Consider the following 144,179-nt stretch of genomic DNA (forward strand, 5'->3'; position numbering starts at 1 on the left):
GGAGTGGTAAGTGGGGGGAGGCGGAGAGAAGGCGTTCCGGGGAGGTGGGCGGGGAGAGGGCAGGGAGTAGATGTTCCAGGGGGAGGGAGAGTGGCAGGACCGGTGGAGCAAAACTCCACCAGATCCAGAACCTCCATATTGGGCTCACTGCCCAACATGAAGATTCTTGATTCACCACCTACCTTTTGGTTGGCATAGTCCCATTTTGGGGCTACTCACTTCTCCCAAGGAGCCGCCAGCAGCTGCCCAGAGCGTGCAGGATGCTATGGCAGCCATTTTTGGCGCTGCTGCAGCCCCACACCTCGGACAGCTCAGGATTGGGCTGTGGAACATTTGCTTTCTTTGTCATATCAAGGCTTCAAATAGTCCTCGATGAGTCAATTTCTTCTGCTTTGTTCCTCTAGAGCAGGGGTGTCGAAAGTTTTTGGCAGGAGGGCCACATCATCTCTCTGACACTGTGTCGGGGGCCGGGGGGAAAAAAGAATCAATTTACATTTAAATTTGAATAAATTTACATAAATGAATGTATTAAAGATGAACCTATATGAATGAATGAACGTCTTGCAATAGCTCAAGGCTTATAAAAGTCCTTGCACAAAGAAAGGCTGGCTTTTCCTTTGCTTCCGCTACTGCATCACAGACGTGAAACAGCAAGCAGAGAAGGGAGCCCTCATCCCACAGCCCACGTGAGAGGTCAAACAGTCACCCTCACACTGAAAGCAGTTGCGTTGGGCTAGGGTGGGCTCCAGCAAGTCTCTGGAGGGCCAGAGGCTCATTGGACACTGGGGGCTCCCTGAGGGCTGCATTGGGAGTCCTCAAAGGCTGCAAGTGGCCCTAGGGCCGGGTTTGGGCACCCCTGCTCTAGAATAGATGTTGATACCCACCTGAGGACAATCTCTTTATCTGTTGAACAGATAACATAAAATCCTGTGTGTTCATAACCCCTTCAGTATACCCCCTCAGTAAGTATTTAGCACCTAAGGGCTACTTCAGTGTTATATTTTCATATTTGTAAACACACTAAAAATGAAATGTATGACAAACAGACCATGTCTGGAAACCATGTATATTAATGTAAAAATATAAACCTTAGGAACCATGATTAGCCACTGACATGTGCTCATACCTTTACAGTGTGTGTTTGGCTCCCATAAGGTGTGTTCTAAATTCCACTAAAATCAGTCCTCAATTTGAAATGTTTCACAGTGTCTGTAAATTCCATTAATTTCAGTGGGTCACTGGTATTGCTGACTTTCTCTTGATAGCTTTCTTGGTTTGTTTTTTGAAATGACCTTTTAAATTCATTCTGAGCTATATTTTCTTCTTTTAAAAAGCATTACAATAGTGCTTCCTTTAACATAGGAGATGTCACATAAACTGAAAGCCTTGAAATAGTAAGTCACAGTATGTGTATTTATTTCCCTGAACTGTAGGGGTTGGAGAGAAGACCCAAAAGTGATATTTCCCCTTTCGACAATTTCATTTCGACTATCAGCCAGAAGCAAGAAGATGCTGGAAGTAGAAGTTCACCTACACATTTTATTATTGCAGATATAAAAAATGGTAAGGGAATAAAGAGCTTTTTTATTTAGTCACCAGTGAGTGAATAAGAGGCACTCAGTGCACTATTGTTAGTAGCTGTCATTGTTTTTTGTTTGTGTTGTGACAGTGCCTTGGGTGCTTGCTTGTGAAACTGTCTGCGGGTAATAGTCATAGTTCTCACTGAAGAGTGTCATTTACTAAAATTCCAAAATATGCAAGAGTAGTAGCAGATAAAGAAGTTACCAGTGGGTTGTAGAATGAAGTAACAATAACTAGGTTTAGTATATATACTGTGTGCAGTTTGCACATGTAGTGAGCTAATCAGTGGCAGTAATCATAGCTTGCCACCTGCTTAGCTGTTCTTAAATGGTAGATTTGCTTTTTCTGTAGGCACCGTGGAAGAAGCAGAATTGCAGAAAGTGGATTTAATATAGTTTGCATGTTTTGGAGGAACTCTTTTTAAACAGTATTTGTGAATAATTGGGCTTGAGTCTGGCAATATAGGCAGAAAATACTGATTTAAATATTAGAATAGATGAATATTCAGCTATTCTATACAGATGGGAATAAACAAAATTTTGAGATTCTTCATAGTTATAAAGATTTTATTAAAAATTTTATAGCACTCCCAGTATTCATAGTTATAGCTTCTTCTTCTTCTTCTTCTTAATTTTATAGCACCAGGAGTATGTGTGGCACTTAATAAGAGGACAGGTGTTAAATATAATTCAGCCCTGGGATGAGAGGAAGAGAAATGCATGCAGAGAGGAAGAATAGATATTTCAGTTAACATGTACGTAGATTTTGTTGTAGTAGTAAGGGGTTTTGCCAAAGAGCCTGCTGCAGATTTGTGACGGCTGTTCCTCTTTTCAAATCAGGAGCTGCAAGATGCTTCTCTTAAAACTATCTAGTTAATTAACAGCCCAATCCAGCTGAAATTCTTGCGCAGCAGTGTAGCAACACCGGCATGGCCAGTGCTACATCCTGCGCGGGAATTTTGGCTCCTAGAGTTCTCCTCTGGGTAAGGGGACACATGTCTCTTTGCCCTGGGATAAGCTCAGCTGCAGTGGAGCAACTCAGACTTGCATGAGCTCAGTCGCTGGCACAAGTCCATGTTGCCCAGTGTCGGTGGATCAGGCCTGGGAAGGAGGAAAGGACGTGGTTGGTGCCTGATCCTGCCCCCTCCTGGGGGAAGTGGGAGTGTCTTCTGAAAACAAGAAGTGAATTTCTGATGCTTCTGCCGGCCATTCTGAGGTCCACAGAGGCCAATAGGGTGGGTTGCTGGCCCGAAAGAGCCCTCTGGAGCCTCATACAACAGAGCAGCATGTCACAACCTGCTGGGAAGGACAGGGTGGATCATGGCACCACATGTTTGGGAACCACTGGTATAGTGCATCTAGTGATTGTGATTACTGGAACAGCAGCACCAATCCATACTCTTGCACCAGGGTAATGTAATGTCTACACCAGTATGGTAGTATGGTAGATACTAGTACGGTATCACAAGCAGCAGCTGTTTTGTACATGAACACTAATTTGCTGTAAAGGGGGTAATGCAATGCAATGCAATGCAGTGTCTTTGCTTAAGGGATGGGGGTGGGGGGAAGGCAGCGACGCGATGCCCAGCATCACCCCCGCCTGCAGCAGCCTCCCAGGAATCGGAGGAGCCCGGTGCTAGCCTCAGCAAGGCTCTCCATGCAGCACAGACCACTCCAGAACGTGATCGTGACCACTTCTGGTTTTGCAATTGAGGTTGCAGTCATGTTCTACAGGGGTCGTGTTCACCCTCCTCCTCAGCCATTGCAAGCCCTTGCAGCCCGCCTTTCCTTGAGCAGGTCCCCACTCAGTGCAAGGAGAGGCTTTTCCTCCACAGCAGAGGAGACATCCTGTGTGTCTACTCAGTAGTAAGCCCCATTACAGCAGATGAAGCTTACTCCCAGGAAAGGGTGCCTGGGATGGCAGCCTTGGAGCTTGCTCAAGGCCAAGCGCAAGGACGGATGAGTGGGAGCCCGTGCAAGTCTGTTCGAGAGTAAGTCCCGATGTAGTCCCTGGGCTACTCCCAGGAAGGTGTGGAGGGCTGTAGTCTCAGCCTCCTCCTGTGCAGGTCTACTCACAAGTAAGCCCTGCTGTAGTCAGTGGGGCTTCCTCCCAGGAAGGTGTGGAGGGCTGCAGCCTCAGCCCCGTCCTATGCAGGTCTACTCACAAGTAGTCAGTGAGGCTTCCTCCCAGGAAAGTGTGGAGAGGACTGCAGCCTGAGCGACAACCAACTTGTCTGCTCAGAAGTCCCATTGTAGCCAATGGGGCTTACTGCCAGGATAGTGTGGAGAGGGTTGCAACCTGAGGGAGGGAGGGCAGGCAGACAGGGCAGAAGCTGGCCTGTGGCTGCCCCCCCTTCTTCTCTTCCCCACCTCTGGAGTCTGTGTCCTTTTTTCCTTCCAGCAGGGTGCCTCTGGAAGGTGGGGGGAGTTCTTTAGTATCCATGTAAGATAAGCAGATGTCATAACCGCCATATGTATTGGAATCCTGGAAGATCTGGTAAAGAGGTAGATGTGGTGTCAGCAGTGGCCCCTTTAAGGGTAAGGCCTGGGCATCCAGCAGAGTGTGCTGCACAGCTGCAGCCACTTGAAGGCAATAGGACCTTCAGGGATATAACGGGCACCTGAGGAAGGGGGTGTGGGTTGTAGAAGAAGTGCAGGTTGGAGATAGGAGACTGACTGACTGGGCTTATTGACTTGGATACTCTGACTGATTTGACTGACTTACTTTGGAATCTGATCTTGGACTGTGACTTGGCTTATTGACTTTGAACTCTGCCCTGGATACTCTGACTGACTTTGTGGCTAACTGCTGGAGACACTGGAGTTTGAAGTGTGGCTGCTGTGCCCAAGACCTGCTGAGGACCAAGGGGCTGCTGGCAGGAGAGAGGACCTCTGCAGGTTGAACAGGCAAGCTACCCTGGAGGTGGGGTCCAGCAGGACTACAGGGCAGAACCAGGGTCATTTGTTGGGGGGAAGAAGGGGAGCTAATTTGCTTAAAGTGGGCATAATTCTCCAGGCGGAGAATGGCCTTGGAATCAGGCAAAACACCATAGAGGACCAGGTGTCTGAAAACACAGGACAAAAATGTATGACAAAACTAACTAAAAGCTACAAGAGGGGGCTACATTATAAAAATGGGACCTATAAGAGCATAAAGGTAAAAAAAAACTATATATGCGGTATTATCTTCATTTTAGATGTCAAAAGGGTTTTGTGGCTTCTGAGGTTTTTTTTCCTCCAGAAAATGGGTCCAAATGGCTCTTTGAGTGTTTAAGGTTGCCGACCCCTGGATTAGCTCAGCTGAATCAGGACATCATACTACTATCAACATTTGTGTGGCAAAATAATGTGAACCTTTCAGTCATGGAGAGAGAACTGGGAAGAGCAACATAATAATTATGTTTATATCTATGATCACTCCAGTTTCATATGAATTATCTGTTTGAATACCTGCTGCATTAGTTTGGAGAAGCTGGGGTGTAGAGCAAAACCTCTTATATGAACTTGCCCATAGAATCCTCAGCAAGAACTATATCATATTATGTGGCAGTCTGAGGACTATTTTCAGTTATTGTATCAGTCATTGAAATGCCAGTGTCTTATACCCATTCACTTCTAATTTTATCTTCATTAGAAGATACATATACATATATGTATATGAACATACATATAGATCAGAAGTGTTTTGTTCATATTTTTCAATTACATTCTAACTTACCATGCTGGTTGGTTGAGGGACTTTTATTTAATGTAACCAGGCAACATTTTGAAAACATATTCAGCATTACAAAGAAAAAAATGTGTCACTGCATAGCAGTTGAGCTTAGGAAGTTCCAAGTATTTCACATTGGAATTCAGGCAGAATTTTCATTATCTACAATGAATATTTTTCAGGATAATATGGTATATATTAAAATGTGCTATTGTAAACTGTGGTATCGCTGATTTGAACTGTATAAAACTTCATTTTAAAATTAGTGTGATTTTTCTTTCTTATTCCTGATCAGATTGACTAAAAGTTGCAATGTGACACTAGTATTCAGAAACATAAGGATACTCACATATGTTGCTGTGAGTGAATTAAAAAATTCTTACCTTCTTTGATTATATTTTGCTATTATATTTTGCTTTGATTATATTTTGAAGGTTATAAGAACCTTCAAAGCTTTCATAAACTCCCCACTTTGCTGATGTCATAAAAATTAACTACTATACCACATTAACATTCTGGGATTCATAACATGAAACTTAGCAACAGTTCCGGATAGTTTATCACTGCAAATGATATTTAAAGTTTGAAATGCTTGATTTGAATATTACTGTGTGTTTGCTGCTGTGTTTGACCTTCATTGTAATGTGCATGTGTTAATGCTATGAAAAGAAAGCCAAATTATGCATTACTTTAATGTTGCCCATTTTTTTCATTGAGGGGAGAATGATGCAACCAAAACCCAAGTCCTGGCTATTATGGCCCAATCCTATCCAGGGCCAGCCTGCGTGATTCAGGTACACAGACGCAGCCTTTGCTGCATCCCGTGGGTCAATCAGGGGCCAGGGAGGCTGGGAGAGGTAAGTAAAGAAAAATTTACTTAGCTCCTTTGCTGGTCTCCAGTGGGTCTACACAGATTTACAACAACTATTTTGTTGGCAAAAACCTGCGAGGCCCAGGATGAGGGCCTAGGATCCCAAGGACACCGCTGCTACTAGGATCTACTCCCAAACTCCCCTGGTCCAATCCCCACCCTGATCTGCTCCCAATCTGCCTCTGCTCCCACCTTATCTTCGTTGATGGCTGGTCTGTAGCCTGCCACTGGTGGTACAGGGCTTATTACCGTAACTGCTGTGCCATTGACTGCAGACTATTGGAGTGGCTGGTGGATCATGCAGATAGAATAGGGCTGATAATCAAGTGGTAAAGGATCATAACAAGATAGAAGCACATATGGTTATAAGCATCTGTCCCTTCACAGTGCCTCCTTGCTTCTGTGCGTTAATGAGTTTCTTACCTACTGTAGATACTCAAGTATAAGTTAGTCTCACAGATAAATCGAGTGCAGGGTTTGAGCCAAAATCATGGAATTTTCTTTGACTCTCAGATAAGTGGGGGTTAAACTTACTTTTGTCTGATTTTACCTGCAGCTCGATCCTGAAAAATAACCTACCAGCAATTACTACCTAAGAACTGTACACTCTCTAGTTTAATAAAAATATAGTAAAAGATCATAAGGTACATTTTTATTCATTAACTTTTTAAATTCTTGTCTTCACAACCTTTTTGTAAACACTATCAGAGTAAGTGCACTGTAAACACCAGCGGAACCATTAATCAAATCCTGGTGTGTTAGGCCAGAGGCTCTACATATAATATATAACATACAACATATAACACATAACTGGGAGTGTGCAAGTCAGTTCACAGTGGAGAGACAAACAAGAACTAAGCATGAGCAAGTACAGCTACAAATAGATGCAACCCTATTTATTTAGAAGTAGGCCCCATTGTTATTCTTAAGTAATGGCGCACTGAATTGTAGCCTTGAATTTTGTTTTAAATTGAAATAAGGATTACATCCTAGTGTTTTAAAAAACCAGACCTCTGCCAAACATTTGTAAAATGTTCTCACCTTATAGGCAAGTATCTGCGGTACTCTTTTAGCAGCTCAATCCTATTGAGATCTCCCCCAATGCCAATACAGTCATGCCACTGGAGCGCATGCTGCATCCTGCAGGGGGAAGTCCCAGATATCTCCTCCAGGTAAAGGAACATTTGGTCTCTTGCTCCAAGATAAGCCTCTGCTGCCCTGTTGGGTCTATTTGGATCGAAGCCAGGAAGGGGACCAGGAACCAGGCAGTGGGGGAGAGGTAAGTAAAAACTTCTTTTCCTTACCTACTCCTCCACTGCTTGTCCCCAATGGGCCTACTTGATTCTGTGACAGCTCTTTGGTTGGCACAAATCTGAGTGGGTCCAAGGGGGCATGTTGAGCCTGGGTCAGGGGCATAGGATATTGGTGCAACTGCTGCCACCAATATCTGCCCCCTCAATGCACCCCAGCCAGTCCCGATCCCCCACTTGAACCTCTCCTGGAATGCTCCCTTTGCTGACTTATCTGCTGTGGCAGGGGCCCTAGAGTTAATTTGCTAGAGATCTAGAGGGTCCTAGAAGTCAATTGTTCTGTTAGCCCTGGCTTGTACGCAAGTTGCTGGACCTTATGCTGATGGAACACAAGTTTTGTAAATGCAGGGCCCAGATAGGAGTGAGAATATTAATTAGACTGGGGAAGAAGCTGGTCTGGTTTATGCTTCCTACTCTCCTTGGCTGTCAGTTTGGCATTGTGAGAGTCAGTAGCTGTAGTAGCTGACAGGAGGTGCATACAACATACAGGAATATTGTGTTCACACTCTGGGTGCTAGATGAGATCTCCCCTGCCCACAGCACCTGTTTTGGACTTAACATGTAAGAATACAATTTGATTATTTGGCATGTAATAAACCAGGTTGGCTAGTTAACTGTCTTTGTGCCAGATATGACCCATAAGGTGATTTTGTTTGCCCTGTGAACCTACAGTTCTGTGCTGCCCCAGCCTGCAGATCCCTGAAGAAGTCTGTTCTACAGTGGGAAAACATATGCAAGTGCTTTGGGTGCAAATTTTGAAATATATATTAATAGCTGGTAGTGTAGCAGCTAGGAGCCTGAGCTGCCAATCAGAACTTCCCAGTTTGAATTGCACCTCTGCCATAGACTCACTAAACAGCCCATCCTGACTAACCTTTGTGGTGGCATAAAGGCACGTTTGACAACATACATGCCTTTATGACATCACAAACAGTATGATGCCGCCATTTCATGGACACTGCAACAAATTGAGGCAGTGGCACCAGCACACTGCCAGATGGAACCCTGCACTGAGGCAGGTAAGCCATCGCAGGAGGCAGATGAAGGGTGGGGGAGGAATGGGGAAAGTTTGGGGCAGGGAGGGGAAAGGGCAGGAGGAAAGACAGAGGAAGCAGGTAATTTCTGTCAGCAGTGACTGGAGCTGGATGCTAATACTCTTCCCTTTCCCCTCTCTCTTACTCTTCTTGGCCCTGCACTAGCAAAATGGCTGGCACAGATCCAAGGAGACTCATTGGGGCAGCAGGCAGGGGCAATTGCCCCAGGAAATGAAAGTTCTTTTAGCATGAGGAGATCTCTGTAACTGCCCCCCATAACTGCCTCCATAACATAGGATGCAGTACACATTCTGTTGGCATGGCTGCATCAGTGGCAGGATTTAGTTAGGATTGGATTATAGGTAGTCTTAGGCAAGCCACTCTCTTTCAATTCCCCAGCTGCAGTGTAACTATGATATTACCTTACAGGGATATTGTAAGGACAACACCAAGAAAATAAATATGAAGCACTTTGCACGCTCAGAAAGCACTATATGAGTGTTAAGTATTATTAGCTCTTTAAACTGTGTTCCTTTCTTTTCCATAGACTTATTCTTGTAGAGAGATGCAACTGTAATGCTCCCTGATACTATTAGAATTTTAATGACCTCACCTTGAACAGCTGAGTGATGAAGCCACAAAGCTTAAGAAGGTGGCTATTTACATAAATATTTCTTTGAAAATTTGAGAATTTTACAAGCACATTTCCATGAATTTCTGTGACTGTATTTTTATTTAATGGATATATTCTTGTAATGATTTTTACACTGAAATATCTACTTTTAAATTTTTGCATCCATAATAATGGGTTATTATGCAGGTATATAGTTTTTTAAAATACATACACTACACTTGAACTTAGCCAAAAGGCCGAGAACCATGGTGCCGGAAGCTTGGACCAATGCGATGGTGCTCCCTATTTATAAAAGTGGAGATCACCAAGATCCATTCTATTATCAGGCCATCCGTTTGCTCTCAGTCCTGGGGAAGATTTATGCAAGACATCTGCTGGCAAAATTATCAGCTTGGATGTCTGCCCAAAGGTTACCAGGACCTGAACAGGTCAGTTTTCCCAAGGGATTCTCGACCCTTGATCACTGTGTAGTTTTGGCCCACCTTAGTATACCAAGAGCAATAAGCAAAAACTGTATATGGCATTTTTAGATCTAAAAGGAGCATTTGACTCTGTAGAACGTGCCCTGCTATGGGAGAAACTAGCTAGTCTTAAGCTAGATCCAAGGCTCCTATCCCTTATTTAAAAACTCTGCATGGGGACGATTTGTCAGGTTAAATGTACATCATCTGGGAAGTTGACACCCAGAATCTTGGTGGAAAAGGGTGTGAAGCAGGGGTGCATTCTGGCACCTTTCTTCTTTACTCTTTTTTTGAGTTATATGACCTCCTTCCTTCTTCAAGCTAATGGGCACAGTCCCAAGCTAGGTTCAGCCTATATTCCCATTTTATTATATGTGGACGATGCTGTGTTGATTTCTCAAGCACAAATTGGCCTTAAAAGACTATTAAAAAGAAGCTCTGCCTACCTTTCCAAAAATAAATTGGAGTTAAATACCCAGAAGACTAAGATATTAGTGTTCTCTAAATCCTGGAACCCGTTTACCTGGAATATAAATGGTGATAAAATTGAACAGGTCAAGAGTTTTAAATATCTAGGGGTACACTTCCAACATAATTTATCATGGTGTACTCATCGTAAATTGGCAGTTAACTTAGCCCATGCTACCTCCCAAGCTATCCTTTAGGTTTTTCCATAGAAAGGGTAATTGTTTCGTTCCTGTGGCAGTTAAGATCTTTAATGCCAATTGCGCAATTACTGTATGGCATTACAATTTGGATTAGGGCAGCAAACCATGAGCTGGAGCGAGTCCAAATTTCTTAGGGCAATTCTGGTGTTACCTAGGTATGCCCCTATGCCGCCACATGCTTGGAAACAGGACAAAAGCACGTTAACCAGAGCCTGGCTTTTGTCCATCCAATATTGGTTGCACATTCATTACAATTCGCCTCCAGGCAGTCTGCTATATTTGATGCTCGGCAAACTCGAGCTTTCTTCATGGTCAAACTATATAAGGAAGAAAATTGAGACAATAGGGATCTCACTAGACCAGTGGTTCTCATACATTTAGCACCAGCACCAGGACAGAATGAGAATCTGTCAGGACCCACCAGAAGTGATGTCATGACTGGAAGTGACATCATCAAGCAGAAAACTCTTTTTTTTGCTATCCTACCCACACTTACCAGGAGTAAGTTCCATTTACTATTATTGTTAGAAGAATATACATAGTAGCTTGTTAAAGGTACAGGTGTTGTCAGGCCTTTGGCATCCCAGGCTGTGAATTGTTGTAAACCAGGATGTGTCAGGAGGGGCCTTGATGTCCAGGCCTGGTATGAAATGTAAACAAAGGAACAGCAGCACTGTATATGTTTGTAATCAGCAATCAACTGCACCTGTGTTAGGTGGGAGCCATGTGATCTGGGAGGATGCGTGCAGAGTCACGTAGGCTATGGTGGAGTGGTGCACCACTGGACAGCCAATCAGAAAGGGTCACAAGACAGTCTTGTGACGATGAGGTCACCCTATTCTGATTGGCTGGCCCTGGTATATATGGAGGCAAGAACAGACACCAAATGTGGGTTGCTATGGTGGAGTTTCTGCATGTCATGCTGCTGGTTTGTGTACTGACTTGGACTGCTTATCATGACTGTGCCTTGCTGTATCCCTGACTTTTGAACCGTTTAACTGACTACTCTTCTGCCTGCTCCTTTACCAATATATGCTTCTGCAACAAACAAGCCTGTGTCTGCTTCTTTGGCTCTGTTAGAGATCGCCTGCTTCTTGTGCTATCTCCCTACGCTCCTGTGCCACTTTGCTATCGGGAAGGCAAGGGTTATCCTCCCCTGCTGCCCTGACAGGTCTGCAACATTTCCCCAAATGCAGTCACATCCCATGAACATAAGAGGAGGCTGGATCAGGCCAAAGGCCCATCTAGTCCAGCTTCCTGTATCTCACAGTGGCCCACCAAATGCTCCAGGGAGCACACAAGACAACAGGCACAACCTGCGTCCTGGTGCCCTCCCCTGCATCTGGCAATCAGAGGCAACTTGCCTCTAAAACCAAGAGCTTGCACATACCTACTATGACTTGTAACCCATAATGAACTTCTCCAGAAATTTGTCTAATCCCCTCTTAAATCCGATGCAAATTCCTCTGCAAATCCCACCATGGTAGCATCAAGTCCAATGTATTAAAAATAAAATATTAAAACGAATGGGGACCCACCTGAAATTGGCTTGCAACCCACCTAGTGGGTACCAACCCACAGTTTAAGAAACATTGCACTAGACCATCTGAACATGTGTTCATATTCTGAGGCCTATTGGAGCATCACAGTCAGACTGTTGGATATCGAAATTCAAAATCTTAATGAACAGGCAACAAAGGTATGCTCGCCCTTATATTATTCCATCCCATACCAGTAAGGGAAAATGGCAATCTATCTCTCCTCACTGACAGACCCCACAGAACGTCGTGCCATAACCCTGTCAAGGTTCAACGTTATTCCCTCAAGGGTGACAGTTGGGAGGTATAAGACTCCCTATCAAGAACGTCTCTGCCCTTGTAACGTGGGGTCGGTTGAATCTCTTCCACATTTATTTTTCTACTGTCCTCTGCATAATAGCGCCCGCTCCACCTATCTAATGCCCATCCTGGTTAATAAGGTGGGTCTTCCAGATACGGAAAAAATTAAGCTATTATTAAATGATTACTCACCCTCAGTGTTGAAAAAAGTTTCAAAATTCTTGATGGTGGTGATAAGCCATAACAGCTGAATGATGTATTCAGTCCTATCACCGAGCGAGTGGCAGTCTATCTGTAGCTGATGGTGGCAAATAGACCCAAGAGAGGCTATCCAGTATATTTTATATGTTAGGCCACTATGTTTTATATAGGACAAATATACCTGATTTATTCAGTTGTTATGTATCATATATCACTCAAATTTGTACTCACTACTGTTGTACATATATCAAGTTTGTACTCACTACTGTTCTCTTTGTTGTGTTGTGTTTGTTACGTATGCCAATAAAGGTCTTATCTATCTATCTAAAAAAAATACATAAAATGTATGACTGGTACAAATGTATGAATGTAGACTCTTATTTCAACTTAGTACTATGTGTATTTGGAAACAACTCTTGGGTGTTTCGGTGATATTTTCTTCCAATTATGCATGTCTGATTTTCACAGTTTGTAAACTTGCTGTTTAAATTATGACTGTAGAATCTGTTATAAAGAAGGGATTGTTTATAGTTACAGTATATGAACAGATTACATTTACTTTTTGATTAGTGAAAGATCTTCCATCCCTTGGCCATGATGTTAGACAAAAACAGCGCAATTCTGTAGATGTTCTTCCAGCAGAAATGAAAGTTTCAGTCCCTCCAGAACCTCCTTCTCAAACAAAAACACTGAAAGAATTCCGGTAAGCAGCATTATTGGTTTGCATTACATGCACTTCTAACGCTGAAATTTGGATGTGTTCTTAATGTAACTTACGGCCCAATATAATTGATAGCCCAATCCTAAGCTGGCTACTGCCAGTGGAACAGGTGCATGCACAGTCACAAGCATGCCATGAGGCATGTTGCAGCAGTGCAAAGGATCATTCCAGCAGTAAGTCCAGTGCTGACCTGCCACCACCAATCAGAGGCCTGCACCTGCCGGAACAGGTAGGCACTCCACTGGCTGGCGGTGAGAGGGCAGAATGGGAGTGGGGAGGTGTTATGGGGTAGAGGTGGAATGGGGCAGAGGAAGGTGTTATAAGGCAGGGAGGGCTGGATCTGGCCTGGAAGGGGGCAGGAATGGTGGCTGTGGCTACCACCATATCCTATCCTCCCTTCCTGGGCTTGGAAGCCTGACATGGGGTGGCTGGGATGTACACCAGCAGTATCACTGGCATCTGAATAGCCCCTTTGTGGCTACTGGGGCTTTATCCCTGCAGCCACAATTCCCATGTCACAATTCCCACGCTGGATGTGATGGAGGCTGATCCAGTTCTGCTGCGTCACAGCTTGGGACTTTTGTTAGGATTGGGCTGCCCCTTAATTGGCTGTAATTACTGCTGGAGTAGACTTTGATTTTAAAAGCTCAATTGCAGAAGTTGCTATGGATGCTTCTTACTTCAGGACCAAAATTTTGCATGAAACCACCAAAGGGTTTTGTGGGTTTTTTTTGCTGTTGCCGCCTCCTCCTCCTCCATCAGACTGTGCATAAATTCTGAGTATCTGTGTCACAAATTCATATGCATGTAGTCATGTAAGGGGGGGGAAATAGGAAATATTTCATACAAAAACCTAAAACCTAAGTAACCTGCTTAACTTTCCTTTGAGGGAGTTACTTATCCAGTGCTTGTGCCATAGTAGCTCATGCAGTCATTTGCTAGTCTTACAAATTCTACAACAAAATGATGCTGTCATGTGGCAAGGTGAATCTGGAACCCTTACTCAAGAGCTTCATAAGATAGAGGAAGAGGAATAGAAGCTGCTACCATAAACAGATGTGTGTCTGCTAAGTTGGTAAGAATGTCTTGGAAAAGGACTGTTAACATCAGTGCCCATGCTAGGCCAGATGTCAGACACATGCTGTCATCTGAGTTATGGTCTCTATGGAAGTGATTTAAGTACTGGGGTAGGAGTGGGGCCCCAGAAAGAAACTGAAGCACTTTTGTGAATTTATGGATTTGAATAATTTATCTAAAGCTGTGTTTCTCAACCATTTTTTGTTGTGTGATAATACATTTTCAGGGATTGGGGTGGCTGCTGAGGGAAGGAAAGTTCAGCAAAATCACCCCTCCTCCATTAAGCAAAAATTTTATCTTTCTCAAGCAAAAGGAGAACTTAGGATACCACCAGTTATAATGGGACACTAAATTAACATAGCAGTTTTTGATTTTGAGTGCTGTTTTATTGAATGATTTTACATAAATTTAATTCTACCTACTTTTAACACCTATGGAAAAGAAATTGAATATGAATGTGTATAAAGTATTCTAATGCTTGCATTTTTGTGTTTTCTGTTTAGAGAGGACATAGAAAAGGCTAAGTTATCAGGAGACTGGAAAACAGTATATGAATTTTATTCAGCAACATTTGATTCTTTTCTAGAAGTCAATGCTACCTTTAAGGTAAAAAGCAAACACCCACTAATTCATTTGCAGCACAATCCTATGCATGTCTACTCAGAAGTAAGTTCCATTGTGTTCAACGGGGCTTACTCCCAGGAACGTGTGCATAGGATTGCAGCCTTAGTGCCCAATCCTAAACTCTTACCGCCAGTCCTCTGCTAGTGCTGAGTGTTGTAAATGTGCTGTAAGCCCTTAGCACCAGCCCAGTACTGGAGCTAGCCCAGTGTACAGAACATCGGTACTGTGCAAATGTTCAGCAGTTGCACAGACTGCCAGGCGATGGAGAGGTAGGTGGCAGTGTCAGGGGAGGGCGGGGAGGAGGCATGCTGGGGGGAGGGAGCGGGGTGAGAGGGTGGCAGGACTGGTGGAGCTCAGCTTCATCGGATCCTGAGCTCCATATCAGGCTGTGCTGCCCGACACAAGAGGCTCTTGATTTTGCAGCAGGCCAAGGGCTGCCGCAGATTCAAGCAGCTGCATTGCAGGGCTACTTCCCTTACCCAGGGGAAGGGAACAAAGGTCCCCTTTCATCAAGGAGCCACTGGTAGCTGCCCTGTTGCACATGGGATGCCGTGGCAGCCGTTTTGGTGCCGTGGCGGTCCTGGCACAATGGGCAGCTCAGGATTGGGCTGCCCATGAGTAAATAGAAATGATGTAAATATGTGTTTATAAATTGGAACCAAGCAACTAAAAATAGAAACGATGAATTTAAGAAAAATTGTATAGTACTAACAGAATTAGTGTTTATAATAAAATCCAGAAATTAATTTTTCGTATTGGTGTGTGAAATGTGTCAGCTGATTTTTACAAGAACGTCTTATATGGCCTTGCTTTCTCAAGTTAGTAAATAAGGTAAAATCCTACAAGCACCTCAGTCCCAGGCAGTAGTGATTTATGCATGAAAGGAGCGCATGCATATATATATATAATATATTTAAACAGCACTTCGTCAGCACCGCTAGATAGCAGATTGATGCTGTCAACACTGACAGGACTAATCATCCATTAGGTGATAGGATGGATTAGTCTATCTCCTTCTTGTTGACAAATGATCAGTTATATGGGTAATTCTGCTGTCTGCTTCTGCACTTATTATGAATAAGTACTAAATCCATCTATGATCAAAGTATTACACTGGAATTTTAAGCATATCTACTCAGAAGTAAGTCCCATTGGGTTCAATGGAACATATTCCCTTAAGAATGTTCGTATGTAGCCTTTACTGTGATAGTAGGGACTGCCATCACCAGGTTATTGCTCAATTGCTGACCTGGCCCTATCTGGCCTACCTGGCCACAGGACTGCAAAATGTGCCGCCACCAACCCCAGAGAAGAGACTTACTGATCCGTTCTGGAGCTTCACATGACTTCCCCGGCCCTCTAAAGGCCTTCTATGGCTCCAGAGGGCCCTTAAACAGTACTTCTAGTTTTCTGACAGAAACCGGAAAAACTGTTTAACGGCCCTCTGGAGTCTTCAGAAGGCTTTCAGGGGACACTGTGCTGGGCCTCCTGAGCTCTCCGAAGGGCTCTGGAGGGTGGATGGCTGTAGCAGATGCATCAGTGCTGCCCCCATAGGCTCCACAGGCATTCCGCCCCAGGACTTTTGCCTCCCCAGACTGCCAGAGGTGTTTCTTCTGGCATCACAGGACATGTAAAACAAGTGTATGCCATGGACAAATCCTTTAAAAGTAGATAACCTTTGGCATGTAAGGTACAATATGAATGTTTTCAAATAAATAAATATGCCCATATCTTATACCCTTAGTTCTGGTTCCCTTTGACTTTTCTGGACTAGGATTTTTCAGAAAAGGTGAGACCAGCAATCAAGGCAATTTGTTCCAAAAACTATCTAGTAAAACTACTGCATATGTAAGTTACAGACCAGCTCTGTCTGTGAGATACACTAGCAGACCGCAGGCTGGAAAAATGTATAATTCTTGAATGTATTATTTCCAATTCCAGAAATTCGTTGATGCCCCTTTTAATTCTATTGAAGACTGTGGAGTTGATACTAAATTTGTGAATGGTGTTTATGATGCCTTATTAAATACAGTAAGTAAAATGATTCCATGATTTTTTTTCTGTTTTATACTTTGAACATACAAATCCATTTCTGTATAAACTGTAATTATAATGTTGCTAGATCTGTATTATCAGTATCATCTACCAGAAATATGTAATTCAAAATATCTGGTGTTTGGCAGGCAGCAAAGGGCCCAATCCTATCTAACTTTCTAGCGCTGATGCAACTGCAATGCAGCCCCAAGGTAAAGGAACAAATGTTGCTTTGAGGCCTCCGTAACTGCAGCTCCACTGCAGGATGCAGCACATGTCCTGTTGGCATGGCTGCATCAGCACTGGAAAACTGAATAGGATTGGTCCCAGAGTTTTATTTTTGCAGGCTACCCCAGGATATTGCTTTTAATATGACCACTGCTACTTTTTAATCTTTGCTGTAAATTTGTAGCTTATTATTTCTTTGCTGCTGTGGTGTATTATGTTTTGTTGCTTGTATGCTGCTTGATCTATGCTTATATAGAGGTGTGTTAGAAATGTTAGAGGTAATTCCATAATTTTAGACAATTATATCTTAAATGTTATGATTGAAATATATGTATGTTTTAATTCCTTGTAAAATGTAGATGAACATAAGAGCCCTTTTGGATCTGACAAAGAATCTAGCATACTTTTTTCAACAGTAGCCTGCCCGCTGTTGTTAAGGAAGCTCACAAACAAGACAAGGAGTCAAAATCCCCCCCCCCCGTTGTTTGCTCTGTAGCAATAAGGAGATTCCAGTTAGCAATTGTAGCAAATACCCTTTAATAAACCTATCGTCAATAATTTTACTGAATCTGTTTTTAAACTGTACTTGGAAATCCACGTACAAACTTCTGAATAGCAGCTATATTAAAAGTTGCAACATAATAAAACCTTTTAAAAAACTTTTCTTTTGCAGCAAAACTCAAGCTGATTAACAGCATAATAAACTTGAGCAGCCTTGAAAAGATAAAACATCGATTGAATTTTGTAACAATCTGCATGTCATTAAGACTTAAACACTTTAGGATTGTTGATTGAGAACTCTACTGATGCAAAAGAAATAGGGCGCAGATCAGAAACCTGGTGGAACAAAGAGAATCAAAAGGGATATGGTTATCCCTGGATACAGATGCTATAAAAGCAGAGGAAAGGATATTTGGCGGTGATGTTGCTCTATATGTCATAGTCTCTTAAAAAACAAGGAAATGGAATCACTGTGGGTGGAAATAGCAGACCTGAAAAGGGTTATAGTACAGGGAACACATTATTTTCCCACTGGCCAAAATGCTGAAAGTGATTTTGAGATTAATAAAGAAATCTAGGAGACAGCCAAAATAAGTAGTTCTGTATTGTCTCAGTGCTACTCAAAGTTGTGCTGCTGATCTATGGTGAATTTCCAGGAAAGAAACAATAGTCATTATATGACACAGATTCGGTACCCATCCCTGGCACATTTGGGGAAGAAATTACCATTCCACCATGTCAGATAGTTTGAGAAGCACTGCATTGCTTTTGTCTGTGGAGCTGACTACAAGGAAGTTGGGGATCGCCTAAGAAGGTGTGCGGGCGGGGCTAAGGCAGCAGTGCAATTCCCAGGATTATGCCAATACCAAGGGGTTTTTTCTTAAGATCTGTGAACAACGTCAGCCTTCAGGGCAGTGCAGGGCCTCAGAAAGTATTAAAAAAGCAATCAGAATCCACTTCTGGTCTTCTATCATGAACCCGGAAGTTGGTTCCGATCTTTTTTTTTTTACACTTTCTGAGGCTTGGGGAGCCCTGCAGAGGCATCCTCAGGGCTCCCCGCACCCCCTGGAGGCTGGCTGCCTTCCTCCCTCCCTACCCCTTAAAGAGGCATTGGCCAGTGCTTCCCAAGCTGATAGTCATGACTCACCAGTTTGGGAAGCACTGGACTAGAAGAAAGGTAATTTAGGCATTGTGGCAATGAATGACTAGGACCCCAATGGCCTTATGCTGCTGGAACTAGCATTCTGGCAGTGCAAGGCATGAAAGCTGAGCTGCTGTTGTGTGCTTCTGGGCCACTGCTGCAAACAAGCAGTGGTGCGGTATGTGCAACAGCAGCTCCCAAAACTTCTGTAGGTGTCAGTAAGTTGGCGGCGGAAGCGTGTTGTGGGTGGAGAGAGGGAAGGCAGGTAGAGTTTTGTGGTGGATGGTGGGGGGAGGGAGGAATGACGTGTCTTGGCAGAACTTGTGTGCGCTAGATCCTGTCCCCATAAGAAAATAAGAACATAAGAACAGCCCCACTGGATCAGGCCATAGGCCCATCTAGTCCAGCTTCCTGTATCTCACAGTGGCCCACCAAATGCCCCAGGGAGCACACCAGATAACAAGAGACCTCATCCTGGTGCCCTCCCTTGCATCTGGCATTCTGACATAACCCATTTCTAAAATCAGGAGGTTGCGCATACACATCATGGCTTGTACCCCATAATGGATTTTTCCTCCAGAAACTTGTCCAATCCCCTTTTAAAGGCGTCTAGGCTAGACGCCAGCACCACATCCTGTGGCAAGGAGTTCCACAGACCGACCACACGCTGAGTAAAGAAATATTTTCTTTTGTCTGTCCTAACCCACCCAACACTCAATTTTCGTGGATGTCCCCTGGTTCTGGTATTATGTGAGAGTGTAAAGAGCATCTCCCTATCCACTCTGTCCATCCCCTGCATAATTTTGTATGTCTCAATCATGTCCCCCCTCAGGCGTCTCTTTTCTAGGCTGAAGAGGCCCAAACGCCGTAGCCTTTCCTCATAAGGAAGGTACCCCAGCCCCGTAATCATCTTAGTTGCTCTCTTTTGCACCTTTTCCATTTCCACTATGTCTTTTTTGAGATGCGGCGACCAGAACTGGACACAATACTCCAGGTGTGGCCTTACCATAGATTTGTACAATGGCATTATAATACTAGCCGTTTTGTTCTCAATACCCTTCCTAATGATCCCAAACATAGAATTGGCCTTCTTCACTGCTGCCGCACATTGGGTTGATACTTTCATCGACCTGTCCACCACCATCCCAAGATCTCTCTCCTGATCTGTCACAGACAGCTCAGAACCTATCAGCCTATATCTAAAGTTTTGATTTTTTGCCCCAATGTGCATGACTTTACACTTACTGACATTGAAGCGCATCTGCCATTTTGCTGCCCATTCTGCCAGTCTGAAGAGATCCTTCTGGAGCTCCTCACAATCACTTCTGGTCTTCACCACTCGGAAAAGTTTGGTGTCTGCAAACTTAGCCACTTCACTGCTCAACCCCGTCTCCAGGTCATTTATGAAGAGGTTGAAAAGCACTGGTCCCAGGACAGATCCTTGGGGCACACCGCTTTTCACCTCTCTCCATTGTGAAAATTGCCCATTGAAACCCACTCTCTGCTTCCTGGCCTCCAACCAGTTCTCAATCCATGAGAGGACCTGTCCTCTAATTCCCTGACTGTTTTTTCAGTAGCCTTTGGTGAGGGACCGTGTCAAACGCATTCTGAAAGTCCAGATATATAATGTCCACGAGTTCTCCCACATCCACATGCCTGTTGACCTTTTCAAAGAATTCTATAAGGTTTGTGAGGCAAGACTTACCCTTACAGAAGCCATGCTGATTCTCCCTCTGCAAGGCCTGTTCATCTATGTGTTTTGAGATCCTATCTTTGATGAGGCATTCCACCATCTTACCCGGTATGGATGTTAGGCTGACCGGCCTATAGTTTCCCAGGTCCCCCCTCTTTCCCTTTTTAAAAATAGGCGTGACATTTGCTATCCTCCAATCTTCTGGCACCGTGGCCGTTTTGAGGGACAAGTTGCATACCTTAGTCAAGAGATCTGCAACTTCATTCTTCAATTCCTTAATAACTCTTGGGTGGATGCCATCAGAGCCCAGTGACTTATTGATCTTCAATTTATCAATGAGGTCTGAAACATCTTCTCTTTTAACCTCTATCTGACTTAACTCCTATCTGACTTAACTGACTTAACTCTATCTGACTATCTTAACTCTATCTGACTTAACTCCTATCTGACAACTCCTATCTGACTTAACTCCTATCTTAACCTCTATCTGACTTAACCCAGTCCTTCACAATGGAATGGCTGCCACAATGGCAGGGCCCTCGTTGTACTGCTGTAGCAGCACACTGGTATTTGGCAAGGATAGTTTTGGGCCAGTAGTCTCCCTAGCAGGGACTTACATGCTGGGGTTTGTGTGCTGTGATTAGCTGCCAAATGTTTGTATATGCTTTGTAGTAGGAAAGTGGGGCAGGAGGGTAGCAATAGATGAGATTCTCTGGAAGGAGAAGGGGGGCATTCTTGACTAGTGAGAATGCCCCTCCTACACCTAGAGGCAGGGTTGGACGGCGGTTGGAAGTCCATTGGAGGGCATCCCAACTCCCACCTTGCTCTGTCTCCATAAGAGAAAAGGTCAGTTTTTTGGGAAGTCCTTCCATTTTTCTTTACCCTTTTCTAGTAATCTTCTAGCTTTTTCATGTCTCCCCCCCCCCATATTTCCTCATCTGTCTTCATCTCCCATCTCTTCTCTTCCCCCTTAGTCAGGGTATAGGCCCTTAGGGTGGGAGAAGGTGCTCAGCCCCTTCACCAGCACAGCTTCTGTGGGAAGTCCTTCCATTTTTCTTTACCCCTTTCTAGTAATCTTCTAGCCCTTTCTCTAGTCTCCCCCCCCCCCCATTTTCCTAGTTTGTTTTTCTCTCCCATCTCTTCTTTTCCCCTCTAGTCCGGGTATGGGCCCTTCAGGGTGGGAAGAGGTACTCAATCGCTTCACCAACAAAGTGTCACTGTAACTGAAAAGGCCCTGCTGCCCCCTTCCTCTTCCCAGTACAGGAATTATCAGTTAAGAAATTCCAGTTTTTTCTGCTGTTTTTCCTTTCCTCATTGTTTCTTGTGGGGTTATTCCTACCTACGCCAGCTCTGCTATTGTTGTTGCATTTTTCTAGTGTCAGGGGTGTATCCATTGTCTGAAGCAGGTTAGGATATGCCATGTATCAGCCCCAACTGGTCTTGCCCACATCTCTCTGTCATTCTGATAGAAAAATCACTCCCAACTCAATCACTCAGTATCAGTGCCAAAGGGGAGTTGAGGACCTTGTCTAGCGGCAACCCAACAACACCCAGAAAGCAAGTATATTTAAACAAGTGGTCGTTTTAAATGACGTTGCATATTTTAGGCAAGAGATGGGCTACTTCATTCTTCAGTTCCTTAATAGTTCTTGTGTGGATGCCATCTGGGCCTGGTGACTTACTGATTTTTAATTTGTCAATTAGCTCTGAAATGTCTTTTCTTTTAACCTCTGACTTAATTCCTTAGTCCAAAGGCGCTGTTTGGCAGCAGTATCTGCCCCACATCTGCCGTGAAGACAGATGCAAAAAACTCAATTAATTTCTTTGCCATCTCTAACTCTCCTTTTATCTCCCCTTTTTCTCCTTTACCATCCAGCGGGCCAACCACTTCTCTGGCAGGTTTCCTGCTTCTAACATATTTGAAGAAGCTTTTATTATTCCCCTTAATATTACTGGCCATACATTCCTCAAAGTTTTTCTTGGCCTCCTGTATCACCTTCTTACATTTCTTTTGCCACAGTTTATGTTCCTTTTTATTCTCCTCGTTAGTGCAAGATTTGCATTTATGGAAGGAAGCTTCCTTGCCCTGTACAGCCTCTCTAACTTGGTTCGTTAGTCATGCAGGCAACCTCCTTGACTTAGTTGAACCCTTCCTCCTTTGTGGTACACACTTCCGCTGGGCCTTTATTACCGTTGTGTTAAACAGGTTCCATGCACTCTGGAGACATTGGACCCTCTTTATCTTTCCTTTCAACTTATTTCTAACTAGTCTCCTCATATGAGGGAAGTCCACCCTTCGAAAGTCAAGGGTTTTTGTGTCAGATTTGTTTGGCACTCTTCCCCCGACATGCGTGGCAAAAGCAATCACAGCATGGTCATTGTTCCCCAGTGGCTCAGTAACATTTACATCTCTAACCGAGTCCTGAGTACCACACAATATTAAATCCAGAGTCACCTGTCCTCTGAAGGGCTCCATGACAAGTTGCTCTAAAGCACAGTCATTTAGCATGTGAAGAAGTTTGGTCTCTCTTTTATGACTAGAGTATGAATTTACCCATTCAATATGAGGATAATTGAAGTCCCCCATGATTACAACCGTGTCTCTTCTCAACACCTCCCTGATCTGTTTCCTCATTTCAAGGTCCCCTTCATGTTTTTGGTCTGGACGATGATAGCTCAGCCCCAGTATTACATTGCTCCTTGAGCCTAGTTTAATTTAATTTATTTTAACATCTGTAACAGATCCCCCACTCAATGTTCCTGACACCTGAATCACTCACTACAAGAAGCCCCCGACCCCCCTCCCACCAAGGAGTATCCTTAGTGTGAAAGGATATGGGGCCATCCCCTGAAGAAGGGGTCTTCCTAGGGCTGGGGTCTGCAACCTGTGTTTTTAGAGCCGCATGCGGCTCTTTCAGCGGTCTGCTGCGGCTCCCAAGTGGGGGCTGGAAGCGGGGCACCTTCCCCGTGGCCGCCGCCCAGCCAGCCCAGCCCCGAGGGAGCCTCTCTCTGGCGCAATGTGCTGCGTGCACTGGTGGCTAGTGAGTGCGGGGTCGGGGCGCCTTCCTGCCCACAGCAGCTCCTTCGGCAGGCAGCGCAGCGGCACTCTCCTGCACCTGCTCTCTGCGCCCCACTGCGAGCAGGCACCCGCAGGCGCACCACTGCGAGCAGGCGCGGGGGGAGCAGCCGGGCACCTCTTCCCTGCGCCCTTCCTTCCTTCTCCCTGCAGCAGCAGGGGGCTGAACCACGGGACAGAGCTGCTGGTGGCAGGCACGGGGGGCGCTTTGCAGGGACCCCTGTGGCTGGGCAGGGAGAGCTGGTGGCGCATGGGCTCAGCGGGGAAGGGCGGGTGAAAGTGGCAAAGGGGGTGATAGAGCGCCTCTCTGTCACCCCCTTTGCTAAACTAATTACGATGTAAAAATACAAAGGCATTTCTGAGGCAGATAAGCTGCGCTCCGAAGCCTCCTCCGATCCCTCCCCGCAACTTGGAGTGCTCAGCCCGAGGTGCGCGTGCGCCTCCCCTGCGCCCAGGCTGGGCTCTTCTCACCCTGGCGCTGCCCCCCCCCCCCGGCACAGAGCAGACAGGGGGATCCTTCGGCTCCATCCCTCTGAGTCTGGCAGGCTTCATTACGCCCTTTGCCTTAATGTTGCCCCCCCCACTGCAGAAAAGATGGGGTGACCGACCCTGGAGCTCCCTGGAGTGTGCCTGCAGGGAGTGCACACTTTCCTGGGAGTAAACCCCATTGAACTGAATGGGACTTACTTCTGAGTGCTTAGGATTGGGAGCCGACTCCAGAATCAGCCCCTCTGGCCTTCGTGCGATTTCTCTCCTGGTCATTGCTCCTGAGCATGGAAGTCAGTCCCTCTGAAACCAACAGGGCAGACTTCCCTAAAGAAGTCTGAGGGTGGAGGATACGATCCTAATACTACACACACTGACTAAGGAGGAAGCCCCATGGAAATCAGAGAGGCGCTTACTTCTGAGTAAGCCTGCATAAGTCTTCCCATTGCTTCGATTCAGCGCAAAGCAGCATCTGTAGGGTTTTTTTCCCCTCCCCTGACTCCACTTTGGAGTCAAATGAAATCCCATTGATTTTAACACACTATAGTTTTTTTATACATAGCATAAAGACAAAAAAAACTATATATGCAGTGCTATCGTCATTTTAGATGTCAAGAGGCTTTTGTGGCTCCCGAGGTTTTCTTTTCTCCGGAAAATGGGTCCAAATGGCTCTTTGAATGTTTAAGGTTGCTGACCCCTGGCCTAGGGAATCGTTTTTCTCCTCTCCAGAATGACGTCCTCCAACCCTTTCTTACCTGGCAGCTGGGGAGTCCCTCTCTGCTTGCTTCTGCTTCTCCAGGCTGACAATTAAGGCTTCAAGGGAGCAGACCTGTTCCCTGAGACCCTGGAGCTCCTTGCACCAACGACCCACCAATGACTTATGCCCCAGAGGCATACAGTTGTACATGTGACTCTTAGTGGAAAACACTGAATAGTCCCCACCCTGCTGCTGGCTGTCTGACTGCATAGTTTTGCATCTTTGTTTAGGGATCCTTAGAAAGTTTACCAGATGCTTACCACTTCCAAATGTTCTGCCCTGGAGTTCACATGCTCTGATCCACAGGTGAAGAGCCATGGGTAAAGAGCCCTTTAGCTCTTGCCCTTAACCGCGCACCAAAGGCTCTTGTCTTTGGCAGACCTTTGTGAGGGATATTCACCTAGCACACAGGAGGAGAACAATCAGTCTCCCAGGCAACAGGCTCCACCCCCAGCGGTCTTGCTTGCTTTCCTGCAGCTGATCTGCAATGGAGTTCCTTCTTCCTCCCTGGCAGACCTTTGTGTCTATAATTGTTCCCAGGTGGAGGGTGAACTGAGAAGGTAACAACAAGCTCATGTCTCGGTTCACCAACTGTGGCGAGTCAAACAACTTATGGTCTGATTTACATGCTGTTACCCCTGCACAAACGACTGGCTCTCAGGAGAATGGCAACTGGGGGTTGCCCTGGAGGCAGGGACCCCCAGGTACGTCACTGGAAAAAGCTCAGGGGAAAACAAAAGGGTGCTCTACTGATCAGAGAATGAAGCGGCCTCCTCTAAAAACTCTCTTTCCTCATAAGGGGAATCTAGGAGGGTTTCCTCATAGTCGGAGTCAGGCTTGGGGGTGTCCGGTTGGGGGAATCTGCTGACTTCTGGGTACCCCAGATTTCTTTTGCTTCCTGGCAGAGGTTGGGGAGATCTTCACCTCAAACTTGGAGGGTCCTGGGGTGGAAGCAGGAGGAGTCTTCGCGGAAAGGGGCGCCTGCTGTGGACCAGATGATCTGGAGGATCCCAGAGCAGGCATAGAGCCCTGTAAAGTGGTTATGGCGGAGACCATGCTAGCAAAGACAGAGGCCTGCAACATGCTCTGAATTGTGGCATTAAGCTCCTCCCAGCTGATGGAAGGAGGCCCAGCCAGCAGGTCCAAATGAGGGGACACTGCGGAAACCTCCCTGGAGGAGCTAGCCATGAATAACTACCTCGATGACACATTAGGAGGGGAGGCAGAAGCCAAGATCACAGGGGTCTCCCCAGGGTTCTCCCCAGAAGGACTCCTCTGCAGGGTCTCCTGTGGGTCTCCTCTTACGGATCTCCTCCACAGGGGTCTCCCCAGAAGGACTGACCACAATGAGAAAAAATCCCAGGTCTCCCACTGCAAGGAGACCCACCACATTTTTGTTAGCAGGAAGATTCCATTTGGGTGTTCCACCCCCTTTAACTGCCATCTATAGACAAACTGCCACTCTATACTCCCCTTGAAGGTGGAAGCGGGGTGGGGGAACATATAAAAAAGTGCAGGAGAGACAAGGAAACAACTCACCCAGAACCTCAGCTTCAGAGAGAGAGGATCCAAAGCTGCCTTCATTCTAGTATAGGTGGCTTGGTGTGGCCCTCCGCAGCCCTCCTGGGCACTCTACCAGGAGATCCTCAGCCTGGCTGTTCAGCAGGGCCTGAGGAACACTCCCCAGTGCAGGCACCAAGTCTGCAGATTGGATCCTGGGCTTCCCGCCAGTTGTAACTGCTGCAAACTGTGCCATGTGCCTGAGGATGATGGGAAGCTGGAGAGCTCCATTGGTGGGGGGGTCTGCAGCTCTCCTCCAGCCAGGGCCCCCTCTGGCTTGATCCCTGACGATTTCTGAGGGACAGTGGGGGCCCTAAAGCTGTCAGGCCAATAAATGTGACCCTTCTGCCCTCTCAGGCGACTGTTAGGGGAGCAGTAAAGAATGGAGGCCCTAAAGCTGTCCGGCCAATAGACGCGAGGCAAGGTCAGTCTGGGAAAGCAGGGGAAGCCCCTCCCCTCAGGAAGATTCTATGCCTGACCTGTCTTCCTGAGAGGGAGGAGCTACCCATCTGGAATGGCTGACCGCACCATAGAGAGCCCACCGTAAAAGGTAGCATAGCTTTACAAACAAAAATTCTTCCAACAATCTCTCCTACATTATACTCCAATCTCCTTCCTGTTTTGGCCTCTCTGCTGGCAGAGTTGAGCCAGTGCACAAGCAACAATGGCACAGTTCTGTCATTGGTGTAGCAAGGTAAGGGCATGTTTGTTACCTTACCTTGGGGCTGCATTGCAGCTAAGTCAGTGCTCGAAAGTTGGTTAGGATTGCATCCACATACAGTGTATGTTTATGCAGATACACTGGCATATCTTGAGTGTGCTGTCGTTTTAATATCAATTTTTCAGAAGGAACAAAGTTATCTTGTTTGCATAGTTTTGGCTGTCCTTGGAAATCTGAGCTGAATCAGGGTCAGACTCCATCCGTTTTCTTGGATAGCTTGCAAATCTCTCCCTAGCATTTCTCAGTCTATATAATCTAGTTCATTCTTCTGTTATGAAGTAGTGACTGTTCTGTTTGTTCATATCTTGTCTGGCATCTACTGAGGTGATTCCTGCCAGCTAGCTCCTGGAAGCTATTAATCTTTTCTTGCCAGAACATTTTTGCTCATTTCCTTACAAGCTGTTAAGGTAGAAACACAATGATGATCACAGTAAGAATTTGAAAATGTATTATTTTTTTTTTATTAGCAATATTTCCAAGTAAGCTCTTTTTAATAATAATTGAATATATGTCAGGCACCCCAGGAAGGAGAGAGTGTGCATCTCTGCTCTACGTATAGTAATGGTAAAGCGAATAGGTACACAATTAAAAGAGGGCCCTGTGTTGTCTGGTTGTTAAGCCATTTCTGCCCAATGTTGCTTATACACAACAGGGACCAAATGTGTACACCTATGGGCCAGGCAAAAATGGGTTAAGAATGAGTCATGGGTCATGGGTCTAGAAAAGGCTGGTGCTCTCCAAATTAAACAAACATTTTGAAAAAATTCAAAAACTTTGGAAGTAGGCCAACCTTCTTCACCTCAGATTGCATGTACTTTGTAACCAAAGCATTGTTGCTCCAGGAACAATCTAACTAGAACAAGGGTTCCCAAACTCAGCAGTGCTGCAACCCACCTCATCCTCTGTGGTGAGTCACAGTGCTCCTACTGGTACTGGAGGCCTCTCTTGGCCTGGCGACCCACTCTACAGGTCTCTGCAGGCTTAGGAATGGCCCTCAGACATCTCCGTAAGCCACTTTCAGTTTTTGGAAGCAAACAGGAAGTGGCTTCCAAGAACTGGAAGTGACTTACAGAGACTTCTGAGGGCCTTTCTGCAGAGGTCTGTAGATTGGGTCACAAGGTCAAGAAAAGCCTTGGTAAATAATGGTGCTTCTGGAATGGCTCCTATTTGGAGCCGATCTAATACAAGAATGGGTGGGAGCCCCAGATAGCAACCCACTGTGCTTGAGTTCGCTACCCACCAATGGGTCACAACCCATACTTTGGGAAGCACTGAGCTAGAAGCATTAGTTACTCTAACAGACTTTGGGTGAATGGTATAAGAAAGGCCATCTACTACATAGCTGCTATCTGATTCCAAAAACAAACCTTACTAGAATCTGATAGTATTTCAACGTGAAAGAATTTTCTTGATTTATTAATATGGTTAACGGACATAACATTCCAATTTTTGGAACAGCAATAAAGACTAGGAATTTAAGTTTTGCAATTATAGGAAGTAAAAAAAATTACATACACATTGTTTTCCATGTTGAAATCATTTTATATTTTTATTGTGACATTAAACGTTTATTACAGTCAGTTCTCATTATCCGCTAGGGTTAGGTTCCTGGAAAACCTAGTGGATACTGAATTGGCGGATACTGAATCATTGAGCCTATGGGAAAAATGATATTAGGTTCCAGGGGACCCTCTTCACCATACACTCTATGAACTTTATGAACCTGAATCTTAACTTGGAAGTCAGTGGGGCTAAGTGATACTGAGGGCTTATCAACATCTCCAGCATCTGATGCTTCCTCTTCTGCACTAGCTATCCCTTGATGCATTGAAGGTTGGGGTAGTAACGATTTCTCCATGCTGGCTATCACTCGACTTGTTGAAGGTTACTGGCCCAACAAAGAGGTTTCCTCCCATCCTGCTCCTCCACCTGAGTCTTGGCTCCTTCCATGGGCTAGCCCCAATCCCAAAGCAGCCCTCAGGTTGCCTTCTAGAGACGTATAGAGACATATCATCGCCAGGCTTGTGAAAGCTCAGCTGGAGCTCCAGATATGGTGCCCAAGATAGTTTGGCAAGTCAAATGTGTCCAAAAATTATCCACAGGCCAATACCAATGACCGTTTGATGCAGAAAATTGATGTTTTTATATCTTTTAAGGCATTCTGAGGCCCGGGGAAGCCGTCTGGAGCAAGGGAACTAATGTTCCTTTACTCTAAGGAGGCATCCAGTGGCCAAAAATCTCCCATGGGATACAGCGGAACTGGTGCTTCATCATGCAAGGATATACTTAGGATTGGGGTGTCAATTTACTCCATCTCCTTAAAACCACTATGAACGGAGCACTAAATATAACTGCTTACAACAGAGCTTTCCCAGGCCCTCCGAATGTCTTAAAAGGCGTAAACATGTAACCAGAAGTAGCGCTTTTTCTTTTTGCCCGTAAGGGCCATTCTAAAGCCCACAGAGGCTGTGAGTGGACATACATGGCTTCAGAAAGCCGTTCAATGGCATCTACAGCTGTGCTCCATTTGCCTTCGAAGGATTCAGGTTAAGAACATAAGAATAGCCCCACTGGATCAGGCCATAGGCCCATCTAGTCCAGCTTCCTATATCTCACAGTTACCCACCAAATGCTCCAGGGAACACACCATATAACAAGAGACCTGCATCCTGATGCCCTCTGGCAGCATCTGTTATGCTGATATGCTTGCATCTGATATAGCCCATTTCTAAAATCAGGAGGTTGCACATACACATCATGTCTTGTAACCTGTAAGGGATTTTTCCTCCAGAAATTTGTCCAATCCCCTTTTAAAGGTATCTACGCCAGATGCCATCACCACATCCTGTGGGAAGGAGTTCCACAGACCAACCACATGCTGAGTCTGTCCTAACTCTGCCAACACTCAATTTTAGTGGATGTCCCCTGGTTCTGGCTGTTATGTGAGATTGTAAAGAGCATCTCTCTATCCACTCTACCCATGCATAATTTTGTATGTCTCAATCATATCCCCCCCTCAGGTGCCTCTTTTCTAGGCTGAAGAGGCCCAAACACCATCGCCTTTCCTCATAAGGAAGGTGCCCCTTCCCAGTAATCATCTTAGTCGCTCTCTTTTGCACTTTTTTCATTACCACTATGTCCTTTTTCAGATGTGGTGACCAGAACTGGATACAATACTCCAGTTGTGGCTTTACCATCGATTTGTACAACGGCATTATAATATTAGCTGTTTTGTTCTCAATACCTTTTCTAATGATCCCAAGCATAGAATTGGCCTTCTTCACTGCCGCCGCACATTGGGTCGACACTTTCATCGAGCTGTCCACCACCACCCCAAGATCTCTCTCCTGATCTGTCACAGACAGCTCAGAACCATTGGCCTGTATGTGAAGTTTGATTTTTTTGTCCCAATGTGCATGACTTTACACTTACTGACATTGAAGCACATCTGCCATTTTGCTCCCCATTCTGCCAGTTTGGAGAGATCCTTCTGGAGCTCCTCACAATCACTTCTGGTCTTCACTAGTTTGGCTCAACTTCACCAAATTTGTCTCAACTCGAGTCCATGGGATCTGCATTAAACCAGATTCACAGATATAAAATCTGCAGATAAACAGGCTCCACTTATATTTTCTATTGTAAGCAGTTATTTTAAAAACCCACATGATGACACAGCGGCACCAGTTCCACTATAACCCATGGGAGATTTTTGGCCATTGGAAGCCTCCTTGGGGTAAAGGAACTTTAGTTCCCTTGCCCCGGGTTAACCCCCAGCAGCCACTATGGGTCAACTTGGACCTGCTCCAGCTCAATCGCTGGTGCAGGTCCAAGTTGATCCGTGAAGGCATATCAGGCCTGGCAAGGGGGTCAGGATTCAGTATGTGTTGCCACCACCATATTCACCCCCCTCCCAGGCCTGATTGCCTCCTCGCCCCATCATCGCCCATCCCCTCTTCCCCCTTTCTGCTCATCCCCTCTTCTCATTCTGACTTCCCCCTCCCACCCCACCCCCACACAGCCTTACCTGCTCTCGCAGGTCTTTGGCCATCTGCCAGCATGTAAACACGTACTCCAGCCTTCCCACCAGTAGCCTGGCAGCACATGCCAGTGAAGTTTGTTTTCTGACTACCGTGAAGTAGCCTGCAGAATTAGAGTTAGTCTAACCCAGTTAGGATTGGGCCACTAGTTTTCAGTATCAGCATAGTGAATGCAATTAGATGAGACTTGGGCATGCCCGAGTTCTGTTGAAAAAACTTGAGTTAAACTGCCTAGTTAAATGTTGCAATTCAGTAGAAGCAAATAGGATCAGCTGCTCTAACTCTAGACTATAAAATATAAAAAAATTAAAAATATAAGATTTCTATAGAGTATATGAGGTGATAGCAGTGGGGAATTAACTTTCTGAGCCAAAATATAATGCCTGCTGAACAGATTTCTTTGGCCTTACCTCCAGCATTACCACTTGACATCTCCTTAATAATTCCTATCTCATTTTTGTTAAGGCAAGTGCACAGAGAGCCAGAAACTGCAGATCCTGCCCCACTAAACATTTGGATAAATGTAAGCATCGGATGTATGTGTCACCCCCCCTAAAAGTTAGGAAAGGATACAAAGGCAGGAAAATTAGAGCGGATGTTATGATGACTTTCGTGTGGAAAAAAATTAGAAATTCTGATATTAGAAAAGAGACTACCAATACATAGACATATTTTGATAAAAATATAAAAATGGATATAGACTTACTATGAATTTAGCTTATATTAGTGTTTTATTTTGTTGTGAATGTGGATTATATTGCCATTTTATTTTGTTTTGTTGTATTGCGTGAGTACAACACAATACAGTTGTTGTATTGTGTGAGAACAGCAGCAGAAGTTGTTCTTAATTGTGAATGAAAAATAAAAATAATTCCCAATTTGAGTAGGAGCATGGCTGATTCATGATTTAGCCTCAAGGTGATAATAAATGTAGAAATTGTTTCTATGGTAAACATTAGTTGAAAGTGCTTTGTCTCTTCATTTGTTCCAGCCTCAAGATATTCAGAAGTGTATCCTAAAGGGAATAATTAATGGCTTATTACAGGAATGGAAAGGGTAATTATAAGTAACTTTTCCATGAGTTTTATATTATGCAAGTCATTTACACATTCTGTTAAGATGGGGTTTGAAAAATGTAATGTAGCAATCACAGAATCCTGTGGTGAACGACTATTATGGCCCAATCCTACTCATCCTTTATGCTGGCAGTATATGTGTTCCACGGGCGTGTGCTGGTGCAAAAGCATCATAAAGAGCTTTGCGACTGTGCGCCCTTACCTGAGGGCTGCCCATCTGCATGGAGTCTCCTTCCTTCTCTTCTCCCTAACCCCAAACTCAACTCCCTAACTCAGCTCCCTAACCCTGAACCAGAACTTTGCAGGTGTTTTGCTCTTCCCTCCCTCCTCCCCTGTAGGCAGGTGGGATGAGCATGAGCAACATGTGTGTGCCTTTCTGTCATTTTCCTCCTACTGCCACCGCCTTCTTTGCTAGAAGTCCAGGGGAGTGTGGCAACAAAAGTGATGAACTGTGTGCCCAACTGTGAGCTTGCTAGGAAGGAAAAATGTAAGGAAGGAGACTCCAAGCAGGCCGGCAGTCCTCAGGTAAGGGTGCACTGCTCTTCAGATTCCTGAGGAGGCAGAGATGGGAAATCCAAGCATACAGGAGCATTGGCCTCAGAGGAAGGGTTGTGGATGGGAAAGGCATCTTTGTTTTCCTCATTGCTTTCTTAGCCATCAGTAGCCACTCTCACTCACAGTATCCTCCCTCCTACGCCATCTTGGGCAAACAAAATGTGTTGGCAGGAGTGTTAAATGACACTTTATTCCAGGGCAATCTCATTATTTCCAATGAGAAAAATGTTTTTAATTAACACATTTTCAACATACCCACAGATTTCCAGGAATATAATCCCCACATAAATTGTGACCTGCCTGTATTATCGCCAGTGTTTGCTGTTGTGAATAGGTCATTCTGTAACTTCTATATATAGTTATAGAAATGTAACAGAGCCATAACCCCTTGCATTTCATGGCCTCTCAGATAATAATATATACAAAATGTCTACAGTTGTCTATCTAGCAGGTGAGTATGGTGACTGGAGGCTCACATACATAAGTACTGATATATCTTCCTTTATAATCAGAATGTTCCTGTCAACTTGCATTTATTCTTGGAATATTTTCTGTTCCTAATCTGTACATTTTTAGTTCATAGCTAGCTTTGTTCCAAATAGAGGCCATAATCCAGAGAACAACTAGTTTTGTTAGTTTATAACTAACAATTAGTTATAACTACTAATACCTATGCTCTCTACTGTTTAGGATATACTTAAATACAATCAGTGTTGTAAGTATTAAAGAATTCTTTAACCTGTACATAATTGGCTGGAACTCTTTTCTTGGTTTTGCTGATAAAGTAGTACATTTGGTAATTTGACAGTTTGGCAGCAGCTGCTTAAGTGATGGACCCTTATATATAACCTGGGAGGAAAAAATCTTATAAAGGACTAGCATCATTTTTGTGTACACCCTCAAACTCTGACTGATGAAAAAGCAATTGGCATTGCATGTTCAGTGAACTTGTGACACACAGTCACTCAGATTATTCCTTTTCATTTGTTTTCAGGCCACGAACAAAAGATGATCTTAGAGCATATTTTATACTTCTACAGGTAGGAAGAAATAAAACTTTTTTTAATTTAAAAGGGAATGTGTGTACCCAGAGTCCTTCTGCTGTACTTCATTTTGTAGTTTTTTGTTTTGGTTCACTCCTAATTGTTGATGTGCTACTTTCTGAATGTCTGCAGTACTTATCCACGAAGAGCAACACTGCAATAATGAGGAGAGACTCAAGAATGAACAAACAAAATGGTGTATTGGTATACTGATTCATAAGTGCATTTATTTGTGGGTAGGCATGACAGCTTTCTGCTTGAACTGACACACAGGTGCAATTAATTGTGTAAAACACATTTACAGATAAGTATAACACTTACAGTCACAATACTGATCACATGAGGGTGGACTCAGCTCTCAATTTTATGTTGCCAAAACCTGAAAGACCCTAAAATCTCTTCTTCTAGGGATATCCTATATATAATTAACTGCAGGGCCTAGGAGAGGAGAGTAAAGGGGGTAATTTGTACCCGGGCCCAGAGTCAGAAAGGGGGCCCAAGAGCCGAAGGAGGGGGCCCAGAAATTTCCTGGGATCTTCCATTTTCCAATCTTACCCAGACTTACTGCCCACACGGGATGCTGGGAACATTACCGTGGGCACATGGCAACGACCACTGCCATACACACCAGGCCCAGGAATACATATACTCCTTAACAGTGTCACATCTGGGAGAAAACGGATCTGCTACAGTTGCTCTTTGGCTTGTGGATGCACTTACCATGATACACAAGACCCTTTCTGTTTTAGGGTGACCCTAAATCCAATGCTACTAACCTCCTGCAAGGATTTTCTATATTTGAAAGATTTTAGGGAGACTTTGGAGTGTGTTGGGTTTGCCATATTACTGTATCAAGCTACTAGCGCCAGGCAGGCGGGTAGACCTGAGCTCTGCATTGGGAAGCCTGGTAGACCTGGGCTCCAAAGACTATTCCGGCTGTTGCCACTTTCCCCCACCTACTTTGCCCCCTTCTGCCCCCCCCCACTGCCACCCCTACTCTGTTCCACCTCCTTCTTTATTTAGGGGCCCAAAAGAAACTACACCCCCTGAGAAGATTTATCTCAGAGGCCCTGATTAACTGCCACTAGACCTCCTAAATGACTATTTTTTTCACAAGATGGGAGTCCCCAAAGGGGAGATAGTTATGGACAACGTTCTCAAAGTCTGTTACTCTCATTTTCACCATGCATAGTTTTTTCATCCTTATCTAGTATTCATGCCTGTCCAAGCATATTTTTCAAGCATCTACACACATGGGGTTAAATTTGAACTGGTGAAGTTATGCCAATTTAGGCCTTTGAACCAAAAAGATGGTTTTATGAGTAAAACAAAAGAGGAATATACAGGTGTGCCTCCTGGGGTTCAGTTTCAGAACACCCCCTTCTGCATATATGGGGAATCTGCAGATACAAGGGACACTCTCCACCTCTGGAGGCTCTTCAGAGAGGCCAGGAGGTGCAGATCTGCAGATAAGTGAGATCTGTGGATAAGGGATCCAGAGATATGGTCATTTGAACCAGCCCTAACAACTTCAGTTCATTACTAAATATGGCATTAGTAATAGTCTCCACAGCATTTCCTTCAGATGTGTAATTCATCAGACAGGAATAATGTCCCTCGCATTTCAAAATAACACTCTTAGAAGCAAGATCTTCCTTTGACCCCTTCAGTCAATCAAAACCTTAGAGTTGAAGTTAGTGTCACTTGTTGATTCAACACTAGTCAGTGTTATAATAGAAATTAGACTTGAAGTTAGCCCTTCCGAGTAATATGAGAATTACTAAAGACAAATGCAGTTGCAAAGGAATATTTATCTGCCCGTGAATGCTCTTTAACAGCCAAATCCTAACTAAACTCCCCCCACCCCACCATTGCAGCCATGCAACCGGAGTGTATACTGCATCCAGCTAGAGGGCGGTCCTGGAGGTCTACTCTGGGAAAGGGAATATTTGCTTCCTTGCCCTGGGGTAAGCTTCTGCTACTCGAGTGGATCTATTCGGACCTGCACCTGCTCTTTTGTTGGTGCAAGGCTAAGTGGACCCAGAAAGCAGATCAAGGCCAGGAAGAGGGATAGGATATCAGCGATGCCACAGCCACCAATATCACCACCTTCCCCAGCTTTGGTCCTCCCCCCTCCCCACTCTGATCTCTGCCCTGTTCCTCTGGCCACCCCAATTCTCCTAGCCCCCAGTGCTGGCTTACTGGGTCCAGTGGGAACAGTGGGCTCCAGCAGTGAGGCTGCAGTGCTGCAACCTCTTGCCGTGGCATTCACAAAATAGCTACTGCCACTGTGCTTTGTACGCTTTCAGCAGCTATTTTAGAACAGCAGAACACTGTTCTGCTGCTGTAAAACCCTTGATGTTGTAAAATGCCAGCACAATCATATCTGTAGAATATGCTGCCAGACCATAAGTCCACCGACTTATTCCATGGTCCCCAATCACAGTCATCTCTCTGGTGGACTGTGGAGTGCAGCCGCCAGTACAAAGGCTGAGAGGCCATGCACTGGTAGTAGCGCCACACAGACCAGCTGTCTGCACAGTCGTGGGGGTGAGGATTGGGGATGGGAATCAGACTGGGCTGGAGTGGATTGGGGGCTGATCTCAGTGACAATAGCATCCACAGGATCTGGAGCTCCCTTTCTGGGCTTGGTATGCCTCCTCTCTCTGCCAGCCTGTTCCCTAGCCAACCCACAGGAAGCAGTGGGGTGCTCCATCAGTGTTCCTGCACCATGCAGGCCAGCCCTGAATATGACTGGGCCATAACGAACTTAACTACTTGGAGTAGTTAACTATGCTATGTATGATGGAGGAACAGATATGATAACCAATCCACAGGGTATGTTTGGTGTTGCAGTCGCTTGAAAGACTACTTGTTACCCTGCTTTCATGCCAACCTTGGAAGCTGCTTTAACTTATTTACATTTGGAGTAACAAAACATACCCCCCATAGGGAAAGTTCTCAGAATGGTAGAACATCATGACATGACATAAAGTAATTCTTTACAGCACTATCCATTATGTTTCTGGTGGAGACAAGAAAAACACGTTTAACTGCCCAATCCTGAACAGTGCGCACTGGCTTACCATCAGTGCACAATGTCGTAAACATGCCATAAGGCACGTTTGCAGGACATACCGCCAGGCGAGTGCCATTGGTAGCCCAGCGCTGTCTGGCACTGGGCTAGCACCAGGCAGCCACCGGAGCTCCGCCGCAAGGGCCACCAAGCGGTGAATAGGTAAACAGGGGCGTGGGGGGAGGCAGGGAGGACTGGGGAGGCGGAGAGGAGGCATTCCTGGGGGAGAGAATGGGGAGGGAGGGAAGGAGGCTGGACTGGTGGAGCTTTGCTCCATTGGATCCAGAGCCTCCATGTCGGGCTCACCACCCAACATGGAAGCTCTTGATTCACGACCTTTTGGTTGGCGGTGAATCAAGTAGCCCCATTGCAGGGCTACTTAGTTTACCCGGGGTAAGGGGAAGAAAGTTTCTTTCTCCCAAGGAGCAGGCGGTGGCTGCCCAGAGCGCGCAAGAGCGGCAGCAACCATTTTTGGTGCTGCTGCAGCCCCACATGCCGGGCAGCTCAGGATTGGGCTGTATGTCTAATGCAGCAATACTGAGACATGTATAAGTGCTATTGTATATTAGTGGCTGGTCACATACTTTATTTCATGACACTTTAGTGACCATCTGGATATCAATGTTGTTTGTGGCTTCAGTGCAAGAAGCAGGATCAGCTATCGGCACAGGACAGCTGAGAAGTATTGTATCCATTGACTAGAAGTCATCATAATCAAGTGCTATAATTATGAAAATTTTTGTAATAGTATTTTTTTTATAACTTGGAAAAGTCAAATTTATTTTTATACTAACAACATGTTTTTCATCTTTTTCAGAATCCTCTTTTTAGTAACACATCAACATATGTCATTTATGCGCACTTGTTAAGACAGATTGCTGCCTTAACAGAAGGCGATCATCGCTTCTTAATTCACTGGTTTAAAAAGTAACTATTCTCTGTCTACTCTAGGATCACAAATTCAGTGCTCTCAATGACAATGGGTTTTTGGGTTGGTGGCGATAATAGATCAGCTTTGACTGATTAAAAAATTAGTTTAAAGGATCTTTAAAAATCATTGAAATATTGGCAGCTGTTAAACACTGCTCAGTATTTGCAGTAACTCTAAAATGTATCATTATAGTGTTTTACATAGCAGTGCCATATGCAATGTTGTAATTAGTTTTCATATTCTAACAAGCTAATCAGTACAGTTATGCTGAAGTCTGTCTGTCTGTCTGTCTGTTCTGAAACCTTTATTGGCATGTCAATTGCTGTGTCAATTGTAATTGCAAACTGAAGTCTGCTTATAACTCTCTTCAGTATATCTGGATTGTTTGTTTTGGGTTGAAAACTAATAGTATGCTAATTTTACATGTTCATGATCTTGTCATATTTAAGTAGATAATAGCTGTTAGTTTATAAGTTTGGAAATAGAATAGCTATTCATAGTGTTTTTTAATGTTCTACAGCCCAATCCTAAGCTGCCTGGGATGCACAGATGCATCAGCGCCGAAAATGGCTGCCGCTGCATCCTACACACGTTGGGCAGCCGCCGGTGGCTCCTTGGGAGAAGGGGACTTCTGTCCCCTTCCCCCAAGTAAATAGAGTAGCCCCATAATGGGTCTACTCTATTCACCGCCAACCTAAAGGTCGGTGGTGAATTAAGAGCTTCCATGTATGGCGGTGAGCCTGACATGGAGGCTTTGGATCCAGTGGAGCATCGCTCCACTGGTCCCACCTCCCTCCTTCCCCACTCTCTCCCCCAGCATGCCTACCCCCATCCTCTCCCTGCCTTCCACTTCCCCGTAACACCTCCTCCCCCTCTCTGCTCACTTCCCCCTCCCCGGAATGCCTCCTCCCCGCTTCCCCCCACGTCTCTGCTTACCTCTCTGCTGATCAGCAGTCCGCGCAACCGCCAAGTGGTGGAGGTGGTGCGCCCACCTGGTGGTAGTCTGGCGCCAGCCAGCACTGGGCTACCACCAACACTTGCTCGGCAGTAGGACCCACAAACATGCCTTACAGCACATTTGCAACATTGCACACTGGCGGTGAGCCGGCACACCGAGCCCAAGATTGGGCTCCTATTCAGTAAGGCAAAATAAAAGATTTATTCACAATTCTCAGTTTCTCAACTTTTTAAATAATTAAAAAGAATAATAAAGGGGAAGGTACATGCTAGATTTAATTGTGCTTTTTCTTAAGGAGCCGTTTGAGAGCCCAATCCTATGCATGTCTACTCAGAAGTAAGTCCTGTTATAGTCAATGGGGCTTACTCCCAGGCAAGTGTGGATAGGATTGTAGTCTAAGTGTATTTGGGAAATACATAACATTGTAGGTACCATAATTTGGCCCTCCTCACCCAGCACTGTCTTTTCTAGTGGCTGTCTGCTGGTGTTCTTTTGCATCCTTTTAGATTGTAAGCCCTTTTGGGACAGGGAGCCATTAGTTGTTTGTTCAATTTTCTCTGTAAACTGCTTTATGAACTTTCTGTTGAAAAGTGGTTTTTAAATACTGTTGTTAATAATAATAATATGAAGACAGAGGCAGTATTATTTAACTGACACTGTGTGTTATGCAGAATTATGTGATTTGTTCCTCCACCTTTTTTAAAAATCAAAGCAACCTGGATAGGTAATGGCTTAGTAGAAGGAAGAAACTACTCAACCTTTTCCCCTTCGATCATTTTAAAGCATTCTTCTTAAGCTGCTTTTCACTTGTGGGGGAATATCAAAGAGCTGGGAGGGTTTTGTTCACCTGATTTAAAAAAAAACAAAAAACTTCGGGAAGATTATTTGAGCTGGAACAATACAAAGGGTTAAGCAGCCTTTTTACATACCTCCCTACACTCAGGTTCACTGTTGAACTGAGTTGCTTTGGGTAAAAAATAAAAAAGAAATAAAACTTTCATGGAAAGGAATCATAGAACTCTTGCATAATTTGTGGCTTTGAGGCTTAGAGTAAGGACAATTATTAAATCATATTGTTACATCTTAATTAAGCTATGAGCAATTAATTTTGAATTACAAGCAAACATTTTGTGGATCTCTTTTATTTTGATTTCAACCCTACCCACTTGCAAAGTTTTAGGATGTGTATTATTTACCATATTTTTATCCCGTCTTTCTCTTCCTAACCTAACTTTAGTATTACCTAACTTTACAGAGAGGCTAAGAGAATGGGCTCCTTCACACATGATAATGTTCCTGCACACCACACAGTACACAGTTATGTGTTCCCTACTCATAATAGCTAGAGGCCTCTAGGGCCCCTTCAGCTTTGATGGGTGTCTTCAGCCTAGAAAAGAGGCACCTAAGGGGGGACATGATTGAGACATATAAAATTCTGCATGGGAAGGATAGAGTGGATAGAGAGATTCTCTTTACACTCTCACATAACACCAGAACTAGGGGACATCCACTAAAATTGTGTGTTGGGAGAGTTAGGTCAGACAAAAGAACACATTTCTTTACTCAGCATGTGGTTGGTCTGTGGAACTCCTTGCCACAGGATATGGTAATGGCATCTGACCTAGATGCCTTTAAAAAGGAATTGGACAAATTTCTGGAGGAAAAATCCATTACGGGTTACAAGCCATGATGTGTATGTGCAACCTCCTGATTTTAGAAATGGGCTATGTCAGATGCAAGGGAGGGCACCAGGATGCAAATCTCTTGTTATCTGGTGTGCTCCCTGGGGCATTTAGTGGGCTGCTGTGAGATACAGGAAGCGGGACTAGATGGGCCTATGGCCTGATCCTGCGGGGCTATTCTTATGTTCTTAGAGGTGTTTGTTTCTGGTGAGTAAGATAGGATTACAACCTAAGTGTTAATGAACACAGTGGGCTTACTTCTGAGTAAAATAAATAACACCATTTTCAAAATACTTCTAATAACAGGGCATGTGTCTGTAACTACTTGGAAGCAAGATATCTGGGGAAATCATTCACTTGTTCTAATGACATAAGAATGTATTGGTAAATTTTATTTATTTGCAATAGTTATAGCTTGCCTTTCTGTTACACTCAACAAGTAGTTTATAATTCACATAATTAAAACTGAAATACAGTAAAACATTAAAACTAGCACACGCAAGTTTGGGAAGCCACATTCTAGGCTTTTTGAAATACATGAAGTATTACTGGCATCAGAACACCATCAGATAGGGAGCAAGGCAGATTTTTTTCCTCTTACTCTTCAGTAGCCTTTTTTTTTACATCATGTTCACAGCCATCAGCCAAAATTCATTCATAGGAAAGGATTCTGCTATTTAATGCTGTCTACAGTGTATATTCCATGCACACACTGCAGCACAATTTATATGAAATTTTGTCTATTATTTTTATTAACAGTATTTATATACTGCTTTTCAATGAAAAGTTCACAAAGCGGTTTACCAAGAAAATCAAATAACTAATCTGTAATATTTTCATTAAAAAACGAGCTCTGTTAGCATTTTACCTTTAACTTTCTGGCATCAAAATAACATCAATATATTTTTTCTAGGATGCCTCAGAAGAGATTCAAGCAGGTGGTAGATAGTTTACTACAGTTTATTTCATTACGTCTGTTTCCTGCAAAACCTGAAGAATTACCTCTCTTGGAGAAGTGTACGTGGTGGATTCCATCAGCAACCAAAGTATTATCTTTATTTAGTAGGTTTCCCCAGTTGCAATTAATTTTAGTTCTCTCTTTTAATATATGCTTTTCTCACTACACAGTATTCAATTTTTACTATACAGTGCAACTTGAAGTCTTCAGCCAGTGATATGACTTTTAGGTCATGCTTCTATTTGTTTTTTTTAATGTGTTGCCTTTCTTACCAGAGTGCCCAATATCCTGGTCTTATTTGTTGGTACTACCTTCTTGACAGCTGTAACAACACTGCCATCCTTGAGCTTTATGTGGACTTTTTTCTCTAGCCATACTTTAGTGGATAACGTTCACTTAAGATGGATGGAAAGTTTTTCATCTAAACAGATGTTTCACTTTCCTCTCAGATGCTGCTTTCTTCCTCAACATTCTATTGCTGACACCTTCCACCTCAACAGAAAATTTGTAAACAATATATGATAGCTGACAGCTGAGACAGGCACACTAGGGCAAGTTCTAAGGATCCAGATGCCCAGAAGGTCTTGCTGACAGTTCCTGAGACCACCTCTATGCTCATAGCAGCATACTTTGTGCAGCAGTGGTGAAATGAGTGTCTCAGCTCCCTTGTTGCCCCCTCTTTCTGATCCCATTTGTCAAAGGAAGCCCCACCATGACTCTTGGAAGGTGGGGGGAGGTAAAAAGGAGCCCATGGAGGACAGGTTGCCAAGGACTTCCTGGATCTGACTCTGTACCTACCCCTCTTTTTGTACACACTCGAGTGTGTGTGTGTATGCCCCAACCCACACCTCTACCTCAAGAGGTGGTAGAGGCATATGCCTCTGGTTGCCTAAAATGGCCACTGTGGGCAGCTCAGTGCAGAGCAAAAGCGGAAGTGGTCATGTGCCTAGAATCGCCGCCATGACCAGCCCCATGCTGAACAGAGACCTAAAGGAAAATGGTCCCAGAGGGAGAGCAGCGCTTTGGAAAAAGGAGCCTCAAGACTCCTAGAGTGAAGGAAGAAGGCTATTTGCCCTGCTGGAATCAAGAAAGCACTGATCATCTAGGCTGGCAAGCAGCACAATTCTGCCTGACCTGCCTTCTTGAGAAGAAGGAGCTACTCACTTGTGGAGGACTGACTCTGCCATGGAGAGCCCACAGGAGAACTTAATACCTTTTCTTCCCAATAGCCCTGGCCCAAGCAGAATTTTATGTGCCCACCCCTTATTTTGCACACACTCTAGTGCGTATGCCCCAACCCCCACCTCTGCCTTCACTGACCAAGTGCTTCTTCAAAACAGGCTGGGCAGAGCATAAAATCTTCCTTCAGTCCAGTCTGCTTTCCTAGTCTCTTTTGAAGAAACTCCTGGACAAGCAAGGAAAAGGCAATGGAGCAGACTTGTTGCGATCAGTGTCCTGAAATGGGATTGTAGCAACCCACTGTTTCTGGGAAACTGGGATCAATGTCTTGAAACAGGATAATAGCAGCCCACTGTTTTCTTTTCTAGTCTCATCTCTGCAGTCAATTGTTTATGGCAGAAGTTCTGGAGGAAGAGGCAGGTTGTAATGCTCTTCTATACCTTAGCAAACAAGAAGAGGATTGGAACATAGAGTAAAATGGCTGGGTGAACTGCAGGCAGGTGCAGGATGTGAGGCATTCCCACCAGTTTGTCATCTCCTGCAGCCTGCTACTCAAAGCAATCTCTACACCTGTCCTCATGAGTGGATCAGCCCTGCTAACTTACATTTTTATACAGTCTCGGGAAGCCAAGGGAACAGTACTGGGGAACTGACAGACTCATTTCTTAAGCTTCATGCACTATAAGCACCAAGTAATGTGTGAGAGATGATCACAGGGATTCACTGCAGTGGCTATAATACTGTGCCTTGTTTTGGACATCAAATTCTAAGACAGACATTGATAAGTTGGAACAGGTTCAGAGGATGGCAGCATAGATAGTGAGGGGTCTGAAAACGAAGTCCTGTGAGGAATAGTTAAACAAGCTTTATATGTTTATCCTGGAGAAGACTAAGGGGTGATATGATAGCTATCTTCAAATACCTAAAGGACTACCACACAGAAGAATGAGGCAACTTTGTGGCTCCCTAGGGCAGGAGTAGAACCAATGGACTGAAACTACAGGGAAGTAGACTATTATACATGAGGAATAATTTCCTAACAGTTCCTAACAATTTCCCAAACAGTAAGAGCTGTTTGGCACAGGAACAGTCTGTCTTTCGCAGCAGTGAGTTTTCACGGGAAGTTCTCAATCAGAAGTTGGATGGCCATATGCAAGGATGCACTCACTTATCCTGAGCTAGGGACTGAACTGAATGACCTGTAAGGTTTCTTCCAACTCTAACATTCTATGAATTTATGCCTGTTTCACCAGGATTGCTCCTTGCATTGATCTTAGAACAAATTTGTTCACAGCTTGGGGGTTCTTCTGGACTCGCAGCTCTGCCTGGATGTCCAGGTGTCAGCTGTGGCCAGGAGTGCCTTTGCCCAGCTTCGGCTGGTGCGCCAGCTGCGGCCGTACCTGTCTCAGGCAGATCTGGCCATGGTGGTCCATGCCATAGTGACATCAAGATTCGATTATTGTAACGCACTCTACGTGGAGCTGCCCCTGAAGGCGGTCCGGAAGCTACAACTAGTGCAGAATGCAGCGGCTCCGGTAGTTGCTGGGGGTCAGCGGTTTGACTCCGTCACGCCGCTACTCCAGCGACTGCACTGGCTGCCCATTCGCTTCTGGGCGGAATTCAAGGTGCTGGTTATGACCTTTAAAGCCCTAAACGGCTTGGGACCAGCGTATTTGAGAGACTGCCTTCTTCCGTATAATCCTGTCCGTTCTTTAAAGTCATCAGAAGGGGCCCTGCTGGTTGTGCCGTCATTGGTGAAGGGAATGGTGGCCAGAAACAGGGCCTTTTCGGTGGTGGCACCTGTACTATGGAATTCCTTCCCCTTTGAATTAAGAGCAGCTCCCTCATTATTAGCGTTCTGGCAGGGCCTGAAGACTTTTTTATTCAGGAAAGCCTTTGAGGCACCATAAGTGCTGTTTTTATAAATTTATAACTTATGTCTTTTACTGCATGCTTTCAGTCTGCTGCCATGTATTTTATCTGTTTTTAATTGTTTTTAAGTGTGTTGTATTTTTAATGTTTATCTGCCTTGTATTTTTTAACTTGATTGTTAGCTGCCTTGGGTGCCCTTCGGGGAGAAAGGCGGAATACAAATCCAATAAATAAATAAATAAATTGGTCCTTAATGTTATGCACTGTTATTTGGATAAGAACCTTTTAACCCATAGTATAGTAATAGTGATTTGTGTATCATTAAGTAAATGAAAACCAGTTGTTTGGCACTCTTAATTTCCTTTGCTTCTAAATAATGCTGATTGCCAAGAAGCACTTGCAAAAACTCATTTATTTAAATATGTATTTTGCAGATACTGCCAATAGTCTGTCTAACCCTCCCATAATTCCATATATGGATTTCTATAATTCTACACTGGATCATATTGATCTCATGGAAGAATATCATAATTGGCAATGTTATGGAAATTCTCAAAGGTAAGTGTCATGCGAAAGGGATCCTGAAACCCCCTTTTTGTCACTTGGTAACATTACTGTGGCCATATTCTATAACATTGGATTTATCAGGTTATCACTTGGTCTCTATCAAACAACACTAACACAGCAGGATTTGTTTTAAAAGTTTACTATAAACTTCAGAACAGTGAGGTAAGTATTACCACTTTCTCTACAGGTCGTTTGCTTCTCAGTGGGACTTTCCAGATTGTTTTCAGGGAATACTTTTCATATACCTCAGCACTTCCCAACCATCTGCTAGGTTGCTTTTCTTCAGAGCCACTGTTTATCTGTCTGTCTCTCACACATGCACATTCTTTTCCAAGTGCCTCTTCTAACTGCTCTTTCCCAGCATTCCAACTGCCATTGCAATTGCTTTTCCCTAACTGCCATTCCACCACAAAAGTTCTCCTTTCCTAGCAGTGGCGTCACTAGGAAATCGCATCACCCGGTGCGGGAGGCCTGCGCATCACCCCATGCAGTGGGGGGGGGCAACGCCCCAGGTGGTGGGCGTGGTGATGTACCATCGCCCCGCCCCCACTGGTTTTTTGGCTGTACCTTTGTTAGAACACAGATATTTCAATGTGGTTTGTTTCATTGCATTCTGCATGAAATTACACATTGATTGATATATAACATGATGGGATTATTCCTCCAAATTCTGATTTTAGTGATTTTGAAAACTTGTAGAGTCACACACACACAAACACACACCCCTGTGTCAACTTACTAACACCTTATTGCAGCAGTTCTCAAACTTTTAGCACCGGGACCCACTTTTTAGAATGACAATCTGTCTAGGACCCATTGGAAGTAATGTCATGGCCAGAAGTGACATCATCAAGCAAATTAAAATAATTATAAATAATTAAATTGAAATAAAAGAAATAATTAAATAAGGGGGAGCCAGTCCTGTTCCACCAAGTGAATCTACTCTGAAGTAAGTACTATTGTGGTCAGTGGGGCTTACTCTCAGGAAAGTGTGGGTAGGATTGCAGCCTGTGAGCCCAATCCTATGCATGTCTACTCTGAAGTAAGTCCCATAGTGGTCAACGGAGCTTACTCTGTAGTCTGCCTGCAATAACAACCCCCCAAAAAGAATCAGTGAGATTTCCAGCCCTCCCCAATGCCCAGTTTAAAGTTCTTCTATTTCAGGCATATCAAGATAAATTCCCACCTGACTTTTCAAGTGCAAAATAGAAGACATTCCCCTTACCAGTTCAAGTCTCTTTGTTGGTCCTTTATAGTGGGAGGGGAGGCTGCCTTCTGTGGCTTTTGTTGCACTCCAGTCGCATCGGATTGGAACCATTCTGGTGTCCTCACATTCTTTGCCTGGCCTGACCACCAGCCAAGGCATGTCTGCTTACTCGCAAGTAAAAGCTATGTGAGGCTGCTTCGCTTCCCATAGGGCTCCATACACTCGCATCTGGGGGGAGGGACCTCCTCCTCAGGTGTTTTGGGGGGCTGCACTCATTGAATCAGGACCATTCTGACGTTGTTGGAGTCCTCTCAGCCTGCCCTTTCCAACGCACTAAGGCAAGCACGCCTACTCACGAGTAAACACACGATACGGCTCACTTTCACTTTCCATAGGGCTCCATGCATTTTTCCTTCCAGTTTTTTGGCCATAATTTTTGAACGAAAGGAGTTATCTCAACGGGGTTTTTTGTGTTCCGCTGGTCATTCTGCATCCAATGGTGTATGGCATGACGCAGTAGCTCATAAAGGCGCGATTTTAGTGCGTCAGCCCCCAGGGCGCATCACCCCCCAGGGCGCGTCACCTGGTGCGGCCCGCACCCCCTAGCAGCACCACTGGTGGGCGGCACCTCGGGAGAAGGGGACTTTTGTCCCCTTCTCCTGAGTAAGGGAAGTAGCCCCACAATGGGTAAAAGTGTGGCAATGGTAAAAGTGTTCATGTAGGGTGCCAAGGCCCACACAAACAGACAGGAGCTCCACCGGACCCGCCTCCCTCCCTCCCCGCTCGCCTCCCCATCACGCCTCCTCGCCCTCTCTCCGCCCTCTTCCTGCCTCCCCCCTCCCCAGAATGTCTCCTCCCCACCTGCCCCCCGTCCTCACCGTGCCATGGTTCGGCGGCCTGTGCAACCGCCAAGCGGCAGAGGCCCGGCACCCACCCTGTGCTAGCCCAGCGCCGACCAGTGCTGGACATAGCACAGGCACTTACCCAGCAGTAAGGCTTGCAAACATGCCTTATAGCACTTTTGCAACAGTGCACTCTGGCAGTAAGCCAGCGCATCAAGCTCAGCATTGGGCTCTTAGCTATCTAAGTGAAAGAAAAGACCAAAAGAGCAAATCAGAGGGAAGGGGCTAAATTGTGATTCCTCCAGAAATTCATGATGGTCCTCCTAAAAGTAGGGGATACTTTCTTCCTGATGCTATAAGAGGCATAAATCTTCTTACAAGAGAATCATCTACCCCATTCATATAGCTGCAAAAATTTCATAGGAAAGGTAGCTAGTTTCTTCCAAAACTTCAGGGTCCCATTGTCCTGAAGGAGAAAGACCTCTGTAATGTGGGCACTGGATAGACATCAGAGACCATGTAAGTGGTACGAATATAATTTATTTTATCAACAAATTCAACAGAACAGCCAGTTCCAACTGCTTCCCTAAATCTTCCAAAAATGTCTTCCTGAGGTAACCAATCCTCCTTTTTATCAGCTCACTTCAACTCTCCTCAACTGCTCTCCTCTTTTCTCCATAGTGCCCTCCTCAACTGTTCTTTCTCCTCAAATGCTCTTCAGCAACTTCTCTTTCTCCACAGCTCTCTCCTCAACAGCTCTTCTCAACTACCCTCTTTCAAAGGTTCTCCTCAACTTTCACAGTGATTGACAGGTCACTGCTACAATGTATTCCTGCTACAGGGAGTGAGACCCAGTTACTGTTACAGTGGTGTTAAACTTACAGTAAACACAACAACTTACAGTAAACACTTGCAGCACCTCCAATTGGACAAAGAGGCACTTTTTCCTAATGTCTGCTAATAAAGTACCTAGACGAAACATTTTTTCAACTGGTTTTCCTCTTACATTTAACCAGAAGATAGCATATGTCTTTATTCATTCCAACATAGCACCTTTTTCAGTGGCTGTTTGCTGCTGCTTCTCCTGGTCTTTTTAGACTGTGTGCCCTTTAGGGACAGGGAACCATCTTTTCACATATTTTATTATGGAAACCTCTTTATGACATTTTTTTTTGGTGAAAACTAGTACATAAATATTGTTAAATGAACCTTCTATTCTGGGTTTTTTCCCCCCTCTCAGAAAAGGGCTTCAAAATACTGATTTGTAAATAAGTCCCTTGGGAGAAAATCACTTATTTATAATCTTAGGGAGAATGGTTTCTCACATAATCATTCTTCTGGAGAATAGAGATTTATAGGTGACTATATAACAAAATGTTTTTCTGGAGAGAAAAAAGGGGGCTGCTCATGTTTTTATTCTCCCTACTTTTGCTTCCCACCAGGCTTTTTTTTTCCCCCTTCTCAGCCAGTCTTATTTCTAGTCTGTGACCCTGGCTGAAGATGGGCACAACCTGTGGGAAAAGGGGATGCAAGGAATAGTGGAAGAATAGGATACCTACCTGCTCTGCCTCCCCAAAAATCCATTCTTTTCCCTTATTCAGCTTTTTCAGCACCGAAACTGTGGCTGATATCATGTAGTTCTGCATTAAAATGGGCATGTGTCTGTAAGATATCTGAATTGAAGATATCTGATTTGTTAAATGACTAAATCTTTATTAACGTGCTTTTGGCAGTTTGTGTGTTTGTCAGCCCAATCCAAATGGGCCCAGGTGGCAGTGGAACTCACATTCTGTTGGCTTTGACTGCTATAAAGAAGTCCATTCCTATCCTTCCTCCCCACACTGGTACAGCCATGCCAAAAAAGGCATATGGGGGCAGACTGAGAGGGTGGTGGGGAGACCAGAGCCTTCCCACTTGTGCCATCAGATCCCCAGCAGCTTGACAAGGAAGGTAATGTGGCAGGCGAGGAAGGGAGGAACAGGGGTGGGGAGGGGGACTAGGTGGGAAGAATGGGGAACCAAAGACTGTGGAAGAGAGTGAATCCTGCAGTGAAATCATGTACCGGATCTTGTCCCGCTTTTCTGCAGCCTCCCTGCCCCCTTTCTCTCCTCAGATGTGCACTAGTGAAATCGCTAGTACAGGTCTAAGGAGACCTGTTGTGGAGCAGGAGGCTTACAGAGGTATAAGGGGATATAAATAAAGCCTCCCAGTCCACCCACACACACCTTTTTTGGCACTGCTGTACCACTGGGGGGGGGGGAGAGGATAGGAGTGGGCTCTGTGTGTGTGTGCATAGTAGCAACTCTGAATTGCTAAATAACTCTAAACTTTGCAATGAATTTTTAACTATTATAAGTATTAAGTTATAGGTATTAAGAATACTTATATAGTATTAAGAGTTAAGAATACTTATATACCAATTTCAACAAACAAGTTCACAAAACAGTTTACATAGCAAAACAAATCAATACGGGAGCAAACCTAACCCCTTATGTCAGTGCTTTCCAGCATTGGCATAGCGGTGCCAATGGGACGTGTGCTGCATCCTGCAGTTGGGTGTCACTCACAGAGACCTCCTCAGAGTAAGGGAATATTTGTTCCCTTACCTCAGGGCTGCACTGCCCTTATGTCAGTGCTGGAAAGCACTGACATAAGGGGTTGGAATTGTGCCCTACATTGTTTATTTATTGATATTGATTCAATATCCAATATATTGACTGGATTATTTTGGAACAGATTATATTTCTGTTTGTTTTAACATTCAGGTTTTCCTTCTGTCAATGTCCATTCATTATTTCTATAGCAGCAAAAAAAGTTATTATTCAAAGAGACTCAGAACAACAAATGATAAACATTGCACGGGTAAGCATTATTTTGTTAATTAAGAATATACTGATCTTAGTACAATGAGTATTTAGTACTGCTGTGCATTTGAGTCAGGGCTATCTTAGGCAATTGGGACAATTTTGGCCAATTGGGCCTCGCGTGTGGTGGGGTCCCCTGAGCTGCCCTTCTGCCCCCTGCTACTTCCAGTTGGCCAGAAATTGGGTCACTTCAGAAGCAGCTCCCGCCCACTGCTGCTTTCAATTGGCCTAAAATTGGTGCCATGCAGGCAGCAGCATGATAAGCCTCTCTCTTTCCCTGCCATCACAGCTCCCAGCACCATCCTCTCCCCCATCTCTCTTTGGAGTGGGCTGCTACAGACAGGGTGGAGACAGGTGAGAGAAGGGGAGCGCTGTGGGCTGGGAGTGCACTGTACCACTAAAGGTACAGGAGTATCCACCTGCACAGAAGTAACAGATGTTTTGGTCTGGCTCCATTCAAGCTAAGAGCTAAAAAATTTGTAGAAGGAACCCTGCAAAATTAGAGGGGGCCTCGCAAAAGTGTTTCCAGTTTGCCCCACAGCTTCTAAGGCCATTTGAGTGGGCATTTCATCAGAGCATTAGAGAGCTGAGGCTGAGAGAAATTAGTAGGTTTACCCCACCTACAAACCTTTTAAATTCTTTTAGGTTCTAATTCCATTGAACTGCAATAACTTCTTAACTTTCTTCTAGTATGAAGCTTGAGTTACTTGCAATACTTTTATAATTCAGATCAGCAGTTTTCAAAGTTCTACTTGAACTATGAGAACATTGTAAGTGTGGGCGGGGGGGCAGGGAGTAGGCCCTGATGTCACCCCAGCAATTGTGGCTGCACTGTGACCCAGGGGTATTTAACTTTACCTGGAGGGTCACACTGGCCTCCAGCAGGGTCTGAGAGGCTGAGCCACCTCTGTGAGCCTCTCTGTGGCTGCACAGAGCTCCAATCATGGATCAGAGCCCATTTCTGGTTTCCGATTGGAGCTCCAATTACTGATCAGAGCTCTATGCAGCTGAGGGGAGGCTCACAGAGGAGTCTCCCAGACCCAGCAGAGCTATGATTTGGCTCTTTATCAAAAGAAGACATTAACAGCCCAATCCTAACCAGTTTTCCAGTGCTGATGCAGCTGTGCCAGTGGGGCACACACTGAATCCTGCTGTAGTGGGGCAGTCCTCAACGTAAGGGAACATTTGTTTTCTTACTTTAGGACTGCATCAGTGTTGAAAAGTTGGTTAGGATCAGGACTGGAAAGTTATTGTTCCAGCAGTGCAAGATCTTTCATAGCAGTGTGAAACCTAGGCTGCTGCTGTGCACTGCTGGGCCAGTGCCTCAAATGGTGAGAGGTTCAGTGTGTGTGGAAGTGGCTGCAGGAGGCTCCACAGGTGCTGGTAAGTTGGCGGTGGGAAGGGAAGCAGAGGTTCAGGGGTATCCTGAGACAGAGGGGGGAGGGAAGGGTACAGGGAGTGGACCAGAGAGGGAAGATCTCAGCAGCAAATGCACATGCTGGATCTTATTCCCCATTTTTTTCTTGCCCTTTCTCTCCTCAGACTTATGCCAGCCATATAGCTGCCATGGGTCTGAGGAAACCCATAGGCCATCAGTTGGCCTACATAGAGCTAAATAAAAATATTTTTATTTATCTCTGGCAGCCCTCCTGATTGCACCCCTCCCTATCATTGGATGCATGTTCTATCATCGTGGTTGGATTGGCACCAATGGTGGGGATTGGGCAGTGTATTGGAATCACGGAAGATCTGGCGAGGATGTAGATGTGGTATCAGCAGTGGCCCCTTTAAGGGTAAGGCCTGGGCATCCAGCAGAGTGTGCTGTACAGCTGCAGCCACTTGAAGGCAATAGCGCCCTCAGGCATAAAAGCACCTGATGAAGGGAGAGTTTGGTATGGGCAGCAGAAGGAGGAAAGCTTGTGGAAGGACAGACTGGATTGAGGAACTGATGGCTAATGGGCTGATGTGTGAATGGACTTTGGAAGCTACTGGAGCAGAAACTACTGGAGACACTAAGACTGGTGTTTGACTGCTGTGCCCAAGACCTGCTGAGGACCAAGGGGCTGCTGTAGTGGCGGGAGGCTGCTGGCAGGAAGGAGGACCTCTGTAGGTTAAACAGGCGAGCTACCCTGGTGGTGGGGTTCAGCAGTACTGCAGGGCAGAAACAGGGTCATTCTTGGGTAAAAAAGGGGTGCTAATGAGCTAAATGTGAGCATAATTCTCCAGGCAGAGCTTGGATTGGGAATTTGGCAGAACAGGCAGTTAATTTAGATCATCCATGCAAGCGAGTACGTTCTTCTGTAAGCTACAATGATTAGATAATTTAGAAGTTTGTTTTAACAATTAATTTAGACTGCTACATGATACACTGGCTAACAGTACAAAGTAGCTTGTAGGCAAGGTTTTATATATTAATTTTTTTTTCTGAACTCTAAACAGCAAAGCCTCGTTGACAAAGTTTCTCGGAGGCAGAGACCCGATATGAATATGTTGTTCCTAAACGTGAAAGTGAGAAGAATGCACCTAGTTAGTGATTCATTGGATGAGGTATACAAAACATTTCTGTAGTAACGGATAAATTATTTGACTAACACTTTGAACTCCTGTCATGTTCAGATTGATACCTTGTGCATATATCTACTTTTCCCAAATGTACTTGTTTCTGTGCAGTCAGAGGCATGATAGAGTGAAAGACTGCCAGAACATCAACAGGAAGCTGCTGTTAAAGTTCTGGTAGCCTCTGCCTCAATCATGCCTCCTGCCGGGCTAATCATCACATTCCTGTGATAGACTTGTAAGTAACTTTTTAATTGTTTTTAATGTTTTAATCGTTTTTAATATATTGTTTTATATTATGTTGATATTGTTAGCTGCCTTGAGTCCCCTGTGGTGTGGGAGAAAGGCAGGATATAAATTCTGTAAATAATAATAAAAAATAATCATCGTATTCCTGTAAATAATAATAAATAATCCTGTAAATAATAATAAATAACAAATCTTCATATTCCTGTTTAGGACTTGTAAGTAAAGCAAGAACAAAGTAAGGCAATGGGGGGTACCCTATACTTAGGGCTCCCCCTTTATCACAGTTTTGGGTATCTGCAGGGGGGGGCAGGACCCTATCTCCCACAGATACCAGGGCACGCCTGTCCATAATTTATCTATTAAGTAAATTCTGAAGCATATTCCTTTGCTATCTTGATCAGACACTTCTGGTTAGAAGAGACTATTGCAATTATTTTTATTTTTCGTTTTAGTCTCCTACTTTTGCACCTCATTCAAATTGATATTGGAGTACAGTATTTTGAAGAAATTAATCTTCCCGCCCAATCCTGTCCATGGGCTACACTGCCAGAACTTGCGTTCCAGCAGCACAGGGCATGTTCTAGTGGCATGAAAGCCTACCCATTGGGCCATTGTCACACAATGCTGACCACTGCTGTAAGCAGTGCTGCATGCTTGGCAGCATCTGTTCCAGCTCCCCTGATGGTGGTAAATTGACACGGGGGATGGGCAGTGGGCAAGGAGAGTGAGGATTGAGGCCTCCAGGAGATGAGTGGAGAAGTGCAGGGGTCACTTAGTGGTGGTAACAGCTCTGCCATGTGCTGTCCCCCTGTCCAGCCTCATCACACACCCCCTTGAGTCCACTCTTGCCAGCCAAAGAGCTAGCACAGATCTGAGTAAACCCATTGGAGACCATGGTGTGACAGTAAGTAAAAGTACTTACTTACTTTTAAGTAAGTAAAAATGTAGTTTACTTATCTCTCCATCATGCCAAAGTTCCTGGTCTGCGCACAGGATGTAGTAGATGTTGCATCAGAGCCTTTTGGTCTGTCCTTTAATTGTTGGGCAACATTTCGAAGATTAACTAGAGATACACAGACTACATGGCAATGAAACTCTAGTTTTCCTCTAATAAAAGATCTAAAGCACCATGAGAAGGTAAATGAAAGAACAGCATGCATGCAACATTTTTAGGAAGCAAGACAACTTGTTACATATTGTACCTCCGTGTGCATATCTCAGCTGAAAACATTGGAAGGAGCATACACTAAGATAATTTAAGAATTATAATTTGAGATTCTATATGAATGTATTTTTAGTTATCTAACCAAATACTGACACTGTTACACCAAAAGAACTGATTCAGAATAAAACATGACTATTAACTATAAAAGCAGAAGAAAGTATTTCTTTCATTTGGAGATTAAACTGTGACCCCATAAGAGAAGCAAGAATGTGCACAGACTGCCCGTTTACCCCTGTTGTACCCTAATATGCTTTATGCTTTGCCAGAAACATTAGATGCTCCAGTAACTATAGCATTCAAGTTTTTCCCTATGAATAAGGTATGTTTTGAATTTTAGATCACGCAGTACAGTACATTATATGAGTATTTCATGCTAAATATAGAATTTTGTAACTCAGTTACCAAGAATAACTCTATAGCAAAATAATTACTGTAGTTTTTGTGTCTGTTTTAAACAGTTGACAAGGAAGAGGGCAGATCTGAAAAAGAAATTGAAAGTTACATTTGTAGGGGAAGCTGGTCTTGATATGGGTGGCCTGACAAAAGAATGGTTTCTTCTTCTAATTCGACAGATTTTTCATCCTGATTATGGTGAGTATTTTAAACTACAGCACTTCTAATGTTCACATAAATGAGATGAAGTTGAAAAATGTACAGATCAACTGATATTGAATGGGTTTTAAATAAGATAAAACACCTCATACCAGCACTACACCAAACAGTTAATTAGTGCTGAAATCTTAGGGACTCTTACATTCATTCAAAGCTGCCTGCACTTCAGTCATCTATGGGGAGCCTGTGTTCCTCCTCTAAGGAACAAACCTTTTCAATGACACCACTGAAATTATAGAACTTGCCATTTTCAGAAGTTAGGTGAAAAGGGGTTGTGTTTTTTCATTTCAGAGATACGTGAGGTTAATTGAGAGGCATAATTATATTAACTGCTAATGCTTTTGCTGGATGTTTTTGTTTTATTGGTTAGTATTGATGGTGATGCTGCAGTTCTGTAAGCTTATTTTGTGGACCTGTCTGGGTCAAAACACATAATAAAAATATATTTTAAAATAAAAAAGAACATTATTCTGTCTTCATTGTTTCCCTTTATTTCTATTTCTCAAATGGCCTGCAGCTTTACCTTTTTTTTACAAATTGTGAACTTATATTTTTAGTAAAAATAATAATGAAATGTAATGATATGAAATATATCTTCAGAAAAAATATCTGAAGTAAAAGGAACCACTACAGCATATGAGTCAAAGAAAACTATTTAAAGGAATTAATGCTCTGATAACTTGTGCACTGAGTCACTGAAAGCCATCATTTGAATAAGAACACACAAACTGAGGACACACAGCCCAGTCCTATGCATGTCTACTCAGAAGTAAGTCACATTGCGTTCAATGGGGCTTACTCGCAGGAAAGTGTGGATAGGATTGGGCTGACAATCCAGTCAATAACGAGTGCTTTTAAGGCTATTAGAAATCCTTGTACTGTAAAAGTTCTTAGTTCTGGGTGAATCACATTCTGAATTCAAGATAATAATGATAGTACTTTAATTGGAAAATGTTTCTTCTATTCTACAGGCATGTTTACGTATCACAAGGACTCCCACTGTCATTGGTTTAGCAGCTTCAACTGTGACAATTACTCTGAATTTCGATTGGTTGGAGCTGTATCCTTAACTGCCCACTAGAAGGCACTATATACACAGCAGTCATATTGTGTCCGTCATAGTTGATTTTTTAAATTCTTTTTTTTTGCAGCAATTTTAAAAAATTTTTTATAATAGTCAAAGTATTCTGTGTACAGTACAGTACAGTAGAAGTCAATATAGTCATATTTCCAATCAAATGCTCACCTTTCCCATGGGGGGGGAGAAATTACCCACTGCTCATATAAATGAAGCATGTAATTCCATCTCATTTTACATTCAGAGGTCACAAAATATGTTGGCTTTGATTTTCAAACAAAAGCATTGCTGTGGAAGGCTAAATTTAGATCCAAAGATAGAATTACTATGGGAAATTTGTTACCATCCTTGCGTAATTTATAGAAGGGGTCTTCAGCAGGTGGGTCATATGAGGAAGACTGTACATATTTTGTAGCAGTCATGGTTACTGCAATTAGACTAGTGCTCGTGCAGCAAGCATGAAGTGTGAACAGCAGGAATATCCACATATATACCAGTGTACACATGTCTGGTAGCCTTGACTGAGCTATGGCTGCCTTTGTGTTTGTACCCAGTTCATTGAAGAACTCATATTTTTGTTATCATTTTATGTATTTGCTACAGGAATCACTAGCTCCTGTAGCAAATACATAATACAGTTGCTATGTAAATACAGTTTCTGTAATATTGGTATAAGCAATGGTTGTTTTGTAAAGCTTGGGACCATTTTCCACAGAAGAGACAGGTGCAACTGCAGTTTGCTTTCTAGATGTCCTAGATCTCCTAGATTTAAGGAGAGTTGCTTCCCACTTTAAATCCAATGGCAAACTGAAAGGTTGATATCACATATTTTACATTCAGTGTTTTCAAATTACCTGAGTTTTGTAGGGATATTTAGGGATTTGTAGGGATAAAATGTAGGGTTATTTACAGCCCAATCCTGCACCTGGCAACACTAAAATAGCGACAGCCAGATTCTGTGGGTGCTGCAGCTACCATTTACTTCCTTCCAACATGCAGACAGCAGCTGGTGACAGTAGATCTCCATGGCTCTGCACCCGTGTTTGAATGGGCACAGAGTCAAGGAGACCTGTGTTGCGCCGCCTGGCTCAGACAGGGGGTTAGGATTCCGCAGCAAAGGCTGCTGCTGTCCTCACCCCTCTCACGGGCCCAATCATCCTCTCTCTCCGCCCATTCCACCCACTCACCACCTCCCCCCCCCCCCAAAAAAAAAAAAATCACCGCTGGCTAGCTCTGGCCAGCCATCCTCCCAGCGCTGAGGCACAGCACCTACTGGCATTGGCCCAGCACCGAACTCCCTACTCCCTGGGTGCCGTAAATGTGCTTTACAGCACATTAATGACATGCAGAGCCGGAACTGATCAGCAGCACTGGCAGTAAACAGAGCTCACTCTTGGGCTCTCACTATATTAATATGCTTTCCTTTCTATCAGTTAATTAGCCATTAGAGTTCAAATTCTTAATTAGTACAAAAAATTTAAACTTAAATAATTTCTCAATCTAAATGTTGTCAGTATTATTTACGAGTGGTCTCTGAATTTCATGTGATCTGTGATTTCCAAATTTCAAAATTCATCACAATACAATGTGATATCCTATGATTTAAACTTAACTTCCAGTATTTAGCTTATGGGACTAGCTGTTTATAACAGTATCACCTTGGATATTCGATTCCCACCATGCTGCTACAAAAAGCTGCTTAGTCCTCCCATTGTACCCAGTGACCAGAACACACCCGTAGGAATTGGCAATGTTACAATAGATGACTTATGTCAGGTTATGCCGGTACGTATAAATCATTATTTCAAACAAACACTCAAATAATTCTTGTGGTGCTAACTCTGAAGTTTTCAAACAGATTTTTATGTTCTTCAGTATCAATTTTGAGTGGGCATTTTTGGATTGCATTTACATAATATACAGCTCATATTCTGCAAACAATGCCTGGCTGCCACTAGAAAGCTCTGAGAGGGTCACAGTATAATGCAGTACATTGCATACCTCAGAGGTGAGTTAAGCAGTGATGCATATGGTTGCTGTGTTTGTGCCAGTCATGTTTACTTTATGCTTACAGTGAATAGATTATCTGATCTTTTATCACAGGCTAAAACTACACTTTAGCCATGTTTAGAAAGTTCATAGTTGAGAGCAGAATGGCAGTTCCTCTTTGCAGTACACACTTCAAATAATCTACTAACGTAAGCACTGTGAGCATACAGAGAAAGGGGCTGCTGGAAGCAAAGGGCTAAACTTGAACTGGGTTGGAGCATGGAGGCAGGTTTACGATGGGTTCCGCTGTCGTAAAATGGCTGCTGATGGTGCACATAGCATGCTACTGGCAGCCATTTTGACAGCCTGCAGCCCTTTCCCAAGCCAGTAAGTCAGCAGTGCAGGGGGGGGGGGCAGGAATAGCGAAGTGTCTGAAAGGGGAGAGGGTGGAACGGTGGGCAGGACGGAGCAGATTGTCAGCAGCAACTTGCACCATATCCTGTTCCTAGTTTTCCCATTTCCTCTTTCTTACTCACCTCGAACCTGTGCCAGCAAGGTAGCTGGCACCGATCTGAGGTGACCCATTGGGTCTGGGCAGGTGCAGCACACACTCTGCATCTGCATGGGGAGGGTTTAGTTAAGATTGGGCTGAACAGCAATTTCTGTTGTAGTGGCCTTAAGCCTTCTGAGCTTATATTCTAAATGGGCTTGAAACCTTTTAGGATCATGTTCACACCCAAACACAATTTTGATTTAACAAACCAACTTTAATTTCTGTATATTTTAAATCTTTCTTCTTACAGGAGTTGTCTCATGGGCTAAATGAACTTCTTTCCTATGAGGGAAATGTTGAGGAAGACTTTTATTCAACCTTTCAGGTACAATAGGTATACAATTACTGTAAAATAGGATGTATAATTTAATAGCTTTTTCTATACCCTTTCTAACAAAATTTCATTTTAAATGTGCATTAACTTAATAAAAATAATGCCGCAAGTGATAATTTAATTTAAAATAAAACCCTGGCTTCTTCTAAATGTCAGCATTTGCTGTTACAGCATTTAGCTTTATCGGTCTTCCTTGCTGGACAGCTGAACTGTCCTTGCTGGACAGTAGCTATGTCCCAGCCCAGGGATGAAGCGGATTAGCCTTCACCTGGTAATAGGGGCATGATGTTCCCACTATTTCTAGTCTGTTCACACCTCTGAAGTGACAAGCAAGTCATTCTTGCGCTTCTGGATGAGTACCGAAGCTCTGTTGGCTTCTTCTGTTCTAATTTTCCATGTATGGTAGAGGATTGTGGGTTGAGAATGGGATAGCAAGTTAGTTTGTTGGCTCATTTTATGTATAATCTCACTCCTATCTCTTCCCTCCAAAAAGCAACAAATCTGCTTGTTTTCACTGAACTCAACAGAAACAGGTACCTACTCTCTCCTGCTCAGCACTAGACTTTGCTGCTTCTACCATCACCTAGCAAAATTTCTGAACCTTCTTGGTTAGCCACCTCATCTTCTCCTCAGTCAGGGTCCAGACAGCATTTTAACTGCACTCTAAAGAGTGTATCAAAGGACTTCTAACACTTGGAGAGACCTTTTCTGTTTATAAACAAAAACCCATACGGCCTTAAGCTGCACTTTTTCTGTCATTATATACCCCCCCTCCCATACTCACACACGCATAAGCAGCTTCATACTTCAACCAAGAAGTCTGTTTTGAGGATGAGGGCCAAAACTTCGATCACAGGAGAGTTGAGGGCAACAGCTGGGGTCTGTTTAGTGAATCTGTTCCAAGATATGGACAGGTTAATTTTCCAACCATAATTCTGTCGGCAGTGACTGCATAACAGCTCTCAAGACTCCCTCCTATTTTGTTCAGGTGTAGCTGATTTCCTGCTCTTGCTCTACTCACCATTTTGTGAAACTACTGAAAACGTGTCCATTACCTATACAGATATTCACACAAAAGAATTTCAAATTACAATTTCAAATAGCACTATTTAGAGGTTACATTTTCTCATCAGGTTTTTCAAGAAGAATTTGGAGTCATAAAAACTTACAGCCTAAAGCCTGGTGGTGATAAAATTCCAGTTACTAATCAGAACAGAAAAGGTAAATTGACCACATAGTTAAATTGTAAGTGTTGAGCTTTTAAGGTGGTTTTTGTTTTTACATTAAACATTACATTTTTATTTAACTAATTTTCACAAATATTGTACTCCTAATAATATTTGAAGTTAGTGTATTATTGTAGCACATTGTGATGCAATAAGCAATAATTTGATTTTCTTTTTGTCACACATTAAATCTTCTGTTTAGAGTACGTACAACTTTATGTAGACTTCCTTCTCAACAAGTCAATCTACAAACAGTTTGAAGCATTTTATTATGGATTTCACAGTGTCTGTGCTTCAAATGCATTGATGGTAAGAATATTTTTAAAAAAATCTTTCTTGATACTTATTCAGCAAAAAACATTTGAAGAAAATCTAATGTATACTAGAGATGATGCTTATATAATATATACTGTAGACATTGCAAATCTGTGATACAAAATTCACAGGCTTCTTTGAAAAGCTTGTTCCCAGAAAAGAAACAAGTGGTGGTGAATTAATGCTTAACATTACAGTTAACATTAATGGCTAGGAAATAGTTGAAATATATCAAAGCCCCATATGTGTGTATAAGAGGGTTGGCAAGCTCATTGAGTGACAGGTTTTGTTTTTCCACTTCAGCAGAGATCTTCTCCTAATTTTCAACAAAAAATTTCCTTGCATTTAGGGAGAAGAATGAGTGAGGGAGAATAGTGGAGGAATGAAGAGGAAAGCATAGCAACTGCACCCTTTCTTGGTACCTTGAAGCTTTAAAGATCAAGCAAAGACATAGCCATTCTATGAGCAATATGATTTTCCAGAGGTTACAGCAGTATAACACATTTCCTTTTAATAACAGGATGTGTTGTGTTTGTTTTTTCTTAAACTCTACAAAAACCTGTGTGGTGTCATAGACATAGGAAACAACAAATATACTGCTATTCTACTTCTTGAAAAGAGAATGGGATAAACATGAACAATAAATAGAAGGAACACTTTGCAAACTGTTGAGATTTTACTTATAGATTCTTCCCTGCCAGAGGAAGGAGGAATTCCTTACAGTATGGGAATCTCATGTCAGGTGGAGGTAGCATCAGTTGCAACCTTAAGGCTGCAGTCCTAACCACACTTTCCTGAGAGTAAACCCCACTGAACAAAACAGGACTTACTTCTGAGTAGACCTGGTTAGGATAGTGCCTTTGGTCTCCTCTGCATGAGGGTTGACTGTTGCCCCAGCCCAACCCTATCTTGCTGGGGAGTAGATGTCAGTTACTGGGCACCCACAAGTATTTTAAAGTCTAATTTTTTTTTGTCTCCTCAGTTTCCCTTCTCCATTTGTAGTCAGGGCATAGGCCCTTCAGGGAAAGGAAGGGTTTTAAGCAGTGACTCCTTAGGGCATTCCGCATTGGTGGAAAGGGGTAGCGTTGCACCTATGCGCATTGTGAGACAATTGCTTCTTTGCCAGTAACACAGTTAATGTGTTATGTTTTTATCTGTTTGCTAAATCATGTTTTAATCTGTTTTTAACCGTTGTAAGCCGCCCTGGGTCCCTTTGGGGAGAAGGGCGGGGTATAAATAAAGTTGTTAATACATTGATACTTACAGCTGGTTCCACATTACAATTAATCTAGACACATATTTAAGTCCAAAGCAGTGAGTGGGACTAACAGCCCAATCCTATTCAGGCTGAATGCTGGCGAAACACATGTTCTGCCGGTGTAGGCTGCCTTGCGGCAGTCATAAAAAACCACTTCAGTAGCACACGAATTTGCGTGCTGCAGGAATGCCAGCAGGCAGGGCAGAGCCTTCCCATGCCTCCCAGAGGACCTGCCAAAGCAGGTAGCATGGCAGGGGATGCAGGACAGGAGTGGGGGGTGGAATGGGGCAGGAAAGGACAGATCAGGTCCAGAAGGGGGTGAGTTCATTGGCAGTCTTTCAAGCCATATTTAGCCAGGTCCAACTTTCAGCAATCCTATGGACTAAGTGGTGCCAAAGTTTTCAGTCTTGAACCATTTTATTCAGTTGCTCTATGTTCTGATTAATGTCAGTCTTGATAGTGCCCAGCCATCTTGTTCTTTGACAACCTGACTTTCTTTTTCCACCACCCATTCCAAGCGTAATCACCTTTTCCATTGGCAGTAGTGGCCACCAAATCCTAGCCCCTTCCCAGAACCTGATTCTGGTACTGCAAGTCCAAGAAGACACCTCCATACTATGGAGGTTTACCCCTGAGTAAGGGAACAAATGTTCCATTACCCAGAGGAGACTCTTCCTGCAGGATGCAGCAGAAGCCATTTTGGCATTGCTGCATTGGGGAGAGGGGAGGATTGCGCTGTTAAGTTACTTAAATCCTATACTTCTTGATTAGTTTTGTGATGTGGTTTTCAAACTCAATGATTTGACAGCTGCTTCGTCCTGAAGAGGTTGAAATTCTAGTTTGTGGAAGTCCTGAACTGGATATGCATGCTCTTCAGAAACATACTCAATATGATGGCTACCAGAAAACTGATCTTACTATCCGGTAAATATATTTTTTTCCTTGATTCTTAGTCCTAATTTATATAGAATTACAATAAGAACCGTTTGTGAATTACTACTAAAATGGATTTTATGTATTGTAGATATTTCTGGGAAGTAGTACTTGAATTTTCTCTTGAGCTTCAAAAGAAGCTTCTACATTTTGCTACAGGAAGTGACAGAGTACCTGTGGGGGGTATGGCTGACTTGAATTTCAAGATTTCAAAGAGTGAAGCATCCACAAACTGGTAAGTAATGTTTGTTCCCATAGATATTCTTGTTGCAAGTTTCAAAAGCAAGACTCGGTAGTCAAGGGTGATCATCTGCAAGCTTTTATTTTGTTGCTCGCAATGGGCATCTCATGGGACTCCTGTCCAAAGCATTGAGAGCCAGTATCTATCTTAACCAGACCCTTTATAACATTTTGGGTCCTTTGTTTGAAGATTTGAACTTCCCATTGGCTGAAGTTTGACATCATATATGGGGCTAACTCTTAATAGGCTGTAGATAGCCTTAGAGACACTTGATAGGTGAGCTTCAAGTTACAGGTTTCCAAATAAGGTAAAATTAACAATTAAACATATTGAATACAAAGTTTTCAAGAACCAGTAGAGTGTGCTATAACCCTATTTTATTCAGAACTGACCTTCTTGGCAAGACTTCAGACCTATTTCTTGGCATACATCTCCCTTCCTGATTAGGATGGCCTTGCTTGAGCCACCTGTCTTATCTCTCCTTCATTCCTTCTCCTGTTCTCAGCAAAACACTGTGGGGCTCTCTGCCAACCTCTGTTAAGCAAGGTCCTTTTAACTTCCCTTTTTAACAGTTTTACTCTATGTGAACATTTATTCTATGAGTACATTTAAGGCAGCCAGCTTCTTGTGATTTTTTTCATATATTTTAACATAAAACAAGCCAAGCTTTCACTGCATATAGGATTTCTTTTTAAGAAATCCTTTTCTCATTTACCTTTAAACACATTACATGTCTGGCAAACGGCTTTTTCCCTTCACCAGCCCCCTTTAGCACTTATTTCTCCATTTCAGTTGCAACTCAAACAGGCTTTCTCAAGAATGTTTTTGCTTATCTAATTAAATGTATTCTTTTCTAAACTTGTCTCTGCAGGTGTCTATGTCCAGTTAGCTAAACCCTATTTCAGCCTGCCAACTGATAATCTCTTACTACAATGTTGCATATATGTGTGTTTTCCCAGCTTGGCTGGCCGTATATTTCTGCCAAGAAGGAGTTTTATCTATCTTTGAGATACAACTCCCTTTTCCAAATTCCAAAGTCTGTGAAACTAGCAAAACAGCTTTCTAAGCAGCTTTTCTGTGATACTAACTATGATTCTTTCAGATGAAATGGCTTTCACTATTCTATATGCCTTTATGCTTTAGTCAGACCTTTAATAAAATCAGGCAGTTAAAACTTACTTTAATGGCTACCATATCTCCATATATGTTGGTTACTAATAGACAAATACTATTTTAAAGCTTGGAAGAATAACTGTCAGCTAAGCATGGTGATATCCTTGACACTTCTGTGAGACTTCTGTGAAAATAGCAAACAGCTTCTAAAATAATTCTTCCAGTGTTCTAATGTAAGGCTTCTAGCTAAGACAATGACACTGTCCTTTGCTCTAAAAAGCATGAAAGAATAACAATTTTAAAACTGTAAACTGTCTTTGCTAAGATGGGTATTCTTCTGCCATGTAATGCCCATCTGCTCGTTGTTATCTGTTTTAGTTTGCCATTCAAACAGAGAGCCTTCAAAGGCAGAAGTTGCCCTGGTATTTTCTATTTCTTCCTCTTTTCTCGCCTCCTTATCCAACTAAAGTATGTGTTGTTCTTCTAAAATTTATCTCTTGCCAGTAGCAACTTTGACATTTAACAGAGCTTGCCAATTCAGCAGAGCAGCCAGTTTTCAATTTTTAAGCTTTCCCCTAAATGAAAATAGTGTGGCTTTTTAAGCTTTTAAGCATTTACCCTAATGGCATATTACCCTGGTCATTCTGTCACCTTCTATCATTCTGACTGTAAATACTTTTTTACCTTTCCCTAATTTGGGGGGCTTGGTTTGTATTCTGCTAAAAATTTATTATAATATAAATGTATTATATTATAAATATATCCACTACTTCTCAATTTATTATATTATACATTTATTATAATGTACAATAAATATTAATTTATTATAAGTATTTCACTTGATTCACAACTTTCCTGCACTGATGCAGCGTAGCCGTGCCAACAGGTTGTGGGCTGCATTCTGCAATGGGGGGGCTGTCATGGAGGCCTTCTCAAGGTAAAGGAACATTTGTTCCCTTATCTTGGGGCTGCATTGTGGCTACATTAGTGCTAGAAAGTTGGATAGAATTTGGCCCTTAATCTTCAATGTTCGTGGAAAGTAGAAAATTTTTAGCCATAGGAGATTTCTTGACTCTTTATTGTTGCTAAAAAAAAAAAAAAAAGATTTTACAGGAGCATAATGATTATTTGGTTCCAGATGAAAGGTAAATAAAATCTAAATTGTGGTAAACTGCTAAAAGTAATAGGCATGTGATTTATTCAAGCCTTCTGTACCCAGGGTTCCCATGCATGCATGGCATTTCCATTTCTCAGATCAGCATTACTATTTTCTTGAGCAGAAGAAGCCAAGTTGTGTGAATTCTTTAGAATAAAAATTCTTTCCTTACATTGAACTGTATGGGATTCACCCTATTCTATGCATGCTAATGCAACATTGGATTGGGATGATGGTTTAAATTAGTTAACTGGATTATTTCTTAATACAAATGTTGTCTTACAATATTTTTTAGGTTACCTGTTGCTCACACTTGTTTCAATCAGCTCTGCCTGCCTCCTTACAAGACCAAAAAGGAGCTGAAGCAAAAGTTGACAATTGGAATTTCAAATGCAGAAGGCTTTGGTTTAGAATAAAGAAGTCTTGAAAAGACTAGCAGATGTAGCATTTGCTTTCCTCTGATTGTGCCTTTTTGAGCTTTTCATGTTCCATTCTCTTAATACTGTGATAGTCTTACCTAATACTGTGTGGAGTTGATGTATGTATTTTTTTAAAGGAAGAGAGTAATCATTTTCTGTATAGAAATATATTATGGCTTTCTTATAGGAAAAACAACTTTGTACAGTATTCATAATCTTTGCAGTACTTGTCAGATAATATACACATATTTGCCTAGTCTAGATGATTAGGACTTCCAAGGAAGCCAGTGCCAGCTGCCTCAGATGGCTCACATCGTAGAGTACTTTATTGTTAGTGTATCATTGGGCTTTAAATAACAAAGAAATATATTATTTATATGTTGTGCTTCCCAGTGGAATATACATTACCTAACCCAATGATGATAATCTTCCATCAGCACACACTACAGCAAAGCTTATCGCCTCCATTAACCCGAGGCATGTGGCTGTGGTTTCATGCTGAGGCAAATAACAGCTGTAGGATAATTCAACAACAAAAAGTTGTTTTAAAAGCATGTAAATAACTGCCTGTGGGACAATATGATTTTGATAGTGCCATTTACAGCTAAAGATTTATTTTTTACAAAATACAGGTTTTAAAATATTAGATATTCAGCTTTTACAGAGCTGATTGTACAGGAATGTAAAAGCTGCTATTTTAAATTTATCTAGATCCATGGACCAACTTTAAATATTAAATCATGTGCATGTTTATGATATCAGAGTGGCAGCAAGCTAGACAGTTCAGCTGTTGTTGTATTTTTGTATCTGTAATTTAAAGAAAGAAATGAAATGGTTAATGGTCAATTTGGATTTGTTTACTTGCCAGAAAATATGTCACCTCTCACACAAGAAGTGTAATTTTTGATATTTTAAAATTATGCATCTTTTAATTAGGAACTTGATATTGTAAACCCTTTTACATAAGGTTTAAAATAAATTGAGCAAGTTTTTATAAAAAGGTAAATGTAATAAAAACTGTGTCAAATGTTCTAGTCTTTGTTTAACCTACTGCTACAAAATACAGTGATTGCCACTATCCTAGGTGGTTTAAAAAAAAAAAAAGATTGGGCTATAATACCTATCGTTGGCAAGCCTATAGCATGCAGCAGCATTGGCATGGCTCTGCTGCCTGCTATGAGCTATCTAGGGGCTGTGATGCAACAGAGAGATAAGTAAAATGATTTTCTACTTGCCTGCTCTGCAATGTCATGGTCCGCAATGGGCCTACTCAGATAGGCCAGCTGGAGTGGGAACACGGGGGCATGTTGAGGCCAAGAAAGGTGCATAGGATAGCAGCACTGCTGGTACCACCATTACTCACTCCTTTTAATAAACTTCTTGTGCTCTTATTGCTTTACCTTCCTGGCCTAAGTTCACTCGGGAGGAAGTGAACTAACTTTTTTTTTTTCCTGGCTGTCACATTCCACTGCTAGCTAATTTTACAGCAACAGCCCAATCTAATCTAACTCCTTTGCAGCAATGCAGCCATGCTGATCACTAGCATAATAAGGGGGGCCGAGGAGGCTGTGGGCCCCAGGTGCCTCCCTCGGGGGGGGGGGGGTGACACCGCTGGTGAGCAAAATTACTAAAATCACGATGGTTAGGAATAACCCCATCATGCTATATATACCATTGGATGCATAGTTTACAGAAGAATGGAAATACTTCACTCCAGTTTATTTCATTGCATTCTATCAAACGTTATCACCAAAAAAACAAAAAGGCAATTGTAACAAAAGGCAAATACATCAAACCCTATGGAAAGTGAAAATCAGCCATATTGCATGTTTACTCATGAGTAGGTGAACTTGCCATAGTCCATTGGAAAGGGCAGGCTGAGCAGAATCCCAACACTACCACAATGGTCCTGATCCGATAAACAGAACCCCCAAAATACACACAAGAAGGAAGTCCCTGCCTCCAAGCTAACCAATAGAGCCCTACGGAAAGCGAAACTAAGCTCCATGTTGGTGTTTACTCACGAATAAGCAAAGGTGCCTTGGCTTGTGGTCAGGTCAGGCAAAGAGGAATGCAAGACCACCAGAATGGTCCCGATCTGGTGAAAGTGAAGCTCAACAAATGCTCCAAAAGGCAGCCCCCCCCCCAAGAAAAAAATAAAACAGACTTCAGTTGGTAAGATTAATTTTTTTTTCTTTTTTAGACTTATAATGCTAGGGGTGTCCTGATGGTCATATGGTTTAAATAGAAGAACTTAAATTGAACTGGGCACTGAGTAGGGCTGAAAATCTTAACTGATTCTTTTTTGGGGGGAGGGGGTTGTGATTGCAGGCGGGCTATAGAGAAAATTCACTTGGTGGAACAGGGCTGGCTTCCCCTTATTTTATTTTTGTTTTACTTTATATTTATTTTGATTTCTTTGATTATGTCATGTCCGGCCAAGATATCACTTCTGGTGGGTCCCGGATAGATTGTCATTCTAAAAAGTGGGTCCCAGTGCTAACAGTTTGAGAATCATTGCAATAAGGTGTTAGTACTGTGACACCCAGTGGTGGTGGTGATACCACTAGTAACCAAAATTGTGGAAATCATGTTTTTAGGAATAATATCATCATGTTATATACCATTCGATGCATAATTTACAGCAGAATGCAATGAAAAAAACTGGAGTGAAATATCTTCATTCTATCAAAAGCCACGGCCAAAATACCCAGAAAACAAAAATGCAACGGTCTTATGTAACAAAAAGTACATTTTCTTAACTCAGAAAATGGATCAATGAGACTTGAGTGTTCAAAGACCTAATGAGATTCTATTATGGCACAGCATGGAACTGATAAGGAGTTAGTAAGGTGACATCCTGGGGGGGGGGGGGAATGACACCAGTAGTGACCAAAACTGGAAATCTTGAATTTTAGGAATACCACCATCTTGTTATATACCATTCAATGTGTGATTTACAGCAGAATGCAATGAAACAAACTGCATTGAAATAACTGTGTTCTATCAAAAGCTATAGCCAAATAACCAGAAAAGAAAAAGACAACTGCCTTATGCCACAAAAAGTGGATTTCCATAACTCACAATGATTCTGAGGACACAATCCTAACCCCTTATGTCAGTGCTTTCCAGCACTGACATAAGGGCAATGCAGCTCTGAGGCAAGGGGACAAATATTCCCTTTGAGGAGGCCTCCGGGAGTGACACCCAACTGCAGGATGCAGCACATGCCCCATTGGCACTGCTATGCCAGTGCTGGAAAGCACTGACATAAGGGGTTAGGATTGCACCCTGAGTGTCTTGAGAGCTAATGAGAGGTTATGATGACACAGCATGGAACCAAGAAGATGTTGTTATGAGTCAGCTCTCTTTTCCACGTATCAGAACTAATACTCGAACTACTATTGAGTTGTGTGAGTGCCATCAAGTTGGCCACTTTTTTTGTTGGTTACTGATTGGTTGGGTAATATGTACTGTTCTAAAGTAAAATAAATAAATTTAATGGGGGTGACACCATGAGTTATCAGACCAGGTGACACCAACCTTAGTAATGCTATTAGTCGGAAGGTTGGGTGTTGTACACTGGCTCAGATTACTTTTAAAGTGGATTCTAAGCATTGATGGTGGACTATAGTCTATCAGTGGTTATTAATCATAATAGCTACATTGAACCTCCAGATCCAGGGGCAGTATGTCACTGAGTCAGGGACAGATGCATTGTGTGTATTGGGGACAGGCATGAGCACTATCTTAACTTCAGAGCCCAAGTCAAACAGGCAGGTAGACTTGGGCTCCCAGTTGAACTTGGGCCTGCTGGGTAGACCTGGGCTCCCATTCTGACTACCCTCTGGAGTTGCCTCTTCGAGGTGGTTAGACCTGGGCTGCAGGTTTAACTTTGACATCCGTGGCCAAGGTTTGCTGGGCAGGTAGATGCGGGCTCCCACCTGGACATGAGCCCAGATTAATTTTGTCATATGAGGGGGATGTCAAAAATTTATGGGTCCCAAGTGCCAAATGACCTTCGTATGCCACTGATGTCAATGTGGGGGACTTTCAGGGCCACAAAGGCCTTCTCAGTGTAAGGAAACATTTGTTCCTTTATCCCAGGGTAAGTCTTCTGTTGGCCTATGCCTGATACACTGAAATCAAACAAGTGGCGCTTTTCTTGAATTAGAAACAGGTGGCATCTTTAATAAAGACTAGGCCAGTGGGGATGGTAAGAACATTTCTGCTAAGAAGCATGGTTTTTAGCTCAGAAATACAGAAATCTTGTCTTATATCTGACTTCATAATGATATAATGTTTACCAGTGACCTAAAAATTAGTACAGGCATGCTCTGATATCTGCAGGGAGCTAAGCACCCCTTGCCTCCAGATGGATTTCTGAGCCCAGCAGAGGCCGCCCACAGTCTCTGCCAGCCTCAGAATGACATAAGAACAGCCCCACTGGATCAGGCCATAGGCCCATCTAGTCCAGCTTCCTGTATCTCACAGCAGCCCATCAAATGCCCCAGGGAGCACACCAGATAACAAGAGACCTGCATCCTAGTGCCCTCCCTTGCATTGGCATTCTGACATAGCCCATTTCTAAAATCAGGAGGTTGCACATACACATCATGGCTTGTAACCTGTAATGGATTTTCCTCCAGAAACTTGTCCAATCCCCTTTTAAAGGCATCTAGACCAGATGCCGTCACCGAGGAGTTCCACAGACCAACCACACGCTGAGTAAATAAATAATTTCTTTTGTCTGTTCTAACTCTCCCAACACTCAATTGACACTCAAATGACAATTATAGCAAGAAAAAGGTGACTTCAAAAAACTAGAAAAGATGTTTTTAATGCCTTGTAAGGCATTAGAGGCCCAACTGGACAGCAGACCCGATCCATGGATAAGTGAAACTGCGGATGCAAGATACGGGGGGCCCCCTGTTTTAGAATTTGCAATTTTGTTTGTTAATGAATTTTAATAGAGATCATTCAACTAGCCATTGTTTTCTATTTCCTGTAAATGACAGATATCGTAATGTATATGGCTGGTTATTTTATAGATCTCTTAAACAACGCTTGTAAAAGTCTGTGTTCCTTTAAATTGAAATACTGGTGATCAGAAAGCAATTCTCGCCAAGTCAGTTGCACAATGCTTTCCCATCCACTGGGAAAATTACACAGTGGTGTAGCCTCTTTCTTTTCAGCTGCCCAATTACTTCACTTTTTCCTTAATGTCACCATCTTTGCTTTGCAATTACAGTCTTCAAGCCAATGTACTATTTTCTCCACATCTACTATGCCAGGCTGCAACCTGGGTCAGCTTGACCCATGCCAAGGCCATCTATTTATAAAACTACTCAGGATCCAAGAACTTGACATTCTCCCCAACTATCAATGATTCTTGGAATGACTGCAAGTTGCCTGACATGCTACAATGCTCTCTTCTCCACCCATCTAGCATTTTCTACAAGAATTTTATGACAACGGCCAGATTCTACTTTAAAATTCCTGCAGACAGAATCCTGATTAGAATTATTATTTTTCTACTGAGAGCTTCTGAATTATTATTATGCTGTCAATTAATAAACTAGGACTGAGTTTGGCAGAAGCTGCCCTTGCTGGCTTTGGTTAAATACATTTATTAATATTTGCTCTATAAATATATATTAATATTATATATATATAATGGTCCATATATATAAATGGTCCAAATCGTACCAGTGGAATTATATATGGTCGAAATCATAGCAGTGGAAAACTACTATGGCCCCACTCTCCATGGTTTTGTCCAGTTTGCTCCCCCACCATGCGATTTATAGTTAAAGCTAATACCCCATAAGACCTAATTGCGCTATCGAACTCATATTTAGCTAGGCATTTTTCTTTAATCAGTAGCAGCCAAATTGGGACTATGGTGGGGATGGGGGGGGCTTTAACCCTATCCAGTCCTGATCCATGCCTCCCCCAATCCTGCTGCTTTTAACCCTGAGGAAAACCTCCCACTGACACTAACCCTGCTGTGTCTTTGAAAGGTCCCTTTATGGAACAATTTTGCCAAGTGTTCCCATCCCGATGACAAAAGCTACCCTGGGAAGAATTACGGTTGCCAAGTGACTGCTAGGGGAGGAAAAAGCCTCGATGGTTTATCAAGCCAGTTAGCAAGAATAGTCCCCGTATAGAAGCCCTCTCAGTAGTACTATGTTTGGAAGAGGGAACTCCAGGTCAGAGATATTTCTAGACTGCTGCAAAGAGTTTGAACTACCTGCTACAAAACTATTCCAACAGTAGCTTTTTATGCTAGCTGTCAAACAGCACTTTACTGCAGAGTCTTTGTTCCATTGCCAGCATGAAGAGAATAAAAGGAAATGGTATTTTAGGTAAGAACTTTCTCTAAACTAAATTGCACAGTGTGTGTAACAGAGAAAGGTGGAAATACTATTACTTGAAGCTATTTGTAGTTCTCTAATCTGCTGCCTGACCCTCACATAAATTAGAAATAATTTAATAGCATAACATCCACATCATAAATTACACAGTGCAGGGGCTAATGGAAGAGAGCTCAAGCTCACTGCTGCAGGCTGAGGTAGAGGAAAAAGTAAAGCAGAGCCAAGTGGACTGACTGAAGGAGGAACTAGGAAGGTGACCCTTGACTGCAACTTCATAACCAGAGGAAAGCAAAGTCTCTGAGCTGCAACCTGGCAACCCTAGCACCCAAGGCATATGGTAGAGGCCAATGTGCATGGTCAACCCACATCCACAAGTGATTTGTTGCATACAACAGCTAACATATGGAAGCAGCATTGTCAGAGAAGGTGGTCAGAAAAGGCACACCAACAAAGAGAGTAGTATCTAGTAGTTCACGCCCATGCAGCTGTTCCTCCTCTCCGCTGAATGGGGCAAAACTGGTAGTTCTGTCCACTGCCACTATCCCAGGCTGCAGATCCCAGGCAGAGAAGGCATTTTTTCTGGGGAAAAAATCCCTCTCAGGAAACACAAAACCCCAGCATTCTTATTTAAAATTAGATCATAGTAGTAGCCACAAGCAATCAGATGTGACAAACCACTGAACTGCCCATGAATATGAAACAGACATAATTTTTTAAAAGCCACAAAGAAAGGGAGTCAAACAAAGGGGGGGGGGAGACCTGGCAGAAACACACATGAGCAACCCTGTGCTTGAACTTAATGGTTTGATGATGGCATCAAGTTACCTGATTGGGACCCATCTGGCAGAGTGAAAAGATACAATGGAGGACAGAGTGCCTATAACTTTTACCATTATAGAGAAGAGGGAATTTTGGCAGGTGCAGCTCAACATGGACTGGTTTAAAAAGCTGCACCTGCCAAAATTCCCTCTTCAATGCAATGGTTAAAGGTAGAGGCACTCTGCCCTCCATTGCATCCAGTCACCCTGCCACCTGGCCACTCTTCCATCCCACTCTTACTGAGAAAGATGGTTTGACTGCCCAATCAGTAGGCACCTGCCAGTCTCAATAGAAAGCTTGGCTAGCCCAGATATGAAAAAGGACAAAGACTGCTTCAGGAGCTTGTCCCAGTATGTTTAGGCTGCTTACCTAGCACAGACATTTCTGGTGGACTAAAGGTGTCCAAAAAATAAAGGAAAAGTAGGAGAAGAAAGGCATTCATCACAAGTGTCAAGCAGCTTTTTGATATAGACACTGAAGATTTGGGAAAGCAACTCTCTACACCAGTTTCTGTATTAGCCCAAATGAAGTTGGTCTTGACACACAGTTATGAGTGTAATCAGTGTAATGGAGAGGTTTTAGAATCATTACCATGTGTATGTCTGTATAATCTGTCATCTGATTCCACTAATGTGTCAGAATTGCAAATCATTCTAAATCAGTTTAAAAAAAAAATCACTGTAGATGTACTTAGTACAGTACAAACCACCTACAGATAGTTTGGAATTCAGCTACTTGGTTATCACAAGACATCTGTTCTTCTTTTATTTAGAACCCACATGTCTATCACATTGGGGGGATGGAAAACATGTCACTTTACAGTATTCCCTCCAATTCAACACATAATTGAAACTTCTATGAGATGCACTGTTTCCCAAGCCCTTACTATGGACATTTTAGCACATGACTCTTGAAAGAATAGATTGGTTTCAGGATTAGACTGCAAATCTCTGCTGTGGTTTAGGCATCTCCCATTTGTCTACCCCCTCCCCCAGCCCATCATTATTATTATTATTATTATTAACAGTATTTATATACCGCTTTTCAACTAAAAGTTCACAAAGCGGTTTACAGAGAAAAATCAAATAACTAATGGCTCCCTGTCCCAAAAGGGCTCACAATCTAAAAAGATGCAAAAAGAACACCAGCAGACAGCCACTTGAATAGACACTGCTGGGGTGAGGTGGGCCAGTTACTCTCCCCCTGCTAAATAAAAGAGGAGCACCCACTTGAAAAAGTGCCTCTTACCCAATTAGCAGGGGACCCCAGCCCATCATTGGAAGCAGCCTTTTCAGCTGGCCTTGTGGATGGGCCATGCTTTCACTCACAGCCTAATCCTCCACCCCCATGGATGCAGCAAGCCCAAAATAGCTACTGGAAGGGCAGTTGCAAAGGGGGTCATCCTCCACAGCATGGAAGGATCTATACTCAGACCTGCGCTAGCAAATTCACTAGTGTAGGTCTGCAAGGACCCAAGTAGAGGGATCAGAGTGGAAGTGGGCTAGGATCTGCCATTGCCACTGAACTTGTTCCCTTCCCAGAGCCAATCTGACCATCCCTGCCCCCATGGTCTCCCCAGTCTGCCCTCCCTCTGCTCCTGTCACATCCTTGTTCTGCCCTTCCCTGTCCCTGGTCTGCCCTCCCTCCACTCCGTCCTTCTTCCCCCACAACCTTACCTGCCTCAGAGGGTCAGGGAGATCTGCCAGCGTCGCCTCTGCTCATGGTTGGAGTGCTTTTTATGATTCCTGAAAGGCAGCTAGCACTGCCTGGATGCTTGTGGCCTTAGAGAAGCAGCTCCCTCTTAGCCATAGGGCACAATCCTAACCAGGTCTACTCAGAAGAAGTCCTATTTTGTTCAATGGGGCTTACTCTCAGGAAAGTGTGGTTACGATTGCAGCCTTAGCTACCTAGGTGCAACATGGTGATATGGTGATATATACTTGCTTTAAAGGTTTGTTGTGGTGAGGACAGCATCATGATAATGTATGTGAAGTGCTTTGTACAGTCAAAGTGCTGTATACAACTGCAAAGTATTATTACACTAGTTACTAGTTACTTATAGTGGTTCTCAAATTGTAGGTCTGGGACCCACCAGTGGGTCATGCCTCAATTTTTGGTGGTCTACAAAACTGACAAGGCAGGTTAGGCTATGTGCATCAAGGGTTAAACAAGCTGCTGCCCAATCACCATTATAGCCAGCAGCCTCTAGGACAGCCATTTTCAACCACTGTGCTGTGGCACACTGGTGTGCCTCGAGTGGTCCACAGGTGTGCCACAGGAATTTGGGGAAAGGGCATTTATTAATAGAGCCAATGGGAGATGTGAGCCCCCACTGGCAGCATGGTGTGCCTTGTCAATTGTCAAAAACCTGGTAGTGTGCCTTGACCATTTTAGTGCCTTATCAGTATGCTGTGAGATGAAAAAGGGTGAAAATCACTGCTCTAGGGCCTCTAAAACGTTTGAGAAGCACTGCTCTAGTACATTTGTTTTGGCTTTATGTGGTTGTTTTATGCAAGATACCCTGAACGGTAATTTCATGTATATGAAATTCCAAACTTAAGAACTAAATCTTTATGTTGAAGAAAAAGTGGAGGGGGATTCAAGACTGTCCAATGACATTTGAATTTCCAAGTATTGCATTCCTATCCAGATTAAGAATCCAGTTCTATACTTTTCCATGCCGCAGCGTGAAGCAGATAGGAAGGCTTGGGAGGGGAAAGAGAAAATATTTTCCTGTACCTCCCTCCATAATCCTCCTGATCACCAATGGGGCTCCTTGTAGCTGTGCCAGTTCTTCAGCTGGTGCAAGTCCAAGTAGACAAAGGGGGTGTGTTCGGAAGTTAGGAAAGGGATAGCATTCAGTGCAAGTTGCCCACACTGGGTTCCACCCCCTCCTGCTTTTGGCATGTCTCCCTCCCACCCCCTGTTCCACCCCCCAAGCCATTCTGCCCTCCTCACCAACTGAATTAAGTCGGTGGGCCTTCCTCACCCTGTTGCCATGCAAGGGGCTGCTGCAGCCTCCCCAGCAGCATTACAGTAGTGCACAATTTCATGCACTGCTGGAGTGCCAGTTGCAACAGCCGTAAAGCAGCTACTGCTGCTGGAACACTATTTCCAGTAGCCTTAGGGCCCAATCCTATCTAGTTTTCCAGGGCTCATGCAGTTGTGCCAGTGCAGTGGGTGCTGCATCCTGTTGTCACTGGGGCTTTTTCAAGGCATGGGAACATGTGTTCCCTTACCAGGGACTGCATTGTGGTTACACCGGAGCTGGAAAGTTGGATAGGATTGGGCCCTTAGAGACCTCTAGGACGGGGCTGTAGGTGACAGAGATCCATGACTGGATGAAGGAGGACAAAGTTAGCAGAATACCTGAGTAACTCTTGTTTTCTTTTTGATGGACTAATATACTTTCTTTACCTTAGCCCAGCTGTTTTCAAACTCTCAGGGAGAATTTGAGCCGCTCTAAGTCCTTGCGGGGACAGGGGGAAGGCAGCGACGCAATCCTCAGGATTCACTCATTTGCGTCACTCAAGGGGCTGCAGGGGCTTGCTGTACTTACCAGAGCCTTCTGCAGCCTCCGGGGGTGAGGGGAGCCCTGTGTGTCTGCCCGGCTCCCCAAGGCTTCAAAAGTGAAAGTGGAGCGATCGCATCCTGCTTCCATAAAACCGGAGCGCGATCGCTCCACTTTCACTTCTTAAGCTTTGGGGAGCCCTGCAGACTGACATGTGGGGTTCCCCGCACCCCCGGGAGGCTGCAGGAGGCTCTGGTAAGTACAGCCAGCCCCTGCAGCCCCCTGAGCAACGCGATCCTGGGGATGGCGTCACTGCCTCCTGCCTGCCCCCACCCCTTAAGGGGGCAGAGGCCAGGGCCCACAGGTTGGGGAATCGCAACACCCCAGTTTGAAAACCCCTGCCTTAGCCATCATTCCTTGAAACATATTTTCTCTCAGACAGGATCCACAGGGTTTGGGGGGGATGATATAGAGAGATTTCAGTAGCTCAGGTGCAAGATGCAAGGCCTTCTGTTGGAATATAGTCAAATCAAAGTGTATTCTAGAGCATTAGGGGATAGTTCATTTTTATATCATTATAAACACAGGTGTTGGCGCTTTTGAGGAATCAGTGCATGTGGTCTGAGCTCTGAGATAGATGCAGTTTTCTGTTTGTCCCCCAAGTGGTGCCCCTATTACCGGGCTTTTCAAAGTTAGTCAGTAATTACTAACTAAGCTTTATGAAATCAATGTACCTGGCCATTGAAATAAATGTATGTTTTTAAAGAAAGGGGTTTCAAGTTCCCCTGTCTAGTGAATACAGTGTGTTGCTATTGTTCCAGTACTACATTTCGAATATGTTAGCACAGGTGTAGCGTCTGCAAACCAAAAGGAATCATTTTTCAAAAGTGGTCATTTCCCTGGCTGTTTCTTGCAGGCTTCAAGGTCTTTCGTGTTGATAATATTCACCCTGGACCTTGGCAATTCCCCAGTGTACAAAAATACTGGAGGTTGATTTCATTGTGGTATGGTTCTCTGGATGTGGATTTCCATATAGCAGGGCTTTTCAAACTGCCTTCTGCCCCCCTTAAGGGGTGGGGGCAACCAGGGGCAGGGAGGAGGCAGTGGCGCAGTCCCCAGGATCACGCCACTCTGGGGGCTGCAGGGAATTAGAGGGTAGGTCCTCTCCTGGATTGAGACCTGGTTGAAGACCAGGAAACAGAGAGTGGGTGTCAATGTGCAATTTTCACAATGGAGAGAGGTGAAAAGCTGTGTGCCCCAAGGATCTGTCCTGGGACCGGTGCTCTTCATAAATGACCTGGAGACAGGGTTGAGCAGTGAGGTGGCAAAGTTTGCAGACAACGCCAAACTTTTCCAAGTGGTGAAGACCAGAAGTGATTGTGAGGAGCTCCAGAAGGATCTCTCCAAACTGGCAGAATGGGCAGCAAAATGGCAGGTGCATTTCAATGTAAGTAAGTGTAAAGTCATGCACACTGGGGCAAAAAATCAAAACTTCACATATAGGCTAATGGGTTCTGAGCTGTCTGTGACGGTCTGGCTCAGCTGGTAGAGCTGCCACCTTGTATGCCTGAAGATCTGAGGCTGCCAGTTCAAAACAACCAGAAGTACTCGAGAACCAACGACATGCTGATATACTGATGAGCTGACCCTCGGTGGCAGAGAGGAGTTGCTGTCAAGTGGAGCGTGGGAGGCGAAGGGCCAGAGAGAGGCCCGACCGGGAAGGAATCCAGCTGGAACAAGGAGTTCTATGAAAGACTAGAACTATTCAATTGTAAAAATCTCTACGGGGGTTTAGAACAGCCTGCCTATGTAAACCGCCTTGGATTAAAGTCTGAGGAGAAATCTGATGACCAAAGAAAGGTGGTATATAAATACCTGTATAAATAAAAATAAATAAATCAGGGGAGAGATCTTGGACAGGTCGATGAAAGTGTCGACCCAATGTGTGGCGGCAGTAAAGAAGGCCATTTCTATGCTTGGGATCATTAGAAAAGGTATTGAGGACAAAACATCTAATATTATTGAGGCACGGTGACCTTTGAGCCTAGAGCCACTGGGTAGCCCAGTAATACTATAGCGTACACACAATGGTAAAGAGCTGCTTGATTTTAAAAGCAATAAGGTTAGTCTGACTGACTTTGGGGCCTGTGTTATATGTGGCCTGTGTAAGGCTGTGTTATATGACAGAAGGTGACAGAATAACCAGGGTGACAGCAACCTGGGTAACATACCATGTGCAAAAAGATTAAAAGCCACATTGCTAAAGCATGGAAACACAGAGAATAATGAAAAGCTGTTTGAAGCAAAATTGCTAGTTTCACAGAAGTTTTACAGAAGCAGTTAGGCCTCAAAGTCTGGACTGTAACTTAGATAAGCAAGTACCAGCAGGAGAGATGGGCCTCACTACACGACCTTGGCAGAAAATACACTTAATGCCAGAATGCACTAGAGAGACTCTGTAACTCTTAGATTTCATACTTTCATGCTGTAAGAGCAAAGTATACATATGGAGACCAAGTAACCTTTGATACCAAACCAAAGTATGTACCCAAAGTAAAAGGGTCACAATAGTTATATAGAATTAGCCATAGAAGTAGTTCTTATGGAACCAAAGGTTTGCTTGATTTTAGAAAAGTCTTAAGAACAGACAAAAGCTTTAACATTGCAGAAAGGCTTCACAGGTGTTTCTATGTTGACATTAGCATAGGAGAAAGGCATGCAGAAAGAGATAATGGTACCAATTGAAGTACATTGTGTCATCTCTCTAATGAGGATGGTAAGGAGACCTGTCAAGGAAGCCCCTAACTGGATTGATGGATGCAAGTAAGGGTCAGTACTGGGTCAGTACTGGATAAAATTATATTATAGCATCCCCTGCTGGTTCTTGAAAACTTTTTAATTCAATATGTTTAATTTCACCTTTTTTGGAAACCTGTAACTTGAAACTCACCTATGAGGTGTCTCTAAGGTTATCTCTAGCCTATTAAGGGTTAGCCCCATCAATGATGTCAAATCTTCAGCGAATGAGAAGTCTAGAATTGAGGACAAAGCGCTGTAAGAGGTATAAAGGTTAAGGAACAGCATTCAGACGGGGCTCCATGCTTTGTGACATGAGTGCTGTGGGCCAATTGTATACAATTCAAATAAAAGTCTGTGAACCTTCACCCTTGAGTATCGAGTCATTCTGAGTTGCTTATCAGCCGTGCAACATTATAATTCCATTGTACAAATCGATGGTAAGGCCACACCTGGAGTATTGTATCCAGTTCTGGTCGCCACAACTCAAAAAGGATATAGTGGAAATGGAAAAGGTGCAAAAGAGAGCAACTAAGATGATTGCTGGGCTGGGGCATCTTCCTTATGAGGAAGGCTACAGCGTTTGGGCCTCTTCAGCCTAGAAAAGAGACGCCTGAGGGGAGACATGATTGAGACATATAAAATTATGCACAGGAAGGAAAGAGTGGATAGAGAGATGCTCTTTACACTCTCACATAACACCAGAACCAGGGGACATCCACTCAGATTGAGTGTTGGGAGGGTTAGGACAGACAAAAGAAAATATCTCTTTACTCAGTGTGTGGTTGGTCTGTGGAACTCCTTGCCGCAGGATGTGGTGAAAGCATCTGGCCTGGATGTCTTTAAAAGGGGATTGGACAAGTTTCTGGAGGAAAAATCCATTACAGGTTACAAGCCATGATGTGTATGTGCAACCTCCTGATTTTAAAAATGGGCTATGTCAGACGCAAGGGAGGGCACCAGGATGCAGGTCTCTTGTTATCTGGTGGGCCGCTGTGAGATACAGGAAGCTGGACTAGATGGGCCTATGGCCTGATCCAGTGGGGCTGCTCTTATGTTCTTAAAAATTCTGCTCACTTTCTTGACACCTTGGAAGTCACACTCAGACATCTCAGGAAGCACACCTGATTCACAAGTCACACCATGCCATACCTGAAGATCATCTGCATTAAGTTAGCATGACTATAAATGCAAATAAACATGAAATCACTGGAATTCAACCAGAATCCATTATTGTTCTGATGCTTTCAACAAAGATAAATATTTGTACAGCATTTTCTATTATTGGCAACAGATGGGAAGAAAGCTTGTGATGTAATAACTAACGATATGACATCAAAACTGTTTTCTCATAAGCAATATAATTAGATTGGGAATTTATTTAGGAGACTGGAAGAACAATCCTATGCATGTGAGAGTAGGGGCAGTGTTTGCGTTTGGGGGGGCCATGAGCACTACCTGAACTCCAGAGCCCAGGTCATCCGGGCGCGTTGACTATAGGCCCAATCCTATCCAATTTTCCAGCACCGGTGCAGCCGCAATGCAGCCCCGAGGTAAGGGAACAATTGTTCCCATACCTTAAGGAGGCCTCTGTGACTGCTGCCCCACCACAAGATGCAGTGCATGCCCTATTGGCACAGTTGCACTGGCACTGGCAAACTGGATAGGATAGGGCCCTGAGTCTCCTAGTTGAATTTTGGCCTCTGTGGCAGAGGTTTGTTGGGTGGATAGACCTGGGCTCCTGCCCAGACCTGAAGCCCAGATCTACCAGCCTCTGTGGTTGAGGTTTGCTGAGTGGGTAGACCTGGGCTCCCACCCAGACTTGAACCCCAAATCTACCTGCTTCCCATCCCAGTGGGTGCCCTTCTTGCTGACGCAACAGTTTGGGAGGGGCCACACACCCATGGCCCCCTCTTGGATCCACCCTGACTCAGAGGTAAGTCCCACTGTGTTCAATGGAGCTTATTCTCAAGTATTGCAGCCTGACACAACAACAAAGATGTTTCTTTTTAGTTTGTCTGAAGGAAAAACACCAAGACATGAAATTGCTTTGTATTTATATAGTTGAATTGAATAGGTTCTTCTTCTTGATAGGAAAGATAAACCTGCACCGTCAATTGCCCTGTACTACAGTTTTCTAATAAGAACCAAAATGAATTTGGGGAAGGACATTGTCGTTTTACAACACTGTAACATTACACATTTGTTAGAAGTCCAATTTTGAATTTAATTATGACTTTTGCCTTCTTTTTTTAATAATTGGTTTTGTTGGTTTTCTTTCAGCCATAGAAACATTGAACACTGAACACTGAAAAACACCTTCTTCAAACTATACCCCAGCAGGCAGGTTTTACGATACTATGGGAGAACTGCAGTAATTGAAGGCCTCAAACTGCCCAGGGCCCCCACAAACCTAAATCTGTGCTGGCTAGAGAGAAAGAAAACAGTGATTGTGATATTCTTTCAAAATTATGTTCTTTCTCAGTATGGAAATTCAATTCCAGAAGCAAACACAAAGTTAGTCCATTCTAGCCTCTGGGTCTCCACCTGTATAAACATAATGAAATTGGTGACATAAGTACAAAGCTAAAGAACAATCAGAGGACACTGTTATCAGTAAAGTGGAAGTTTTGTTCTTTCTTACTACATATCTTACAGTTAAACATACTTGTGGACCAAGTCTGTGCATGTCTACTTGGAAGGAAGTCCCTCTGTGTTCAGTGGAGATTACTCCCAAGAAGCCTGCATAGGAGTGCAGCCTAAATAAGGAACAGAGCATCTTTCAACACAATTCTATGCACATTTAGTCAGAAGTAAGTCACATGTTTGTTCAGTGGGACATACTCCCAAGGAAGCTTGAATAAAATTACACTGTTTTGACTGAACATTTCATATGTTATTTTTAATATCCTTTATATTTTAGCCAGTTTAGGAGTTTGTTTTGATCACTTGCCATTGACCTCCAACTGAAGGCCCTTCTGCACCAGCGTATCGCTGTTGGAGCGCAGAACGTGACCGTACCATTGAAGCTGGGCTTCTCTCAACTTGTTGGTGATTGGAGCAATGCTGTACCGCTCCCAGATGTTGTCATTGCACACATGGTCAAAATGAGTGATACCACTGATCCAACGCAGCATCCATGACAGTGAGGTGATGTTCGGCTTCTCTTGTCGGCAGCCAGCATTCAGTTCCACAGATTGCGACTGGTCAGATGACCATCCTGTAGATCTTTGACTTGAGATGGTCACTGAACTTCTTGTTGCAAAGGACACTGGTTATCGTGCGCCACTGTCCAGGCTGCGTTTACTCGCACAGTGGTCTTGTGACTCAGGCTGCTGTCAGACACAATAGTTGAGCTGAGGTATCAAAAAGTCTCAGCATGTGGTAGGTTGATACCATTTAGGTGGATTGTCCCGAGCTCATTGGGGTACGTTGTCACATACTCTGTCTTCTTGACATTGAGGTGGAGGCCAAACAATGCAAGACAGTCACTCCAAGCTTGTATTTGCTGCTCGAGGTCCAACTGGTTGTCAGACGTGAGAACAACATCATCTGCATAGAGAAGTGTCCGTGGCACCAGCTTCTGCATATCACGGGTGATGACGTCCTTCACCGTGATGAATAGCAGTGGAGAGAGCGCCGAGCCTTGGTGGACGCCAACAGTAATGTGGAAGTATTTCCATGTTCCAACCGCGCCCTGCACACGACTCTTTGGGTTCTTGTATAAGAGCTTCAGCCATCAAACAAGTTCTTCTGGCACTCCTTGGCTGTGCAGCGCGTACCAGATGACATATTGCAGCATGCGATCAAACACCTTTTCAAGGTCAATAAAGGCAACATACAGTGGCTTTTGCTTCTCTCAGTGCTTCTTGAGTAGGAGACGGGTGGCATGCGCTGCGTCTGTCATTCCACAGCTACTGACAAAGCCTGCTTGGTTCGTCATGAGTTGGATGGTGTCGCAGGTGCGACATCCTTCTGCAAGATTTTCTTTGTGTGAGAGAGGAGGCAGATTGGCTGGTAGTTTGCACAGTAAGCAGGGCTACCTTTCTTCTTCCAGATCGGGATGGTCATGTTTCGTTGCCAATTGGCAGGTGTCTTTTGCTCGGCAATGATCTCGTTGAAGAAGCGAAGAACAATGATCTGGTTGAAGAATGATCAATGATCTCGGCAATGATCTGGTTGAAGAAGCGAAGAATGATCTGGTTGAAGAAGCGAAGGAACAACCAAGTTCCAGCAGCCGGGCAGCAATGTCATCAGAAGTTTCCAGTGGCACCACAAGGAGGAGTGGACTACTGCCACCACTTTATATATATATATATATATATATATATATATATATATATATATATATATATATGTCAAGAACATAAGAACATAAGAACAGCCCCACTGGATCAGGCCATAGGCCCATCTAGTCCAGCTTCCTGTATCTCACAGCGGCCCACCAAATGCCTCAGGGAGCACACCAGATAACAAGAGACCTCATCCTGGTGCTCTCCCCTACATCTGGCATTCTGACTTAACCCATTCCTAAAATCAGGAGGTTGCGCATACACATCATGGCTTGCAGCCCATAATGGATTTTTCCTCCAGAAACTCGTCCAATCCCCTTTTAAAGGCGTCTAGGCTAGACGCCAGCACCACATCCTGTGGCAAGGAGTTCCACAGACCGACCACACGCTGAGTAAAGAAATATTTTCTTTTGTCTGTCCTAACCCGCCCAACACTCAATTTTAGTGGATGTCCCCTGGTTCTGGTATTATGTGAGAGTGTAAAGAGCATCTCCCTATCCACTCTGTCCATCCCCTGCATAATTTTGTATGTCTCAATCATGTCCCCCCTCAAGCGTCTCTTTTCTAGGCTGAAGAGGCCCAAACGCCGTAGCCTTTCCTCATAAGGAAGGTGCCCCAGCCCCGTAATCATCTTAGTTGCTCTCTTTTGCACCTTTTCCATTTCCACTATGTCTTTTTTGAGATGCGGCGACCAGAACTGGACACAATACTCCAGGTGTGGCCTTACCATAGATTTGTACAACGGCATTATAATACTAACCGTTTTGTTCTCAATACCCTTCCTAATGATCCCAAGCATAGAATTGGCCTTCTTCACTGCTGCCGCACATTGGGTCGACACTTTCATCGACCTGTCCACAACCACCCCAAGATCTCTCTCCTGATCTGTCACAGACAGCTCAGAACCCATCAGCCTATATCTAAAGTTTTGATTTTTTGCCCCAATGTGCATGACTTTACACTTACCGACATTGAAGCGCATCTGCCATTTTGCTGCCCATTCTGCCAGTCTGGAGAGATCCTTCTGGAGCTCCTCACAATCACTTCTGGTCTTTACCACTCGGAAAAGTTTGGTGTCATCTGCAAACTTAGCCACTTCACTGCTCAACCCTGTCTCCAGGTCATTTATGAAGAGGTTGAAAAGCACCGGTCCCAGGACAGATCCTTGGGGCACACCGCTTTTCACCTCTCTCCATTGTGAAAATTGCCCATTGACACCCACTCTCTGCTTCCTGGCCTCCAACCAGTTCTCAATCCACGAGAGGACCTGTCCTCTAATTCCCTGACTGTGGAGTTTTTTCAGTAGCCTTTGGTGAGGGACCGTGTCAAACGCCTTCTGAAAGTCCAGATATATAATGTCCACGGGTTCTCCCGCATCCACATGCCTGTTGACCTTTTCAAAGAATTCTATAAGGTTTGTGAGGCAAGACTTACCCTTACAGAAGCCATGCTGACTCTCCCTCAGCAAGGCCTGTTCGTCTATGTGTTTTGAGATCCTATCTTTGATGAGGCATTCCACCATCTTACCCGGTATGGATGTTAGGCTGTTAGGATGTTAGTCAACTTTGAAAACGAACTGAACAGAAACAATGAGACTAAATATATCAGAGCCTGACAGGAAAAGGGAGGTAGATTTGGCAGCTGTAAACCAAAATATCTAGCTATCATCCAAAATATAATTCTAAAAGCTTCTAATCTTTACTCAGCATTACATTTTTTCTAGAATGAGTTACTTAGTGCCGCTGAAATGATTTTTCCCCATATTTATTTGCAAAGGCTAAAGTCTACTTCCAATACTAACCATAAGCAAATCTAATTATATTGGCATGCAACTTTTATCAGTCCCATTTCCTTCCTCTTGGGATAGTTGAATTGTGCTCCCAAACGTTTCTCACAGAGCTATTTCAGGGAGTCATGTTGCATTGCCTGCTCTAGCTTGCATAGTTGGGCCAATTCAGACATGTTGCTTTGTTGTAGGAGTTGTCTGGACCATCCACAAGTGTGCAGTGGCATGCACATACCTACCACCAGAGCCAGCTGACCAGAGTTACTTGATTGTAGCAACTTCCACAATCTCAGAGACAGATTGTAGCAGCAGAAACTATAGTAGGAAGCTACCATTTGGCAGAATGAGACCGTCCACCTCAGATGGCAGACTCAGGGATACGTTAAAAGGCAATAAATTTTCACTTACTTCATTTATCATTATATTTTTACCACCACAGGGAGGGGGTATTTGGATGTCCTATTTTCCCCTTCGGTACCAATATATATAGAGGCATCTCTGCCCCAAAGTGTTCTAGCTGCAGGCGGAAGTGGGTACAACATAGTCACAACTAGGAATGGGAATTATTTGCCGTATATCCTGCCTTTGTTCCATCACAAAACTCAAGACAGTGTACATGTGGTTCCCAAGGAGTCACTCAACCAGACACTAACTAGACTGAGACCCACTTAGATTCAGTAAAATGACTGTATCATGTCCTATCAGACCTGCCTTGGGACCTATATTCCTAGAAGTCCAGAATATGAACTTCCACATTTTAAAAGCTTCATCCTAATGCAAGCTGAGACCAGACCTTTCTGAATTCAGGCCTGTCTCTTACTGGGCTTCAGTGCTTACCTCTTCTCCATCCCCTCCTCCCTTTGTAGAATTGCCAGCCCTCCAGGATTGCCCTCAGTCTCCAAGAATCAGCATCATTTTCCAGGTGCCAAATAAAAACCATCCTGGAGATTGGAACAGGGACTTCAGAAATGAACTACTTTATAACATGGGGGGTGGTGGTGGTGGGACTCTAGGAATAGCTCCAATTTTAGTTGACAACCCTACCCCCTTACCTTTCCCCAATCTTACTGGACAATAGTGAGAGAAAAAGCAATTGTGAGAGGAAAAGCCTCTAAGGAGGCTTCCCTCTGATGCCCAAAGCATCAGCAGAGGTGTCAGAACCCACAATAGTCTTAGTCACAGCATTGGGAGTGTGACTGGCTCTCAGAACTTGAAACCGAATTCAAAAAACAAACTACATTTCAACTTTTTGGGGAAAGAAGCTAATTTTGCCACGCTGAATTCCAAATTGAGTCAAGGAGAATTTACCCATAACTAGTAACAAGTAGGACCATTACTGTAGACCAACCATTTTCAACCACTGTGTTGTGGCACACTGGTGTACCACGAATGTTCCCCAGGTGTGCCGTGGGAATTTAGAAGAGCGTTATTTATTAATAGGACCATTGGGGGATGTGAGTCCCTATTGACAGCGCAGTGTGCCTTGTCAATTGTCAAAAAGCTGATATTGTGCCTTGACCTTTTTAGTACCTTGCCAGTGTGCCACAAGATGAAAAAGGTTGAAAATCACTGCTGTAGACTGAGGGAGAAGGACCATATCTCACCAAGTTACAATACATGAGTTACCAGGATTTCCAGACACACACACACAAACACTGAAGTGTCAACATCATATCTTATTCAATATTTCACTCCTGAGTGCTTAATTTGTGACTAGGCAAAACAAAAAAATCAAATCTGGGTTTGATTTCTTTCCTTCTTATCCTGGCAGAAGTCCAATGAAACAGGTCCAAAAGAATAGGTCATCTGGATCAAAGTACGTTTTATCAGACAAAACCATTTATATTGGCAATTTTTGAAGGTTACCCACTAACCATTCACAAATCAGTGCAGTTATACAGATAACACCTTCTTTACTCTGGACATTGCATCTAGGATTGTAGCCTTGTAGTAAAAGCCATATGTTAAATTTTAACTGACCTTTAGGGTCCTATGAACTCAGTTTAACAAGGAGTAGTAAATATCTGTATTTTTAGCTTTGTGAAAGTTGGCACACAACTGAAAACATTTATTCCTTTAATTTGCAACTCTTTTTTGAATGTATTGGTCTTTAGATAAACAAAATCACAGACCTACTTTTGTTAAATTATACTAAACTGTCTGCTTATAGTTTTATTAGTTATGAACACGTTAGTATTATGAAATCAAAGGCTTGTACTCTCTGATTTCTCAGCCACAGCGAGGAGACTGAGGGTCCAATTCTATCCAACTTTCCAGTACCAATGCAACCACAATGCAGCCCCAAGAGAACAGAACAAACATTCCCTTACCTTGAGGAGGCCTCCATGACTGCCTCCTCCCAACAGAAAGCAGTGCACACCCTATTGGCACAGCTGCACTGGCACTAGAAAATTGGATAGGATTGGGCCCAGAGGCTACAATCCTATGCACATTTTTCTGAGAGTAAGCCCCACTAAAGATAATTGAACTTACTTATGAGTAGAAAAGTATAGGCTTGTGCTTTGAGGTTGCAATCCTATCCACATTGATCTGGGAGTAAGGGAACACATATACCCATACCTTGAGGAGGCCCCAGTGACTGCCCCTCAACTACAAGATGCAGCACATACCCCAGTGGTACAACTGCACCAGCACTGGAAAATGGGATAGGATTGGGCCCTAAGTGGGCATGGGATTGCAGACTCAGACTGTGATCCTTTCCACACTTGCCTGGCAGTGGTGTCACTGGGGGGTGACACTGGGCATTGGGTTACGCGCATGGGGGGGTGATGTGCACTAGTGACCAAAATCGCTAAAATTGTAGTTTGTAAGAATAATACCATCATTTTATAAACCATTCAATGCATAATTTACAGAGGAATGCAATAGAAAACCAGAGTGAAATATCTCCATTCTATCAAAAGTTAAGACCAAAACACCAGAAAACAAAAATGCAAGTGTCTTATGTAACTAAAAAGTACATTTCCTTAATTCAAAACAGGCCAATGAGACTGATTGTTTGAACAGCCAATGAGATATTATTATGACACAGTATGGAACCAGTAGGTAACACCCTGAGGATGTGTGACACCACTAGTGACCAAGATCACTAAAATCATAATTTGTAGGAATAATACCATCATGTTATATACCATTCGATGAGTAATTTACAGCTGAATTTAATGAAAAAAAACCATGTTGAAATAGCTGTGTTCTATCAAAAGCTATAGCCAAAAAACCAGCAGGACGGGGCAGTGGTACATCACCATGCCCACCACATGGGTCATTGCCCTGCCCGCTGCATAGGAGGAGGTCCATCATGGGGGTGATACGCTGGCCTCCCGTACATCCATACATACCATACATACCATGATGCACTGGCCACTACCTGGGAATACTCCGCATTGAATATAATGGGACTTACTGCTGGGTAGACATGCACAAGCTTGGGCTATCAGTCATGCAAATTCAGCATTGATTAAGATGCTTGAATTTACATTTCCTGGAGGGAGAAGAACAGGCCACACAATAATTCCCTCTGAAAAGTGATCTTGCTTGATTCATCCAGCCCTTTGCTACATTCGTGCATTGGTCATTTTCTTCTTTATTAAGGCTTAGAAGAAGAGGCTAAATAATACACAAGTGCAGAGTATGATCACTGTCAAGGGCTTCAGAAGCAATCATGCCAGCAGTTCAGCATGCATTATCCTATGGCAGTGGTATTCAAACATGGCGTTGCGAAGCCCCAGCCTGAAGGCCCTGGCCTCCTCCCCCTTAAGGAGTGGGGGCAGGGGGAAAACTGGAAGTGGAGTGTGATCCTTCTGCTTTCATTTTCTGCATGCTGGGGAGCCCTGCAGACTCTCATGCAGGGCTCCCCACATCCCCAGGTCACTGCTGCAGGGACTGGTGAGTGCATCCCAGTCCCTGCAGCCCCCCTGAGCGACATGATCTTGGGGATCACATCGCTGCCTCCCTCCCCTCCCCTGAGAAAAACTTACTGCACTTTTCAAACTCCTGGAGAGTTTGAAAACCACAGTCCTATGGCTAGATGGACAGTGGCCATAGCTCAGTACACACATTTTTCATTCAGGAGGTTCCAGGTGAAGCTGCTGATGTCCCCAGTTGTAGTAGGCTTGTGTAGTAGGGCTAGGGGCTACTGGCCCTGCTGTGAACTTGGAAAGCCACTGCCAATTTTAAGAGATTATATTGGCAGAGTCAGAGGAAGCAATCACCTTTGCAATCTGCAAAGCAAATTGGTGTAAGGCCATTTTATACTTGACATGCTCATCCTCCACAATAGTTCCTCCTTGTGCTACAGCCTGTTTGAGGGCACTAATTGCTGTTGCTGTATCAGACAGAAGGCACCAATAAGTGAATTTTGGTTTCACTTTTTGGTTGAAAACTGCAACATGGGACAAAGCATTCTCTGTGTGCTTCCTGAGTCAGAATTGACTTTCTTAAAAAGCAAAGGAGAACCAGAAGGCAACTACTGATGTGGTCTATAACAAGCTCTTCTGTTTGCATTAGCCCAGGCAAGAATACCTGTGATATTTCTTGTCATGTCAGCATCCTATTTCCTAGAGCTGTATGCATAAGCCAACGCCCCCAGAAAATCACCTAATGATTTACATGCTGCAAAACAATTACAGTACTTGCTACCCAACAGGGCCTCCTGGAAGACATTGCTCACGTATTGTTTGCCACGTAAGTTGGCTGCTGTCCCAGTAGGACAATGCACTTGGAAATATGTGCTGTTGAGAGATTTGCTGGCTCCTTCCACTTCAGTTTCTGTTACAGAACCTTGAACTTCAAAACAGTGCTGTTGTGCCACACAGGCAATAATTCTGCCCAGGACCAGAAACTTAGGAGGCAAGCACAGGCCTATACATGACTAAAACTATTTTTACCTTAATTAGAGGTATTATTTTATCTTTAAAAGTGTGTGTTGCCTTTCATTCAAAAAGGCCTCTAAGGCAACTTACAACCGTAACAAAAAATAATACATTCAAAAGACAAACTCAAAATTCTTTGGTGGTGGCTTAGCTCTGTGGTAGTTTAGCCTGTCCCAATAGGACTGCCTATTAAGAGAAATATAAAGTGCTCCCTTGTTAAGAGGTGTCTGGATGTGTTCCACATGATAGAAGCAAAAATATTTAGGTCAGGCAAATGTACATTTAAGGGACTCCTTTGTGTGGGTTAAACAACATGGGGATTTTTGTTTGCACTTTCATACAGAAGGAAATCCTGTGAAAGGAACTGAGACCATAATGTTTCAGTATCACCTTTGCTCTTTGGGGATCAAAAAAAGAAAGCCAAAAGCTGGTCTTTCAAAGATTTGTGTTAAACATGAGTCTTTAGCCAGACACTGACTCCTGGTGATTTTTTTTCAGAAAGACATTGGTGAAATTTTTCGTTCTTGTTTTGCTTTAGTTATTTATTGAAAAATGTACCAGTTTCTCTAATATTCAAAGCAGTGTTTTGTTGCTGTTTTTGTGTTTGGATTTATTGTTGTATGACACCTTCAAATGTGTTAACTCAAAAGGAAGGATATAAATATCTTAAATAATGCTAGAGATTGGATGCACTGCACTGTTAACATCAGAGGAGTCACAGCAGCTTCTGTGAAAATATCATTTCAGGTGCATATAGTCCAGAGATAACCCCATTCTTGCATATGCTAGGAAGTTATCAAGCAGTTAAGAGGTCCACAATACATGGCTGCCATTGGTCTGTGGAACTCCTTGCCACAGGATGTGGTGACGGCATCTGGCCTAGATGCCTTTAAAAGGGGATTGGACAAGTTTCTGGAGGAAAAATCCATTATGGGTTACAAGCCATGATGTGTATGTGCAACCTCCTGATTTTAGAAATGGCCTATGTCAGAATGCCAGATGCAAGGGAGGGCACCAGGATGCAGGTCTTGTTATCTGGTGTGCTCCCTGGGTCATTTGGTGGACCGCTGTGAGATACAGGAAACTGGAATAGATGGGCCTATGGCCTGATCCAGTGGGGCTGTTCTTATGTTCTTATTATAGAATGTGCCACCCCGGGGTGCAGACCTGGCTCAATAAAACAGTTGATCAAACATAGCAGCGTGCCTCACAGCTGACTGAGGCAAAAATGTTGGCGTGCCATGTCCACCTCCTCAGGGAAAATGATGCTAAGTTTTAGTTTTGTCTCTTACTGGCAGTGAGATACAAGGATAATTGCTTCCTTATAAATGAGATGTAACTATTCCCTCCCATGCCTCAAGATACAGTTTGGTAAAGAGATATGTAAGTTATTTGTGCTCTTTCTGTAAGAGCATCTGCTTGAACAAGTGCTACTACAAGGGTGTGTTACTACACTTTTGGGGTGGGGTCCTACAAGCACTTTTGGCAGGACACACTTCAGATGCCGGTTCTCCTCTACTCCGTTGGTGGCAAGCTCTGATGTATTGCCGGGTATTTCCATGTTCAAACACCTGCTTCTCCTACAGGCTAAGCAGTCTCCAGATTTCAGTTGGCCCCCTCAGGCAAGATGCTTGCAGTGCCTTTCCACATTGAAAGAACACAGTTCTCTTCACAGACCCCATTTATGCAGGTTGCATTATGGTGATTCTTATACAAAATCTAGACTTCACATAACTGAAGCAGGAGGGAGGGGGTGTGTTCCTTACTCTGCATTTTTCCATATATATGCCTGCCCTTTCTGACTATTCTGTACATGCTCTGAAATGAACCTATAAACAGTTGGCCTCTGTGATCTGTTGGAATTGGAATTAGTTCCAATTGAATACCTTGTCCACTATTAGAACTCAAAGTGTGCTCATTAATATACACAAAACTGCCAAAGCAGGGCCCACTGCTACAGAAGCACCTTTGTTGCACAGGCCTGGCACCCAAGAAGATCGGAAGAAGTGCAGGAGAAATCTCATTTGTACACCTTGACTCTTTAAGGCAGTGAAAGAAAGAAATGTATTGTGAAAACAAAGCAGTAGATATAAATAGATACATCCCAAGCCATTACAAGCAGCATATTCTCTTCTTGTATGTGTTACAAGACAATCCCTGGTGCCGATTCTGCAACTGTAGACAGCTGACCTCAATTTGACCCTTACTTATTTTTGCACATGTTGTTTGTAAAGTGATGACATGAACGTGTGCTGTGTGTGTGTGTCCCCCTCTCTGATGCAGGCATGCTTTACGTATCTCTCCCAGGGTTAAATGCAGATGGCATTTAACAATTTAGAGTTGGCTTCTCTTTCTTGCTGGGCTTCTGCTCCCGTCTAAATATTATTTGTGGCTCACAGAAAACAGGAAAGCTCAAGAGCTGAAGTTCTCTCTTTGTAGCATAAAAATATTTATCCATGCCTATGAGCCCAGACCATCCAGCAAGGAGACCCAGCCAAAGTAAATAATTCCAGAGAGCATCAGAGATAAGAATGAGGCAAAGGAAAGGGCTTTAGCAGAGCCTGCAGAAATTACTGTGCTGTTAAGAATAACAAAAATCTGACAGACGTTCAATCTCTACGTTCAGATTCCAGAATCTCCAACAGACTTCCAGTGTCCTGGATTTGGGGGGGGGGATCATAGAGGCACCAAATGTGGCTTTCCACATAACCATTTCTGATAAAAGCTGCAAAGTAATTTCTAGCAGTATGAAAGAGCCTCTCTGACCCATAGATGCTGTCCTAAGATACCACTTTTTTTAGCAGGTCTGCCTCAAATTTTCAATTTGCATCTTGCTAAATGATAACAGTTACAGTACTACTTGAAGAACTAACAAAATTCCAAAGAACTATTTGATTTTAATGTTTATTTGTTTGATACTTTGTCTTTGTGTGTGTGTGTGTGTGTGTGTGTGTGCATTTGCAAATTTAAATATTGAAACAAATATCATTCAGTGAGGGTGATAATAATTTTTAAAATATGAAAATAAACACTGGAGATAGATAATAGATTTTATTTTCCAGAAAGCTGGAAGACTTGCAATAGGAATTGCTGCTCATAGTGTGCGCACATCCCACACATGCCTCTGGCAAGCAGGTTTTCGTGACAAGTCAGTTTGACCAGCGACAATAAGATAAAATAAGTGTGCAGGTAGTGTGCCTTTCTTCAGCTCAACCCAGTTTCAAGTAACTTAAAATTAGTCTCCAGCCAAATAATTATGACATTTCAAAGGTAGAGAATGTTTGCAGCATTTCACTGATGAAACATAATCTACTTTTAAACTCTTAATTTTAAGCAATAGGGGCCAGGGTTGCTTTGATCTGGATTTTTAGAAATAGGCCAATAGATGGAAGACTGCCTATCTTCCTATTTCTCAGGTTACTTGAGTAAGCTGAAGTTTCTTAAGGACTGTCTTATTCTTCCCCACACCATGGATACTGGGTTTGGGAGCCCTGTTCGCACAGATATTATTTTAATTCAGCTGTGATACAGCACTGTCGTTAGTTCTTCAGTGAAACTGTGTCATCTCCAGGGCCAGCTCATCTATGAGGCCAACTAGCAGCATAGAGCAGATGGGGGGCACCTATCTCTGTCCATCTACTTGCCACCACTGCCCCTTCCACTCTGAATTAGAAGAGGAAAAGAGGGACAGAGAGGAGGAAGAAAGTGAAGGGAGTGCTGAGTTAGAGCACTGGAAAGTGGGAGGAGCAGAGAGCTGGGTATAGAGGGCAACATTTTGCGTGCCACCTCAGGATGCATTAAGGAGAAGTCTTGGGAAGTCCTTCCTCAACTCAAACTTCTTTTTTTGCGGCAGTAGTTTTTCCCTTTCCTTCTTTCTAACTTACATTGTATCCCAAATGCTTTGCACAAATAACAGCAAGCCTATATTCATCATCATTGGCATCCTTCAGTCTCAGGAAACTATGGTATTTCGCTCTGAAAAGTAGTTCTGGAACAGCGTCTGGTGTGGCTGAAGAGGCCAATTCAGGAGTAACAATCCCTTCCACACTGGGAGCAAGTGCAGTCTGTCCCTGGTGTGTCTCCCTGGCTACTGGCCTTCCTTCTTTGCCTCTTTGCCTCAGTCTGTTGGGCAAGTGTCTCTTCAAACTGGGAGAGGTCATGCTGCACAGCCTGCCTCCAAGCGGGACACTCAAAGGCCAAGGTTTCCCACCTGTTGAGGTTCATTCCTAAGGCCTTCAGATCCCTCTTGCAGATGTCCTTGTATCGCAGCTGTGGTCTATCTGTAGGACGCTTTCCCTGCACGAAGCCTATATTATGAGAGGAAGAATGTAAAGATTCCTTTCCCCATGAGCTCACCATCACAATAGTCAGAAGATGTGGAAAAACAAAAGTATAGGAGAGGTTGTACCAGCTCAGCAGCTTCTGAGTTGGACTAGATACTAGTCAAAGTACAAAGGTGTAGTTAGGCTGAAGGCAGGCAATATTTTGAGGAGGAGGTTGAGAGATTTTGTTTCTCATGACATATACACTTTCCCCCCCCCCCCCCCCATAGTCACCTCTGGACAAAGAGGTTTTAGTAAATATATAAAAACTGCAAAACTTTTTTAGCAGAGGCAAAAGTGGAACGCATGTACACACCCCAAGCAGTGAGTCCTCTTTCAAATCACAATAGGGTTCAACAAAGTTCTCCAGCTTTAGCCCTGTGCTCCAGTGTTAAGACCCTTATGCTGGATCCTGTGTACAGCATCTTCGTTACTCAGCACCAATGCTAATTTTTACCAAGTTCTGCCAAATTGCACGCTGCCATTTGTATCCCCTCTTATGTTCCTCATTTTAAATGCATTTTCTGATTCCTTTCTCACAGAAATTATGGATTCCAAATTTCCAGAACCCTCAAGGAATCAATCTGTAGGAAAAGCATAGAGATGGAACCGCAGAAAGGACTAGCACTAGGGACGTTCAGAACCACTGCAAGAAAACACACCTTTGTCCTATGTATGTGTTAATCTGAATTATTTTCACAATTCTTTCCTACTAGTTAAACACTACTAATAACATAATTTATGCCCCCAGTTTGATTAGAAACAACATCAGTGGTTTTCACTGTATTGACATTTTTTCACATATAGAATGAACTTGCCGAATACAGGTAGGAAAAAAACTACCTGGCCTATTTTTGTGCTTTTAGCACAGCAGTTAGACTCATGGTATGGAAGTACCACTAAGACAGGTCACTGGTACAGTGGTTCTTGACTCCACTGCCTTAGTGACGCTATATTCTGAGTCCACCAGAGGTGGAGATAGCTTGACACTGTGGCAAAGTTGCAACCCTTCAAAGGAGAAGGAACCTGGGCAAGGAGGATGCATGATCAGGAGGCAGCAGCAACCAGGGAATCTTCTCCCTTAACTGCAGGTGTGGCAAGCCACCTACTGGGCACAACAGCTATCTCTGGTGGCAGTGGTATCATAAAAGCAGTAACTAAGGTGGTACTTGTAAAAAAGAATAGAGGTTGAAGAGGCTTAGCAACTTCTATGGGCATTATTGCCAGCTTACTTACGCAGAGGCTAAGAGGCAAAGAAGGAAGGCCCATAGCCAGGGAGACAGACCAGGGACAGACTGCACTTGCTCCCGGTGTGGAAGGGATTGTCACTCCCGGATTGGCCTTTTCAGCCACACTAGACGCTGTGCCAGAACCACCTTTCAGAGCGCGATACCATAGTCTTTCGAGACTGAAGGTTGCCAATACTGTATACTGTACTTACGCAGATCAAACTGCTTTTGAAGACATAAGAACAAGAACCACTTAAAACATTGTCTTAATAAAAAGATCATTGCTGATGCTAAATTCTGCAGTTTTGAAAAAGAAAACGATGCAAGGCACTTTCATACACCAGGTTTAAATGGCTGGTTTGGTTTTGGCCCATAATGTCAATGTCAAGCCTGCATTGGCTTGGAATGTACATGTAGTTACTCTCCTGAATTCTGTCTGGTATTAGCAACATGCTCAGCTGGCAAAGTCCTTTTGTGTGTGTGTGTGTGTGTGTTTCACCTGTGATAATGACCAGAGAGTCTCCCAAAGACAGAGTTTTCTCTCATTATAAGTGATGTTTTTAGACCTTCTCTACCTCGTTTATACAAATCGGGACCAAAAAAAACCCATAGTTGCCCGCAAGGCTATAAATTCCATTTCTCTCTGTACAGCTCTGTTAACTTTTGATGCAAGCCTTCTTGTTAGTTGCAGCACAGACTGATTTAGCCATGGATGAGTCAAGGTTTGTTTTGTTTTCATCTTTCTGGCTCTCATACAACTTCTGACCACAGTTCAGTCAGCAACACATTCTCAGGGTAATTGCCATCATGTTAAAGGGAGAAGGGGAAGCTGTGTGGTTAAGCCACAGAAATATATCAGGATATTATTTGAGCTATGCTCCCTAAGTTACTTGCAATCACCTTCAGGCTTGAAGCCTTCAGGACTTTGTTAAAATATGAGCTCTTACACCTTCCAGTTGTATCAGTTTTCCCACTAATCACAAGTTTCTCTGGAATTGACCGGATGAATATGTAACATTAGAGCTTGCCCATTAGTGTGTCCTGCACACTCATTGTCATACTGTGGGGTGACAATATAAATGTACACAATTATGATATATAAACATGAAGCACTTTCTTAGTGTCAGGAAATTCGACATTGTTTTAGTAGGCTACAAAAATTCTTGCAAGACTATCACTATCCTGATAGCTTCAGATATTTACAGCACAGAGAATAAATTCACAGATATTAGATCTGCAACTAAAGGGTTAACTATCCTTCCTCAGTCTCCTGAATCACAGCCTCCCAAGGCTACTTTTTATATTTTTAAAATAAAACTCACAACATTTTGAGGATACCAGTACAAATCACCACGTTAAATCTAGTTAAAGCCTCAGCCACCAGAAGTAAACAAAACAACAGTGTTCGTACAGTACTGTATATGTTGCTCTTTCTTTCTTTCTTTCTTTCTTTCTTTCGATGCCGCATGTATCCAGTTTTCGCAGTTTCATTTTGGCAAATTAGTTTTGGGAAGTGAAATAAAAGTCAATAATAATGCAGAAGATATAATTCCCAGGGATCCTAAAGCAGCATGGCGTCTTGACATGGCAACCCCTTTGCATTTGGTCAAGAGTGGGGAGAAAGTGTGTGATTTGTAGGGCAGGGTGTGGGTGGGATGTGGAAGAAGCATCGTGGAAATGACTGATGATAAACCCTAACCCCTCTTTGCATGGTGGACATGCCCCATTGTCCAAAAATTGCTATGCCAGCAAAAGGCCAGGCGCAGATTAGAAGAAACCTCATAGGGAACCATGCAGAGGTCATATATACCAGAAAACCACAACACCTCTCAACCTCTGAAACTGCCTCACCTACACCAGAAAGTATAGGATACAGACTACATCTGGCAGCCAATCAGTGCACACCTACCCCCGCACATAAACCCTGCTGAGGAACATATACAGTCAGACCACAGGGCATGCAGCATGGGGCTATATCACTCCAGTCCCTCAAAGGGGGACTTTGGTGAAGGGAAACAGCACAAGTTTCATAGCACAAGCGCCACAGTCAGTGATGGTGGTCAGACAGTAACATGGTTGCCACGGATGCCAGCCTTGTTGCCCGGTTAGCTGTACTGGCAGCCCATGGCTCACTTTCTCCCATCTCCCCACCTCACTGGCCAGGCTTAGAATATGACCAGATGTACCAGTGTGCATATAATGTCAGAGTATCCAGATAGGGCTGGGCCTTTAGCTGTGTTCACAGCAAGTGCTATTCTTGTACAATGTTGGTGTACCATTTCATAAAGGCAGGGGTTGTTTTTTTTAATGCATTGGGGACAAAGGTAAGTTGTATGAAGCAATTAAAAATGGATAAGAATTGTATGTGAAAAAGCAAATGAAACAAAGTGTTTTGTTTGTATGGATTTCTTGCACATGCAGTTCTGCACGTAGTTTTAACATTTAATTATACGTCTTTGGGGTAAAACCATCCTAAAACTGTAATTAGATTCCATGTACTGCAGAGATATTTCTGGAGATAATCATGTGTTAGTAGAAAAGGCCATTCATGCAAGGCCTTTGCCCAAATGTAGCTTTTTTTGAAAATGCAAACCGTAAAGCGGGAGGGGAGAAGAACGCTATTTGCTACAGTATAAATGTAAGAAACACCCATTCTTGGGGGAATGGTTATTATAACCATTTTTATATTTATATACTGCTTTTTCAGCCAAAAAGAAAGTTCATTAAGCAGTTTACCTAGCAAAATAAATGAAAAATGATGTTTCCATGTACCAAAGAGGCTCACAGTCTACAAACAAGACGCCATCTAAAAAAAGACATGAGAGATACCAGTAAACAGACACTGGAAAATATATTGGGATGAATAGAGACCGTTGCTAATCCTACTGCTAAATATAAGAGAATCACCACTTAAATTGAGCCTCTTCTCCTAGTTAACAGGGGATTTTCCAAAGCCTCCACTCTGAACTGCAACACCAAATAATTAAAATAAATTCACAAGATCTCAGTATTAAAATATGATCTGTTATTTTCGCATTATCCATGAATATCAAAGTGATATCCCAAATATCAGTGCTTGTGTCTAGAGCACACATCACTGTGATTTTTTAAAATATATTTATTGTTATTTTTAATATCATTATAAATAAAATAAATATATTCCAAAAAAACTGTGATTTTTTTTTTTTGTAGTGTGAGCATAATAGATTTTGTGATGGCATGTTCTCTCAGGCACAACTGTTTTCTTTTGTAGATCTGTCTCTTTTCATTTGAATGATTATAGACTGAAAATGTTCTGAGTCAGGACAAAGTTTGTAGAACATCTCTGCCCCTCTTTTCACCATCATTTGTTGGACATATCTATCCACATGCCCTCCTCACTTGGGTTAGACCTAACACCCAGCTCTTAGTAAGTTTAGATTTACTTATGGGCAGCCCAATCCTGCGCTGCCCAGCGTGTGGGGCTGCCATGGTGCCAAAATGGCTACCACAGGATCCTGAGCAGCTGCCAGTGGCTCCTTGGGGAAAGGGGACTTTTGTTCCCTTCCCCTGGGTAAGGAAAGTAGCCCTGCAATGGGGGCACTTGATTCTGCAGCGGCTCTTTGGCCAGCACAGATTCAAGGAGTCCTGTGTTGGGCTGCATGGTCCAACAAGAGGCTCTGAGCTCCGCCGGTCCCGCCCTCTCCCAACACACTTCCTCCCTGTCACACCTCCCCCCCCTACCCTCCACCCTCCTGGAACACTTCTTCCCTGCCCCCCTCCCGCCCCATCTTACCTCTTTACTGCCCAGCGCTTCAAACGAAGCGCAGACCATGCGGCAGACCATGGACCCAGCACTGAAGCTGGCCCAGTACAGGCTTGTGCTGGGCTAGCTCCAGCACTGGGCACGTGATAAGGCTCATGAACGTGCCTCATGGTACATTTGCAACAGTGTGCGCTGGCAGTGAGCTGGCATTCCAAGGTCAGGATCTGGTCTTAAGTACATAAGTAAAGTTATGGTTAGATGTAAGAAATAGGTCAAATTAAAGAGCAGCATTAACAGCTTATCTCAAGCTTAGACTAATTCCAGCAAACCTTCAAGGCTTGTAGAATATTAGTAATTCATTTTATTATAAGAGGTTTTAATTGCCTGACTGCACAGCTGAGTATTACCATATGTTCTGAGTTTTCTGGCACTTGATTGAACTTCTACTTGCTTATTGTTTTATACCTTATTATATTGCTTCCATAAACAACATAGCATCACTTCAAAATAATGTAGTATAAAACACTTTTATTTAAGATTATCCATAGGGTCATTATCCATAGGGTCACTTTCATAAATTTAAGGTGATCATAGGGTCACTTTCACTTTTATTTAAGATTATCCATAGGGTCACTTTCATAAATTTTTTTAAAAATTGAATTTGATTGTGTTGATGTTTTATAGAAAGTGATTTAAAGTACATGCTAAACATAGACTCCTTATTGAGGAGCAATGCACATGGCTGCTATTCTTTCCCACTTTCTACATGTAGCAGTTTCTGCAAACCTTTCAACCCTGGGTTGAATGGTGCTGAGCAATATTGAAGTATCTGCTCATGGTGGGATGAGCCATTTGTGCGAGCCATTTGGTGCGAGCATAGAGCCCCCTTGGATTATGGAAGAAAGCAGCACCAGCAACAGAGAATGTGTTTGGAGTTGATAGCTTACAATTCAGTAGGGCGAGCTGTAGCAACGACTTGAACAATACTAGCAGAGTAACATCTTCAGCAACAAACAGATACTGCAAGCTGTTTACAATCAGAGGACTGAGATAGGAGATGGAATCCTGTAAGCCAGCAGGCGCTATTGAAACACCTACTTTCAACCTAGTCCAGTGTTTCTCAAACAGTGGGCAGGGACCAACTAGGTGGGTTGCGCGCTTTTTTCAGGTGGGTCCCCATTCAATTCAATATTTTGTTTTTAATATATTAGACTTGATGGCATGCACACTTTCCATGGCATGGCCACACTTTCCTGTCATGCACACTTTCCATGGCATGTGACTGCATGGGGGAAATGATACAGATCTGTACTCTGCTAAAAGCTTTACTTTACTAAAAGCATTACTCTGTATATGCTTTTAACAATAATAGTAAATGGAACTTACTCCTGGGTAAGTGTGGGTAGGATTGCAGCCTAGGATAACTAAAAAATTTCCTGCTTGATGACATCATTTCAGGTCATGACATCACTTCCGGTGGGTCCTGACAGATTCTCATTCTAAAAAGCATTCTAAAAAGCATTGTCTCTTGTGCCAGTTTCCAGACCTAAATGATGGGCAGCCCAATCCTGAGCTGCCCGGGGCGCCCAGGCTCGGCAGCACCAAGAAGGGCTGCCACCAGATCCTGTGCCTCCTGGGCTACCGTAGGAGGTGCCTCAGGAGAAGGGGACTTTTGTCCCCTTCCCCCAAGTAGGGTAAGCAGCCCTGCAATGGGGCTACTCACTTTTTGGTGGTAAGGTAAAGGCACTCGTGTAGGATGCGGAGCCCTACATGAGTGCCTTGGATCCTGAGGAGTGGAGCTGGGCAACCACGCTGCACTAGCTCAGCACCGGCCAGCGCTGGGCTAGCATAGGTGGGAGCCCGGTGGTGAGCCTTGCAAACGTGCCTTATGGCATGTTTGCAACATTGCTCGGTGGCACGGAGCTGTGCCACCAAGCACAGGATTGGGCTCTGAGGCTAATCCTCTGCACACTTTCCTGGAAGCAAGCCCATTGAACATTATGGGGCTTACTTTTGAGTAGACCCACTTAGGATTGGGCTATAAGGATTTCTGCAAACAGAAAATTAGTTCCTAAGATGCAATTTACAGTTGGTCTCGGAATTGATATTATCAACATAGAAAAATTAGCACATTCATTTGAAATGCTCTGTAATGACTTTCTGCAGAAAACATGCAATTCAGCATTTTCCATAAGCCATTTTCTGCAGAGCAAAATGCAATATTGATCAGCAGTGTCAGAGAACAAGTAAGTAAATAAATTCTGAAAAGTAGTGCCAAAATCCCTCTATTAAAGCAGAAAGACAACATGTGGCTCCGGCTCACATGTTTTAATCATGAATGCACCTTCTGGGTTGAAATAAAGATTGGCTTGAACAGCTGATGCAAATGATACAGTCAGGTGATAGCCATATTTCTCCTTCAACGTCAATTTAAAATGGAAGGGATCATCTATGTCAGCCACAGAGAAAAAATAAAAAAATGAAGACCAAACAAAAAGGCCCAGTAGTAGCTGCATAGATGAAACAAGGAATCCTTAATATTATGAATAAATTAACACACAAAATGAATTCTAGGCAAGAACAGGTACCACAGTTTGCATTTACACCAAGGCTGGCCTAATTTCAACATTCTTGTATCAAAAGGCATGCTTATGTGCAGTGGCGTAGCTAAAAGGGTGCAGAGAGTAGCAATTGCACTGGGCAACAAGCTTTGGGGGGGGCAACACGCTTAGCTTGATACTAGTGGTCAAAACTGTGAAAACCTTAGTACAGTATGTATGACTAATACCGTCATGTTATAGATCAGGGGTGCCCAAACCCTAGCCCTGGGGCCACTTGCGGCCCTTGAGGCCTCTCAATTCAGCCCTCAGGGAGCCTCCAGTTTCCATAGAGCCTCTGGCCCTCCTGAGATTTGTTGGGCCCACACTGGCCTGATGCAGCTGCTCTGTGTGAAAGCAACTGTTTGACCTCTCTCTTGAGCTGTGGGATGCGGGCTCCCTCCACTGCTTGTTGTTTCACGTCTGTGATGCGGTAGCAGCAGCAAAGGAAAGGCCAGCCTTGCTTTGTGCAAGGCCTTTTATAGGCCTCGAGCTATTGCAAGACCTTCATTCATTCATATGTTCATCTTAGTATATTCATTTATGTAAACTTATGTAAATTTATTCAAATTTTAAATGTAAATTAATTCTTTTTTTCCCCCGGCCCCTGACACAGTGTCAGAGAGATGATGTGGCCCTTCTGCCAAAAACTTTGGACACCCCTGTTATAGATTATTGGAAAGATAATTTAATTTACAATGCAATGAAACAAGCCACATTGGAATATATGTATTCTATCAAGTGCTATGGCTAAGTAACCAGAAAATGAAAATACAACTGCCCTATGGAACAAAAAGTGGATTTCTTTAATTTAAAACTGACCTATGAGACTGATTGTTCTGTGAACCAAGAAGATGTTATGATACAGCATGGAACCAATAAGGTGTTACTATGAGTCAGCTCTCATGTCCATGTATTCTAATATAGTTACCCCTGCTGAGTAAAAAGGCACTTTTTAAAGTGAGGCTCCTCTTATATTTAGCAGGGGGAGAATAACCGTCCCTAGTCACACTCCTTCAACCAATGTGTGTCTCTGCACAGTGTCTCTAACCAATAAGGGGTACACTTTTTATTTATTTACTTAATTAAATTTGATTTTGTCGTGGGGGGAGCTATAAAATCTTCTTTGATACCAGGTAGCAGATAGATGCCTCAGCTATGCCACTGGCTGGGGGGAGGCAGCAGAGCAAGTGGGTGGTGAGCTGCTGGGGAGAGGAGGCAGGTTTTCCTCCCATTTTCACTTTTTAAAATCTCAGGCATGATGTCACTCCCGTTGTAAGCTCGGCACCAGGCTACATGATCATTAGCTACGCCACTGCTTATGTGGAATGGAGGAGCAAATGTGGCCAGCTACTCATCACTCTTCCTTAATTTAGGTCATTTTGCTTGAGCTGAATGAGAATGGGGTATTTTCTGAAATGGCGCAATCCTGCTTGCTTGATGTGAGGAACAGCTCCACTGAAGGCCAGTATATCCCCCTCCTACTATGCTGCGTCGGTGCTTAACTACTGCTGCTTTCCTCATGCACCTCATCACAGCCAGAGCATTCAAGCTGAGGTAAGTATTCCCATGCTGAAGCATTCAGTGACCTGTCTTGTCCCTTGGCCCACAGCTTCCTCAGGCATTTATCTGCAGCCGTACCGCTTCTGCCTAGCATAGCCAAGGCAGGACCAAGGGAAACATTCCTGTCCCTCACCCACCCACATGAACTATCCACAGAATTTGGCAGACTGAACACGGCCCTTTTCATTTTCACATTGGTTGAAGGAATGTGACTAGATTTTGTTAAATTTCCAAATGTGTTTGTCATCCAAATGATCTTTTATGGTTATTAATATCAGCAAAAACTGTCTTATTATTCCCAAGGAACTGTATGTTCTTTTGTGTTGCGGTGAAGGCTGGGAACTTATCACACTGGTGATGCTGCTAGATCTTAATAGTAGCAAGTGAAATAATTTTTGACAGAAGTACCACAGTGCTCATTATAAGCCATTCTTCTTTATTCATGGATCTGTCAGAATCAGTTCTCTTTTGTTCCATCTTTTCAGGATGACTCCAAAGCATTTTCCCAAGAATAGAAGCTTGTGAGAAGCTAGCACCCTCTAGCATCCTGTTTGCTACAGTGGCTAACCAGCTGTCTCTGGGAAACTCAGAATCAGGAGAAGGCATGCCCTTTACCTGTGATTAATCCCAGGGCAACTGGTAGTAACTTGGAGGAGCATGACTAGCCGTCATGACTAGTAGCCACTGACAGACTTGAACTCCATGAACATGGCCAATCTCCAAAGGCTATTGGTCACCCCCACATCTTGAGCAGTGAATTCTACAACTGTGTTGTAAGAATAAGGGCTTCGTTTTCTCTGCCCTAAACCTTCTGCAAGTCAGTTTCATTGGCTATGGTTATGAGGAAGGCCTATGTCTATGAACACACACTCAGAGGATGAGTCCAGCAATGAGACCAACTGAACTGCTCTCTTCAAGAGACAACCAGGAAGGGGAGTTGCTGAGAGGTGCCCCATATCCCACAGCTGCCCATCTGGCTTGCCTCCCACCAAGTCACTTCTACTGGCTCTACTCTTTTCTTGTGCGTTGAGAGCAAGTGCTAGAAGGATCAGCACGGCTGCAGCCCACTTTGTCCTCCATCACTGCAGGTGGGGAAAGGAAAAGAAAAAAAGCTGTTGCCACAACCACCACCACGTTGCTCACCTTGTCCCTCCGCCTCAGCTGCTTAGGAAAGGAGTTGCAAGAGGTGGCGTATGGCACTCTGGAGCCCACCTTGTCCTTCTGCTCTGTTGCTGCCTCCTCACTCTCACTCCATATGGTTCTATAAAATAAACAGCCTGTGCTGCTCATCCTGTTTATTCTAAAAAGGAACATGCAGAGAGTGAGGAGATGATGTCGGAGTGGAAGGTAAGTGGGCTGGCCCTGTCTCACCTCCCTCTCCTTCTCACCAACCTCTGTGAAGTAGTTGGGTGGGCAAAGAGGCACCAACAGCAGTGGGAATATTTTTAAAAAATTTTGTTGGGGGGTAGCAGGGAGTTTTTCCACTCAGGTCACTCCTACAAGTACAAACATCCACATATAATCAGTGAAGCAATGAATTCATATCGGTTACTGACTCATGGGCTAAGCTGTGAATCAGGCTCTTTGCTCTAGACCTGTTGGATAAACTTCTATGATAGGAACTCTTCGCTCACACCACAGGAAAAGTTGCTGAGCTCATGAAACTTTAGAGAGCTAATGAGCTCCTGCTCTCATGACATTGTTTTCTACTTATAGTAACTGGCTCTTGGCCAAGCACCTTATCCCCTCGGCTGCTGCAATTCTATGCTTGACTGAGAACTTGGCTTAAAAGAGACCCTGCATTCCTCTCTGACTCTCCTCACAAACACTCTGCTCAAGGCTGAGAATAAATCCAGCCATCATTAACACTTTACAGGTCTGACATCTGCTTTCCCTCCTATTAAAACAACCTTCTGTCAGCAGGGTGATCTGTGCGAGGAAAGCCTGGGCTCCCCTGCAAGAATGGGAGGATTGCATTTCCAGGCCTTTTCCTTTTCTCTACAGGGTTGGGATGGGAGCAAACAAGTACTGACTCAAACAATGCTTTCTTTTTGTTGGGATTAATTGAAATGGCAACTGCCTGCGGTAGTTCATGGGTGATTTCAAACTAGGGCCCAAATGGATAATAATCAGGGAATGTTTTCATATGTTCAGATTTCATAAGTAGTAGTGAAAGCATTACTTGAATAGGCAGTGCTATGAATCAATTAAATTGTTGGATTCTTTCATCACAAAATGTTCATTCATTGGGTCAGAAGGCAAGATGTGTGTGCCCGGATGGGGAAGCCCTTGCGAATCCCATGCATGCCAGTTTGAGTTCCGTGGTGGAGGCACTTTTTCAAGTGGGTGCTCCTTTTTTAGCAGGGGGAGAGTAAATGGCCCATCTCACCCCAGCAGTGTCTGTTCTGGTGGCTGTCTGCTGGTATTCTTTTGCATCTTTTTAGATTGTGAGCCTTTTTGGGACAGGGAGCCATATAGTTATTTGATTTTTCTCTGTAAACCACTTTGTGAACTTTTAGTTGAAAAGCGGTATATAAATACTGTTAATAATAATAATAATAATAATAATAATAATAATAATATTCATGCAATAAATGCATTATGGGTTTTAATCAAGACTTTCTAGTTTGGGTACCTAGATATGGTACAGACTAACATTGCCATATGTAAGCCCAGAGACTCTGAGGCTGTGATCCTATGCAGCCTGTAATCCCACTGAACTCAGTAGGGATTACTTCTGTAAAGTAGTATAGGATTGCATAGGAGTGTTTCTTATAAAGTGATTGGAGGCAAAGAGAGGTAATATGCAGCGTCCACACATTGTCTGCTTTAGCAAAATCCCTTTGTCCACCCATACACTAAAGCAGGCCTAGTTCCACACTTGGCAGCAGGTCGACTGCTCTTCCTCAGTCACATAACCTCCCTCATCCTCCACCACCTCTTCTTCCTCTGACCCAGACCCTGTGTGATGGCAGCCATCCAACACTGCTGCCTTCTCCTTCCTTTCTTGCTACTATATGAAAAAAAGGCAGAGAATGGAAGAACAAGTTGGACAAGCATGGCAGTAGCCTAGAACTTCACTCTCTCCTTTGCAAATTGTACTTCTGTTTCTCTCTGCCTTTTCCATATGGCAGCAGATCTGGAGTGCAAAGAGGAGGTGCCCACAGGGGAGAGGCAGAAGGGGGTATGTGAGGGACCTAATCAACCACCTGCTAATCTGCTACCTGAGGCAACCATTTCACCTGGTGTCATAAATCAAGAGGCATCTGTGCATCATACACTACAACTGCCTCTGACCTCTTAAAGTGGCAAATGGTCTCCAGGTTTGCAGCTGGCAACTCTGCTGCTGAAATTTGCTACTGTTGTTGTCAACAAACTGCTGTTAAGATGGCAGTCTTCAAATAGCTGTTCTTCAACAGTGGACAGATAAAAATATGGCACATTATTATTAACAGTATTTATTAACAGTATTTATATACCGCTTTTCAACTAAAAGTTCACAAAGCGGTTTACAGAGAAAAATCAAGTAACTAAATGGCTCCCTGTCCCAAAAGGGCTCACAATCTAAAAAGATGCAAAAAGAACACCAGCAGACAGCCACTAGAACAGACAGTGCTGGGGTGAGGTGGGCCAGTTACTCTCCCCCTGCTAAAAAAAGGAGCACCCACTTGAAAAAGTGCCTCTTACCCAATTAGCAGGGGTTAATTTTATTTTACATTCAGTTTTACATTTATTTTACATTCAGTGAACAATGTGCTGTATATTCATAGCAGTGTGGCAAAGGGCAGGTGGTCTGGATGACTCTTCAAATTTGCTGTGAGAGAGCTACATGTATCTATGTTGTGATATAGATAGAATAGTCAATGACTATTGATTGATTTAAATTAATTAAAACATTGATTTTAAAAAGTCAAAAGTTAAATGACCACAAAAAGCATATTTATTGCTGAAAATTATACCTGAAAGCCCAACATTAATTGTCTCAAGAGGCATTCAGGTCCTCATTTCTCTCCTGGTCCAAAATCAAGGAGGTTCCAAGTGTTAGTGCTCCTTTAATGGCTGTGGTTGCTCCTCAATGGATCATTATCCCTGAAAGGGTAGAGCCTGCCTGCCTGCCTGCCTGCCTCCCTCCCTCCCTCCCTCTCTCTCTCTCTCTCTCTCTCTCTCTCTCACACACACACACACACACACACACACACTCCAAAAGCAACTAAAGAACTGCAATTGGGGAGCCTCATAGGACTTTTGTCCCAGTGCTCCCCTGAATCACCACTGATTTCCATTGCGCATTTTAGAGGAAAAGAAATGCTGGAATGCTTATTCTTAATGGGTAGCTATGTAATGGAAACCTTTCCTACAAGGCACAAGATAATGTTATCACTATAGGAGGGTAAATTCAGAGATTCTGATATACACATTCCAGACACTTGAGATGGGGAGGGGGGATGGTCTGCTACCTAGACCAATTGGATGCTCTCTGAAGTGCTCTCCTCACTTCAAAGTAACAACATCATCTAGAGATTGGTTTAAAACATTTCTGCCCAATGTTGCATTTACGCAACAGGGACCAAATGTGTGCACCTGGGAGCTAGGCAAAAATGGGTTAAAGCAACATCTAGTGTGGCCATTAGCTATACCCCAAATTGTGTCCTATCAACTTTGTTCCATAGATCCTAGTGGGAACCACTGAAAACATGGGCAAAAATGGGTTAAAGCAACATCTAGTGTGGCCATTAGCTGTACCACCAATTCAGTACCACCAATTCAGTGGGAACCACTGAAAACATGCTTCCATCTATATAGTCTAACGCCAACATCTGCATTGCCTTCTATTGGATGTCTTTCTTGGTTACACTATATAGTTTTGGGAACTGGCTTTTTTTTAATTCATAGGTTATTTATTGAGCTACATGGTTTTAAAGACAGATCACAGAACACTGAGCTTAGCATTTCCGTCATCAGAATGTGATGGGAAATTCTAGAAAAACACACAAACCACTTCAATTGCAGTGTGCATGATAAGACTAAGGTTTAGCAGTATCTAAAAAGGAATGATGCATGAGATGAGACATACAGCTTTGAATTGTGGGATATGTTGAAAGGGGATTCCGAATAAGAAGGTTTAAAAGTTCTCCTTGCAGCTGCTAGTGCTTGGTGAAGTATCTGAGATCCAGGAAGAGCTGGCAGGGGAGGCTAGACATGGTGCTCAGAACACTCTATACTCTGCTGATCTGAGACCTGCCAAGAATGTCACATGGGACTATTTAAGATTACTGTCAACTGAAGCAAAACAAGCCCTCAGAAAGGTGTGGCTAGTTTAGAAGATACCACCTGAATCATAGCTTACCCTCATAAGCTTCATGGTCATGTACCTAATTTTGTTGTCAACAGTTCTAGTACTTAGATGTAGCTGGGGCTGTGGCAGGTCCGAGAGAGGGGCCATTTCAGGAAGCTACGGTGAGAAATCCCATTAGTACCACTACCGTGTTGTCAGTTTATTCCACCACCTCTGAACCAATTTTAATCTACCGGACATTTGCAGCCTGTATACCACCTAACTATAGCATACACTGAGTTTTTCCATAAAGCATATAGAGAACTAGGCAAAAAACAGAATGTGTATTGAGGATAGATTTTGTTGTTGTTGTTGCTATTATACATTTGTATTTGCATTTTTGAAAGAACAAGAGTCAGGGAAATCCATGTGTACCATTATTATGACCCTTCATAAAATTTCCATACCCTAAAACTGCCCTCCAGTTTAGGGCGAGGGCAGCTTAAGGACAGCCTCCTGCCACATAGTTTGCATCACCGGTGTGGAAGACCAGTGTCACCCCGATGATGGGCTTCCTCCCATTCAGTGGGCAGGGCAACGACCCAGGTGGTGGGCGTGGTAATGTACCATCTCCCCGCCCTGCTGGTTTTTTGGCTATACCTTCTGATAGAACACAGATATTTCAATGTGGTTTGTTTCATAGAATTCTGCATGAAATTATACATCAGTTGATATATAATATGATGGTATTAGTCCTACAAACTGCAATTTTGGTCACTTGTGGTATCACCCTCTCAAGGTTGTCACCTTACTAATACCTTATTGGTTCCATGCTGTGTCATAAAAACATTTCATTGACTGTTCTAACAATTGGTCGGTCTGTTTTCAATTAAGAAAATGTACTTTTGTTACATAAGACAATTGCATTTTTGTTTTGTTTTCTGGTTTTTTGGCCATAACTTTTATATAATGTAGATATTTCACTCTGGTTTTTTTCATTGTAATCTGCTGTAAATTATTTATTATTTATTTATAGAACTTATATCCCACCTTTCTGTCCCAGCAGATTACGCCTCAAATGGTATATAACATGATGGTATTATTCCTAGAAACTGCAATTTTGGTCACTAGTGGTGTCACACCCCTGTTTGCATGTCACCCATTGCAATCTGCACCCCCTGCACCTCCCTAGCAACACCACTACTGCCACATGGTCTCCCATGTGCACCTTTTAAAGATTGTGTGCCCTTTTGGGACAGGGAACTAATTTATTTGTTTTGCTGTGGAAATTACTTTTGGAACTTTTTTTTATTTAAAAGCAGTATCTTAATAATAATGACAATAATGATAATGATGATGATAATTATTATTATTATAATCATGCATGTAAGATAATAACCACTTGCAGTGCTAAGCCTCTTGACTTGGAAGGACGTTCTCTCACAATGGCCTGATTTCCTAGTGAATATGTTCAGAATCAGGATGGCAGTCTGCAAAACTAGCCAGCTTCCCTGTGCGTGTCTACATTTTTCTCTCTGAGCTGGAAACTGCTTGCAATGATGTATGAAAGGAAGTGTACACTTCCAGTTTTAGTAGAAAGATATTCTATTTCTTTGTGCCCATTGTAACGCAATGGTTTAAACAGAGTTATATCTGCATGCCAGGTAGTGCTCCCTTGCATTTCTGCATTCCGTATTCTCCCCCCTCCATTCTGTGTGTGTGTGTGTGTGTGTGCGTGCGTGCATGCGCCTGATACTTGGCAATCAGCGTGGGAAGAGTGAAACTGCTGGTGAGCATTAAGGAAAGCACTGTGGAAACCATCCAGAGACTCTTGTCTACCACTCTCTCATTGTTCTGTTCATGATCCTTTCCAAAGAAGGAAGAATATATATACACATTGCCAAATTATAACAGTACAAAGGCACTTCATTTAAAACACTGTATGAATGAATCTCCTACTTGGAGAAAAAGCAAATATGGGAGGGACCAGAATAATCATGGTTTGTGGCATCCAAAATGTTTGCTTTTTGTAGGGCAAAATCTACAAAAGGGGACTTGAAGGCGCCAGGCCAACTGCTGCTGAAGTGGAATGAAGGGAAGGGAAGGCAAAGAGCTCTGCTGATTTAAAGCAAATTACCCACAAAGAGCAATTTTACCTCTTGACTCAAACAGAATACAACAAGCAGTGCACATAGTTAACAAAAAAAGATACCTGCCTCAAAACACCTTGGATTTTTATCAAAAGGTGAGAGTCAAAGATAATTTTTAACATTTAAAAAGTCAAATAGGAATGGAGGGGGAAATAAGTGTGCCTATTGTGGGGTTTTTATGGGGTGGGAGAATTAATACTGCTATAATATTCCTTACCTAATTATTTTTTTATTTTTGTAAAAACTAGGTAGCTGTGTTGGTGCATAAAAACAACATGAACTTGAAAGCTTTGCTTCTTAAGATTTTGTGTTATTTTGGCTGTTCCTAATAAAGGCATTAATAGACTGTGACATTTGGGGCGCAATCTTAACTTGCGCTGGAACTGGCAGGTCAAGTTGCCTGCGCTGCATACAGTGCAAGGTAGGTGCGGGCTGGAGCACAGCCCAGAATAAGGGGATTTTTGTCCCCTTATCCCGTGTTACATGCCACCCACCCCTATGGGGCTATTTGGATCTGCGCCCGTGATTTCACAGGAGCAAATCTGAGTGGCCTGTGTAACACTGGTCAGATTGGGACCAGGTTTGGGACCCTCTCTCCATCCAAAAATGCCCTCTCCCTGCCTCTGTTCCGCCCTCCTGCCACCAGCCACCCCCTTGTCCACCTTGTCCACTTTGCTGGCACAAAGTCACCTCTTCTGGAGCTGGATTCAGCTCTGGCAAGTCAGCACACATGAGTGCACTGGCTCTGCCTGCTCCCTAGGAGCTACGAATATGTTTTATGGCACGTGCATGACAATCCAGGGCGAGCTAAGATTGCTCTGTTGGAATTATTATCATCATTTTGGGGGACAGCACATGGAGGAATTCTATTGATATGGATTATCAACCACCTGGTTTGGGGGGAGGGGGAAATCATGTAATTTGGTCCATATCCACTACACTGGTTCATATCCACTAAGACTTTAAGAGGTACATTAATTTTTTCTTCCCCTCACCCTTTATTAGTGAAAGAAGGAAAAAATACAATCAACTGAAAAATGAAGAAAAAAAGAGAAAATTATACAGATACATAGCATTAAAATGCAGTGATTTGTAGCAATCTAAACCTTAATCGTCGATACGCTATGTGCATGTATCTAAAAATGGCTTCCAAATGTCCACAAATATGACAATTTGTAATTGTTGTCTATGAGTAGAAGTGTTTGCATTTTAATTTAACAATTTTTTAAAAATTCCAAGAGAGGCGTTTTGTGCTTTTATTCACTACTGAATACACAATTCCAGTGTTCCTTACTCATTAAGGATGGATAGGGTTGTTTGAGAAATGTGGTGTTCTTGTGTTTTTATTTTTTTAACAAACACTCTATAAGCCATTCGTTCAAAAGTGTGACACATCATTCCATGAGGCCTGGCCACTACACTCTCCTTTACTCAGCTTGGGGGGTGGGAGGCAAGAAGAGGAGCAATGGGGAGGGGAAAGGAATGGGGCAGAGGAGGCGGAGATTGGGGCAGGGAGGAAGGAGGATCAAGTGAATATATATTGGTATTGGCAGCAGCGCCACTGATATCCTATTCCCCTTCCCATCCTTGATCCACCTTCCTGGGTCCCTTCAGACTTGTGCAAGCTACATAGCTGGACCAAGTCCAAGTAGACCCAATCAGGCAATGAGGGCTTACTGCTGGGCATGGAAACAAATATTCCTTGACCTGATGGAGACCTTCAGGGTCTGAAATTCCCCTGTGAGATACAGCAGGTGCCCTCGGCATGGTTGCACTGCCCTGCAGGGACTTACGTAGGTTTGGGCTATTAGTCTTTTAGCTTCAGTAAGGGAACTGAGAGTCCACTTTTGCTGTTCCTCTGTTCACTTCCACACTCTATTAACTTTCAGGTAGGTAATTCAAAAGGACATAAGTTCTGTATCAACGAATATCAAAGATTGTTGCAATGTGTAACATTAATACAATTAATACAATAAGACCACATCATATGCGTGTTGCATTTAGCACATTACAACGCCAGCATATAGACCCAAATCCTAGCGGAGCCTTGTACTGCTGGAACTAGCATTCTGGCACAGTCCTTTCCAGCAAAAGTTTACATGCCACTTTGTGCAGCTGAGCCTCCACCACAAGCAGCCACGACTGTGGCAGTGGCTTTGCTACAACCCCTGGAACTGGTAAGTCAGGGCAGGTGTGGGAGGGAGGTGAGCGGATGGGGCAGGGAGGAGGTGGAGATTAGGGTGGGGAGGGCAGCAGATCAAGGCTGAGAAAGGGCAGTATCAGTGGCGGCAGCACTTTGCAAAGTAGCAAAACCAGGGATGGGTTCCCAGGGCCGGGTGATGCAATGAGTCCCTGCATCCAGATGATTGCAGACTTTTACTGTTTTCACAGTTACGTAAGACCTTATTTTAATTCTGTTATAAACACGCCTGCAATATCTAAGCCGCAAGACTTACACAGGCAAAGAGCATAACTTTCTCTTTCAAAAGCAACCATAAAAATAAAACAAAAACTTCTGGAGATCATTCCGGTCTTTGTGGAAGAGTCAGGCACATTTCTCTCTGAGAGACACCCTCAGAGAAGTTCTTACGGTTGTGTGATTTCAAAATCTAGGAGAGCAATTTTGTTAATAGCTTCGCCCAAAGCTCAAAAAGACATTTGGTAAGCAAACAACATTGGAGAAAAGATACAATGGTGTGGAGTGGAGCTCTAAGGGCAGTACTGGAAGTGAAATGTCATGGCTGTTAACAGCTCCCTGTTTCAATGGGCAGTGGCAGAGCTACAGCTCTTTTAATCATTTTCTCACAAAAGGGCACTTTGGTTCTGTGTGTTTGAAGTCCAACCACTCAAAAAGGCTGCACTTTCTATGGGCGTTTTTGGAGTACATTTCCCAGTGTTGTTATTAAGGCATTTCATCAGCCCCTTTACTGTGCAGTTAAAAATAACAGACACTTTATATCTGTTCAGAAAATTTACCCATCGCATACGGCTGCCATCAAGGTGGGTCACATCAGCATTTCCCAGAGGTGAGTGACATTGGGATGGCTGGCATCAGGGATTGGCCTGTTTGGACATTAGCTTGTTCACCAGAGAGCTCACCTGGCCAGGTCAATCCCTCAACAGTATCAGTGATGGTGGTGGTGTCTAATACACCATTAGGGGGCAAGCAGGGGGGAAACATGGTGCATGGCTTTGCCTCCCAGCTCCCTCTCCCCAGCAAACTGGGGCCAACACTATTGGGGCTTTCCACAGCACTCTGGGATCCAAGAGCTGTTCAATTTCCTTTTTTATTTTAATGTAACACACAATATTTCATGAAACTATATTTCAAGTACAAAATGAAAATCCTTTCAAATATTGAGTACAAAATATTTCCAAAATCCCATAATGAGTTTCTAAGACAAAAGTGTGAAACATTCATTCAATAATATTTCACATTAATGCTCAAAGAACTTGCATATGTGTCATTTAAACTGCAGTGAACTTATTTATAGGTTTATAAGAATGAAAAGCTAATAAACATCAGGCAACTTTATTATTTGAACTAAGTTATTTTAGAGAAATTATAATTATATAATTCAAGTTTGCAATCCATACTCACTCACCTGAGAGTAAGCCTCATTTAACTCAATGGGACTTACTTCTGAGAATACATGCTTAGGCTTGTGCTGCCTGTGATGTAATCTTTTATATATAATTAGGGCCCAATCCTATTCAATTTTCCAGTGTTGGTGCTACTGTGCCTATTGCATAAGCACTGCTTCCTATATTGGGGATGCAGTCACAGATGCCTCCTCAAGGTATGGGAACGTTTGTTCCCTTACCTCCGGCTGCATTGCGGCTGCACCAGTGCTGAAAAGTTGGATAGGATTGGGCCCTTAATTTCTTATTACTGCAACTTCAAAAAAAAAAACCAACAACAAAACTATAGTGTTCAGGAAAGGCAACAGTTGAAATAAAAGGTAAAATAGACATTCTCTCTTCATCAGCCACCTTACTGTCTTATGAAGAATTAACGGAAGTTTTAGGGAACAGGCCAACAAAAAATCCTAAGCTATGTGTTCTGGTGCTGTAAAGTTGTGGATGTTGCAAGATTCACAGTTAGAACTGAATCTGCTGCTAGATCATGCAGGAGGGCTTTTTGTTGGCTACTCTAAAGCTTTGGAAATTCCTTCGTCATAAATCTGTGGTGAAAACCCCCAATTTCTACCTGATTTTTTGGGTTGTTGCCAATTCATCACCTATTTTTAAACTTCCTACCCCTAAGAAGGTTCATGTATGAGTTCAGCATCTAGGGCAGTGGTTCCCAACATATGGTCCACAAGACCCTGAGAAGTGGTCTCACTTCTCACTTCTTTTTTCAAGGCGGGGGGGGGGGGGGGGGAAAATCACCTTGTTCTACCAAATCCCAATCCACTGGGCCTCCTGCCCGCTTAAGGCTGATCGGTCCCCCTTGTGCAACTCACCAGTGCAGCAAGCAAAAGTCAGAGTCCAGTTCCAGTCCCAGTCCACAGATACCAAGTAAACCAGTCCAATCAATTAGAGTTGCCAGAGTCAAGAGCCAATAAGCCAAGTTACAGTCCAAGGTCAGGTTCCAGGTAGGTCAGTCAAATCCATCAGGGTATCCAAGTCCAAAGTCCAGTCACAATCCACAGTCAGATTCCAAATTCAATAAGCCAAGTCAGTCTCCTCTCCTACCTCCAACCTGCACTCCTTCAAAACCCACAAACCCTTTCTGCCTCAGGTGCTGGTTATATCCCTGAGGGCCCTATTGCCTTCAAGTGGCTGCAGCTGTGCAGCACACTCTGCTGGATGCCCAGGCCTTACCCTTAAAGGGGCCACTGCTGACACCACAGCTACCTCCTCGCCAGTTCTTCCAGATTCCAATACACACCTTTGATCACTTCCAGTGTCCCTCCTAGTGAGCTCTCCTCCATAGACCACTAAAGTGTTGGCTGTGACTGAAGGTAGTCCGTTTGCCCTCTCTGGTTGTCCAGTGCTTGCTGAAGTGCCAGCTGTAGGAGGGTACATTCTCCACCCTTTCTGGTAGTCTGTGTATTCACTTGCTGAGATGCTTCCCCATTGACCCCAGAGAGGGTGGAGAATGAACCATCCCCCCTGCAGCTGGCATTTTCATTGTCTCATCAAGCACTCCCCCAAACTGAATTGTATTTTTTTGTGTGGTGGGAATGGAGGAGGTTGCATGTAGTCCAAACAATTCCCCTTTTTGCCTCAGTGGTCTGTGGGCTCCTAAAGGTTGGGAACCACTGATCTAGGGATTGCTGAGTCAGTTCAAGGGAGTAGCCATTACTGAGCTATTGTTATCTTGGTTGTTGACCTTCTTTGTCTGCAACTCACTGGTAAACAAAGGACTTGGTTTTAAGCCAGCTCATTGGACTGTGAAGCCCACCAGATTCCCAAGAGCAGGAAATTCAGGGGCCTAGGGTGACTCCTCACTATCCAATCCCACAGGTAAACCAAATGTAATTCTCAGAGGTTATATAAAGCATGGTCACACACACCTCTTGGTGCATCTGCCTTAGTCTCTCATCTGGATCATCAGATGCATCAATGAGAGTTGTCCACTTGCACAGCAAGGTGTGGATGTAAGGACTAAGATCCTGAACTAGAGTATGGTAAGGAAAATACCCAGCAAGTCATGTTTGTATCTGAATTGTTTTCAGCTTGCTTTTAACCTGTATGCCAATCTCTGCCTTTACACATCCATCTGATTATTCCTTCATCTTTGCTTGGTTCCTAAATTGCCTTGAGGGGATTTTTGCCTTTTATTCCCATTGCCTAGTTTTTCTGGTTGTTTTTTTCCCCTATACCTTCAGTAAATTTTTCTCTCTTTATTGTTTACCTTGCCTGGCTTCAATTCATTCAGGAAGGATTTGGTTACTCCCATTTCCCTTGACAGCCCTATTTTACTACTATTAAGGGAACCCCTCAGGTATTGGGGGGCCTCTCCATAATACTAGCAGGGAGATTTACCCAAAGCAGCCTCCTTCTGTTTGGTGTTCCCTCGTCTAGAATGGTGGCAGTGATCTGTTGTCCCAGTTAAACCCAGGTTCCAGATGAGAGTGGAGGGAGTGGTTACTGTTTGCTGCACCTTCGCCCTGTCTGTCTACTTCCACACAACCCAATTTTGAAGGTGTTTCTTAAGCAGCTGCATAGGATAAGTGGAGTGCAGGGAAACATGCTTGGCAGAGATTAAATCTATGACATGTTTTGGTTTGGTTCCAGTTGAGCTGTGACTGAAGTTGTTCCATTTTGGTTTTGGCCAAGCCAATAAAGGCTCAATAATTAGGTCAGCATATCTCTGGAACCAGCTCAGCTCCAGCTCACATTGGAAAACTTAAATGAGATTCACACTATGGTAATGATAGGCAAAGTGGGGTTGGAGAAGCTAATGAATCCCATGATGCAACTGATGCAAAACATACAAAAATAACTAGAGAATTCAATATTATATCTATAACATGTTTTTAATATACACCATTTAATCACAGTGGCTCGCACTCTTAGCCCTGAAACAGCAGCCCTTTGTTCTCCCTTCTGCTTTTCTGTCCCGTAAGAGCAGAGATGCAGAGATAAATCTAAAATACATAAATGCCTTCCCATAAATAAGCATTACATGTGCATACATTCATTCTAGTTGGAGCTTGCAGGAGAACACATTTATACAACACAAAGTACTGTGAGAGTACAAGATTTATACTGAGCCCATTATTTGGGTGGTTTCTCTTCTTGTTCAGGTTCAACAGCAACAACCAACTCTGCTTCTGTTATTACCTGAGGGCACTAACTGCCTTCTCTGGTCCTCCTCTTCCTCCCACCCTATGAATTCAAAAAGGAAGTGGGGAATTTAGTAAAAGTGGAAGTGTGAAGGAGAATACTTAGGCCAAAAAAATAAGCAGAGGAAGTGTGGAAGAAGGGAAAAGCTCTATTGCCACACTCTTTTCTCTTCCACACTTTATCTTTCACTCTATTCCAGGGGTGCCCAAACCCTGGCCCTGGGGCCACTTGCAGCCTTCAAAGCCTCTCAATGCGGCCCTCAGAGAGCCCCCAGTCTCCCATGAGCCTCTGGCCCTCCAGAGATTTGTTGAAAACCGCACTGGCCCGACACAACTGCTCACAGCGTGAGGGCAACTGTTTGACCTCTTGCATGAGCTGTGGAATGAGGGCTTGCTGTTTCATGTCTGTAATGCAGTAGCGGCAGAAAAGGAAAGGCCAGCCTTGCTTTGTGCAAGGCCTTTTATAGGCCTTGAGATATTGCAAGATCTTCATTCATTCATAGAAGTTCATCTTTAATATATTCATTTATGTAAACTTATGTAAATTTATTCAAATTTGAAATGTAAATTAATTCTTTTTTCCCTGCCCCCCCCCCCCGACACAGTGTCAGAGAGATGATGTGGCCCTCCTGCCAAAAACTTTGGACACCCCTGCTCTATTCCTTTTCAAATCCAGGGAGTATGGGGGGGGAAGAGGTGCCACAAAGGCAGGGGCTCCATGCCCACCCACCACCTGAGGCACCTCATTTGACCTCATGGACAGGCTGGTTCTCAGTGTAATTACTCTAATCATGAAGGATAATGAGGCACTGATTGCCCTCAGACCTCTAGGATCAATTGAAAGATAAATGTATTTGCCTCTAGATATAAAGCCACTGAGTCAGCCCTTTGGTCTTTCTGACCCAGTACTGTTCACTTCAGCTGGCAACAATCCAAGAACTCAAAGAAGTCATTCCCAGCCCTTTTACCTTAATATACTGAGAACTGAACCTAACAGCTTAACTGCACTTTACATTAAGGACATTGCTAGAGCAAACTGCTTAGTCCTTTCTACCAAGCAGAAGCAATGAAGGCCCCAACCCAGATGAGGGCTGGGGTGAGTGAAGGGAGCTTTAACCCTTTATCCAACCACAATACCAATACAAGTTAGCCCACCACCACTGCCACTTGCTCCAGGAGAAAAGGCCTCATTGCAAACAAAAGGAGCTTTCCTCCCAGGGTAAATATGGAGGGGCTTTCTGGATTGGGACTATGGTATGGGCAAAGGGTAAAGAAAAAAATGACACTTTTTCAGTTTCACAACCCCATTCTTAATCAGGACCCTCTGCAGCTCCTATTGAGTATCAAAAAATTAAGCATGCCAGTTCTAATGATGTGCTTAAAATAATGTATCATTTGGTCCTAGGACCTTCTCCATGCAACTCATGTGTTCTACCTCTATGCTCTAGTCCCTCTGCTTGCTTTCACCAGACTGGGGGTAATTTCAATATGCTGCTATACAGGCCAATCCTAATCAACTTTCCATCACCGATGCAGCGTCAATGCAGGCCTGAGTTAAGGGAACAAATATTCCCTTACCTTGAAGAGGCCCCCATGACTGCACCCCCACCACAGAATGTAGCATGCACCCCCTTGGCATCAATACCAGAAAGTTGGTTAGGATTGGTCTGTAAGTCTCTATTGACAGGATGAAAGAGACAACAGCTGGATAATAGTTAAGGCCCTGCATACCCTGAGACCAACCCTAAGTGCTACAATGACTGGAGAAACCACATGTGAAACCTCTGCTTACTGCAGCAGCTAAATCGTTGTTGATCCATGCAGTGTGAGGAACTGATCCACTACACTGTGTGTCATCTACTAGAGTTGAGATTTATACTGTAAAGCTAAAGAAATGCTGTTGTGTCCTCAAGTATGACAATTGCTTCCTCTATAGAAGAACGCATTCCAAATCCTACAGTGTGAGATTTTACTAGAAAGCCAACACAATGCAGTGTTACACCATGATCAGGGCCATCTTGATTCAAATCACCTCTCAGCTTGAACCTCATTAAGTGGCCCTTGGGCCAGTCCCCTCTTAGTCTTAACCTATCTAACAGGGAGGATAAAGGGCAAAGGACTCTGTATGCTGCCTGAAGCCCATGAAGAAAGGACAAGATTAAAATATCAATAACTTTTAAAATCTGGTGTTATATTAATTTTATGGCCAGTTTAGATCTTTGTCCAACATAGGTTTATTATATATTATTTTCCTGGCTCTTGGAAACCTCTGGGAACTTCCTATGTGCCTTTATAATTTTTTTTCTCCTGTATCTTCTAGATCAGTGGCTCTCACACTTTTAGCACCAGGACCCACTTTTTAGAATAAGAATCTGTCAGAACCCATCAGAAGTTATGTCATGACCAGAAGTGACATCATCAAGCAGGACAATTTTTAACCATCCTGGGCTGCAGTCCTAGCCATACTTACCCAGGAGTAAGCCCCATTGACTATCATTGTTAAAAGCATATATAGAGTAGCCTGTTAAAAATACAGATCTGTAACATTTCCCCAAATGCAGTCACATACCATGGTAGCATCAAGTCTATTATATTAAAAATAAAATAGTGAAATGAATGGGGACCCACCTGAAATTGGCTCACGACCCACCTAGTGGGTCCCGACCCACAGTTTGAGAAACACTATTCTAGATTACAGTACTTTTTAATTTTATTCAGTGCAGTAGACGGCTTCCTAAAGACTAAATCTGTTGTGGCTCGCAGGAATTCTTAAGCAAAATGTCTGCCCTAAGCAAATACTTGTATGTGTGATGCCCGCAGCAGCCTATGAAGCAAACAATGCTTTTTCACATTGGGAGTAGATGGTGGGGCAACAAACAAATGCCTGCTGCCTTCCTGCAGTCCATCACTGACAGAGTTGGTCTCTTTACCTGCCCCTTCCTCTGTGCAGGCTCTTTAAACGAGGCAGGAAATGCAGTGAGCACCTGGATCACTCCCAGCATGCTCCACAGGTCCTACTTCATTCGAAGAGCCCATGCAGAGAAAGGAGCAAGATCATTGTGTTCCAATCCTCACAGCACAGGGATCTGGCCCTTTCCTGCTCACCATGCTCCCACCTCAACCAGACCATTTAAACATTAAGGATCAGATTTGCTGCTAGTCTGAGCTCAGGCTGTTCCAGCAATTCAAGAGTTAAAGCAAGCATGCACTTGAACTTTCAGTGGTGCTGTCTGGCAAACACTGCAGTCTTACCAGTGCCTCCGAATGAAGAAGCAACCAAAGAAGGTCAGACAAGGAGCATTTTACAATAAGCAGGCTGACTGAGTGAGGGGGTCACTGGTCTTTGTGGCGGTCAGCCATTTGCTAAGGGCCTTTAAGCTTACTGTTGACAGCAAGACAATCCAGAGCAGGGGTGTCCAAAGTTTTTGGCAGGAGGGCCACATCTCTGACACTGTGTTGGGGGGGGGGGGAGGAATTAATTTACATTTCAAATTTGAACAAATTTACATAAGTTTACATAAATGAATATATTAAAGATGAACTTATATGAATGAATGAAGGTCTTTCAATAGCTCAAGGCCTATAAAAGGCCTTGCACAAAGCAAGGCTGGCCTTTCCTTTGCTGCCACTACTGCATCACAGATGTGAAACAACAAGCAGTGGAGGGAACCCTCATCCCACAGCTCACACAAGAGGTCAAAAAGTCGCCCTCATGCTGAGAGCAGTTGCATCGGCCAGTGTGTGCTCCAACAAATCGCTGGAGGGCCAGATGCTCATTGGAGATTGGGGGCTCCCTGAGGGCTGCATTGAGAGGCCTTGAGAGCTGCAAGTGGCCACAGGGCTGGGGTTTGGGCACCCCTGGTCCAGAGCAATAGCAAGGTCAGCTGGGGAAGAGGGGGGGATCAAGGCAACTGTGTGGAGAGAGAGAGAACCCTACTAAAATTGCAAGCTTCTTTTTGCATTTTATTCTGGCTCTCAACATGCACTTACTAGAGACTAAGGGCCCAATCCTATCCAACTTTCCAGCACCGGTGCAGCCCCAGGGTAAGGGAACCATTGTTCCCATACCTTGAGGAGGCCTATGTGCCTGCCCTCTCCCACCGCAGGATGCAGCACAAGCCCCGTTGGCACAGCTGCACCTGCACTGGAAAATTGGATAGCATTGGGCCCTAAGGCTGCATGCAATCCTATCTGCACTTACCTGAAAGTAAGCCCCATTGACTATAATGGGACTTACCACTGAGTAAACATGCATAGGATTGGGCTCTGAGTAAACATGCTTAGGGTTGCACACAGAAAAAGAGAGAGAAAGAACACACTTTCTTTCATCCATTTCCCTCCCTTGGCATTTTTGTTTTCCATAATTTTATTTTGCTTTTTTTACCCCATCCAGCACACCATTCCTGGGGAGTAAGCCATGTTAGATCAGGGGTGTCCAAAGTTTTTGACAGGAGGGCCACATCATCCCTCTGACACTGTGTCGGGGGCTGGGGAAAAAATAATTAATTTGCATTTAAAATTTGAATAAATTTACATAAGTTTACATAAATGAATATATTAAAGATGAACTTCTATGAATGAATGAAGGTCTTGCAATATCTCAAGGCCTGTAAAAGGCCTTGCACAAAGAAAGGCTGGCCTTTCCTTTGCTGCAGCTACTGCATTACAGACATGAAACAGCAAGCCGTGGAGGGAGCCCTCATGCCACAGCTCACGCAAGAGGTCAAACAGTTGCCCTCAGCTGAGAGAAGTTGCGTCGGGCCAGTGTGGGCTTCAACAAATCTCCAGAGAGGCTCATTGGAGGCTGGGGGCTCTCTGAGGGCCACATTGAGAGGCTTCGAGGGCTGCAAGTGGCCCCAGGGCTGGGGTTTGGGCACCCCTGTGTTAAGATTAATGAAATTTCTGAGTAAAAGTCCTTCGAATTACAGCTATAAGGACACTCACTCTTCCCTTTTGAGATGGATATGCTTCCCATTCCTATGCATGTTTACCCAGTAGCAAATCCCACCAGGGGAGGACGTGCCCAGCAAAATGTCTTGGGCTGTTCCTAACTGCCGAGCTTGTAAACTTCCTCTCCCTTCTCTGCACATGCTATGCCCTTTCACGTGTTAGCCTTTCTGCAGGGCTTTTTGTGTTCTTCTAATTGTAAAGTGCACACTTATGGACTTTACAAGCATTTAGAAGTTTTCCCAAGGAAGCAAGCTAGGTTACTTTTTTCAGAAATGCTGGAAATGGGGTCAGTGACCGATGCTGGATCAGAATGCAGTATTCCAGGAGCTCTTTAATGTTTAAGGGCATAATGAAGGAAAGAGTGAGAAAGTAAGGGCTAGCTGCTTGTGCTTTGGGGATCAAAATGCAGTTATCGTGCTCGATCTGCATGGTTTTTTTTCCAAAAAGCAGGAAATGCATATAGGGATAGATCCCAGTGTGCTCTGCATTTCCTGCTTTAAGGAGCCCATATGGAAAAAGCTATATGAGTTGGGGGCAGCAGTGCTGAGGGTAGCACTATTAGACTGCCTCAGGTAGCCCTACAGTTTCTTCCATCCCTGGTTATACCACTTGCTCAGTCTGGAGAGGTACCCTGTGGCTAACTGCATGATATAATTACAGTATACTGGCTTGTAGTACAATGCTTAAGGTAGCATTAGGTCTGTAAGTGAAGTGCTTTGGAAAAAAGTCTCATATTTGTAACAAAGGTCCAGAAAACTCACAATTGCAGCTGTGCTGTATCTAACACACAACTCTGTATCATTGTTAGGAGAATGGGCGGAGTATAAGTACTTTTATCAAGGTTGTTTAAGCAAAATATTGCTTGAGCCAATATCGACAGAGGCAGCTGTCTAAGAGTGTTTGTATTTATTCAGCAATGTTGGATTTGTAGAAACCTGTCAAGCTAGGATACTTTACACCCAATCAAATAGAGAGGTATGCTTCTGTGCAATAAGGACCAGACTGTATAAAACAATAATGGGCATGATCCAGTCCTTCATTGTATCCCTGGAAGGCAGGACACAAGGTGCCACTCCAACCTATGACAGCCTGTGTACAAAAAGGTATTCTGATATTGTACACCAGGTATGCTACTGCACACCAGATTATAAAGCAGCAACCCGAGTATCCTCGCACCCTTCAGCAGGTCACACAGCCCTGCAAATTCTGGCCAACCTGAGCCCAGTGTTTGTTTACAGTTAAGAAGTGGAGAGGAGGCACAGGATCAAAGCTATTGGGTGCTGCCTTCCCTGCAAATCTTACTCTGCCACTCACTCTGTACATGAACCAAGCCCACCCTCATCTTTACAGTATCCCTCCTTTATCTACAAATCCCTATCTTGGGGTCCATTTCTTAATACAGTGCTTGTTCTGTCTCACATACCGCTCTTTGGGTCTCTAAGAGCATGACAAAGAGACAGTTGAGAGATTATGTTCTAGCCAGAAACAGATAGTTTGAAAGTTCACTGCATAGTCAGCCAGTTGCTGAGCAGCTTTTAAGTATTCCCTCCTGGCCAGCACAGATAGACATCAGCAGATGATGGAGTTCAGGAAGGAGATGAAAAGGGCATTAGATATGGCCAGCAGCAGTTGGCAAGATATCCTGCTCTCTTCTCCCTGGTGCCACAATAAGTGAACAATATGTGAATCCCAGCTCTTAGCCCTCTTCCACCCAAAGAGAGGAGATCAACACAATTATCAAAACACACATTTTATTTTTAAAGTGAATTGTTTACACAGTTGTGCGATACAGTAGAAAAAAGTTAAGTGGAGAGGCTTTTCCCTTTTTTTCACAATGCAAATTCCATTTCCGCACTGGTGCAACACCATGAACGTTGCAATTTGCATCTTCCATGAACAGCATCACCACAAGACATACAAGTGTACATAAAGATTTGTGCACAGTCTCATCTCAATTGGCTTTGTCCTATACAGTCTGTGTCAACATTACAGTCCACACGATTATTTACAAAACGTGATATATCTGAGGAAAATTAACACTATACAGCAATTAGAAAGTAACGAACACTCACAAAGCTTTCTGCATCTGTAAAAAGCTATGGAAGAAGAATGAGGTATGAGAAAATGAACAAAAAACTTTCTATTTATGTGCAAGATGCATATGCTTGTCATTTTAAAACTGACTGGCTTGAGAAGTGCAGCTACATATCACCCCTCCAATATGAAGGACTTTTATTGCTTAGGTTTATTTCACTGTTGTGAAGAGCTGTTTTAAAGATAACTATTACTAAATTCTGCAACAACAAACAACAGGAGAGCAGACACAAACTTTTAACAAGGCAAGAGCAGCAAAACAACCACTGACTACAGATTAAGGCATGTCACAAGAGACTCAGTCTCTCTCAATACAAAATTTAGGTGTAATCTGGGGGCACCTATGGGATTATATTTAAAGATTAGCCTGTGTACGCATAGGATAGAAATCTACCTGTGAAGTGTTTGCACAAGTGTTTTATAAAAGCATAATTAGTTGTTTTCACTATACAACAAGTGAACAACTATGCAGGGGTTTATTTATGCACACACTTCCCAGACCTTTATTTTGCTCATTCAGTGGTTGTCACCTTCCTCTTGCCTTCTCCACATGCACACACACACAAAAGTCTGACAGACATAACATTAACATCGGTGCAGCTTTTCCTCATACAATACGACAACTGATAGAGAAAGCTGCACCTGCAATCCAGCAATCCAGCTTCTAAAGGCATAATTTCTCCTTTGGGATACAAAGGTGACAACCCTATTTCAATCTCTCTATTTGTGAAAATTAATTATTTCAATTAGAATAGAAAGACTACAGGTTTTTAGTTGAATTTTCTTATTGCTCTTTACAAATTACCTGAAGAATTTCTCATGGGATTTCAAAAGTTCCACAAACTTTATTTCCCCCCCTCTAATTCAGCACGCAATACCTCTTTCCCTTCTCTCATCTCTACTTTATTCCTGCTGAAACAGACACTTCTATAACGCAATCCTAGAACACAGTTCTTTTATTATCAAGTCTGGTTTAGCCTCAGGTTTAGCAGTTCAGCATCCCTCTCAGTCTTCACTATATCTTCGAGCAGGCACAATTTTTTTGTATGTGTTTCTCTACACAACATCCTCTGTACAATCACAGCTTCCAAAACAGCAACCACACAACATTTCTTCCTAACATTCCCCCTCTCTCATCCCCTTATTTAAGGCAAATGAACAGTAGAAACAAGGTCAGGTATACTGGCCACATGTTTCATGTCTATGATATTCTCATTGCATTTATCTTTTCACTCATGTCAAGAGTAGCTGGTAGTTTAAAAAAACAGTTTATGAAGTTAGCAGTCACAGTTTTGTTTTTTAAGTCAGCAAATCCTTTTAGGAGGTTTGTTTTTACTGCATGATCAACTGCTGACAGCAGATGTCTCAGTGATTTTATTTCATTCACCAATATGGAGAGGAGCTTTCGATTCTGCCCCAGCTTCGCCATTCAGTGAAAAGGCCACTGGATATCCGAGGGCTGCCCAGTTGTTCACAGCCCATTCCAGGTGCTTTTCTTGAAGATTTGAGAATTGTGCAGTCTTTCCTGGGCAATGCTGGTGCTTGGACTCCATCTGACTTCCATTCTGCATGGACAATCTTGTAGTTCTGCCCATCATTATTGTCCCAGAAGATGTGCTCACCGCTTTGGTAATACACACAGAACTCAATCTTTTCTTCAACGGGAATGGCTGGAGGCAGATCAATAGCAAAAGCAAAGGTATCATTGTCTGAGTCGCCATACACATTGTTCATGTAGGTGCAATCAGTGTCAGAATAGGTTTTCCACGAATCACAAGTGATCCGAACTCGTACGTTCTTCTCAAAGCTCATATTTTTCACTTTCACAGTCCCTGACAGAGCCCTTTCTTGGAGGGTGCAGTTCTCAAGACATACGTAGTTTTTCTGTAAGTGGTTCCGGAAGTCTAAGTAATCAGCTGAAGGCTGAATGAAACCCAGAATCAAGTTTTTTTCTTCGTGCAGTTTTAGGCCAGCGGTTATGTCTTCAAGGTCTAACAAGTCAAACTGAAGATCCCATGCAGAATTATCCTGGAATTCAGAAAAGACATGAATGGCGGTCAGAGAGAGGCCTTTGGAGTCTGCAAAGACGACCCTCTTCTTGGCTCGGCTGGCAGAGTGCTTCCAGTCACTACTTGGAGATTCGGTCTCACGTTTCACATTGAGGCATGGTCGGAGAGGCTTAAATCGATCAACAAAGTTTCTTCTTTGATATTCTTGAAGTGGGTTGAGAAAACTCTTCACAGGTGGTGAACGGGCTAAGCATATTCTCATGGCTACATCAACAGGCATGATGGGATTGGATAGAGGCCTTGGGTCTAAGACTTGTATCATTCTGAAATGCAAGCACAAACCAGTTAGGTTTCTTTTCTACTTGGCTGTGTACTGGAGGAAACTCTCTGCAAATGCTCTCCAGCTACGCTCACTCTCCTTCATAATTCATGATGCACTGGCTGGAAGGCTTTAAATAATTCAGTCATCAGCAAGTTTAGCCGGAATGTGACTGGCAACCAGTAGCAGGGCTGATGAAACAGCAGCACACCCCATTCAAAACCCCTGAATGAATTCCACATTGCATTTCGAGTCAGCTGAGTTTGTATTCAGCTGAGTCCCTCACAATTCCTACCTCCACATTTAGAAGGCAATCATTGCTCAGAAAACACAAGCAACAACTAGAGGGAAGCACCTTTATCTTATGGATAAAGATTGGTGCTCATGAGCACTTTGCAAGAACTCTGCTTTTGCTTCCCCTTGGTGGAATATGTCTTTGGCTGCCTTGATCAACCTTACATGCTACTGATCATGTTTTATGACTATGAGCTAAATACTATTAATCCATATCTAGGTCAAATACAGTTGTCAAAATTGCTGGAATTACCAATTCTACACATTTTTAGAGGCAGATTATCATGTGAACTGGTGCTTCAATGACACAAAGGTAGCCAACCACTACCACTATTTTCCCAGTACATTTCATTGTTGCTAATTATGGTTTCCTAGGATAATCTTAAAGTAATACAGAGTTTTAATAGGCACCACGTTACTCAAAGTGGTAACGTGGTGGTTACCACTTTGAGTAACCAGTAAAAAATAGCTGGTTTGCCTTTTGAGGCAGACAACTTTTTCACCACTATAGACACAATTTCAGCGAAAGTGTGTGCTGATCAACTGTAAGGGCCAGCAAATTTGGATATTTCTACAATGGGGGGGAGCAAGACTCAAGTACAGCCACTTTAACTTTTGGGAGAGGAAGAAACCACACAGACTTTTTGGTTTTAACTTCAGGGTCATGCTAGGAATTTAGCAGTCTTCCATTCTGACAAGTTTATGAGGAGGAGGAGAAGGAAAGGAGGAATAAAAAACAGGCCAGTTCCTTTTCTCTGCCCTCCCATCTTTTCACAGTTCTCTGATTTTACAAGATTCAGAACTCAATGGTTGCATTCATCATTCTGAGACCCTTTACTTTCAAAAGTGACCCAGAAGGTAGGTCTTTCGGTATGGAAACTACTGTAATTATGCTAAATACAGACACAGCAATAAATTAACAATTAACTAGGAAGCTAGTAAACCTTAAACCGCAGAACAACAATCTTAGAGGTGCCAGTAAACAGCATTACAAGTACATCTACACCTTTTTAAACAGAAGTGAGGTACAAAACCTGAGAATTAGCTTCCTTAAAAAAGAAAAAAGCAGCCTTCCAAAGATGCTTAGTCAGAATACAGCCTCCTGTAATAGCTAGTAGCTCTGCATTTCCGATCAAACGCTGTATCCAGCTGCAGAAGTGTTTCAGGCTGCAATCCTAACCATGCTTTCCTGAGAATGTTTTCCCATTGAACACAATGGGACTTACTCCTGAGTAGACATGCACACAGCTGAGCACTCAGAGCCCAATCCTATGCATGTCTACTCAGAAGGCAGTCTCATTAGAGTCAATGGGGCTTACTCCCAGGAAAGTGTGGCTAAGATTGAAGCCTGAGAGCCCAAGCCTATGTGTGTCTACTCAGAAGTAAATCCCATTGTAGTCAATGGGGCTTACTCCCAGGGAAGTGTGGAAAGGACTGCAGCCTCAGTCACCACCCAAATTCCTATTACAGTCTAAAGATCCCCAAACCCATGCGTTCCACCCAACGAATTCAGAGTACAATCCTTTGCACGTCTACTCAGAAGTCCCATTATAGTCAATGGGCCTTACTCCCAGGAAAGTGTGACTAGGATTGCAGACAGAGCCCAATCCTATGCATGTCTACTCATAAGTTAGTCCCATTACAGTTAATAGCGCTTCCTCCCAGGAAAGTGTGGCTAGGACTGCAGCCTCTGCCTGAAAGCAAGCAAGCATGCACCCAATGACTGGAGCAGAAGGGACTGCCTGTCACCTGCACAGACGCCTCTGGGGATCAACCAGGGTGATCTATTTGATCCCTGCCTGAAGCTTACCTGCTGTGACTGCGTTAAACAGAACAAACCAGCCCCGAGGAGGAGGAGGAGGAGAGCGTCAAGCTGCAGGGAAAGCTGTGAGCAAGAGCGCAGCCGAGGCTCCCGCCTGCGCCTGGCCAAGCAGGCGGAGGAATTACTCAGCACAAACCTTTGGCAGGCGCACGCCCCCGCTCCGCTCCGTCGCAGCCTCCCCCATGCAGACTGAGCCCCGCGCCAGCTCGCCGGGGCCGCTTATGGCACGCCGCGCTGCCCTCTCCACGTGAAAGCGGAGGGGCGACCAATCCCCGCGCAAGCCACGCGCCTGCCAAGCAATCAGCGCCGGCCTGGGGGAACGTGATCGCTGCGCCGCCTGTGGGATGGGCGCGAGCATGCCGCTCTGTTGACACGGCGGCCTGCCTGCCCTGGCTCCTCTGGCTCGCCTCAAGGTCAGCCCCTGCCGACCGCCCAGCTGCTCGTAGGGCTTCACGGTGGAAGCACTGGCAGAATAAGCCCACTCCTATGTAGCCCTACCAGTGGGGGCGTGTGCTGCATCCTGCGGTGGGGCAGCAGTCATGGGGCCTCTTCGAGGTCAGGGAACATTTATTCGCTTTCCTTGGAGCTGCATTGCGGCCGTCTTGGCATTGGAAAGTTGGATAGGATCAGGGGTGTGCAGTGGGTGGGCAGGCAGAGCCTCCCCCCCCCCGGATTCCTTCGAAAAGCACCTCTGCCGTGTGAGGTGCCCACGCTCTGCTTGTGGGTTGTGGGTGCTTGGGTGCTTTTTGAAGGACTCTGGTGGGGAGGCTCTGCCTCACCTGCTTCCCCACCCACCGCACATCCCTGGATAGGATTGGGCCCTGAGTCCAAAAGGCCACTCCAGGCAACCCTGTAACCAAAAGTGCCTTCTTGATATATTGTGCCTCTGCTACAAGGATGCTTTCTAACCACTGTCACAGCAGGAGAGAAGAAAAGAGCCCCTATTGAAACATGGCCCCCACCCCACCCAGCCATGTGCCCCAGGAACACGGAGCCTGCCTGTGCAATGCTGGCAGAGTGCAGGAGCAAACATTCCACCCAGGGGAGGCAACAGGCTCAAACCTGAGACCTGCCATCTCACTGAAACGGGCTGGGAAATCCCACAGACACATCTGGCACAGGGTGACTATAGCGCATGCACTATCAGAGGCAGCAATGCAATCACTCGGCTGGCTTGTGATACTGGTTCTTCCATTTGCTTCAGCCCAACCAGCTAGGCACACACACACAGCTTGCATTATTGCTGGCAGCAGCTATTATTCCTATCCTCCAAGCACAGTTGTTATCATGCTACCTCTCCTCCTCTCTCTAATAGACAATTTCATTCATCACAGCAGCAGTGAACAAGCCTTGATGAAGACACAGAGCCCTCCAAATGTTCAGCTGCGCAGACCACAAGGGAAACCCTTGGAGCCTTGAAGAATCTCCAGGAGTAAGAACCCAAGGAGTAAGAGTGGGAACAATGCAGACCTTGAGCCCTGGGAGCAGAGGAGCCCCTCCGGTGCAGTCCTACCCTAAGATGAGAAACAACTAGGGAGTGGGGAAGGGATCCTTGTCTGCTAACACAATAGCCAGTGTGATCCAATCAAAGCCTTTATTAAACAGCATCAGAGATATAAGAATGTCTGGCATAGAAACTTACATGGGGGAGGGGGAATGCCAACCATCTCACCCCAGTAGAGTGCTTGTGGCTTTGCAAGTTGCATGACCGGCAGAAAAGTGGCAGGTGCCTGTGACCTGCAGTGTGACTGCCTGTCATGGACTTTGCAAAGCTGCAGGGGCCTGTCTTGACAAGTAAGTTAGCAACCTCACAGAGAAACAGCAGGAATCACACCTAGTCACTGCTGTCAACCAGGCACGCTGTGTGGGTTTCCCTTGTGGTCTGCACAGCTGGGCATTTGGAGGGCCCTGTGCCTTCTTTCCCGGTGTGTGTGTGTGTGTGTGTGTGTGTGTGTGTGAGAGAGAGAGAGAGAGTGTGTGTGTAACCACAGGGAATAAGCAGAAGTAGCAACAAAAGCTCTCTGGATTGGGATCAGGATGCAAGATGCATGCACCATGTTCATGATAGAGTGATACCACCTGAGTAGACTGTTGGAGGAAAGACTTTGGGCATTCCCTTTGTCTTTGCTGTGGAGAGGTATAGTGAAACTGTGCATAATGACTGTTCTATCCCATCTGGCAATGCTGCTGTCCTGAAAACAGCATTGACCTCAAGATGAGTGGTCAGCAGTAGCAACTGTTGGAGTCTTTGGCATTCATCAAGAGAGAGCCTACATTCACTGCCTATTATTAGAGACCCTTACTTTCCTGAGTGGTGAGCAATGAGAAAGTACCGGAGATGAACGGTGTCTTCAACATGTAACAATATGTAAGCAGTGAGTATGAAAGTCAGAAAGCAGCAGAAAGACACTCCTAAAAGGCAGCATATCTCCTGTCTTGCTTGCATCAGACCTGTGGAGAGAGGCCCTACATTCCTAAGGCACTTCCCCTTCAGCCAGCTCACCTCCATATTCAACCCTGCCAGGTGTGGTTTCTCAGGACAAAGCTATGCATGATGATGGTGATATGCATATCTTTAATATTTTTGCAAATAGCAGGAGGAGGGAGACATTGTGACATGGGCTTGGTGTTCAAAAGTCAAACTAGAAAGGCAAGATATAAGTAATCTTAACCAATAAATATTTTGGAGTCCATCCTTTGTCCTTAAGGAAACATTAATGTAAAACCTGTAGTGAGAGATCCCATTAACAATAATGAGCCAGCAAACTTACAACCTATCAACATATGAAGGAGGCCTTGTACTGAGTTATTGATCCATCTATGCTGAGAGTGGCAGCAGCTCTTGAAGATTTCAGACAGAGCTCATTTCCCAACACTACTTGCAGAGATTGTGTTTCCTTGGAATTAACTTTCAAATACACCTTTCAGAACTGCATAGAGCCAAAATTGAACAGGTACAGGGATGAAGGCACAACCATATCTCTTGAATTTCTGTTGTCATGCGACCCTTAAGAGCCCAACACATCTTTCAAGGAGAAAAGGAAAAGGTTACCATCATTACTGTTTCAACTTTGGAAAGAATTGTTAGTGAATTACAGTGTTTTGTTAAACTGTATAAGTGAGTTCAGATTTAAAATTTCTAGGGTTCAGCCACCCTTTTATGCTATGATTTCAAATATGGCATTTTTGCACTTGAGTCACCTTGGTGTTATTGATTTTAAGGTGATGAGGCCACTGGTCAGGTTAAATGCAATCACATTCACTTAAATGCTTAGTGAATCACATCAATGGTGTATTAAGGTTATAATTTGGAGAAGATGTGCATTAGCAAAGTCATTCCCTCTGGAAGTCACAGTCAGGAAACTGCATGAGAGAAGCAGAATACAGCAGTATTCATATAGTGAAACGTATATGGTTGCAATACTAATTCCTACATCTTTTTGTTTTGTTTTTTTTAACCATCATCTTCTGAGAACATTTACTTGAATTTCTTTTCAGCCCAACTTAAATAAGTGGGGGTTTCAAGTAGAAATGAATAGGATTGGAATGCCATTCTTTGATCTTTTCACCTTATAATTAGCATGATGCCCACAATATGATGGGAATATTTAAACTCTACACAGCATTATGAGTTCTGAATTTCTTAACCAGAAAATGAAGGAAGAGCACATGGAGAGGACTGAACTATTCATAATTACCATTAACGGAGAGATAATCAGTTCCTTACTGTTCTTCCTACTGAAAGAGAACTTTCAGAGGCCCTTTCCAAGATGAAAAGTTTACATCAGGTTCACCCAAATCAGTGCGTTACTTCCCTGTTCCTCTCTCCTTTCTGCTGGTACCTGTCCTACCTGACTTTTTAAAATATTTTATTTTAAGCATCAAGTGCAGCATTTTGTAATTAGAACAAAAGGAATCTATTTAGGGTGACCATATAGATAGGTTCTTCAGTTTCCACAATACTCTTTTTTCCTAATTCAAGATATTGGCATTCCAGCAGAAAGCACTAATCACTGACTGAAGACCCATTTTTCCCATAAACCCATAAGACCCATAAGACTTCCCAAAACAGTCAGGAGAACAAGAGGTTTAGTATACATTAACATAACTGAGAACCCAAGTTCAAAGTGAAAGAAAAATGCCTTGATCTCCCAAGGCAACAATTTTGTATAAAATATTACCTAAAAAATTAAAGACCAACAATCCAGACCACTTTCCACATTGTTCTTCCTATCCAACTCAACACTATATGTTAACAAAGGCTGCCATATTTTCATAAATTGATCATTTATTTCTCCTCTATATAATCTGGCCTTATTGGTCAATTTTTCCATCGTAACTATTTGCCAGGTCCTATTCAGAAATCTCTGTAATGTAAGAACTTGGGCATTTCTCCAGCTTTTTGCAATCTCACACCTTGCTAGTCCAATAAGATTCGCAATTAATTATTTATTAGTCAACTTCTCATTTCCCCTAGTGAATAATGAAAATAATAATAATGTTTCATTCCCAATTATTTTTTGATTAGTCAAAGCTCCTATCCATGTAATTATTTCCTGCCAATATTTTTCTATTTTAGGACAAAAAATCCACATATGTTCCAGTGTACCCTTTCTTCCGCAATTCCTCCAACTCATATCTGATATATCTATTAATTTTATGCAATTTTGTGGGGTAAAAATGCCCTCTATGAACTACCTTAAAAACCATTTCTTTTGTTCTAGCTGATATTGATTTATAGGGGTATTTGGTCCGTTTTCCCATCCATACTTCCTCTGATATGTCAATATTCAGATTTTTTCCCCAAGCTATTTTAACTCCCATACCCTTTCCATATACTCTCTCAATAATATTTCTATATATTAATGAAGTTAATCCTTTTCTATTATGTTTATTTTCTTCTACACAATATTTTTTGAATTCCATTAATGGTCTCATAGGGCCAAATTCTTTATATAATTGCATCACAAAATTCCTTACTTGTTTTATTTGTTGCCAATTAGTTGGTACCTGTCCTACCTGACAAGAGAGGTCATTCAAGAAGACAAAGGGGCAGACAGACATGCTCATTTGTAGACATCCATAATATTACTATAAAACACTTTTATATAAGACTAGTTATTAACCCATCGAGTTTGATGAATTGAGAAGGCTGGAGAGATCCAGTCCTCTTCCCTAGCACCACTGCACACAGTACTCATCTCCTACCCTGTCCAAGTGGGAGGTTAACAGGATAGAAACAGTTTGGGGAAAACAGGTCTGGCCACTCTTCTTGCTCCACATATTATAGTGGCAGCCACTTTAGTGATTAATGGGTCAGCACTGATGGCTTGCAGTAGATATAGGTATGGAGGGAGCTACCCTTTTTTCTGGAGTCTGCTTCAGTGCTATGTGAGTCCCTGAATATCAGAGGTGGGGGGCTCTTATGCCTGATCCAAATCCTTCATGCACCTCACAGCTGCTATTAGGTGCAGAGAGGAAGACATTCTGTAACAAAATGTATGCCTATGAGTTCTCTCTTCCAAAAGCAACTTTGGGGGAGGGGTGTAATTTAATTAACTTAAATTTAGGAGAGGGGTGTGGCACAGAGGAAACTGTGTTAGTGAAAGTTAAAACTCTCCCAACCATGCTTTGGCTCCAGTCCAAGTCAGTCACTTCCCACAGTTGCTGTTTCAAGAAAAAAAATTACGTTGGTGTTCCCATCATGGAGCTCCAATGTAATGTGTAGTTTGGCCCACAAATACACACTCTTCAAAAAGTCCATAAGAGGTCAGTTTCTAAAAAGACAGTGGCAAGAATGTAATGGATCCTGTTCTAGCAAGCTGTCGGGGTCCACCCCTTAGCATGCTTGTAACTATCTTTCTTGGTCTAAAGCGGTGGTTTTTTCACTTGTGTACCCCTTGGAGACCATTTCCATAAATTGTAGCCCTGCAAGGCATTCTAATGATAGCCCCTCAAGACATTCTTATACAGATCTGCCTTTTTCTGCCATTATTCAATTCTTCTTCAAGAACCCCTAAAGGTCCTAGTAAGTACCCCTGAGAGTACCCATAACCCAGGTTGGGAACCACTGGTCTAAAGAACTACTCTTTGCTGCTTGGCAATAAGGCTAGAACTAGTTGCCACTGAGTTTCACTCAACTTTCTGAAACAGAAACAAATAAAAAGGGTGCAAAATATATTTGTACATCTTGGATTCAGTCCTCCAAAGACATTCAAGGGTGTAATTTCATTCCTATGATGCTCCTAAGATATACACAGGTTAAGGAACCGCTCCATATAATATTGAGTGGCAAACATGTTGCCATCATGTTGTCCCATTCATATGTATATTTTATGCACACACAACTATTTGTGCATAATGAATGAAGAGGTGTTAAATATTTGCATATTTAGTCATGTTTCATACCATTGAATTTAAGTGTGTGTGTGTATTAAGAAGCTTTTACTTCTTGTATTGCTAGAGCTGCAATCCTCACTACTAATTTTGAAAATGGGTCTCGTTGAAATCACATCATCTGACTTCCCAAAAATCATTATTAGGATCACACCATAGGACTGTCTGTCATGGAAAAATCTAGGTCAGTTCAACTCTTTTCCTGGAGGAAAGAGCTTATAAAAATTAGGCTGCTGAGCAAGTTCATTTTTCTTTGGATTCAGGATGTAACATTGCTAACCAGCAGAGAGTGAGAAATGTGTCAGTGAAGTAAAGTTCAGCTGCTCTTTCTCTACCCAACTAAGCAAACAGCTGTCACATCCATTCTTTCATTTCATGCAAGCAGAACGTGTACGCTGGAAGGCACTGGTCATGTTTGCAGAGTTTTTTAAATTGTTATTTTTAAACTATGTGATTGTGTAAATATGATGGATTGTTCCAGATGATGGGATTGCATCTTTCATCCAGCATAAAAAGAACATGCCAACATTTGTCTTTCTGCAGCATTTAATGTCTCTAGTTGTGACGCTCTCTTGTGTTACTTTTGCAAGTTTCCCTTTTGGTGCCCTCCAGAGCCAGCCTGGCAATACAAAATTGCTTTAAAGGGCTGGTCAGAATGCTGAGTGGTTTCTTATTTGTAGTACACAATCTGCATGTCTTCCCTAGAAATGTGAATGCTGGAAATTAACTGGGGAGACGGGGGGGGGGGGTTAGTTTTTCCAAGCCATTAAAAAAATGTTTTTCCTATAGAAAAATGGGAATGTTTGGAGAAAACAGAAAGAATTCATACAAATGATTTTCTCTTCTAGAATAATGACTTGATTTTCTTTATGGTAAGATATTACAAACCTTGTGTATAATATAATTAAACATATAATTCAAGATGCATTTCTTCACCCAGGGGTAGTTCTCACAAGAGGTGCATACAGGGCTTTCTTGCTTGTGGGTGTTGGGTGCCTGCTTGCCTCTACTGACCATTTGACCTGGAGTTTGAGGAGAAGATACTAGAAGTAATTAACTCTGATGTCGCCCTGATTTTGATCCTGTGAGCAACCTCTTCATCCCAGAGATCTTTTCTCCTCTCTCCTAGCAGACCTGATTGCTCTGTCTGCTTTTGTGGAATGGAAAAGAAAGTCAAAACACAGAAACTGTAAAAGGGCTGCTGTGGGTTGGTTGCAAAGCTACACAGGAGAAATGTGAAGGTTTGGGTAGAACCTGCCTTTTTCTGGTTCTTGAGGCCTAAGCTAAAGGCATATATTATTTCTTTTTCTACTTTTTTGGAAATTTTCAAAGATGGATTGTTGCTTGTGGAATGTACAGTCACCATATTGGATTGAGGGTTCTTTTTTCTTTTATCATTTTTTCTGTTTTTGTTAATGCTGTATGGAGGACTGTTCTGAAGCCCAAATAAAAATTTTCTTGATATGGTATTGATGGTTTCTGCTTTAAGCATTGTTTTTTTCTTCTTTTTTTCCTAACAGGCAAAAAACAAAGTATTCTCAGGTACATGAGTTTATTGTTTGGGTAATTCTATACATTTCTATACAGCGCCTATGGCAGCAGATCTTGCAGTCTGCTGTGGCCCTGTTACAGTGCCCTGTTAAGCCCTGTTACAGTGGTGTGAAAGGCACACTGCTAGTGGAAATGGCCAGAGGCCTTGTATGACCGTCAGCCTTGTGTGCCCGACCCAGACACCATGCTTGAGCAGGAATGGTGGTGGCAGAGGAAGTTCATGGGTGGTACAGGGGAGGTGTAGGGCAGGGGCTGGAGTGGGAAAGGGGAAGCTTGGAGGTGGATTTCGGTGGCACTAATCTGCACCCGTTTTCCCATCCAGGCATGCCCTGTGAGGTTCTTCAGACTTACTAAATAGCTGGTGTAGGTCCAAGGATATCCATTGATGGCCAGGTGGCACACTGCAGGAAAAGAGTTTGATACCCCTACTCTAGACCAGTGGTTCCCAACTCCTCCAAGGGAGTTGGGAACCATGTAAGCGGTGATGAGGGCAGGGTGGGAGTGGGGTGTGTCTGCTCTGACGGTGTTGTAGCAATCGTGGTGCTGTAGGTACCCAGGGGGATGCACACATCCGGGGGGGGGGGTTGTGAAGCCTCCCAGAGGGTCCTGGAGACTCACAGCCTCCCTGCTGCTGCACTGAGCTCTGTGCTCAGGAAGCATGCTGTTGGCCACACTCTGGTAATGTGACTGCTTTAAACATGACATATAAAAAGCCTCTGAAAGTGAGTCATAGAAGCATTGGATGGTAATGAGGCACAAATCAACTATCAAAATCCAGTCCATGATAGGAGCTTTTATGATAGGGCATCTATTTGGAAACATGGAACAAGCAGAAGATCTCAATTATGTTGTTGGCAGGTGTTTATCAAATCCCTGTTGGCAATTCCCATCATAGGGAAAATTACTCACTGACCCACAAGCAGCTTCCCAGGGTTGACTTAAGGCAAGCCAACAGGTGATGCAAGGTCATGAGGTCGTTAAGGACAGGTTGTTGGTGTCAGTGATGTTCTGTTTATAGAGAACTCATTTTGTGTTTATAGAGAACTCACTTTAAGTGCTTTAATGTTGGCACCTTTTGCTTTAAAGTGCAATGCCAACTTTAAATTTAAAAAAGAAATGCTGTTTAGATTTCTTTTAAGCTACGTTTAAAACAGAGTCACCAGCTAAGCTAAGTTTAAAAGAACTGGAATATGAATGAATTTTCTTTTTAGAAAAAAAATTTGATAGCATTTTGAGCATACTCTTTATTGGTATTTCTAATGATCAGTCTTTTCCCAACTGATTTATTACAGATTTTTAAAATCAGTTCTCCGTCTCTTTATTTACATTTTTAACAGAATTCAGTGCAGATAATTGGTTGTTGCATAGAAAAGGCTTCAAGCTGAATTAGAGGCGAAGTTTTTTCTTTAAAATGTGATTGTATATGACACCAAACTGCAACAGCTGTCAATATTTGACAGGTTATGGGGGGAATCTGTGAACCCTATCTTTAAAATTCAGTACCTCTCAAAATTAAAATGAGATTTCATTACAAGAAGGTTCCCAGCAGTTTTCCTCCTGGGGGGGGCAGGTGCCTTTCAAAGAACATGTTTGCCCCTATAGATCCACTGATCATTACTTATTTTATTGTCTGTTGGAAATCAAGATCAGGCAAAAGTGCCTAACAACTGGTTGTATCATCAGATGCAAGCATTTGCCATTACCAAAGAAAATTGACTATCATACTTGTGAGGAAGATCAGTTTCTTACTTACAGGAGGGATGGATAACTGGACCAAATTCTATCCCAGGAGCTTGTCATCTGCCCATCCCCCAGCATAGATAGGTAGGCTCTCACACAATCATGCACTTCAGCCACTCTCTCTAAAGCCAAGAGACAGGCAAATGGCTTTTTGAACCCCTTATCCCCAGTATGAAAAGTAACAGAGACTGTGTTAAAGGGTACTCCTCCTCAGCTGCTCAATCCTATATGGACGCCATGACACTGGCAAGTCAGCGCAGAAGTATCCAAAAGAAAAGTACTCAGCCACAGTTCTAGTACTCACTAAGGTAGTAAACCTGTGTCTGGGATATACCACTTCAGGCTTTGGTGTGGTGGAGGGTGGGGGCTCTTTGTATATATCATTTTTATATAGACACAAAATTGTCTTCTCCATAGGTAGCTTGAATACAGTGGGGGAAGAATTCTGGGCTAGTTTTGTCCCCAACACAGTTATCTGTTTCCTCTGTTTAACGTGCAGTCACAGATATACAAGCATGTGCTGTTTAACAAAGGACTGCGTATATGATGGTGGTCAAAGCACGACAAAGATGCTCTTAATGAGGCAATTGTGTTTCCCATAGCCTGCAGCAGAGTGTCTTTTTACAAAACAGAGAGGCTTTTAATGCAAAAAAGAGGCAGTCTGTTTCCAGTAGCCTCTGCAGCCAGCAAGTGTCTGGCAGTGAGTGTCTGTTTACACATCAAAGGCACTAGATTGGGTGGGATGTTCACTTAACAACCTAATCACATGACAACAGGAATCAGATAATGTATCCTTTAAGTGGAGCACACCTGTACTAACAGTGCAGTACTGTGAATATTTACCCAGAAGTGAACCCCGCTGAATCTGATGGAACTTAATCCCAGGTAAGTGTGCATACAATTGCAAGCTTGCAAACAAAACACAACTGTGGAGTAAAACAATATAAAATTGGCAGGAGAGTAAAGACACAATAATAAATCAAGTTTTTCTGTGTGTCCCCCCAGGCCTGAAAGTACCAAAAGCCTGGCCTAAACAGAGTGTTTTGGGGGCATCACTTGATGGATGGGAAGTTAATGAACCTCTTGACTGGCTTGATGTACACAGGAGTGTAAAGCCACCGTGCAGATTCAATGTTACTGATCCAGCCTAGCCCTTGCTCTGTTCACAATCTGGCGCTCAGGATCATACAGTGCCGCAGTGTTTGCTTGACTGGCAGCTAAAACTATGGCTGAGTATCCAAGTGCTAACTGTGAGGTTGAGTGGTGACTCAAAACTTGTGGGTTTTCTTTCTTATGTGACTGGTGGTCATTATTGTTGTGATGTTTATATTTGTAAATTGGACAGGTGATATGCAGTTGCAGTTAATATCTGATGACCAATTTTGTTAATTCATTTAGCTAGTCTTGAAACTCTCCATTGAATAGATGGTAAAACCCAAAGAAATGAAAGGCTGAGGTCTAATTTCAAATTCAAACTCTGAATGTCACCTTTTTTTAACAGCAGCATATAAACAATCCTGACAGTACTGTACAGATGAGCACTGGTGCAGCTTGGGACTCCTTCCAGGGTAATATTTTCTTTCAGGAGATTGGTTTTGGAATTATTCCCAGGGACTCTATATACACAAAAGGTCCATGAGCAGGAGTTGGTAGGATTTTTTTTTCTTCAAAAAAAGATCTATGAGAACTACCAGTTCCTGCTCACAGATCTTTCTTGAAGAATGTCATTCCAACCCATTTTTTTTGGTATGTATAAGCCTTCATAAAAACTATTCCAAAAGCTTCCAAATGAAGGGAAATCTTATTTTAGAATAATCCTCCTCATGGCCCTGTAGCATTGATTTTCAGCTGGGGTTCTCTGGAACTCCAGAGTTCTTTAGGACCTCCTAGCAGTTCTGTGACTTAACGGAACCTTTCACTGTATCCTGCCTCCCTGCCTTTTGAAATGACAATCTGGTGGTCCCAGAGGGGAAAAAAGTGAGAACAGTGGTAGAGGTGATGGGCAGTCTAACCCACTACTCTCATATCTTCGGCTCTTCCTCATTCCATCTTTCTCATGTCCATCTTGCCTTTTCAAAAAGGCATTGAGTGTAGGAAGAAGGAGCCAGCCAGATGAAGAAACAGCAGGTGCAGACATTGCCTTTGACCATAGCAGAGCCAGCCCATACATGAGGCCAACTGGTTGCCTCAGGCAGGAGATTGGTGAGGGGAGCCCATCTCTGTCCACATACATGTTTCTATTGCTCCTCTTTCTCCTTTCACTCCCTGGATTGGAAGAAGGGAAGAGTAAATATGGAGGGGGGAGAAGCTGTGTTCCCTAAGATGTGCAGCCATGCAGCTCAAAGCCAAGCTCTGTGCATCTCAGAACTTGACTTTCCCAGAAATCCAGTGATGACATATGATGTCATCACCAAGCAACCAGAGATGCCTCCATGCCTCTGCACAGCCACAAAAGGGGTTTGCACAGCAGCACAGACACCTTAAGGAACACTGGGGAGGGGAATGCTGAGTTAGAGCATTGGTGAGTGAGAAAGCAGAGCAGAGACTGGGACATCATTGGGTGAGGGGCTGCATTTGGTGTGCCGCTTCAGATGTCAGGAGTTCCTGGGCTGTCCCTAGACCACTGTAAGAAAGAAGCAGCCCCAGAGGGGAGAAGAGAGATGCAGTCATTGTCCCAAATAAGATGCCTAAGTTATAGTGAGGATGGGAGGAAGAAATGAAAAAGCTAGAATGTGCCAGCACAGAAAGAATAATATAGGCAAGGTGCTATCCTGAAAGTGTTCTACAAATTCAGATGTATATATGAAACTACCTTTTATGGAGCAAGATAATCATGATCCATATAACCCAATATTTTCTGGCAGGCAGCAGCTCTCCAGCGTGACAGACAGATGTGAACATTTCCAGTCCAGACTTGGAGGTAGGGAGCAGAGTGCTTCACGTGGAAGGAGGCAAGAGGAAAAAGACACAGAAACAGAGATAAAAGCAGCAATAGGAAAAACCAAACCATGCTGAAACATTTCAGGGCATGCATTGAGTTTGAAACACTGTATGCCCCCTTAAACTAATTTACACGTTAATTAGCAATCCAGCCTCAAGCAAGGTAGCCTGGGATGGGCTCTGTAAAGCCAGGATTAAAACCGAAAAGGTTTAACATTCAGCATCTGGGCTTTTGGTTAAATCTTGTATTCTAAAATGTTTCCATGGCTTGACTATGGGGCTATGGGAGTATAGATTGGCTGTGAGGATTCATTAAGATTTTGCAAAATGTTGCAGAAGTCTGTCAAAAAGTTGAAAAACGCTGCCTTACAGTATCAGGAAATGCTCAGCTGTTGAAAATATATATTATGCATCATTAACACAATTGGGACAAACCACTTTCACTACAGGTGCTGGACCCATGTATAGAGGATCCCAATAAGGGCCTGCTATCCTCCTCTCATTGCCTATACACAATGAGCACAGTGGGATATTAGGGGCAGCAATGATTGGAATTTTCTACAAGGCTGGCTTTCCCATGCAGCTAACTGAGGGCACAATCCTAACCAGGTCTACACAGAAGTAAGTCCTATTGTGTTCAATGGGACTTACTCCCAGGAAAGTGAGGTTAGCAGCCTGAAAGGCTCATGTCAATTTGGGGGGAGGGTGCAAATTGATGAGTGTCCCATTCCCTGTGTCTGTCCACCACTGTCAGTGGAGGCGCTCAAGCTGGCACTTGCTTTCAGTAACTGAGAAAAGCATCTGGACCGTGACAATTCCCTTTTTCTCCCAGCACTGGGGGGGGGGGGGGAACAGGACAGGGATGACCCTTTCCCAAGCTACCTCTCTTTCTCTTTCTCCATCTCCATAGAAGTGCTCCTGGTATAACCTGATTGCCCCACACCCTGTTTCAAATGAGCAGGAAAAATGGAACACACTGGAAGCCCAGCAGGCTCCAATCTTCCTGTTCGTTCAAAATAGGACAGACACAGCAGAAGGAGGCTGTGCTGAGAGCAGCAAAAGGGAAAGAGAGAGGTGGCAAGCTCAGCTCCCACTCCTCTTCTTAAAACACCTGCAGGGTGTTTCAGTGTGTGAGAGATTTTTGTTGGTGGGAGTGGCAATTCTGGGCAGGCTTGAGCAGTGTCTGAGCATCAGCCAGGCTTGCTCCCTACTTCCCTGTCCTTCTCTAAACAAGGCAAGGAGTCACAGTGCTTGCTGCCATGCATGCTTGGGGTGCTCTGAGTGCCATGCAACACAATAGTCAAAGAAGCCCCAACCCCCCTTGAAATCTTGGAGTGGATTGCCATGAAGCTGCCGGGAAAATCTCCAACCCCCTGCCTAGCTCCAAAGTGGGAGGTAGGTTGCCAGACTTTCACCTCCCTTACCAGAAGGCAGAAATCCATTACCTGTGTTAAGGGTGGCAACTGAAAACATGGAAATCTTGTTAAGGGAAATGGGAGGCCTGTGAGCATGACCCATTCAGCCATTTTTCTCCATGCTTTTGCACATTAGTAGAGGACAGGTCTGTTCTTCCTAACAAGACCCTGAATGCCCAGGGACTGTGCCTGCAGTGTGAGTGGACTGTGACCTTTTGTTTGTTCAAATCAAATTGCTTATATTTTAGTAGCATGCTTAGAAAAATGGTTTTCTGCACACAAAAAAAGAAAGAAAAAAAAGGCTTCATTCATCTGGATTGCTTTGCGGCTTTCAGTCCAGCTTCAATGGACTGAATGGAACACTTGCATAGAACACTCAGCTAAATATTCTGTGAGTTTGCAAAATATACTTTGTGGCCACATCACTGCTGAGTTTTTCTGGACAAAGACAAAATGTTGTTGTTCAGATTCTACAAAGAATCATTTTACAGACTTGTAATCCCAGCTTCTTTCTGTCGTCAACCCACAAGCCATGTAATGTTACCAGCTGCTTAAATTTTTTAAAAATGAATTTAAATGTTTGTATGTTCATGTCAGCTAACAGATGTCTAGTAGCTTGTTTATTTATTCATTTCCTGCAGGACGAGTTTGCTGTGCAGGTAAAATATAAAAGAGCTTCAGTCCGTAACCTGTATTCTAGGTTTGGAAGTGAAACAGGCTTGTATGGTTCTTTTCTTGGCTTAATTACCTTTAGGCTGCAGTTGAACATCTTTCCCTGCCTACATTCGAACTGATTTTGAACCAGTAGCAAGGAAAGTGAAATGAAAGATTCCTGGCAGCTACTTAGAGCCTGCTGAACAAAGACATAATGAACAGGGCAAAGAGAGGCTCTCTGCAACCCTTTTTACAGAAAGTAGTAAAACAATATATTTCTTCAAATTCTTACCAGGCCCATTTTTATTTGCAAACCATCTGCTAGAATTTTGGGACACTGAGCAAGTCTGTGGCTGTCACCCCAAGGTATTTTCTTTCATTTTTGCATTACTGCTTCCCTCTGAACTTCCCCCTCTGTGTGTGTGAGACCACACTGCATCCTGCCCATTCCACCTCTCCAGGTATCTGACCCTTAGATGTTCGCTGTAGTCCTCAAAGCTGGGCCAAATATCAAAACCACTCAATGAATGACCTGTCCCTTGAAAAGTGTGTACTTTCAAGTTTATCTCAATATTTCTGCATTAGCCCTGAATAAAAACATCAAACTACAGTAGTATAGTATTACACTTTTTAAGGCTGCATTTCTATACAGTATATTAAAAAGTATACAATTACACTTTTTAAGGCTGCAATTCTATATTCACTTTTTTGGGACTAATTACCCCTGAAAACAATGGGACTTGCAGTGCTTTTCCCATAAGCAGGAGTTCCTGCCAGGGGTGCCTTTGATAGTCTGCCCAGAGATTATTGAT

At 43.4% G+C, this 144,179-nt stretch overlaps 2 protein-coding genes across 4 annotated transcripts; one reads left to right on the forward strand and one right to left on the reverse strand.

Annotated features, from left to right (window-relative positions):
• The first annotated feature begins 9,007 nt into the window (after positions 1-9,007).
• Positions 9,008-80,899, forward strand: HECTD2 (HECT domain E3 ubiquitin protein ligase 2). Of its 3 annotated transcripts, none has more exons than XM_066619623.1 (20): positions 9,008-9,159; positions 12,880-13,012; positions 14,611-14,713; positions 16,673-16,762; positions 31,957-32,021; positions 33,591-33,636; positions 37,533-37,642; positions 41,200-41,348; positions 44,730-44,853; positions 49,677-49,773; positions 52,215-52,322; positions 54,264-54,396; positions 55,389-55,477; positions 57,122-57,280; positions 58,288-58,362; positions 59,505-59,592; positions 59,800-59,906; positions 61,979-62,094; positions 62,195-62,338; positions 80,819-80,899. In XM_066619623.1, exons 2-20 carry the CDS (start codon positions 12,954-12,956, stop codon positions 80,838-80,840), a joined length of 1,884 nt encoding a protein of 627 aa, XP_066475720.1. In that variant the 5' UTR covers positions 9,008-9,159; positions 12,880-12,953; the 3' UTR covers positions 80,841-80,899. The 3 variants fall into 3 exon arrangements, 2 of the variants coding, with proteins under 2 accessions (XP_066475720.1, XP_066475719.1); XM_066619622.1 differs by lacking the exon at positions 80,819-80,899 and adding an exon at positions 64,909-65,993; XR_010794076.1 differs by lacking the exons at positions 62,195-62,338; positions 80,819-80,899 and adding an exon at positions 60,262-60,330 and having other exon boundaries at positions 61,979-62,049.
• A 42,968-nt stretch (positions 80,900-123,867) lies between these two features.
• On the reverse strand, positions 123,868-128,939 carry PPP1R3C (protein phosphatase 1 regulatory subunit 3C). Its single transcript, XM_066620413.1, has 2 exons — positions 128,660-128,939; positions 123,868-126,559 (listed from the first exon to the last, which is right to left on the reverse strand). Exon 2 carries the CDS (start codon positions 126,556-126,558, stop codon positions 125,611-125,613), a length of 948 nt encoding a protein of 315 aa, XP_066476510.1. The 5' UTR covers position 126,559; positions 128,660-128,939; the 3' UTR covers positions 123,868-125,610.
• Between the last annotated feature and the right edge of the window lie 15,240 nt (positions 128,940-144,179).

The sequence above is a fragment of the Tiliqua scincoides genome, chromosome 3 (assembly GCF_035046505.1).
Source record: "Tiliqua scincoides isolate rTilSci1 chromosome 3, rTilSci1.hap2, whole genome shotgun sequence".
NCBI classification, from domain to species: Eukaryota; Metazoa; Chordata; class Lepidosauria; order Squamata; family Scincidae; genus Tiliqua; species Tiliqua scincoides.

Excerpts from the sequence above, each read along its gene's own strand:
- HECTD2 (XM_066619622.1), top strand. The coding sequence starts at position 12,954 with ATGAAAGTTTCAGTCCCTCCAGAACCTCCTTCTCAAACAAAAACACTG. Across the intron at positions 33,637-37,532 it reads CATATTTTATACTTCTACAG|AATCCTCTTTTTAGTAACAC; the intron begins GTAGGAAGAAAT and ends CATCTTTTTCAG. Across the intron at positions 54,397-55,388 it reads GATTTTTCATCCTGATTATG|GCATGTTTACGTATCACAAG; the intron begins GTGAGTATTTTA and ends TCTATTCTACAG.
- PPP1R3C (XM_066620413.1), bottom strand. The coding sequence starts at position 126,558 with ATGATACAAGTCTTAGACCCAAGGCCTCTATCCAATCCCATCATGCCT.